At 42.5% G+C, this 144179-nt stretch overlaps 6 protein-coding genes across 19 annotated transcripts in view; 3 read left to right on the top strand and 3 right to left on the bottom strand.

Annotated features, from left to right (window-relative positions):
* The first annotated feature begins 2642 nt into the window (after window positions 1-2642).
* On the top strand, window positions 2643-5414 carry fzd8a (frizzled class receptor 8a). The gene has a single exon (XM_014157468.3). It carries the CDS (start codon window positions 3120-3122, stop codon window positions 4869-4871), a length of 1752 nt encoding a protein of 583 aa, XP_014012943.1. The 5' UTR covers window positions 2643-3119; the 3' UTR covers window positions 4872-5414.
* A 9323-nt stretch (window positions 5415-14737) lies between these two features.
* gjd4 (gap junction protein delta 4) lies at window positions 14738-20540 on the bottom strand. Its single transcript, XM_014157469.3, has 2 exons — window positions 20039-20540; window positions 14738-19392 (listed from the first exon to the last, which is right to left on the bottom strand). Exons 1-2 carry the CDS (start codon window positions 20100-20102, stop codon window positions 18176-18178), a joined length of 1281 nt encoding a protein of 426 aa, XP_014012944.1. The 5' UTR covers window positions 20103-20540; the 3' UTR covers window positions 14738-18175.
* A 2025-nt stretch (window positions 20541-22565) lies between these two features.
* ccny (cyclin Y) lies at window positions 22566-94095 on the bottom strand. Of its 7 annotated transcripts, none has more exons than XM_014157363.3 (12): window positions 93446-94095; window positions 43076-43150; window positions 42230-42250; window positions 40787-40821; window positions 40483-40506; window positions 37914-38014; window positions 37716-37751; window positions 36639-36696; window positions 36315-36434; window positions 32155-32321; window positions 27182-27344; window positions 22566-26303 (listed from the first exon to the last, which is right to left on the bottom strand). In XM_014157363.3, the coding sequence occupies exons 1-12, from the start codon at window positions 93597-93599 to the stop codon at window positions 26187-26189; spliced, it is 1071 nt and encodes a 356-aa protein (XP_014012838.1). In that variant the 5' UTR covers window positions 93600-94095; the 3' UTR covers window positions 22566-26186.
* Window positions 94096-99610: 5515 nt separating this feature from the next.
* On the bottom strand, window positions 99611-113373 carry LOC106578540 (cAMP-responsive element modulator). Of its 6 annotated transcripts, none has more exons than XM_014157475.3 (7): window positions 113159-113373; window positions 112198-112273; window positions 111949-112049; window positions 111742-111866; window positions 107873-108061; window positions 102185-102341; window positions 99611-100558 (listed from the first exon to the last, which is right to left on the bottom strand). In XM_014157475.3, exons 2-7 carry the CDS (start codon window positions 112261-112263, stop codon window positions 100411-100413), a joined length of 786 nt encoding a protein of 261 aa, XP_014012950.1. In that variant the 5' UTR covers window positions 112264-112273; window positions 113159-113373; the 3' UTR covers window positions 99611-100410. The 6 variants fall into 6 exon arrangements, with proteins under 6 accessions (XP_014012950.1, XP_014012949.1, XP_014012951.1 ...); XM_014157474.3 differs by lacking the exon at window positions 113159-113373 and adding an exon at window positions 112730-113147; XM_014157476.3 differs by lacking the exon at window positions 113159-113373 and adding an exon at window positions 112508-112682.
* A 2019-nt stretch (window positions 113374-115392) lies between these two features.
* cul2 (cullin 2) lies at window positions 115393-135836 on the top strand. Of its 2 annotated transcripts, none has more exons than XM_014157471.3 (22): window positions 115393-115660; window positions 116871-117009; window positions 117283-117385; window positions 117588-117682; window positions 118745-118850; window positions 118984-119066; window positions 119438-119534; window positions 119820-119930; window positions 121423-121609; window positions 125337-125461; window positions 126805-126912; window positions 127182-127241; window positions 127444-127572; window positions 127787-127873; window positions 128773-128925; window positions 129579-129656; window positions 129801-129867; window positions 131255-131349; window positions 131443-131619; window positions 131722-131823; window positions 131930-132046; window positions 134348-135836. In XM_014157471.3, the coding sequence occupies exons 2-22, from the start codon at window positions 116891-116893 to the stop codon at window positions 134477-134479; spliced, it is 2331 nt and encodes a 776-aa protein (XP_014012946.1). In that variant the 5' UTR covers window positions 115393-115660; window positions 116871-116890; the 3' UTR covers window positions 134480-135836. The 2 variants fall into 2 exon arrangements, with proteins under 2 accessions (XP_014012946.1, XP_014012947.1); XM_014157472.3 differs by having other exon boundaries at window positions 121423-121585.
* A 1965-nt stretch (window positions 135837-137801) lies between these two features.
* The window catches only part of LOC106578541 (partitioning defective 3 homolog), a 568924-nt gene continuing 562546 nt past the window's right edge, over window positions 137802-144179 (top strand). For both annotated transcript variants that reach the window (XM_014157480.3, XM_014157481.3), the window contains exon 1: window positions 137802-138423. In XM_014157480.3, coding sequence (XP_014012955.1) covers window positions 138304-138423 — 120 coding nt within the window. In that variant the 5' untranslated portion in view covers window positions 137802-138303. The remainder of the gene's footprint in view (window positions 138424-144179) is intronic.

Consider the following 144179-nt stretch of genomic DNA (forward strand, 5'->3'; position numbering starts at 1 on the left):
AAGATACCACATTTGATTCATATGTAAATAAACGTTGTATTTAATATTACTCTAGTTTTAGGTCAACAAGTGCAATTTGAGTTTACGTGGCTTTAATATTGTTTATAGCTTGTTTATAGCTTGCCAAATGCAGGCTACATAAAAATGTCTTCAGAGGTTGCATATCTAGGTAACATAATTCTTTCTGTGTCCCCTCAGACTGGGGCTCTGCTCTTCTACACTGGGTCTGCTACACTGGGTCTGCTACGCTGGGTCTGCCACACTGGGTCTGCTACACTGGGTCTGCCACACTGGGTCTGCCACACTGGGTCTGCCACACTGGGTCTGCCACGCTGGGTCTGCTACGCTGGGTCTGCCACACTGGGGCTGCTACACTGGGTCTGCTACACTGGGTCTGCTACACTGGGTCTGCCACACTGGGTCTGCTACACTGGGTCTGCCACACTGGGTCTGCCACACTGGGTCTGCTACACTGGGTCTGCCACGCTGGGTCTGCCACGCTGGGTCTGCCACGCTGGGTCTGCCACGCTGGGTCTGCTACGCTGGGTCTGCCACACTGGGGCTGCCACGCTGGGTCTGCCACGCTGGGTCTGCCACACTGGGTCTGCCACACTGGGTCTGCCACGCTGGGTCTGCTACGCTGGGTCTGCTACACTGGGTCTGCTACACTGGGTCTGCTACGCTGGGTCTGCTACACTGGGTCTGCTACACTGGGTCTGCTACACTGGGTCTGCCACACTGGGTCTGCTACACTGGGTCTGCCACACTGGGTCTGCTACGCTGGGTCTGCTACACTGGGTCTGCTACACTGGGTCTGCTACACTGGGTCTGCCACACTGGGTCTGCTACACTGGGTCTGCCACACTGGGTCTGCCACACTGGGTCTGCCACGCTGGGTCTGCTACACTGGGTCTGCTACACTGGGTCTGCTACACTGGGTCTGCCACACTGGGTCTGCCACACTGGGTCTGCCACACTGGGTCTGCCACACTGGGTCTGCCACACTGGGTCTGCCACACTGGGTCTGCTACGCTGGGTCTTTGAGCACAAATGCGGGAAGTGCAGTATAAAGGAATAAGGGAAGCATGGAACCCAACCACAACACCCGAGAGTCTCAGAAGTGAATTGAAAATAATAAAGTTCTGAACAGATGCAGTAATCAAATTTCTACCCTTTCAAACTTGGAATGCTGGAGCTGTGAGTAACCCAACTCTGGATTTAGTCTGCGGATGTGGGTTGTATCAAATGGCACCCTATTCCCTATACACTGCACTACTTTTGGCCAGGTCCTGTAGGGCATTGGTCAAAAGTAGTGCACTATAAAGGGAATTGGGTGCCATTTGGGATGAAATCATGGACCAGAGTGGTGAGGGTCCAGTTGGTGGATGGAGGGAACACACATAGCCCCCGTCTCCATGTTAATTAATATGTGTTCAGCAGTAATACCCTGTCACAGTGTAAGTGATTCTGATAGTCATCTGCTTGCTCTCTGCTAGTTTGTTTCATTATGGTCCGTTCAGAAACCAAACACCTGTTGTCAGCCTTTTAACCACTCTGCATTAACAGGCTTCGTTTTTAGTTCTGCAAGCATTCAACACTAACAGATACTAAAGGACGGTGCCAGGGGTAGGCTATATGGCTAGGGCAGGCGAGCCATTGGCTATTTATAAACATAGTATTACACCTTTAATATGTTTTGTAAAAATACATTGATTTTATCCATTGTTTATCACATTAACATATAATGTTTAATTAATGTATTGCCTAAACAAAGCTTGACACCAATCAGGGTAGCTTATGTCCAAAAAACTGAATTGTCATGAAACAAAGTAGTAATTGTTTATTGCAGTAGGCTGTAAGTTAATTTAAGCAAACTACACCATCACTTTACAAAGAGTAAACTGGACTGGACTAGTTGGAAGCAGGGGGTATGTTGTGCTCTGCCAGTGTTTTACAAACTGTGGTGCTTGTTCTTGGCGTTCACGCAATTACCTCCCCTGCGTGAGCCCTATACAACCGCTAAACAAAACATCAGCACCTCAATTAATCAATAAATACCCCTTTCTCACAGACAGACAACCCCCTGCACAGCCCTATCATGCGCAAACGAACCTGCTGAAGAAGAGCTCCCATTCCATTATGGGTCGTAGTGGTATTTTAATTATTTTGAACACAGTATTTTTAGAAGTGTCAATAGTGAATTTTTTTAAACTGAAAATCGACAAAGGTATAAAATGAAAATACCTTGTGCATTAAATGTGCATTTTCACTTTTACCGTGGCTACTGGCTACTTTTCATTGTAGCTTCATACAAATTACAGTAGCCTATATACATGTGATCAATACTGTGTTACTACTGTGTTACTATTATGGCGTTTCTATTCTACATCTGGTAAACCTATTCAATAATCACCTCCCTTTACGCCTTGTGTTACACGTCACGAACACTCCATTGCATTTATAATAGAATTGGTCAAACATTACCGTAGGCAACTGAAAAACAAACTAAGGCTATTAAACAAAACGCTCTAAGAAAACTTGATTGACTTATCCCAAAGTCCCGCCCCTGCTGTCTGATTAGTCAACGGAGCATGGGGGAAGAACTTCACGTCTCCAATATAAATACTGAACGTGGCGTCCGTGGCACCACGAATTGTATGGGCAATAGAACATAGAACACACACAACGAATGTAGCCACTGCTTTTCGAGAAACAGTAGCCACGAATTTTAAACTTCTATAATTGTTTTAAACGGAGCATGCAAACCAATTGAGGGGGAATAGCCTTGGTCGAGGATAAGCTACAGGATAACCACAGCACCCTTCTCTTTTTTTACAAGGGAATAAAGCCGGGTGTTCTGCATCTCTCGCTTCTCCTCAGTCCTCAGCCATCTTGACTGCTCCTGCTCGCCTGAAGGCTATATTTTCTCCTCCCGATCCTCCTCTGAAAGTGTACACGGTTTGCAAATTGCTTGCAACTCCGTGCCAAAAGAGTAAGCGAGATGGGTTCACTGTACACGATCTAATTGGACTGCGCAGGCTCTGGCAAGAGACAGGAGCAAGCAGAGGAGGATTACTGTACTGCTGTTTTATCAACAGAGGAGAGGGATCCGATAAAGGATGGAGTGCTACCTGTTGGGGATATACCTGCTTCTCGCACTTGCTATTTTACCGAGATCCAGCGGCACCACGGCGAAGGAGATCACCTGCCAAGAGATTGCCGTGCCTCTGTGCAAGGGGATCGGCTACAACTATACCTACATGCCCAACCAGTTCAATCACGACACCCAGGACGAGGCGGGTTTGGAGGTACACCAGTTCTGGCCTCTGGTTGAAATCCAGTGCTCGCCGGACCTCAAGTTCTTTCTTTGCAGCATGTACACTCCTATTTGCCTAGAGGACTATAAGAAACCACTGCCACCGTGCCGGAGCGTCTGCGAGAGAGCGAAGGCAGGCTGCGCGCCTCTTATGAGGCAGTATGGTTTCCCCTGGCCAGACAGAATGAAATGTGACTCGCTACCGGTTCAAGGCAATCCGGAGATGTTATGTATGGACTACAATAGGACTCACTCGACCACAGTTTCACCGGTACTTTCTAAGCCCACCAACTATCCGGGTAAGGCGTTTAACCCTAATAAAAACAACAAAGGACATAATCGACCCGGTGTTCCCGGTAAATACAAACCGCCGGCTCCCTGCGAGCCGCAGTGCAAGTGTCTTTCGCCCATGGTCCCGGTAAACACTGACCGGCATCACCTCTACAACCGGGTGAAGACCGGGCAGCTTTTAAACTGCGCCATGCCCTGCCATAACCCATATTTTACGCAAGACGAGAGAACGTTTACCGCGTTCTGGATAGGTCTGTGGTCCGTGTTATGTTTTGTGTCCACGTTCGCAACGGTTGCCACTTTTCTCATAGACATGGAGCGGTTTAAGTACCCAGAGAGACCCATTATTTTCCTCTCCGCCTGTTACATGTTTGTTTCCATCGGGTATATCGTCAGACTAATCGCTGGACACGAAAAGGTGGCCTGCAACCGGGAGTATGACGTGGAACACATTCACTATGAGACCACTGGCCCTGCACTCTGTACTGTTGTGTTTCTTTTGATTTATTTCTTCGGCATGGCCAGTTCTATCTGGTGGGTCATTCTCTCTTTGACATGGTTCCTGGCAGCTGGGATGAAATGGGGAAACGAAGCCATAGCCAGTTACTCCCAATATTTTCACCTGGCTGCTTGGCTTATCCCTAGTATGAAATCTATAGCTGTTTTGGCCCTCAGCTCTGTGGACGGGGACTCGGTGGCTGGAATCTGCTACGTTGGCAATCAAAACTTGGACAATCTGAGAGGGTTCGTGTTGGCCCCCCTGGTCATATATTTATTTATCGGCACTATGTTCCTCCTGGCCGGGTTTGTGTCCCTGTTCAGGATACGCAGCGTCATCAAACAGGGTGGCACCAAAACAGACAAGCTGGAGAAGTTGATGATAAGGATAGGGATATTCACAGTGTTGTACACCGTACCTGCCACTATTATAGTGGCCTGTTACTTCTATGAGCAGCACAACAGACAGAGTTGGGAGATAACCCACAACTGCTCCTGTTTGTTGGAGCATGAACTGAACAAGCCGGACTATGCTGTCTTCATGTTAAAGTACTTTATGTGCCTTTTGGTGGGCATCACGTCAGGCGTGTGGATATGGTCGGGGAAGACCCTGGAATCATGGAGGACCTTCTGCACGCGCTGCTGTTGGGGTAGCAAAGGCACCAGTGGCTCAATGTATAGTGACGTGAGCACAGGACTAACCTGGAGATCGGGTACTGCCAGCTCTGTATCTTGCCCAAAGCAGATGCCATTGTCACAGGTTTAAAAAGAAACCCATGGATGGACTAATGGGCTAATTGTTCCGGAGCTTGGCTAGCACTCTTTTTATACCAGTTAGCATTTTAACATACTGTTGAAGAACTGGTTATAACATTGTAGCCTACCTGGCATTAACAAGAGTTAATTCCTACCCATTCATATGTATAGAACGCGCAGACTGACATTTCTGGGCACATGGGCATTATGTGTTCTTTCTTTTTACGCAAAGAAACATTTAGTTCATAACCCTGTAAGGACTGATTGATAACCTTAACATAGTGCCAGTCAGATATAATTGTATAAATCAATCAGAACAATATCAAAGATGGTTTAAATTAAGCCTTAATAGTGCCCAAATATTATACGTGTCATTTTTTTTATTATAAAAATGTATTTATATAATGGTTATGTACAAACTTGTAAATTCTGTATAAAAGAACATGTATAAGCTATTGTAAATGTGTATAAAGTGTAGAAGATGTCTCTTTGTGAAAAAGCAAATATGACTTTTATTTTGACAATAAAAATAAACATTTTGATAAATGTTAAACTTCCGTGTAACTTTTCTAAAGCTATTTGATTCTGCTACAAATCCCTCCCTACTGGTACTCGGTACTTGGTGGTTCCTTGCGGTCACTCAGTCACCAGGTTGAAGACCGCTGTAATAGATGCTTTTGTGAATCTGAGCAGCAAAGAGAACCCTTTTAACCATCGGCCTCGTAATTAGAGGCAGGGGTTGAGTTGAAGCATCCTCTCTCCATAATGGTTCGAACTCTTCACATGCTTGCATAGGCCCGCTACTTAATTGATTAAAAGAGGACCAAGTTGAATAGAGTTTAAATGTAGGGAACGGATTCTTTTCATCTGTCGGAGACTTTGATCTCGCTTTTTAATGGCAGAGAATAAAGGTGACATGTAGTTAGAAGTGTCCGTCAGATGCGCCAAGGATCCCCTAATGTCCAATTTGCGCGGCTGTTGTTGCTTTGATGGACGCCGTTATTGAATTAAAAGAACTTTAGGGCTCCTCTCTCGCTTTGGTTTGTCAGAGCAGAGCTGCTGAAGCTGCAACTCTTCCCATTTTATAAAGCTGAATCAAAACATCTCTGTCTCAACTCTCTATGTAGCCTATTATTAAGACCGTAGGGTTTTGACATGATATTGAAATGGCAGTGAAAGCTCCACAGCTGGTCTGTTCACATCATGTCACATCTTAGGACACCCCGGGACAGACGTTTTCGCAGCAAATGTATCTTTGTGTCCAAGTAACCCAAATGCATTTGCATAAGATGATACAATATAACCCCACATAAAAGGTGCTCCATTTTTTCAGCAAAATGTAAAATGTGAATGTGATCCTCTGATATTTGAGGTATTTTTCAAGGCTCTTATATGTTTTGTGGCCCGGCTAAGCGTTATTTGGATTTAGATCCATGCAATGGACAGAGATGTCAATTGAGAGTGTTTTAAAGCTAACTTCTGTGAGTAAAAACACTGGACCTAAATGAGATGTGTCCATAACAGAATGTCTGGAATGAAGATAGGCCTATTAACTAACAACTAAGCCTACAGCCATAAAACTGTTATTACAAAGTTATGATACTTTTTGTTTTCATTTACCTGGATCTGTACTCTGACCTGGAGCTTCAACTATCAGTTTTGAGGAAATAATTATTAATTTGTGTTACTATCAACTTTACGCACATGAAGTTGGCCAAACATATCCCGCAGAGGTCATTTAGGTCTATACAGTTTAATTTAAAAAACACTCCTTGTTGACGCAGACATGATTTCATACTCCCACCTAGTGGTAAAAAGAAAGCTGTGCATCTGATTTCCTCTTAACACGTACGTCTATTGAGCAAGCGGGCGGTTCGGGGCAATGGGGCAAGCCCTGGCTTGGCTGATTGTCACAAGATGTAATTATCGGAGAGCCGTCTGTTTCTTAAGAGGATCGTAACCCAAATCTGGGGATGTTATCTAAGAAAGTAAAACCTGAACCCTTCGACTCCCTGGGAGTGTCGTTAAAATGAGCTTCGCATCGTAATCAGAAGTGACTCCAAAAGGCCAAATGGCTGTCCACTCTGGCCTTATGACCCGCACACACAGGGCTCTGGTTGCTGAAAGCCAGATTACGGATTCCATATAGTTCCCTTTTGTTTTCTGAGATGACACTTTTCTTCACACATTGGATTGCTACCTGAATCCATTTCAAATCTGTATTTATTAACGCATGCATGTGTTTTTTGTGGAAATAACCTTTGTGTTCTACTCAGAATAATAGCCACATTTATTTTTATTTTATTTCACCTTTATTTAACCAGGTAGGTCAATTGAGAACAAGTTCTCATTTACAACTGCGACCTGGCCAAGATAAAGCAAAGCAGTGCGACACAAACAACAACACAGAGTTACACATGGAATAAACAAACGTACAGTCAATAACACAATATAAAACAATCTATATACAGTGTGTAAATAGCCTACAATGTATCACCACTGTGGTATCAGACAGAGAAGGTAGCTAGCCTATCCTTCCACCTAATATCAACTATTAACAGAGTGAAATCCTCACCAACAAGATAAAAGATTAAAAGAACTCATCTTGAATCCTCTAGCTTTGTGCAGCGAGGCAAGAAACAACCTCCCATTGCATTGCAGCGATTGACTTGTCTGATTTCCTAATCAGTGGCTGCAGTGAAGCGAAGCATTCGGAGCCTTTATGTTGTTCCTTTTTCTGCCGTACGTGGTAAGAGATGCATGCATTCTGACATGGCTAGGCCGTTAAATATTAATCCCAGTGTTTGATGAAGGAGCAACACAGAGGACTGCAGCGGGTCAGAGCCAGGTTATGCTTATTAAACGCAATCGATCGCTAGCGCAAGCATGCGCACGCACATTCACACACACACACATTCACACACACACACACACACACACACACACACACACACACACACACACACACACACACACACACACACACACACACACACACACACACACACACACAGCCTTTTCATCTCCTAGTGCGTGAGGGGAGATGTGGAGTGGAGTTGGCCTATACATCAGTACAAAGCCTTAGTGAGGATGGAGGACACACAGCAACTCTGACACACACCTCCGATCATTTGCTAGCCAGAAATCAAAACGTGTCTCTTGGCTATAATCAGCCTATATATCACCAACCCCAATCAACCCGTTGTGGTGTGCGAAAATCACAAAAGAGTATAGGGACACAAATGTAATTAGGCATTGGATTAATATTTCCACACAGTGATCTGTGACTATACCACAGCTTTGTTGAATACTCATTTGGATATTTTTTTGAATTATTATATTTTTTGGGTCATTTAGCAAACACTCTTATCCTGAGTGACTTACAGGAGCAATTAAGGTTAAGCGCTTTGCTCAAGGGCACAGACAGATTTTTCACCTAGTCGGCTCAGGGATTCGAACCAGCAATCTTTCGGTTACTGGCTCAATGCTCTTAACCGCTGGGCTACCTGCCACCCTGTCCCTTCCATTTACAGTGAAGACGACAACATTTACAACATAATAAAAAGACCCCACAGCTGTGTATCCGAGTGTATGACTACATCTACTGTATGAGATAGAGCATGCCCTGACCCTAGTGCTCTGTGACTTGCTCATATAGAATGGGAGGGTTCATGACCCCAGACTGGTTTTATGCTCATATTCCCAACAGGCCTGTTTAAAACGCAGATGTTGAGAAATAAAGAGCTCAGCGACATCTGTGTTCTCTCCGATTTTGGAGTTACACCACGAGGGATATAAACGTCACAGAAACTGTTACAGTTGGGCTTGGGATTAAAGTTGCTTTATGATTTCGAAAAATACTAGAAGACAGGCTTCCCCACCCCTGACTCTACCACCTGCCACACCCAGTTGTTTTTCCCAAATGGGAAATTCTATCATTGTGACATCATTTCTTCAAAGTATCCTCTGATCCAATTAAGCCATTTAAACTTCAAAGACCACTTGACAAGTGGTCCGACTGTCCGCCAGTCCAATTAAGAAGTTTGTCTTTACAGTACCTCTAACTTAAGGACAGGTGTCAGCAGAGCCAGAACTGTTATTGTGTGTGACAAAGATGTCATGTTAGCATGACAACAATGACCATGCAGAGGAAGAATGGTCTGCACAACATCCTGCCTCTCAAGAGTTCCCATGCAACCCCCTTGTCCCCACACGGCAAGGAGGAACACAGTGCTCCTTTCCCTCGGGCCCCCTGGTGCTGACACACACACAAAAGGAAAAGTTCTCCTTTTATCTAAAGGACTGAGCTATTTCCCAGACGTTCTTCCACAATGGACAGTTTATAGTCGGACCACTATGATATTCAGGAGGGGAGACATGCTACATGGAGAATACATCTCATACCATCTTGCAGGGGAATGCCTAACTGTGAACAGACCGTATGGCCAAGTGTTCATATATAGAGTACCAGTCAAAAGTTTGGACACACCTACTCATTCAAGGGTTTTTCAATTTTTTTTACTACTTTCTACATTGTAGAATAATAGTGAAGAGATCAGAACTATGAAATAACACATATGGAATCATGTAGTTACCAAAAAAGTAGATAGTCTTATTTGGTAAGATACCAAGTCCATATTATGGCAAGAGCAGCTCAAATAAGCAAAGTACCTACAGTATAAAGACTACAGGTTAGGACAATACCTGCAGTATAAAGATTACCGGTTAGGACAGTACCTACAGTATAAAGACTACATGTTAGGACAGTACCTACAGTATAAAGACTACATGTTAGGACAGTACCTACAGTATAAAGACTATCGGTTAGGACAGCACGTACAGTATAAAGAATACCGGTTAGGACAGTACCTACAGTATAAAGACTACATGTTAGGACAGTACCTACAGTATAAAGACTACCGGTTAGGACAGTACCTACAGTATAAAGACTACCGGTTAGGACAGTACCTACAGTATAAAGACTATCGGTTAGGACAGTACCTACAGTATAAAGACTACCGGTTAGGACAGTACCTACAGTATAAAGACTATCGGTTAGGACAGCACGTACAGTATAAAGACTACAGGTTAGGACAGCACGTACAGTATAAAGACTACCGGTTAGGACAGCACGTACAGTATAAAGACTACCGGTTAGGACAGTACCTACAGTATAAAGACTACATGTTAGGACAGTACCTACAGTATAAAGACTACCGGTTAGGACAGTACCTACAGTATAAAGACTACCGGTTAGGACAGTACCTACAGTATAAAGACTACCGGTTAGGACAGTACCTACAGTATAAAGACTACATGTTAGGACAGTACCTACAGTATAAAGACTACATGTTAGGACAGTACCTACAGTATAAAGACTACCGGTTAGGACAGTACCTACAGTATAAAGACTACCGGTTAGGACAGTACCTACAGTATAAAGACTATCGGTTAGGACAGTACCTACAGTATAAAGACTACCGGTTAGGACAGTACCTACAGTATAAAGACTACCGGTTAGGACAGTACCTACAGTATAAAGACTATCGGTTAGGACAGTACCTACAGTATAAAGACTACATGTTAGGACAGTACCTACAGTATAAAGACTACCGGTTAGGACAGTACCTACAGTATAAAGACTACCGGTTAGGACAGTACCTACAGTATAAAATCCACATGTGGAGACAAGACACTCCTTCGTGGCTGGAGGATGAGCGGTGCTCGATGTAACCTTCCTTTTCTCTCATCCTTTCTCCTAATAGTTTATTCTCTTTCTCCCACCCCATCCTCCCCTCCTCTCTCCCACCAAAAAAACTACCGCATCATTTGTATTTGTATTTGTATTTATTATGGAACCCCATTAGCTGCTGCCAAAGCAGCAGCTACTCTTCCTGGACAGTTTATACCATTTTAAAAACATTACAATCCATTCACAGATTTCACAACACACTGTGTGCCCTCAGGCCCTACTCCACTACTACCACATATCTACAGTACTAAATCCATGTGTATGTATAGTGTGTATGTTATCGTGTGTGTGTGTGTGTGTGTGTGTGTGTGTGTGTGTGTGTGTGTGTGTGTGTGTGTGTGTGTGTGTGTTCACAGTACCCGCTGTTCCATAAGGTGTTTTTTTCATGTTTTTTAAATCTAATTTTTCTGCTGGCATGAGTAACTTGATGTGTAATTGTGTTCCATCTAGTCATGGCTCTATGTAGTACTGTGTGCCTCCCATAGTCTGTTCTGGACTTGGGGACTGTGAAGAGACCTCTGGTGGCATGTCTTGTGGGGTATGCACGGGTGTCCGAGCTGTGTGTCAGTAGTTCAGACAGACAGCTTCGTGCATTCAACATGCCAATACCTCTCATAAATAAAAGTTTCAGCCAGGAGAGATTGACATGCATATTACAAATATTAGCTCTCTGTGTACATCCAAGAGTCAGCTGTGCTGCCCTATTCTGAGACAATTGCAATTTTCCTAAGTCCTTTTTTTGGCACCTGACCACGCGACTGAACAGTAGTCAAGGTGCAACAAAACTAGGGCCTGTTGGACCTGCCTTGTTGATAGTGTTGTTAAGAAGGTAGAACATCGCTTTATTATAGACAGTCTTCTCCCCATCTTAGCTACTACTGCATCAATATGTTTTGACCATGACAATTTGCAATCTAGGGTTACTCCAAGCAGTTTAGTCATCTTAACTTGCTCAATTTCCACATTATTTATTATAAGATTTAGTTGAGATTTAGGGTTTAGTGAGTGTTTTGTTCCAAATACAATGCTTTTAGTTTTAGAAATATTTAGGGCTAACTTATTCCTTGCCACCCACTCTGAAACTAACTGCAGCTCTTTGTTGAGTGTTGCAGTCATTTCAGTCGCTGTAGTAGCTGACATGTATAGTGTTGAGTCATCCGCATACATAGACACTCTGGCTTTACTCAAAGTTAGTGGCATGTCGTTAGTAAAAATTGAAAAAAGCAAGGGGCCTAAACAGCTACCCTGGGGAATTCCTTATTCTAACTGGATTATATTTGAGAGGCTTCCATTAAAGAACACACTCTGTGCTCTGTTAGACAAGTAACTCGTTATCCACATTATAGCATGGGGTGTAAAGCCATAACACATGTGTTTTTCCAGCAGCAGACTATGATCGATAGTGTCAAAAGCTGCACTGAAGTCTAACAAGACACCCCCCACAATTATTTTATCATCAATTTCTCTCAGCCAATCACTTGCATAAGTGTTGTGCTTGTTGATTGTCCTTCCCTATAAGCATGCTGAAATTCTGTTGTCAATTTGTTTACTGTGAAATAGCATTGTATCTGGTCAAACACCATTTTTTCCAGAAGTTTACAAAGGGTTGGTAAGACATGAAGGTCAGTCAATCCGGATAATTTCAAGGACTTTGAAAGTTTCTTCAAGTGCAGAAGCAAAAAACATCAAGCCCTATGATGAAACTGGCTCTCAAGAGGACCACCACAGGAAAAGAAGACCCAGAGTAACCTCTTCTGAAAAGGATTAGTTCATTAGAGTTATCTGCACATCAGATTGCAGCCCAAATAAATGCTTCACAGAGTTCAAGTAACAGACACATCTCAACATCAACTGTTAAGAGGAGACTGCATGAGTCAAGCCTTCATGGTCCAATTGCTGCAAAGAAACCCCTACTAAAGGATACCAATAAGAAGAACAGACTTGCTTGTTCCAAGAAACACGAGCAATGGACATTAGAACAGTGGAAATCTGTCCTTTGAGATTTTTGGTTTCAACCGCCGTGTCTTTGTGAGACGCCGAGTAGGTGAACGGATGATCAACGCATGTGTGGTTCCCACAGTGAAGTATGGAGGAGGAGGTGTGATGGTGCTTTTCTGGTGACAATGTCAGGGATTTATTTAAAATTCAAGGCACAGTTAACTTGCATGGCTACCACAGTAGAAAATAGTAAAAATAAATAAAAACCCTTGAATTAGTAGGTGTGTCCAAACTTTTGATGCGTACTGTATATATATATATATACTGTATATATATATATACACTGCTCAAAAAAATAAAGGGAACACTTAAACAACACAATGTAACTCCAAGTCAATCACACTTCTGTGAAATCAAACTGTCCACTTAGGAAGCAACACTGACTGACAATAAATTTCACATGCTGATGTGCAAATGGAATAGACAACAGGTGGAAATTATAGGCAATTAGCAAGACACCCCCAATAAAGGAGTGGTTCTGCAGGTGGGGACCACAGACCACTTCTCAGTTCCTATGCTTCCTGGCTGATGTTTTGGTCACTTTTGAATGCTGGCGGTGCTTTCACTCTAGTGGTAGCATGAGACGGAGTCTACAACCCACACAAGTGGCTCAGGTAGTGCAGCTCATCCAGGATGGCACATCAATGCGAGCTGTGGCAAGAAGGTTTGCGGTGTCTGTCAGCGTAGTGTCCAGAGCATGGAGGCGCTACCAGGAGACAGGCCAGTACATCAGGAGACGTGGAGGAGGCCGTAGGAGGGCAACAACCCAGCAGCAGGACCGCTACCTCCGCCTTTGTGCAAGGAGGAACAGGAGCACTGCCAGAGCCCTGCAAAATGACCTCAAGCAGGCCACTAATGTGCATGTGTCTGCTCAAACGGTCAGAAACAGACTCCATGAGGGTGGTATGAGGGCCCGACGTCCACAGGTGGGGGTTGTGCTTACAGCCCAACACCGTGCAGGACGTTTGGCATTTGCCAGAGAACACCAAGATTGGCAAATTCACCACTGGCGCCCTGTGCTCTTCACAGATGAAAGCAGGTTCACACTGAACACATGTGACAGACGTGACAGAGTCTGGAGACGCCGTGGAGAACGTTCTGCTGCCTGCAACATCCTCCAGCATGACCAGTTTGGCGGTGGGTCAGTCATGGTGTGGGGTGGCATTTCTTTGGGGGGCCGCACAGCCCTCCATGTGCTCGCCAGAGGTAGCCTGACTGCCATTAGGTACCGAGATGAGATCCTCAGACCCCTTGTGAGACCATATGCTGGTGCGGTTGGCCCTGGGTTCCTCCTAATGCAAGACAATGCTAGACCTCATGTGGCAGGAGTGTGTCAGCAGTTCCTGCAAGAGGAAGGCATTGATGCTATGGACTGGCCCGCCCGTTCCCCAGACCTGAATCCAATTGAGCACATCTGGGACATCATGTCTCGCTCCATCCATCAACGCCACGTTGCACCACAGACTGTCCAGGAGTTGGCAGATGCTTTAGTCCAGGTCTGGGAGGAGATCCCTCAGGAGACCATCCGCCACCTCATCAGGAGCATGCCCAGGCGTTGTAGGGAGGTCATACAAGCACGTGGAGGCCACACACACTACTGAGCCTCATTTTGACTCGTTTTAAGGACATTACATCAAAGTTGGATCATCCTGTAGTGTGGTTTTCCACTTTAATTTTGAGTGTGACTCCAAATCCAGACCTCCATGGGTTGATAAATTGGATTTCCATTGATTATTTTTGTGTGATTTTGTTGTCAGCACATTCAACTATGTAAAGAAAAAAGTATTTAATAAGATTATTTCATTCATTCAGATCTAGGATGTGTTATTTTAGTGTTCCATTTATTTTTTTGAGCAGTGTGTATATATATATATATATATATATATATATATATATATATATATATATATATATATATATATATATATATATATATATATATATATATATATATACACACACATTACCAGTCAAAAGTTCGGACACACCTACTCATTCATTCTACTTATATATATATATATACACTCTGAATCTGAAAGCTGAGGAAGAAAGGCTTTGATCGTTTATCAACGCGTCTATCTCACTGTCTCACATTCACTCAGACTGAATGAACTGAACCCATAGAGTTCATGAAATATAAATTTATTATAAACATTGATATTTATCATCATAAAGAAAGTATTATGAGGTGGTTAGATACCAAATTGGTATGATTTTAAATGAAAAAAATAATTTTAGGTTCATACCACTGGGGGGCACTGGGGTTTCAAGAAAACATCCAAACAAATTCTATATGTTGTCAAAAAAAAATAAACCTTATTCCATTCTATCACAGACCTTATTTCAGGATACCTCATGATTTGATATTTCTAATAAACTTTTGTCAGCTGACTTTCAGTGTAAACACTATAAGATACAAATACTAGGCCAGGGCATAGCTCTTCAGTTGACCATGGCAAATAGATAATAAAACAAATATTATGAAATCAATGTGAAAGAATGTGGCTGGACAATAAAGTAGTTATAACACAGTAATAAATAGTCATCTGTAGAGACCCAAAATCACCTGCAGTAGTCACTTCAGTCTCTTTTGATTGCATTGAATGGCCTCGAAACCCATTTCACCCAACCAATCACAACACCAATGAAACAGAGGGGATTGAATGTCTGTTTTCTTGCTAATACAAACAAATAAAACGATTAAAAAAAATAAGTTGATCAGATACCTGCAATAAGTAGATGAAGACAGAAGGAATTGAATGCCTGTTTCTTATATAATACAAACAAATAAAACACTTTTTTAATTGTGCATCCTATTTCACAGAACTCATTTATCTGCAACAAGTACACTAGATGAAGACAGATCATATGACATCAAGCATCTCACCAGAGAGGAGTTGAGCCTATTGCCCTATGGCACTGAGCTCAGTTCACTCACATTACAGTGTCGTTAGAGACTCCGTGAGGTAGGAGCAAGCTTTGTTGTCACCTTCAAAGGGACCATAGGAGGAGACATAATGGCAAATCAAGATCAAGAGCTATCCCTTTACACAGAGGATCTCCCCATGGCCAAATCAGATTGTACCCCAATCTATGGGGATGATTTATAACTGGGCGGTGGTATACAGTGCAATCCTTTGTTGGTTAGTCACTGGTTAAATACATGTTTAGAAATGTTTAGAAATACGTATAAAGTGCTTATGACCTGTATCTGACAGTCACAATGATGATGACTGCATTCTTTGCCCTAGAAACGAAATCATTGTATAACAAAACAATGAAATATAACCTTAGAAGATTTTTTTTTATTACATCTCAACAAAAACTATTTTAAACCATGTCAGCTAAGGTAAAGGTTAATAAAACATTAAACAGTAATGCTCTGACAAGGTTCTACAATGTGTAAAAGGAATCAAATGCTTCTTTCATGACATATTACGATTGACAGTCAGCTACGAGTGCTGGCACACTGCACCGTGCACACACCGACTCTCACCAATTAATCTGACCATTGAGGTGAATCAAATGCTACAATGACATACTGAAGAGCAAACAGCTAGGTAGGCCACATCAAGTTTACATCCCAAATGGAACCCTATTCTCTATTTAGTGCACTACTTTTGACCTACCCCATAGGGCTCTGGCCAAATGTAGTGCACTATATAGGGCTCCCAAGCGGCGCCGCGGTCTAAGGCACTGCATCTCAGTGCTAGAGGTGTCACTACAGACCCTGGTTTGATCCCGGGCCGTATCACAACCGGCCATGATCGGGAGTCCCATAGGGCGGCGCACAATTGGCCCAGCGCCGTCTGGGTTAGGTGAGGGTTTGGCCGAGGTCGGCCATCGTTGAAAATAATATTGTTTTCTTAACTGACTTGCCTAGTTAAATAAAGGTTAAATAAAAACATTCTAAGTATAGGGAGTAGGGTTCCATTTGGGATGCAGCTCTATTAGTGTCCAGTTGAGTTACACCCTGCACCACCTCACTCTATTTCCAGACTCTGTATATGTCTGAAGCCCTCAGAGGCCTTGAAATAGAGTGACAATCTATCTCCATAAATACAGATTCCAATTGTGTCAGATTCCAACTGTGGATGGGCCAAAGCCCATACTTCATATCTGAGGGGAAGTATATCCTCCAGACCTGGGTTCAAATTCTATTCTAAATCAAATTTTGAATAGCCTGCCTGAAATGCCAGAGGGACAAGGTTTGAAGTTTTGGGACTATTCTGTTGGTTCCATTAAGCCAGGCAAGCTCAATAAAGCACAGAAAGTATTTGAAATTATTTTGAATATTATTTGATGCCAGGTCTGGTATATCATTCCCTACTGAAGAACCTGGCCTGGAGGAGTAGCACCTTACAGGGTCATTGTCTTTTAACTCGACCTGACCACCTGACTTTGTGTCCATCCAAATACGACTCCATCCGCAGGCTGTATGCACATGTCCACCTTGACCCCAGAGCTAAGAGCTAGGCTCTACAGTAATCTTTGACCTTTGACCTAGCTGGGGGCAGGCCCAGGACAGGTCAAGGCCTGTCTTTGTTTACTGACAGTGATAGGGGATCTAACATAGACAGAGAGAACAGGTGGGCAGAACAGTTATAGCTTTTTACGAAAGGTTTTACTGAAGGACACTCGGCTATAATGATAGGCACTAAGGCAGTGAGTCCCTGGCAGTAAGACAGTATCCACGACTGGATTATCTTGTCTCTGCGTCATCCTTAAAGAATATACATTATACAGTTTATGCCAACGCACTGATGGTATAATAACACCATAACTATGTGCATTTATCACATGGTCAGATAGAAATGACAGATACGTATTTCATGTAATTATCCTGGCGTGAAAGCGTAGTCTGAATGTCAGAATGAACTTCAGTCTTACAGCACACTGTGGTCCTATAGGATTTCATTTCTCCAACAGTTGCTGCTGTATTAGCCACATAAGAATCTGTCACCACATCCCACAGAGGCAGGTGGTTTTGATCCTGACATTCTCACCAGCGTTTGGGAGTAGTGAACTACATCTAGTTCAACTAGTAATGTAACTACCTTTTGCAGTAGCTTGGTGGTAGTTGAACTACATTCACATCTTGGCAGTGTTTTATTGTGTTACATTTTATCCATGTAGGGGTGTAGCTAACTATTGAAGTAGGCAATCATTTCCTTTCTTTTTGGCATCAGACCTTTCTAGTTCTCACTTGAAACATCGTTTTTGTGTTTAATAGGCAAAAATTAAACATTCTGTTAACATCTGACTCCAGAGTGATCTGTTCTAGCAATAGGTAGTCTATGATACTTCATATTTAGATATGATTTATCATGAAGTAGTTTGGATGTAGTGAACTACTTTTTCAAGGTAACTTTAGTTAAGTTAATTCTATTTTTAAGGGTCGCTTTAGTGTAGCATAATGAAGTTATTTCAGTGTGAAGTAATTGTTAACTTCGTAAACTATATTTTCAGAGTAGCTTCCCCAACACTGGTTCTCACGTCTCCATCATGGAAATAAATAAAACCACTCTCCTCAGAGCTGCAGCTCTCTCATCATCTCAGTCCAATCAAACCCACTCAGACCTCTTCTCCTGGCCCTCGCTGGTGTTGGACTGCAAGTCCGAGGCTGTCATCTCTACCAGGGTGTACTGACCCACTCTCCTGGTGCACACCGCTGTTCCTGGAGGGACGCCCGCAGCGGTTGCCGTTGGGGGGCACAGGTCCCGTCGTGGGGGCGGAGGCGGTTTGAGGCGGCTGCGTTTGCTAACCCTGATGGACCTGGGTGTCCCAATGGGCTCTACAGGGCACAGAGCCACCTCGCTCCCCTCTGCCTCGGGGCCCTCCTCCTGGGGTGCAGGGTAGAGGTTGTTCCCATTGGTGTTGGTGCCTGGAGGCCCCGAGGAGAAACTAGAGCCACAGCGAGGGGCAGAGGCGTCCTCAGCCTCCCCCAGATGGGGATAGGCTCCCTGGTCAGCGGTGCTGGACTTACTGGCCCCTCTCTTCCGGAAGGTTATAGGTTCCACCACCAGGTTCTGGGGAAGTAGAGGGATGTTAGCCTCCACGCCTCTGCTCCCCCCGCTGGACGGGAGATAGTACTGCTCCTCCTCGTACATCTTCTCCACCAACATCTTCCTCTTGGTCTTCTGCCTCACCGAGCGCTTGATGGCGCAGATGAGATCAGCCACGTTGAGTAATAACGACAGGGCTCCGGCCCCCTGCATGAAGTTAAGCATGACGGTCTTCTCCGTGGGCCTGGAGATGTAGCAGTCTACCTGAGTGGTGCAGGGAGTCTGCTGGCACAGGAACCTCCTGGGGATATAGAACCCAAACAGGTAGTAGTGGGCCACCCCGAACCCGGCCTCCAGCAGTATCCTGAACAGAAGATGGAGGGTGTATGCTCCTGTGAAGCACTGACTCCTGCCATGCTGCGCCTGGAGAGCTGTCTTGGTCAGGGCCGTCTTCCTGAATGACTCCTGCTGGATCCGGTAGAGTGGTTCAGCTCTAACTCTATCTGAGGGGTCAGTAGTGTCGATGGTGAGGCGTGATGTGACTTTATGGATGACGTAGATAATGAAGATGACGTACGGGAGACAGAGAATGAGCAGCTGAACAAGCCAGAAGCGGAACAGAGAGATAGGAGCGAAGATGTCGTAGCAGACGTTAGCACAGCCCGGCTGGATGGTGTTACACACAAAGCGTTCCTGTTCATCTTGGTAGAGGGGGTATCCTGCAAAGAGCAGGACCAGGATCCTTAGTAAAATCATCAGGATCAACCATATCTTCCCTGGAAGACAGTGAAGGTGAAGTAAAGAATGTCAGAGTTTATCACAACCACTCACACTTGCTATTTATTTTGCAATAAATACTAAAGATATGTTTTAATCACATAGTTTAATTTAATTTCATATTGCAGGACTGGTAAAGTCTTAAATTATTTTTTAACTGCTAATAAATGTGTTTATAAGTTTACCAAGAAAATATATCTTGCCTGTACATTTTCATCAAAATTGTTAGGTATTTTGGGGAATATCAATATATTCTAAATGGAAAAAATCCCAAAACATAAAACTTTAAAACTGAATTTTGTCTGACAGGGAGTTGAGTAAGTAGCACTTATTTTACCTATATGGGTCAAACATTTTTCAATCATTCATACCTAACAGATAGGGGAATGTTCTCCCCTTGTGTTTGAGCTTAGACAGACTGACAGACAAAGGCATTCCGATGATCTACTCTATGAGCCCTTGTCAGATGTCAAATCAAACCAATGGAAGGATATAACTTCCAGAACTGACAGAACTGCATTAAACATACATAATCGTATATGCAAAGCAAACTGATGTTCTCTCTGATATTTTCTGACTGACAATCTCTTACAATGAAAAATCCAGTCTGCATTCCGCTCAGTGAAAGATCCTAAAGATACTCACCTACAAGCGTTATGTTGTGGTTTAGACAGATGAAGACCACCTCGGAAGCGCTCTGTCTGCCCATGTTAGCAGATGATGATGAGGAAGGCCCTCTGAAGCCACGCTGTCCCCCTCCAGGCCTGTCTGAGCCTCTTCTCCTCCTCGATCACCAGGACACTGTCCACCCTAACCCGCCTCCAAACCAGGGCAAAAATCGTTCCACAGGGGCCAGTGACCTCCAGGTGAGCAGATTAACTAGACACTAGAGTCCAGTTCTAACAGATGAATCTCTCTTCTAGAATCTACATCAGCCAGACAGCTCCAGGTGATCAGATAGAACTGGTGGATAGTTTCTTCTAACACAACTGATACAAATCTGAACATCTTCCCAAATTCTTGAGTCTCCAGAGTCCGTGGAGTCGACCGTGCCTGACGTCAGCCCAACGTCAGTCCTGTCTTACCGCTGGTCTCTTCCCAACGTCTGTCCTGTCCCAGCGACCACTGTCCTCAGACAACAGAACAGGAGATGGGAGTGAGCCCCATTGTAAGGGTTATTCTTACCCACCCGTTAAGAGAGGCATGTCGACCATCCTGGCATTGCTGAGATATTTTGGTGGCTGGCTGGGTGTCCTTCCAGGAGAATAACAAGCTGCAGGATTACTCATTAAATTTCTGTATTAAGTTCTCAAGCACAATGGAAAGCATTTCAAAGCTAGTCTCAATGTATATCTCTGCCAAGGACATAGAGGGTCCATGTGGCATCTTCTTCACATTGTCATGTTGGCTGGATACCATGGTGAATGATGACTTGTGTTGAATAGGGATAATTCATGGCAAGTTTTAAAATGGCTTTTGTGCGAGACTTGTAAAAAAATCAATATAATATAATAAACAAAATGATAGACGAAAAGCAAGGATGAAAGCTTTAACTGTTGCCATGGGAAAGAAGGCCCACATTGGTATTCCCTGGTATTGTGGCCTTGCTGTCATAAATCCTTTCATCCTCTCAGAGAAGGACATCTTTACTGGACACATGGCATGGGGTACAGACTAGGCTTGTCCCATTAATGACTGGAGATTTATGCTGATTAGTATTGGCAGATGCCAGGCAATAAGCAGTCATAAAGTGTTCTAGTTATTATCATGTACTTGTGTGGAAAAGTGTTCCATGTGTGGAGGATGCTTTGTGGGGATTAAGTTACGGGCTGTGGTGAATACCCAGGGGTATTTAGGTTGAGCGTGGGGGGCCATTGCATGTGTGTCTGTATGTGTGTTTGAGGACTGCAGTGGATTTGCTGTAAATGTCTATAAAACATGGGTAATTACTTATTTTAAAAGGTTGGGAAACAGGTTAGCACGTTGCTATTTGAATGGTTCCATTCAATCAACAAACATGCACGTTAGGGATACACAATGGTCATACTAAAAGAAATGGACCAAAGGAATACATTGACTTCGAGGTGGGCATTACCAGTCAGTTGAACAGACTGTATTGCTTTGGTCCTTGTTCAACCTCATTGGCTTGATATAAATGTAGGATTTCTAACTGATTATCATCTCTCCCTCAGCTTTGTAAACGTATTAATATCATACCCACACATCACTTGAACCAATATTTCATCAAATGAAGCTTTTCCCTGTGTAACATATTAGTACTCCTGGCTCGTTGTGCACAGAGATGGTCCTGCAGGTGTGTGTTTATAAGAGATGTGGCAGCATGTTATTCATTAGCCTACAGCTCTCCTTCAGTAAATGTCACGGAAGAGAATCAATTGACTAGCGCAGCAATTACCACTCAGTATTTGACATGTAAATCTGGGCTAATATGGAGGATTATACACGGTCCTTAGTGACAATATGGCTGTGCGGGTGTAAACAGTGAGCTTTTCTGGCTTTTAAATCTTTGTTTCTTAGGGGGAAAAAAAAACCTGCATACTGATCACAACATAGGCTACATTAGCAGAATAATAGAAACAACTTACTTTCCCTTTGAAAAACTACTTTGATTTTGGTCTGAAGTCATGTGTAGAAAAGTGGTGATCTTTAGAAATAGGCCCTGCTTGAAATCCAGATACTTAACGGTGTGAGTGACCATCTTTGAATGGCATAATAGGGCAAAACATTGACGGAGGATAGTCTAGCAGCTAACTAATTCAATTGTACATTCTTATTTCTCATTCAAACAGTCTCTCTTTCACTGACACTGACCCAGTCCTTTACATTGGGACGACATGACATAATCGTTGCCTCTCCTCCAGGAGTGCTCAATCAGAGACACCGATAGATGTGCTAAGTAGACCTGACCACTACAGAACCAAAGCAAGGTTCATATTCAAATGGGTGACACTGTAGTATACACTTGACTTGGAGACGCGTACAGCATAAACAGGAGTACACCCATTGAAAATGTAATTGATACCGTTCAGGTACAGCAAAAAACAACTACATCATTTATGTATAAAAGATGATATAAACACAGGGACTGACATATGCATATAAAGACTTTATGAATGCTACATTATCACGCCCAAGTAAAGTGACACCATGGTATTTTTATTGCAAGGTTTAAACGTTTATTTATTGTGCAGGTTTCTAAACATTGCTTCTGAACTGGGCACATCAGTTAAACTAAAATCATAGTTAGAACAGTCCATACAGGAAGAGAGACCGCGGCTTATTCAGACTCCAGTCCCTTAGGGTTGTTGGTCCTGGGATCACTTCTTAGAATGTAGGCTACAATTAACTAAGAGATTAGTACTCAAAAAGATACAGATTAACCACATTGGGCAAACTGAGAACAGGAACAAACAACATAAACAGCAATAAAATCCTGGAAATAAACTATAAAACAAAACATATAAACAGAGTTCACACAAATACAGCAGTTCCTTTCATTAGCACAGGAAATCATTGACAACTGAGAGTTGCATTGGTAAATCCTAACATTGTCATAGAAGAGATAGAAAGAGAAAAGGTAGAAGAAGTAAAAACTCTATGCAGAGGTAGAGTCTAGTGCACACGACTATCACCCCAGTCACTAGCCTAGGTTATACCACAGGCTCGGGCCCATAGAGCATGATGAGTTCATTTTCATTTCTAGAAATCAACATCAGACTGTATGCACACACACATACATACAATAAATAAGATATACAATCTTAAAAATACTGTCTCCTCACGACAACACCTGTTTCTTTTCGCCCCAAGACATTTGCACTTCAGTCGCTCACAGTCACAGCTCCATAGAACGCAACAGTTTCGTTTCAGAGTCCCCACATCATTCCAACAGTTCTGTTTCAGAGTCCCCACATCATTCCAACAGTTCCGTTTCAGAGTCCCCACATCATTCCAACAGTTCCGTTTCAGAGTCCCCACATCATTCCAACAGTTCAGTTTCAGAGTCCCCACATCATTCCAACAGTTCCGTTTCAGAGTCCCCACATCATTCCAAAGGTTCAGTTTCAGAGTCCCCACATCATTCCAACAGTTCCGTTTCAGAGTCCCCACATCATTCCAACAGTTCCGTTTCAGAGTCCCCACATCATTCCAACTGTTCCGTTTCAGAGTCCCCACATCATTCCAACAGTTCCGTTTCAGAGTCCCCACATCATTCCAACAGTTCCGTTTCAGAGTCCCCACATCATTCCAACTGTTCCGTTTCCAAGGCCATACCATTCCAACAGTTCCACTTCAGAGTCCTTATACCATTCCGATCACGTGCAAAGGGGATCTATTATATCACAGCAATACATATTCAAAGGCTAATCCTTCATTGTCTGATACTTTGGTACAACTCCATCCCTTTTTACATATGAAAGTGAAACATCTGGCAGATAGTTGGTTCTGATGAATGGTTTGAATGAATGCTGATTGGTATTCACGGAATGCTATCAAATAAAACTATGAAAAATACAACTGTAGAGACCCTTGATAAGGAATTGCTTTTATCTTTTCAATAGTTAAGATTGCTTAAGAGTGGGGAAACACCGTGAACTCAACAACTTTAAACTAAAACAGAATCAAGAACAAGAGGAATGTTTCACTTACATACCTGGTTTTGCAACAGGGATATCATAAAACCATGTAACACTGAAAACATAACTCATATGGTCACAGAAAATGTATGCATGATAAGATGAGAGAGTCGAACAGAACGGTCTCAATTCAATGTTTGAGTGTGAAAAACTCATGAACCCATCATTCACTGTGGTTTATCTGAGCTATGCAAACTTGATATGAAAAACTAGATCCTGACAAAGATTCAAATTCCTTCCAAAGGTTTTACTATCTAGATTCTAGATTAAATAATACCAGCTTCCATATATCCCATAGTTCTAAACTCTCCTCATATCTGGTATAATAAGACATTGCAATTTTTTTATATGTAAACACTGATCAGATATTTATAAATATTTCACCCCAATTCTCCATGTTTGAAAGTTAATGTGCTCTTTGTCTGCACACTGATATCTTATATACACTGTACAAAATCAATTAATTTGCTAAATAATTATATTTGATTTATTCTTAATGGTTTTGTGAACAGTGTTTGTTAATCAATAAACGTCCTTTTGTTCTAATATACTGTAGTACATTTTTAGAAATACATTTCCAATATATTGAAGAATCATCATGCAAATTGGTTTTCTGAAATTATGTTTAGCTGTTTCTTTAGAGTTGGAAGATCAGTAATTTAAAAATGAAACATTCAAGAAAAAAACTCTACCCCCGTTGCACTTTAAAAATGAAAGAGGAAGGTCTCCATGTTACACTAGCATGTTACACTAGCACGTTACACTAGCACGTTACACTAGCACGTTACACTAGCACGTTACACTAGCACGTTACACTAGCATGTTACAGGCACCACAGGTCAGAACAATGGCAGTGAATCCACTATATGGATGTTCAAAACTCACCATCTTGTCTTAGTTATTTCCTGTTCTTGGAAGATGTTTTTCTCATTTCTATTCGAGTGCTTGTCATTCAAACTCATCCCTGTACGTCATTCGAGACCTAGCATGAAACAAAGTAGTACATGAATACTGCTTGGCGTGAGCGAAATGTTCACTGGAATGTTTCACTGTGGTAGTATCCCAAATGGCACCCTATGGGCCCGGGTCAAAAGTAGTGCACTATATAGTGAAAAGGGTGCCATTTGGGGACGCAGCCTGTATCATTTTGGCCACGAGGAAGAGAGAGATAGAACTAATGTGTGAAATAGTTTTAGATAATCATCACTCAGTGGCAAATTGGTATAGCTAGAGATAGAACGGAATGCAATTAAAGATAAAGATAATTTTGTTCACCTTCAACTGAACTTCATTTATCAGTCTTATCGCCCTAATTAAGTTATTCTTCAAAAGTCTGTCTTCCTCTACTGTATATCTCTCACTTCACTTTCCCGCTCTTGGTGTCTTTATGTAAATGTAAATACAAAACAGTTGCCATTTTAAACTCAAACACAGGTGCAGTTTGTTGATCGTTACACAGAAAGAAACCCTTGAGGTTTTGGCAGTTTGATTTCATTGCAACCAAACACAGTAAGAATAACACTTGATGAGCTCTTGACTGCCTCCAAGGAAAGTAGAGACATTTCTATATTTCAGGAATGTGTACAAATTAGGTTTGCCTGTTACCTGGGAAAAAACCATTGTGCTTTAGAGAGGAATTTGCTGAAATCCTTGAAAATCATAGGAATGTACAGTATACCCGAGCGATTTCTCCTCTATACAAGACAGTCAACCTTTAAAATGGCTATTGGAATGCTGTTGTTTGCATTTAAGGGTTATTATTCTAGGATTTTTCAAATCTTTCCACTGTCTCTTGATCTTTCCAATGTTCTTTTAATCTTTTCCCATCTGGCCACTGCTCTTCTGCCATTGGTCACCAAGTCACCTGTAGGACTCAAGTTCAACTGCAGACAACCAGAGGGACATCTTGTATGTACAGTACACAAGTGGACCATCAGAGCAACAATAACACTTATTATCCACAAAAGTGCCAGCAGGTCGTTTCTGTGTGAAACAAACCACACAGACGCAACTGGACAACTGAGTTCTGAGTCTAAGTTCTCCTGCCCTAACCCTTGACCTCCCAGGCCAGGCAGCCATGTCATGTCTCCGTCATGGTGGATGCGCTGTCCTCCTCCTGGTGGTGAAGGACGCTGTTAGGATATGATGGCCGGATTCCACCTCACCACCGTCAGATTGTCTGCACTCACAGACCTCTTCTTGGCCGCTTTCTTCAAGTCTTTATACTTGTCATCACACAACCTGGAGATGGCCTGAGACATGGACAAATGCACAATAAGACATAGAATAATATAAAACATAATTAACTTTATGTTTATGTACACAGAGCTACATAAACTACACTGGAAGCCTAATATCAAAAATGTAGGGATATTCATAATTTTGCTCTCAAACAGAGCAAGATCACTTATCATTACCTTTGGTGGCATTTCTTTAACAAGTTAGATCAATAGTGAATACTATCCGAAACTCTGCCTGTTTCCCTGTCTAGTGATCAGTGTACCAGCAGACAAGCAGTACTATTACAGCTCCACTGACAAGAGAACAGAGAACGACACGACGCCTCAACCAGCATCAATACCACAAGGGCTCATTTCAGACCTTAATTGCCCAGCGGAGAGGCAGGGGGACGAGGGGAAGAGGGGACGGGGAGGAAGGAGGTATGAGGAGGAAGAGCGGATGGGAGAGAAGGGGTCGCTGGTGCTGCTGGGGAGATAATTACATGGCAACGAATGCCGCCTCACGTCCTCCGTCACAGACACAAAACGAACGCAGAGAACACACCACCACCTCTGTCAAATGCACACTGTGCTCACTGCCCACTAATTAGCAGGCTATATCTAGCCATTGTGTTTGTGCATCCTCCAGCCATGTTTTACAGAGTTAATATCTTGATGAAAGGGGAAGGAGAAAAGCTCCCTCTGAATGATAAGAAAGAAATTGTGCATGCTGTTTTCAAAGAGGCTACAATTAGTTGGTGATGACAGTAGTAGCAGTGGTAGTAGTGTCTATAAACAAGTAGCAATGTGTAGGTCCTTTGAATGCTGGATGTCAACGAAAATAAGATCACCATCCTCGCAGCTGATGGGATTGTGGAGAAGCAGCGACTGTAGGCGTCACTGCTACTCACCTCTAGTTTCTGAGCCTTGTCCCTGCTCAGTGGCTCCAGCGGGAAGCTGAGGTTGTTGGCCTCGGCCATGGAGCGCAGGTCAAAGTAGTACTTAGCGTAAACACTCGACGGAACGTTGATGTTGAACTGCAGCAGCTCCAGAAACTGACGCTCCAGCTCATTCCTTCATAGGGACAGAGAGGGACAGAGAGAGACAGAAAGGGACAGAGAGGGACAGAGAGGGACAGAAAGGGACAGAGAGGGACAGAGAGGGACAGAGAGAGACAGAGAGAGACAGAGAGAGACAGAGAGGGACAGAGAGGGACAGAGAGAGACAGAGAGAGACAGAACGAAAGAGAAAGAAAAATGATCACCAGTCAGTGTCTTGAGCTGATCTTTAAGAAGAACTAAACAACTGAAAAAGAGACGTCACCAACTATCTTATGTGCTAAGCTTTTAGAATTATACAAAATGACATAGACTCTATGGTATCCAGTCATTAACTGTGGTTGCAGCTTAGCTTTGATTCGTTTCAGTTGACTGTTTCCCCTGACCGACGGTTTCTCTGACATTCTTTAGACAGCCTAATTGGTCGGTCTGTGTCTCTGTAGCAAAGCCCCGGTCTTTGATTCACAAGGTTAAAGACGTCTGCTACACCAAGCATCAGACTTTTCTCACCACCTACATAGATATTCTAATTCATGCAGCAACAGACGAGCTAAATTTAGCCAGCCGTGGAGCGGTGGAAGCTCTGCCTAATAAAACTCCTCTCCTCCTCCTCAGAGAGAGAGAGAGAGACAAAAGAGAAAGAATTTCATGCATTGGTTTTTGGTTCAGGGCTATGTTCTATGAGCCCACTGAGAGGGGGTCATGACAACAAGCAGTCTTAAAACTAAGTGTGCTCAGGATGGGTCAGGAGGTTTACTGGTGGCTACACATTCAAGGTGTCAGATAACGTCTCTAAATAATCCACATCAATTCTCCTTGTCTCTTTGTGATTCATTTTGGGTAAGGAGGTCGAAGCCCCAGTGGCCTGTGGCCTTAGTTAACTATTGTCTAACAGGCTATGAGACTTCAGACTGTACCCATGCCGCAGATACCGCCTGTCTGAAAACACCCCAGCCCCAACCATAGCTCAAGACCCCAGTCCCAGGCCCAGCCCCAGACTCTGCCCCAGCCCTAACCTCAGCTCAAGACCCAGCTCAAGCTCTAGCCTCTACCCTAACCCCAGCCTCAGCTCCAGCCCCTGCCCTAGCCCCAGTCTCAGGTCCAGCCCCTGTCGCAGCCCTATACCCAAGCCCCAGCCCTGGGCACCAGACTGGGGGAAGCAGACATGATTCCAAAACACCGGACTGTCCCAACACTGACTAAACCACCACTGACCCCATATCAAGGTTATTCTGAGTTCAGACGCAAAATGTCCCCGACTGTTCCCAGCACTGAGTGGTTGGCAGTAGAGCATGAGATTAGGGATGTGTATTTGACATCATTTTAACTGTTCGCATGATTATTTCGCATGATTATAAAATACATCTGAAAGTATTCATACCCCTTGACTTACTCCACGTGTGTGTGTGTGTGTGTGTGTGTGTGTGTGTGTGTGTGTGTGTGTGTGTGTGTGTGTGTGTGTGTGAGTGTAGATATATACACACACAGTTGAAGTCGGAAGTTTACATACACTTAGGTTGAAGTCATCAAAACTAATTTTCCAACCACTCCACACATTTCTTGTTAACAAACTATAGTTTTGGCAAGTTGGTTAGGACATCTACTTTGTGCATGACACAAGTAATTTTTCCAACCATTGTTTACAGACAGATTATTTCACTTATAATTCACTGTATCACAATTCCAGTAGTACTGAAGTTTACATACACTAAGTTGACTGTGCCTTTAAACAGCTTGGAAAATTCCAGAAAATTATGTCATGGCTTTAGAAGCTTCTGATAGGCTAATTGACAAACTTTGAGTCAATTGGTGGTGTACCTGTGGATTAATTTCATGGCCTACCTTCAAACTCAGTGCCTCTTTGCTTGACATCATGGGAAAATCAAAAGAAATCAGCCCTCAGAAAAAGACCTCAGAAAAAAAATTATAGACCTCAAGTCTGGTTCATTCTTGGGAGCAATTTCCAAAACGCCTGAAGGTACCACGTTCATCTGTACAAACAATAGCATGCAAATATAAACACCATGGGACCACGCAGCCAGCATACCGCTCAGGAAGGAGACGCGTTCTGTCTCCTAGAGATGAACGTACTTTGGTGCGAAAAGTGCAAATCAATCCCAGAACAACAGCAAAGGACCTTGTGAAGAGGGAGAAAACAGGTACAAAAGTATCTATATCCACAGTAAAATGAGTCCTATATCGACATAACCTGCAAGGCCGCTCAGCAAGGAAGAAGCCACTGCTCCAAAACCGCCATAGAAAAGCCAGACTACGGTTTGCAACTGCACATGGGGACAAAGATTGTAATTTTTGGAGAAATGTCCTCTGGTCTGATGAAACATAAATAGAAGTGTTTGGTCATAATGACCATCATTATGTTTGGAGGAAAAAGGGGGAAGCTTGCGAGGCGAAGAACACCATCCCAACCGTGAAGCACGGGGGTGGCAGCATCATGTTGTGGGGGTGCTTTGTTGCAGGAGGGACTGGTGCACTTCACAAAATAGATGGCATCATGAGTGAGGAAAATTGTGTGGATATATTGAAGCAACATCTCAAGGCATCAGTCAGGAAATTAAATCTTGGTCGCAAATGGGTCTTCCAAATGGACAATGACCCCAAACATACTTCCAAAGTTGTGGCAAAATGGCTTAAGGACAACAAAGTCAAGGTATTGGAGTGGCCATCACAAAGCCCTGACCTCAATCCCATAGAAAATTTGTGGGCAGAACTGAAAAAGCGTGTGTGAGCAAGGAGGCCTACAAACCTGACTCCGTTACACCAGCTCTGTCAGGAGGAATGGGCCAAAATTCACCCAACTTATTGTGGGAAGCTTGTGGAAGGCTACCCAAAACGTTTGACCCAAGTTAAACAATTTAAAGGCAATGCTACCAAATACTAACTGACTGTATGTAAACTTCTGACCCACTGGGAATGTGATGAAAGAAATAAAAGCTGAACTAAATCATTCTCTTTGCTATTATTCTGACATTTCACATTCTTAAAATAAAGTGGCGATCCTAACTGACCTAAGTTAGGGAATTTTTACTAGGATTAAATGTCAGGAATTGTGAAAAACTGAGTTTAAATGTACTTGGCTAAAGTGTATGTAAACTTCTGACTTCAACTGTATATATATAAGTCAATAAAAAAGCAAGTGCCATTTAAGATGAATTTATTGAAACTGTAATATCAACTGGTTATATTATATCGTGGAACACAATCTTCAAAAAGGCAGGAACATCAGCAGTGGCGCTTGCTTGTAGAAGCCTACGGCTGTGCAATGGCATAGCCTTGTTTTGTTAATTTAGCAGACAAGATGCCCTTATTTCCTGAGCCTTTATCACAGTCAAAAAGCACATATTTTATAGTAAAAAAACAATATGTAATATGACAGAATAAAATATAACAGAATATTTTTACAAACGAAAAAGGTTGCCAGTGCGAAGTGATGGGCTCCATTTGGTGAGTTCAAAGACCAAAAAAAAAACATTGGTGTTATTTTTGATATACAGACATTTGATTTATGCTGAAAAAATAAACACTAGCTTTCAAAAGTTTGGAGTCACTTAGAAATGTCCTTGTTTTTTAAAGAAAAGCACATTTTCTGTCCATTAAAATAACATCAAATTGATCAGAAATACAGTGTAGACATTGTTAATTTTGTAAATGACTATTGTAGCTCGAAACGGCTACAATAGTCCTGTGTTCCAATGGCACGTTGTGTTAGCTTATCCAAGTGTATCATTTTAAAAGGCTAATTGATCATTAGAAAACACTTTTTGGAATTTTGTCAATGGATTAACAATTTCACATTGAACACTGTACGGTGAGGAATTACGGCTACATCTGTCCGGTGAGTAGGCATATACTTAATGATTCTGATGAAAATACGTTCTGTCTTTACCAAACTAATGTTTTGGCGTATTTTCAGTGTAGAACCTGTCTATGTTTAGGGGGGTTATTGCCTAGGCTAAACAATTCTAAATGGTTCTAGCAGTTCACAAAGTAGCTTAAGTAGAAAATAGACGGACACAATTATTCCAAAACTGCAGCTCGTTGTTGGAACACATATTTTCATACTTCGATCAACCAGTACAATTTGAATTGGTGATAAAACTGTCGTCCTTTGGCAAGGAATTTAGCTTGTGTATCACATCAGTTAGATGTGTTGTTGTACACATTTATTTCTGTAGGCCTAACGGGAGCTTGTGTATCCCATCAGTTAGATGTGTTGTTGTACACATTTATTTCTGTAGACCTAACGGGAGCTTGTGTATCCCATCAGTTAGATGTGTTGTTGTACACATTTATTTCTGTAGGCCTAACGGGAGCTTGTGTGCTCACTCAGCACACCTGTGTAGGGAGAGGGTGGAACGCAACTGAGTGAATGAGACACGGAGTGGAAAGGGAATTTAGGGAGAAGAACAGTGTGATGCTTGGCTTGGTTTCTTTTTAGTTGTGCCCTGCAAATGCACATGTACAAATGGAAAACTAGAGTCAAGGCAAATGAACGAGCATTCCACCAAATAGTTTTACACCATCTCTGGTTACAGATCGAGCTTTGACGTCCGTTTGAGTACTCGATTACTCGTGCCTATCCCTACATGAGATAATGTATAGTGTTATTATGCATGCATGTATCCTACAATAGATGGTCTATACCCTGTCTATTTGCATAAAGACAATTGAAAGTCTGTTGTAAAAAGGAGACACAGTGCAGATTTAACCTGTAGCTTCTGCTGAAAACTGTTAGATGGACAAGCTGGCTGCTGGTTGACCTGGGTTAGTGTGCTTAACGGACTGGGGTCAAACTGTTCCAGACTCACATGTCCTCCACGGTGATGTCTTTGAGGATCTGGCAGTAGTCTACGTTCCACACAGCTTGGTCGTCCCACACCTTGGACGCCAGCAGGATGGCTCCCAGGACGATACGCTTCCAGTTGACTGGGCAGATGTCTATCTCTGCATAAGTTAACAGGCGCTCCAGGTACACCTGGGAGAGAAAAAGATAGATGGAAGAAATAAAGAAATAGATGTCAAAGACAGTCCTCCTTTTAAAGATGTCTGACGTCAAAGACATTCCTCAACTATCCTCTGGTCTGGTGTGTGAGAAACTCCAATAGACTCAATTCAATACATAAATTGGAGCAAAAACAAGAATCATGTTGAATTGTGAATAATTCAAATAACAAATTGACATTTCCCAGATGATGTATGAACAACAATATACAGTACAGTTCTTCCTCATCTAAGATAATTACTTCAGATCCAGATAATTACCCTCTTCTCTGTGTGCCTGAATTGATTCTGGAATTAATGTTCCATTCCAAACTCCTGTGGCATTCCGTCTCCACAAAGCCAAAATAACAGACTATGTCAAAACCTGACGTAATGCAGTTTCTCTGGGCTTTCTCATAAAATAGACATGTCAATCAAAAAACCTTCCCGTTATCGCAGCCACAGTCTCTATTCAGTACGTCAGTGAATAAAAAAAAAAATGCACTGAACTTTTAGGCACAATATATTGGGAGTAGTCTAATTTACAGCAATTTCTTTTATATTCTCTCCATGTATCAAAATGTAATCATTTCCTTGGAGAAATGTGTTTGGTCTGTCTTAAGACATGCTATGTGGTAGGTGGGTGGTGAATCTAGAGGCCTGTACTGTATGTGTCTGACTTGTTAATAGAACACACACTTCCATTATTCCATCCAGCAGTCTCCAAGGACTGTGCTCCGTTTCTCTATTGTCCACAGAATTAATTTCTCGCCTACAGCTTCAGATTCAGCATAGCCATGGATGGCATGGCTATCTATCTGTACATCTAGATTCACCTAAGCCTAGATACACAGCTAGACTTCTACACAAAACAACTTGTTGGAAATGTGTGTGTAGAATTACATACAGCAGAGGTGGTAAAGTATGTGACGCCACATTTTTGGAGCGTTTGCCTTGTGATGCACAGCGGCATCACTGTCATGGCTTCACACAGTGAAGACGGAAACTGTCCAACATGGAAACATTGTGTTGTTAACCACTGGCAGTATGTAAAGTAAAACACCAGTCCACCCACCCACCCACCCTCACCCCTCCAGTGCCCGTATTCATATAGTGTCTCAGAGAATGAATGCTGATTTAGGATCAGTTTTGCATTTTGAACCGTTATGAATAGACAAGCTGGGCCTGATCCTAGATCAGCACTCCGACTCTAAAACACAGGACAACCTCCCCATTTTCTCGAGCTGAAACTGGTCCTGTTCCCTAATCAATTACTGTCGGCATCCATCCCCATTTTCCCTCTAGGGTGTGGGGCCAATGGGAGAGTCAATGGGACAGTCTGTAATCCCAAGTGACAGAGATGACAGGCCAGTGAAGTCATAACCAGACAATGGAGTGTCAGAACACCACAGGAGGACCACACATCTCAGGGCCAGAGAGCCCAGCTCCATCAGACTCGGGCTGCATACCAAATGGCAACCTACTCCTTATGTAGTTCACTGCTTTCAACAAGGGCCTCTCAGCAGTAAACTAAAACAACAGCAGGTGTTATTGAGATGGATGGAGGATGTTTCCAAGCAGAGTGGAGAGGTGTTCTGCTCTACAATGGTTTACAGGGAGTACACAAAACATTAATAGCACCTCCATGACATACTGTACAGAGCCTTTGGAAAGAATTCAGACCCTTTGACTTTTTCAAAATGTTATTATGTTACAGCCTTATTATAAAATGGATTAAATAAATAAAAATCATCAGCAATCTACACACAATACCCATAACGACAAAGCGAAAACAGGTTATAATTTTTTTCCAAATTTGTTACATATAAAAAAACAGAAATACCTTAGATACATAAGTTCAGACCCTTTGCTATGAGACTCAACATTTTGCTCAGGTGCATCCGGTTTCCACTGATCATCCTTGAGATGTTTCTACAACTGTGGTAAATTCAATTGATTGGACATGATTTGGAAAGGTCAGAGCAAAAACCAAGTCATGAGGTTGAAGGAATTGTCCGTAGAGCTCCGAGACAGGATCATATCGAGACACAGATCTGGGGAAGGGTACCAAACGATTTCTGTAGCATTGAAGGTCCCCAAGAACACATTGGCCACCATCATTCTTAAATGGAAGAAGTTTGGAACCAACAAGACTCTTCCTAGTGCCGGCCGCCCAGCCAAACTGAGCAATTAGGGGAGAAGGGTCTTGGTCATGAAGGTGACCAAGAAGCCGATAGTCACTCTGACAGAGCTGTAGAGATGGGAGAACCTTCCAGAAGGACAACCATCTCTGCAGCACTCCACCAAATCAGGCCTTTATGGTAGAGTGACCAGACGGAAGTCACTCCTCAGTAAAAGGCACATGACAGTCCGCTTGGAGTTTGCCAAAAGGCACCTTAAGACTCTCAGACCATGAGAAACAAGATTCTGGTGTTATGAAACCAAGATTGAACTCTTTGGCCTGAATGCGAAGTGTCATGTCTAGAGGAAACCTGGCACCATCCCTACGGTGAAGCATGGTGGTGGTAGCATCATGCTGTGGGGATGTTTTTCAGCGGCAGGGACTGGGAGACTAGTCAGGATCGAGGCAAAGATGAACGGAAGAAAGTACAGAGAGATCCTTGATGAAAACCTGCTCCAGAGTGCTCACGACCTCAGACTTGGGCGAAGGTTTACATTCCAACAGGACCAGGACCCTAAGCACACAGCCAAGACAATGCAGGAGTGGCTTCGGAACAAGTCTCTGAATGTCCTTAAGTGGCCCAGCCAAAGCCCGGACTTAAACCTGTAAATAGCTGTGCAGTAACACTCCCCATCCAACCTGACAGAGCTTGAGAGTATCTGCAGAGAAGAATGGGAGAAACTCCCCAAATGCAAGTGTGCCAAGCTTGTAGCGTCATACCCAAGAAGACTCGAGGCTGTAATCGCTGCCAAAGGTGCTTCAACAAACTACTGAGTAAAGGGTCTGAATACTTATGTAAATGTAATATTTTTTTATATATTTTTTAGAAACTAGCAAAAATACCTAAAAAACAGTTTTTGATTCATCATTATGGGGCATTGTGTGTAGATTGATGAAGAAAACAAACTATTTAATCAATTTTAGAATAAGGCATAACCTAACCTAACAAAATGTGGAAAAAGTCAAGCGGTCTGAATACTTTCCGTAGCCACGGACACGTTATTAATGTTTTGTGTACTTCGTGTAAACCATTGTAGAGCAGAACACCTCTCCACTCTGCTCGGAAACATCCTCCATCCATCTCAATTTTTACTTTTTGTTTTTTTTATTTAACTAGGCAAGTCAGTTAAAACAAATTCTTATTATTTTCAATGACGGCCTGGGAACAGTGGGTTAACTGCCTTGTTCAGGGGCAGAACGACAGATTTTTACCTTGTCAGCTCGGGGATTCGATCTAGCAACCTTTCAGTTACTGGCCCAATGTTCTAACCACTAGGCGACCCTCCACCCCAATAACACCTGCTGTTTTTTGGGGGTTTACTGTTGAGAGGCCCTGGTTGAAAGCAGTGAACTACATAAGAAATAGGTTGCCATTTGGTAGATTTTGGACAAATCCGTTAAGACACCAAACATGATAAAGTGTTAATCATAGGTTTTTAATCAACTCGTGAATGTATTGAATATAGCTATGATCCCCCGGCCATATACTGTATCTTGACATTAACATTTTATGCAGATTATTATAAATAAGTTATAACAAGTCGTCCAGTGTAGGAAATCCTCACTGGTACCATAGTGTTTTGAAAGACCCATGTACTTTAACTTCACCTGAACAAGGACAAGTAGGCCCAAAATGACAGTGATGTACCTCAATTTGCACCCTATTCCATATATAGCCCTATGGGCCCAGGTCAAAAGTAGTCTACTATATAGGGAATATGGTGCCATTTAGTTAAGATGTCATTAAATGGGAGCAACACTCCCTCCTAGTGTTGTGTGGCAGGGTGTGATGACGAAGTCACTCACTAGTGTGACGATAGCACACTCTGCAGTGAGCTGTGCTGCACTGAACAGCGTCCGGACAAAGCGATAGATCTGTTTCTGCTCCGGGTCGTGCTTTTCATAGTCCGCAGGAATCTCAGATTTCTGTAATCAACAGAGGAGCAAAGAGACGGATAATATACTAATGAAACATGGGAACAGCCCAATTCTGACCCAATTCTGACCCAATTCTGAATTGGTCTAAAGACCATTTAGTGTCAAAATAATCAGAATTGGGCTGCCTGTGTAAATGCAGCCTAATACACACGCATATCCATAATGTATTATATAGAACTACAAGAGTCTTACCGTAAGTGGATGAAGCTTTTCATCAAAAATATCTAATACCATTCTCCCATCGATCTCCCTGGAATGACAAAAAAAGACCACGCAGGTCAGTTGCTGAATGACAAGTGACGACAGTAACCAGTCACGAGACCCAAGTATGAAGGCTTGTTCACAAACACACTGTGGCTTTGACTGTTTTGACTGAGGAGAGGAGAGGGACGCTGTTTCGATCCTCTACAAAGTCAGTCAGGCTGTAGACCAATAGGGGAACACAGCCTCAGTGACCTCTCCCACTCTGTTTGAAAGGCACATTGATCCATCTTGCCACAGAACACATCCCACATGGCGCCCTATTCCCTACGTAGTGCACTACTTTTGACAATAGCCCTATGGGCCTTGGTCAAATATAGTACGCTACAAAGGGAAAAGGGTGTCACTTCCGACACACGCTCATAGTACCTAAAGTGCTGGACATCTAAAGACTGGAATTTTGGAACCATGCCAGGGGGGCTATGGGGGTCTGTTCGTGTTATCAAAGGCTGACTTTTATGTGTGACCCTCCCTCACCCATTATTGATGCTGGATGTCCAAATAGAATGTTCTTTCAACACATAGGACTACAGTATAACATGGGCTGTCTCTGCACTAGTACTAGGAGGAGCTGATGCTATTAGCTGAATGTGACAGATCATTCTTTCTTTTACTTTTCTTGGGGGGGGCTCAAAAAAAATCATACAATGTGATTTTCTGGATTTTTGTTTTAGATTCCGTCTCTCACAGTTGAAGTGTATCTATGATAAAAATTACAGACCTCTACATGCTTTGTAAGTAGGAAAACCTGCAAAATCGGCAGTGTATCAAATACTTGTTCTCCCCACTGTACATATTATTATAAAAAAATACAATATTTTTCTTTATTATTTTCCCCTACTCCTAACCCTACCATCCCTTCCCTAATTGGAGTAAACTAATGGACAATAACTCTTCGACTTCTACTTCCAGCTTATACATACTATATCCAGTACACTTTACAGACATAGTATATTTTACAATAGTCTTTTGTTTGTTTTTAGCCCCACCCTGACAGGTCATTCTTACCGGTTCTTTATGTGGTAGTATATCGCCAGGGCTACACTGTAAAGACAAATCGTTACAATGAAGTTACAATTCAATTTGCAATTTAGTCTTTCACAATGATAACTACATACAGAATTCTTACACACATGACAAAGATTAGCATCATAAGTACATTCTGATGGATTCATTGGTTGATTGACTGATTGGTGATTAACCTACCACTTGATGGTGTATTTGAGGTTAGGCTGACTGACGGTGCTGTCATCTAGGAAAATGGTGGAACAGGAGCTGTACTTCCGTCTGACTGGAGCAGCATGGTGCTGCAACACACACACACACATCACACTCCGTTACTGTTATGTCCACGGTCCACACACACACACACACACACACACACACACACACACACACACACACACAGGCAGGCTAGAATGCATGCACACATGCATCTACACACAAAACATACAGGCATGCTCACACTCACAGCAGGTCCTGTAAAAAGCCTTGAAACTAGAAACAACTGCTATAGCCCAGCTAATACCCCTGCTTTGTGGTTTTATATGGAGTGACATACTGTACATACAGACGGAATGGGTTTCACTAAAGACACTAGCTTCTATTTTAATCCATCAGTCTAGTGCACATTGAGATGGTTTATATCGGCCAATCACCAACCCTTGCACTCTATTAATCTCATCAACCTAGTACAGCATGTCATGTACAACCAGCGTGATACAGATAGACAGACATACAGGTAACTGCCAAAGTAAAGGAAACACTTGAGTAAATGAGGGATACAAAGTATATATTCAAAGCAGGTGCTTCCACACAGGTGTGGTTCCTGAGTTATTTAAGCAATTAACATTCCATCATTCTTGTATAAAAATGCTGGGCAGGCTATTATTTTGGCTACCATGGCTATGCCCCCATAGGATGACAATTCCCCCATCTACAGGGCGCGAGTGGTCACTGAATGGTTTGACGAGCATGAAAACGATGAAAGCCAAACGCCAAGGCGGTCTCAGTCACCAGATGTCAACCCAATTGAACACTTATGGTAGATTCTGGAGCGGCGCCTGAGACAGGTTTTTTCCACCACCATCAACAAAACACCAAATTATGGAATTTCTCGTGGAACAATGGTGTCACATCCCTTCAATAGAGTTCCAGACACTGTAGAATATAAACTCAAAATAAGAAACGTCCGTTTCTCAGGACCCTGTCTTTCAAATATCATTCGTAAAACTCCAAATAACTTCACAGATCTTCATTGTAAAGGGTTTAAACACTGTTTCCCATGCTTGTTCAATGAACCATAAACAATTAATGAACATGCACCTGTGGAACGGTCGTTAAGACACTAACAGTTTACAGACGGTAGGCAATTAAGGTCACAGTTATGAAAACTTAGGACACTAAAGAGGCCTTCCTACTGACTCTGAAAAACAGCAAAAGAAAGATGCCCAGGGCCCCTGCTCATCTGCGTGAACGTGCCTTAGGCATGCTGCAAGGAGGCATGAGGACTGCAGATGTGGCTAGGGCAAGAAATTGCAATGTCCGTACTGTGAGACGCCTAAGACAGTGCTACAGGGAGACAGGTCGGACAGCTGATCATCCTCGCAGTGGCAGACCACATGTAACAACACCTGCACAGGATCGGTACATCCGAACATCACACCTGCTGGACAGGTACGGGATGGTAACAACAACTATCCGAGTTACACCAGGAATGCACAATCCATCCATCAGTGCTCAGACTATCAGCAATGGGCTGAGAGAGGCTGGACTGAGGGCTTGCAGGCCTGTTGTAAGGCAGGTCCTCACCAGACATCACCAGGAACAACGTCGCCTATGGGCACAAACCCACCGTCACTGGACCAGACAGGACTGGCAAAAAGTGCTCTTCACTGACGAGTCGCGGGTTTGTCTCACCAGGGGTGATGGTCGGATTCGCGTTTCTCGTCAAAGGAATGAGCGTTACACCGAGGCCTGTACTCTGGAGCGGGATCAATTTGGAGGTGGAGGGTCCGTCATGGTCTGGGTCGGTGTGTCACAGCATCATCGAACTGAGCTTGTTGTCATTGCTGGCAATCTCAACGCTGTGCGTTACAGGGAAGACATCCTCCTCCCTCATGTGGTACCCTTCCTGCAGGCTCATCCTGACATGACCCTCCAGCATGACAATGCCACCAGCCATACTGCTCGTTCTGTGTGTGATTTCCTGCAAGACAGGAATGTCAGTGTTCTGCCATGGCCAGCAAAGAGCCCGAATGTCTCAGTTGTTGAATCTTATGTTCACACAAATATTTACACATGTTAAGTTCGCTGAAAATAAACGCAGTTGACAGTGAGAGGACATTTTTGTCGAGTTTATGTCAAGGTGCACTAAAGCTTTTGGAGCGGAAGGTAGCCTAGTGGTTAGAGCGTTGGGCCAGTAACTGAAAGGTTGCTGGATTGAATCCCGTGCTGAAAAGGTACAAATCTGTCGTTTTGCCCCTGAACAAGGCAGTTCCCCGGTAGGCCGTCATTGTAAATAAGTATTTGTTCTTAACTGACTTGCCTAGTTAAATGAAGGTTACATAAAAAAAAAGCTGTTCTGGCTCGTGGTTAAGACACTTTATGTTGGTGTTTCCTTTATTTTGGGCATTTACCTGTACATACATACTGTACATACATACACTTTGCTTCTGTACTCAGATGACAAAAGAGACAGGAGTGGATATAACAGGCACACCAAGATTAAATCTATATCTAAACACACAAATGCCAGGGATACAAAATACTTTACCTTGTTCTCCGAAATGTGTGTTAACTTGCAAAATAATAAAGTTGATTAAAATCTTCATAAACAAAATCACAGGAACAATCATGTGCTCAAAGAAATAATGCAGTCTTACAAATGACAGAGGGACACTGCTAACCAAATATTCTGTATTCAGTAGGGCGTACATCAATGACCTGATTAAATCAATGAAAAAGCATAGCATGTTACCATGCCAACGCCAGAAAACACAATTTCATCAGCATCATGATCATCTATGCAAATACAGCATTATATTCAATATGGCGTCCAATCTGAGGTTGATACTCACATGATTGATGTAGATGCTCTTCCGTTTTTCTCTCACTGCAAATTGAGAGCGAGAGAGATGAAATCAGTGACAGCATGGTAACAGTCAATGATTAGGCACACAAGATAGAGCAGAGTTCATCCCCTGGACTTGAAACACACGCTGATAGGGGGTCAAGGCAGGTTGCAGTACACAGCCATTACTGACAGGGGGCAGTCAATCCCAAGGCTGTCCTGCACCATACAGAGCTGGGAGTGCAGTATGGTCAAAGGCACATTAAGGAAGAGTGACTATATGGATTGACCATTTTTCAATATCAGCTTTGTGGGAACTTAATAAAACATATTGCTCAAAGTGGTGTTCAAGCAAACAATCGCTACAACTTAACATTTCCTTCAAATTACACTTCTACTAATTGCTGACATAGATGAATGGCTGTGGGGTAATACAAATGCTTTTCATTCCTCAAAGGCCTTCAATTAACATCATGTTTAGCACTCTGAACTGTGTGAAAGCAGAAAGCAAAGCAATTGAGTTAATTGCTTAATTAATCCTTTCATGCGTTTGCCCCTAAAACAATCTCTGGGGATTACATCAAATCAAAACGCTTCATTCACGCAAATATTGTCACGTCTATAACTATAGCTCCACTTCGCTATCTGGCTTTATTTCAATCATGTCATTGTATTCATGTGGTGAATACAGGGCATTCGTACTGTTTATCAGTAGTCTAATGATTCCTCATTGGGCCTTGCTGCGATTGATGGGTTCACTCCAAGTATGGAAGCCACTCTGATTGGGTGACGGAGATCCAGTGTGTGTGTGCGTGCGTTTGTGTGTGTGTGAGAGTGTCGTAGCGACATAGAAGGAGCGCTGCATGGCCAAGCAGCAGGGCAGGATGAGATATACAACGCTGACATAGTGAAGCTCTGGCACCTTGCTACACAATCAGCTCTCACACACACACACACACACACACACACACACACACACACACACACACACACACACCTAAAACCTGTGAGGAATCATGGCTGTGCACATTCTAAAATAAAGCGTGGAAGCGAGCATTTACATCATAAGGCTTCACACATTTTTACATGTTCAAATATTGATCTAGCTGGGAGAAAGAACTATGACTGTGCTTCTTAAAGGCACAGAGGGCTGGGTGTGTGCATGTGTGCGAGAGTGTCTCATCAGTACATACCAGTTTGAGCAGAAGTGGCTAGGTTTGTACAGATAACACGCATCATGCAGGAGGTAAAGCTTACATCTGAGCACAGCTTACAATAATCCACAAAATATGAACACATATACTGTATATACACACACAGAAATCTGCTGTAAAGACAGATTGCGGTGTTCTGTCAGTAGCACACAGCTTGAGACTACAGAGCAGGGCTATAACCCAAAACACAAGCCAAACACACACCCATCACACCAGCCTATACCAAACCTACTTACCTTTCTTATTGAGGACAGGAACTGAAAAAGACAAAGTTGAAGATGTCTCTACATATATCTATCTAGGGACAAGTAACAAATACAGTTGGATTCCTGTCTTTTATCTTTCTCATATTGCATCAATGAGCCTGCATCCCAAACGGCACCCCATTTCCTACATAGTGTACAGTTAAAGGAATAGGAAACCATTTGGGACACAGCCATCGATAACTAGGACGGCAGAGCGTTACATAACTAAGAAAGCGCCTCACAAACGGATAATTATCTACAGCGCTTAAAGCAATACTTAATTACAACATCCACCTGCGGTCGGCTACACGTGAGCTGTGTGCTAAATCATCCATGCTGCAAGGCATGAGATTAGAAATGAGAAATTCATTTGATTAAACCATTATTATATAGTTCGAACACTATCTGCATCTGTGACTTCAATTCATTCCTGCAGACGTTGTCTTCACACACTGTAAAATTGATTCGCTTAGAAAATAAGTGTTTTTATGAAAAAGGCTTCATAGTGCCACAGATGACATCCACGACTCAGCGTAGTGGAGAAGTTAGTGTTCAGAGAGGGCGCGAGAGAGAGAGAGAGGGCGCGAGAGAGAGAGAGGGCGCGAGAGAGAGAGAGGGCGCGAGAGAGAGAGAGAGAGAGAGAGAGAGAGAGAAGGAAAAGGAGGGCGAGAGAGAAATGAAAAGAGATTAAAAAGAGAACGACAGTGAGAAGGAGAGACAGAGATTGAAAAGGAGAGAGAGATTGAAAAGGAGAGAGAGAGAGAGAGAGAGAGAGTGCAATGTACTAGAGAGAGAGGAGAGATTGAACATGAAAGAGTGAGAGGAGGGGACACTCACCATCTGTCTGGGATTTGCTGAGGAATATGGTGCTGGCTCTGGGATGGTCTGAAGGGTTGTACTCCATGTTCAGATCTGAAGGAAACAGAAACAGCCATCAGCTCCAGAGCATACTGCTCAATGTACTGTATACTCTGCTGGTTGTATATCGATTCAGAGTTAGAACACAATGAACCCAGCCAGGCATAGACCTGTTTTATAGAGCTGGATGACTGAACAACACACATGCTGATGAGAAAGAGGCGTCGCACACGGATAGCCATTTGTTGAACAGATGAGAAAAATGTGATCACGCGTACAGAAGGACTGCCTTGAATACAAGTATTGAATACTGACTGGGGATACCAGTACTGTAGGATTTGTCCCAAATGGGACCCTATTCCCTATATAATGCACTACTTTTGACCAGAGCCCTATGGGCCCAGATGAAAGAATAGGGTGCCAAATGGGACGCAAATACATTCTGACTGAAAGGTCCATTTCAGGGGAGCATGCAGTTAAACATAGCAACCACCAAGTGGCGTAACGCTGAGGAGCAGTGGTTTGGCCGGAGATTGAGGCAGACTGGTTCGGCAATGAAAACGTCTTATTTGATCAATTGCCTGTTTTTATGTGATGCTTTTTACACACTGGGTGATAACGTGATAACAGGTCCATCAGCATAAATTACGGAATATTGTGGAAGTTACCATGGCACCAGGCAATAAAAATTAACATATTAGTTACACTGCAAAAATATGTTGATGTTACCTAGATATCTCTTACCATAAGAATGCATTGATTTGATATCTTACCAAGACAAATTATCTTAGTGCACTGGCAGATAATTGTATTACTTTAACTGTCTCGGGCTTGACATCCACTACCCAGCCCCCCTGTCTCTGGCTCTGGGCCAGGATCCCACCCAGGGGACCGCTGTCAGTCCTGACATCCACTACCCAGCCCCCCTGTCTCTGGCCCTAGTCCAGGCCCTGGGTCCTGACCCTGTCAGCAGCCACAGGGATCCAAGCATAATGTCATCCTGGCAGGAAAGGCCAGATAGGGGCTACACCCAGCCATACCACCAGCTGCAGCAGAGAGGAGAGGAGAGCCACTGCCCAAAGAACAGCTCCTCAACAGAGGTGATAGATGAGAGGAGAGAGTGAGTGGGAAAGAGGAGTGGAAGACAGGGTTCAAGCGCCCGCCTACAGACCCAAAGCCTTAGAAATATGAGTCATCGTAGGTTGAGATGTCCTGCTTTCTTTCTTCAGCCCTGGTATAATACTACTGTCTTACCAGAGCACACATACATCAGATGGCGCTCTATACCGGTCTTAACAGAGTGGGAGTTGTGACTTGATATGGATATGAGCTATTGCTACAAATTAACTGATGGAACACATGATAGTTTTATGAGACCTAGTTTAGCTGGGGAAAATAACGACTCCTATATGAGGTCATCTGAGTGGAGCAGCTACCATTATGCACCAACTCTTTTGAACTGCAGTCTTTTGTGTGTGAGAGGCACTTAAAGCTCAAAGGAGATACAGCTAGCTCCCTCCACACACTCCAGTGACCTACGTACGGCGCAGGCAGCACTCCAAGGAGGAGGAGAACTAGGTGATGAATAAAAGATGGGTTAGTTTATCAACGGTGTGGGAAGGAGCCAGAAGACGCGAGAGACGAAAACAAGGCTAATTAGTCCAATGTGTACTGTAACAGTCTGATCGGTATTTCAGAACTCTCCTCAATGAAAAGTTAGTGTTAAATACAGGCACACACGAATGAGCAGGCACACACACACACATACACACACACACACACACACACACAATATGGTTGTCTCGGGTACCCTTTGATTTAGGGTTTTCTTTGGAGTGGCCCTCTTCCTCTCAGCCTGTACAGTGGTGCACGTGCACATACTCACACACACACACAGTCCACCCTTCTAACTTCCTGTGTTTCAGGAAACTGGACAGGAAGTCACACCGGGGTCTGCTACACAAAACTAACCAGCTCTATTGTTTTAGAGTTATGACAAAAGGGGGAGTTGTCTTGCACTACCGAAATGAGGTAAATCAATGAGTATGTTTACATGCACACTAATAATTCGATTTTAAACTGATTATGGCAGTAGGCCGAGTATGGCATTAGTCATGCAAACACCTTACTCTGCTGATCTTAATTGGTACGGTCATAATCGAAGTAAGCAGAAGCCGATTAAAAAACAGCATCTTTCAAATGATTAGGACATGTAAAGACCTTAATCGGAGTTCCAGCAATGTATTTGATCTGTGCATGTACTAACACCAGCCAAGCAAGCCTCCCTCTTTAGCACCAGCGAAAGTGAGTTCGGAACAACTGAAAGTATGCATCTTTGAAGACATTTTCACATAAAAACTTTATATACAGTGCATCCGGAAAGCATTCAGACTCCTTAAATTTTTTCACGTTTTGTTACATTACAGCCTTATTCTAAAATTTATAAAATTATTTTTTAATCAATCTACACACAATACCCCATAATGATGAAGCAAAAGTTTTTTTAAACATTTATTTGAAAATGTATATAAATATTTTTTTAAATCACATTTATATATTCAGACCCTTTACTCAGTACTTGGTTGAAGCACCTTTGGCAGCGATTACAGCCTCGAGTCTTCTTGGATTTGATGCTACAAGCTTGGCACATCTGTATTTGGGGAGTTTCTCCCATTCTTCTCTGCAGATCCTCTCAAGCTCTGTCAGGTTGGACGGGGAGTGTCGCTGCACAGCTATATTCAGGTCTCTCCAGAGATGTTCCATCAGGTTCAAGTCCGGGCTCTGACTGGACCACTCAAGGACATTCAGAGACTTGTCCCGAAGCCACTCCTGTGTTGTCTTGGCTGTGTGCTTAAGATTGTTGTTCTGTATGAAGGTTAACCGTCGCCCCCGTCTAAGATCCTGAGCGCTCTGGAGCAGGTTTTCATCAAAGATCTCTCTGTACTTTGCTCCGTTCATCTTTCCCTCAATCCTGACTAGTCTCCCAGTCCCAGCCCTGAAAAACATCCCCACAGCATGATGCTGCCACCACCATAATTCACCGTAAAGATGGTGCCATATTTCCTCCAGATGTGACACTTGTCATTCAGGCCAAAGAGTTAAATCTTTGTTTCATCAGACCTGAGAATTATTTTCTCATGGTCTGAGCCCTTTAGCTGCCTTTTGGCAAACTCCAAGCGGGCTGTCATGTGCCTTTTACTGAGGAGTGGCATCAGTCTGGCCTCTCTAACACAAAGGCCTGATTGGTGGAGTGCTGCATAGATGGTTGTCCTTCTGGAAGGTTCTCCCATCTCCACAGTGGAACTGGAGCTCTGTCAGAGGGACCATTGGGTTCTTGGTCACCTCCGTGACCAAGGCCCTTCTCCCCCGACTGCTCAGTTTGGCCGGGCGACAAGCTCTAGGAAGAGTCTTGGTGGTTCCAAACTTCTTCCATTTAAGAATAATGGAGGCCACTGTGTTCTTGAGGACCTTCAATGCTGCAGAAATATTTTGCTACCCTTCCCCAGATCTTTGCCTTGACGCAATCCTGTCTCGGAGCTCTACAGACAATTGGTTCGACCTCGTGGCTTGGTTTTTCTCTGACATGCACTGTCAACTGTGCGACCTTATATAGACAGGTGTGTGCCTTTCCAAATCATGTTAATATCAATTGAATTTACCACAATCAAGTTGTAGAAACATCTCAAGGATGATCAATGATAACAAGATGCACCTGAGCTCAATTTCAAGTCTCATAGCAAAGGGTTTGAATACTTATGTAAATAAGATATTTTGGTTTTTAATTTGTTATAAATTTGCTAACATTTCTAAACCTGTTTTTGCTTTGTCATTATGGGGTATTGTGTGTAGATTGATGAGGATTTTGTTTTATTTAATCCATTTTAGAATAAGGCAGTAATGTAACAAAATGTGGAAAAAGTCAAGGGGTCGAAATACTTTCCGAATGCACTGTATGTCTGAACTCGGAATCAAATAGGCTTCCCAAAAATAACATGGTCGCAGTGGTAGAACTCTTATTTTGATTTGAGATTTTCTGCATTTATCAAAGTCCCATCGGGTTGCCCGATTTCAGATGTGGACTTGTAAACAGGATTATTAGGGAAATCGTTCTTCTTTCAAAGCATGAAAGGTCTTAATCAAATGATCATATTAAATCTGTCTATCCACAATAATTGTATTTTGTATGCAAATAATCATACTCAGTGAGACTGTATTGTACACGCACACACCCTGTATTCCCATAATCCTACCGTCAGTCCTGCTTCTGTGCAGCTCAACTTCCATCCACTTCCGCTGCCAACAAGCATCCATAAAACACATTGGATTTACGGGCCATTTCTCAGTGAGCCAAGGGTCTTATTGGGCACCGGTGTTGAGAGAATGACAACATCAAAACGCCACTTAATACTCTCACACAACGATCACAGGGTGCTTGGCCAAGCTGATAAATCAATGAGGTACATCAGTGTCCCTGCTGCTGCTCCTTGTCTGAGCCGTCCTATACATTACACCCAACAGATGCAGACTTACATGGACAGTGGCCACAGCTCCTGTTCGCTGTCCCTCCATCATCACCGAGGGCAGTGTGGGTTGGCAGGCTGCCTGGCAGGCTGGTCCTGTCCTGGCACTGTAGCACATTGGACCAGCTAGGCCCAGGTCTGGCAGTCCGTCATTACAAGTCACCAGACAGACAGTACAATGAGCAGAGGACCCAATGATTTATCAAGAACTTACTACAGAGACACCAGCCAGGAGAGACCAGATGGCTGCGCCACCTCCATGGCATCTCTGACTGACTGACTGTGTGTCAGAGATCCTGTTATTCACAAATTATAGGATCTCTGTTGTTATCTTGGTAGAGAGTGTAGTCTTCTTTCATGTAACACTTTGTCCTGAGCTTGACTAACCCTATACTCATGCCTCCTTTCCTTAGTTAGCAAATGAAACTAGTCTTTATAATCTGCAATCTGGAAGGAAAGGAGACAAGGAGAGGAGACAAGAAGAGCAGTACACAAATCAAGATAGATGTAAATGTGAGCTTGCTTTTGTATGTATGCTACTGCACATGTTGTATATGCTTCTGTGTATGGTGTGTTTTACAGTAAACTTTATGTGACGTGTATGTTTTTATTGATTCCATGGAACGCAGGACTCCCTGGAACACAGTGGTAATTCTTACGGAGTGGACTATCCTATCTAAATAAAGATAATTAAATTACATGAACGTGATCCAGGATTAGCATGACGGCACCTTTCAGTGTGGAGAGACAGGCACAAAGACAAGGACATAGAGTCACAAGGTTGACTCCACTCAACCCGATAATTCGAACGGATCCCTTCAAGCATGTCTTCCTCATAGCTGCAGGACGTGCCTGACAACGTGCCTGACAAGGTGTACCAGAGCATTACAGACGACCAGGGTCACAAATGGCATATGTCCTGTTCAAAAGAAGTGCATTTTAAAAGGCCCAGTGCAGTCAAAAACTTGATTTCCCCGTATTTTATATATTCACCATGCCCCTCCACTAAAATCTCATCCGTCTCTTCTCCAAGTTGAAATAGCCACTTTAGAGCAGCTTAGCACTGTGAACTGATGGAGGCTCTCACTCTCATCAGGCCCATGGGAGCTTCCTCACTGGAGTGGTGAACTGGTTGATAAAATATGTTCTATTTCTCCTGAGCCTGGTGGTGGTGGTAGCATTGGAAAAGGAGTAAGGGACTTGTGTGATAGAGTCAGAGAGCCTGGGGTTAAGCTGGTATTTCTGAACATAATTCACCCTAAAGGGGTAGAGCATTTCTGAGGCTAGAACCTAACCCGACACAGCTGGCTAAATGGCCTGGGCAAATAGTCAGGACTGTGTTATCCCCACTGGCTTTTCAAACCCAAAATGTGATTCCTTACTTGTGAATGATCCTATAACAGCAGTAACAGGTTACCTGTGAATGTTACACAAGAAGTCTCCTTTACCCTGAGCATGACACTAGCAATAACAGTATGTGTGATGGTAGTGTATGACCAGTTCAGTGAGACCCAGTAGCTCAGCAGTCAGTGGCAATCCTGGTTGATATACAGCCAGATCACCCGTGATACAAGTCAGTATTCGACGTCCATCTATGTCTGAGGACGTCAGGAGATTACATGGAAACCGGCTACTAGGGGTTACAGTGAGAGCAGTAAGCATCTGCATCGGATTCCCAAGGTTGGAAGTTCAAATACAGCAATAGGAAGATGTTTTTCAATTTTTGTTTTAAGCCTATCCCAAACCTTAACCATTCCGAGTTAATGCCTAAACTTAACCTTCAAAATGTAGAAATGTGTACAGTGTGTATCACTGTGCTGAAATGTGTCATAAGAAACTGCTGCTGAGTAGAACACACACACACTCACAGTCATCCTTCCGAGAGGAAAAGCAAACAAAGAAAGAACATTTAGTCAAGTGATTTAGACAAAAGGAGATGTCTCCTGACTCTCTTTTCCATGTCTTCATCAGTCTGCTGTGACTGTCTCAAATCTCTGGTTGCATCTCTTATACTAATGGCTGAGTGTGTGTGGACCCCTGTGATGGTGATTTAATCTCCAGGACTCTACATTCATGCTTGTCCGGGACAAGAAAAATAATAGTCTGACAAAAAGAATATACACTCACCGGCCACCCTGTTCATGAAAATGGATCACTCCTACAGACAGTGAGTCACGTGGCTTGCTATATAAAGCAGGCAGGCAGGCAGACAGGCATCGAGACTGTTCGATTCAATTTTAAAAATGGGCAAAACAAGTGACCTAAGCGACTTTGAGAGCGGTATGATCGTCGGTGCCAGGCATGCCAGATCCAGTATATCAGAAACGGCTTCCCTCCAGAGCATTTAACGCACGACAGTGTCTAGTGTTTCCCGAGAATGAGGCGACAAACAAAATTCATCCAGTCAGCGACAGTCCTGTGGGGGAAAACAGCTTGTTGATGAGAGAGGTCGAAAAAGAATGGCTCGCCACAAACAGACAAATAACAGCGCAGTACAACAGTGGTGTACAGAACCGCATCTCGGCGCGCACAACTCATTGATCCTCGTCACGGATGGGCTATTATAGCAGACGACCACACCGGATTCGACTCCTATCAGATAAAGACAAGAAGAAGTGGCCCCAGTGGAAACGCGAACAACACTGGACAATTGAGGAGTGGAAAAACATTGCGTGGTCCGATGAATCCCAGTTCCTGTTGCGTCATGCTGATGGCAGAGTCAGGATCTGGCGTAAGCGGCATGAGTCCATGGACCCATCCTGCCTGGTGTCAACAGTACAGGCTGGTGGTCTAACGCCGTCCAAATATGCAGCAACTGCTTGATGCTATCACATCAGCACGGACCAACATCCATGTGGAACATTTGCGACTTGTAGAATCAATGTCCTGAAGAATTCAGGCTGTTCTGGAGGCAAAGGGGGGTCCGACCCGTACTAGATGGGTGTACCTAATAAACTGAGTGTGAGTGTCGATTTGAGTCGTGCGAATGGACAATAAAGAAAAAAAAGAATATCAAACAATTACTTTGATCAGAATTGGATCAGTGTCCTCTGGATGCGACGTATTGCTGTTTTCCTAATTTCTGCAGAGCATATCAGAGTAGGATTGTATTGCATTGACAGGCAGAGCAGTCTCAATCATCCCCAGTTGTGAAGCACTATTCAAAAAGAGCAGATCCGCGTGTACACATTTGTTGATATTCCTTGCTACTTAGTGCCTTACTTGCAGTTATAGCATATTGTTTATCAGCAAACAGGCTTCGTACGGTGATGAAAATCCTGGAAAAGTTATGATGTATGCATCAGCTGCATGTGTTCCAGTGCAAGTGGGCCAGAGGAGAGAGAGAGAGAGAGAGAGAGACACTTTACAGCAGGTAGGCCTATAAAATAATGACAACAGGCTAACTAGATCGCCAATTCAACATTTATTGTGTAGCCGAGCTAGCTCTCTCAGTAGTTAACTATTTAGCTATTATCATGTCCTTAAAACTTTCCACCGGCATAACTGCAAATGGCAACCATCGATGAACGGGTGCATTGATAAACCAATGTTTACTCTGGTTGTCAAACAGTCTCTCCAGCACCCAAATTCTGAGTCTGAGAAATAAATCTGACACCATTGGAAAGCTGGGATTCCCCTCTTGGTCATGTCATTCTGACAACTTTAAAATATATTCTTAGAATAGCCTAATTGAGAAATATCTCCCATGCTGTCAATAGATCTCCCCTGAAACCTGAATATTTTTGCTTTACAATGTTATAGATAAACATGTCTTAGTTACCTCGCTTTGAAGTAGCCTAATTTAGCCATTTGATACCTGATTCATTGAATGAGCAAATTCAAAAAGCATTTGGTTGTAATCGTAATTTTGCTATATTTTATAGCATATGAAGGGTGGCCGACAATCCTCATGTAAAACACATTTACTTGAAGAACAGTGCAGATGCAAAGTTTGATCAAATAATTACAGTTTGTGCTGTTTGTGCCGTCATTATGTTACCAAACTTTGCATCTGCACTGTTCTTCAAGTAAATGTGTTTTTGTAAAATGTTGTATAATTTGTTAAAAGTTGTCCTTGTCCTTGAGATGGCTGGTTTGTTAAACTTTGCGATTTTAGTTTTTTGTTTGACATACATTCTATTGTGAAAAATATGAGTGTCGACATGATTCTGTTATTGTGGCATTGCGCATATGGCAAGGCACCAAGGTACGGTATTATTTACTGCCATGTTTCGCAGAAGAACAATAGTGTTCTGTCATGGAGAATTACATGGTTTATGGCACTGTTCCAGCCAGAGATCAGTGGAGGGGGAGAGAGGGAGGGGGAGGAGAGGAGGGGAGGAGGGAACAACAGAGCGGTACGCAACAAAGTAGGAGGATCAAGGAGTTAGCCAGCTAAATATTCTGAAATAGCTTTATGGTTATGACAGTTGTGGTTGAAATGAGCATTATCTAACTGACTCAACAACCAGACACACATGTTTAGCTTCTTAATGAATGAGAAAATCAAGTTGTGTCATTTCCAACCCTCCATATATTTTTTTATAAATATACTGCTCAAAAAAATAAAGGGAACACTTGAACAACACAATGTAACTCCAAGTCAAACACACTTGTGTGAAATCAAACTGTCCACTTAGGAAGCAACACTGATTGACAATAAATTTCACATGCTGTTGTGCAAATGGAATAGACAACAGGTGGAAATTATAGGCAATAAGCAAGACACCCCCAATAAAGGAGTGGTTGTGCAGGTGAAGACCACAGACCACTTCTCAGTTCCTATGCTTCCTGGCTGATGTTTTGGTCACTTTTGAATGCTGGCGGTGCTTTCACTCTAGTGGTAGCATGAGACGGAGTCTACAACCCACACAAGTGGCTCAGGTAGTGCAGCTCATCCAGGATGGCACATCAATGCGAGCTGTGGCAAGAAGGTTTGCTGTGTCTGTCAGCGTAGTGTCCAGAGCATGGAGGCGCTACCAGGAGACAGGCCAGTACATCAGGAGACGTGGAGGAGGCCGTAGGAGGGCAACAACCCAGCAGCAGGACCGCTACCTCCGCCTTTGTGCAAGGAGGAGCAGGAGAGGCACTGCCAGAGCCCTGCAAAATGACCTCCAGCAGGCCACAAATGTGCATGTGTCTGCTCAAACGGTCAGAAACAGACTCCATGAGGGTGGTATGAGGGCCCGACGTCCACAGGTGGGGGTTGTGCTTACAGCCCAACACCGTGCAGAACGTTTGGCATTTGCCAGAGAACACCAAGATTGGCAAATTCGCCACTGGCGCCCTGTGCTCTTCACAGATGAAAGCAGGTTCACACTGAGCATGTGACAGACGTGACAGAGTCTGGAGACGCCGTGGAGAATGTTTTGCTGCCTGCAACATCCTCCAGCATGACCGGTTTGGCGGTGGGTCAGTCATGGTGTGGGGTGGCATTTCTTTGGGGGGCCGCACAGCCCTCCATGTGCTCGCCAGAGGTAGCCTGACTGCCATTAGGCACCGAGATGAGATCCTCAGACCCCTTGTGAGACCATATGCTGGTGCGGTTGGCCCTGGGTTCCTCCTAATGCAAGACAATGCTAGACCTCATGTGGCTGGAGTGTGTCAGCAGTTCCTGCAAGAGGAAGGCATTGATGCTATGGACTGGCCCGCCCGTTCCCCAGACCTGAATCCAATTGAGCACATCTGGGACATCATGTCTCGCTCCATCCACCAACGCCACGTTGCACCACAGACTGTCCAGGAGTTGGCGGATGCTTTAGTCCAGGTCTGGAAGGAGATCCCTCAGGAGACCATCCGCCACCTCATCAGGAGCATGCCCAGGCATTGTAGGGAGGTCATACAGGCACGTGGAGGCCACACACACTACTGAGCCTCATTTTGACTTGTTTTAAGGACATTACATCAAAGTTGGATCAGCCTGTAGTGTGGTTTTCCACTTTAATTTTGAGTGTGACTCCAAATCCAGACCTCCATGGGTTGATAAATTGGATTTCCATTGATTATTTTTGTGTGATTTTGTTGTCAGCACATTCAACTATGTAAAGAAAAAAGTATTTAATAAGATTATTTATTTCATTCAGATCTAGGATGTGTTGTTTAAGTGTTCCCTTTATTTTTTTGAGCAGTGTATATACAGTACCAGTCAAAAGTTTGGACACACCTACTCATTCAAGGGTTTTTCCTTTATTTTTTTATATTTTCGCCATTGGAGAATAATAGTGAAGACATCACAACTATGAAATAACACATGGAATCATGCAGTAAGCAAAACGAACGCTTCATGAGGAATGCTTTTCCAACAGTCTTGAAGGAGTTCCCACATACGCTGAGCACTTGTTGGCTGCTTTTCCTTCACTCTGCGGTCCAACTCATCCCAAACCATCTCAATTGGGTTGAGGTCAGGTGATTGTGGAGGCCAGGTCATCTGATGTAGCACTCTATCACTCTCCTTCTTGGTCAAATAGCCCTTACACAGCCTGGAGGTGTGTTGGGTCATTGTCCTGTTGAAAAAGAAATTATAGTCCCACTAAGCACAAACCAGATGGGATGGCGTATCGCTGCAGAATGCTGTGGTAGCCATGCTGGTTAAGTGTGCCTTGAATTCTAAATAAATCACAGACAGTGTCATCAGCAAAGCACCCCACACCACCTCCTCTATGCTTCACGGTGGGAACCACACATGCGGAGATCATCCATTCACCTACTTTGCGTCTCACAAAGACACGGCGGATGGAACCAAAAATCGCAAATCTGGACTCATCAGACCAAAGGACAGATTTCCACCGGTGTAATGTCCATTGCGCGTGTTTCTTGGCCCAATGAATTATTTTCTTCTTGTTGGTGTCCTTTAGTAGTGGCTTCTTCGCAGCAATTCGACTATAAAGGCCTGATTCACGCAGTCTCCTCTGAACAGTTCATTTTTGAGATGTGTCTGTTACTTGAACTCTGTGAAGCATTTATAACTAATGAACTTACCCTCTGCAGCAGAGGAAACTGGGTCTTCCTTTCCTGAGCCAGTTTCATCATAGTTCTTGATGGTTTTTGCGACTGGACTTGAAGAAACTTTCAAAGTTCTTGACATTTTCCAGATTGACTGACCTTGATGTCTTAAAGTAATGATTGTCATTTCTCTTTGCTTATCTGAGCTGCTCTTGCCATAATATGGACTTGGTCTTTTACCAAATAGGGCTATCTTCTGTATACCAGCCCTACCTTGTCACAACACAACTGATTCGCTCAAAACCCATTGAGAAGGAAAGAAATTCCACAAATTAATTTTTAACAAGGCACACCTGTTAATTGAAATGCATTCCAGGTGACTACCTCATGACGCTGGTTTAAACACTGAACACAGTGTAACTCCACTCATAAAGAAACATGACCCTCAGTGTTCTTGGCTAGAGAGACAAATATAACTATGCTTAGTTTATTTCATTCATCTGGCTTTATCTTCTCTTTCATGTGGCTTTAATGTCAAGAGTGATTAAACTGTGCAGGTTTAAAACATTGACTTTGTGATATTTGAACTTAATGAAACCTGAACTTGATGAAAGTAAACACTGACACACAGATTCATTAAGTCTCAGGTCAGAACAATAAACACCCTCATGAAGAAATTAATGTTTCAGTACCAAGATGTCTGTCTTTGTCTCTCTGTCTTTGTCTCTCTGTGTGTGTGTGTGTGTGTGTGTGTGTGTGTGTGTGTGTGTGTGTGTGTGTGTGGTGTGAACCAAACCAACAAGGTCATAACTCAGTGTTAAAAGAGAGAGATGCTAAGTGCCCCCTATATGAATGTGCAGTGAGGAGGAAAAGCAGTGTAATGTGAAATAAAGGCCTGATAAATGGAGTCAATAAGAGCTTAACAGCCTGGGAGATGACATGGCTAACTGACCTCACACACCCCTCTGTTCCTTTACCATCTGCCTCCTGATTCAGGGAGTGTGATCACTTCTTTGTCCGGTTATCTCTCTCCGTTCTCCATCATTATCCCCGCATCACTTCAACCAGGCCATGTTTATGCCTACTTCTCTAGGCAGACTGGGGAGAGATAATGGGACTTCCTCCCACACGGTGCAGAGCACTCAGGACGGCTAACAATGCCGACAACACTAAATGATCACAGTCAGGCTAAAGCGACATCAACGGTAACACTCCATCCCGCTGCATCGCCACCATGTTCCATCACAGAAACATACTGTAAGACAAATCTGCTCGCCAGACTAACGGAATGTGTGGGTAATGCATACAATACAAATACTTTATGTAAAAACGATTTATTCCACAAACTTCTATCTGCAGTCACGAAATTCAAATGAAGGGGTGTCATTTTTATAAAATCCCAAATGAGATCCCAGAGGAATATGGGGGACATATAGAGAATATTCTATACAGAATATGAGTTATGTAATTATTTTCCAATTTCTAAATAAAAATGCAACGTCTCATTCTGTGTTCAACCAAAAAGTCCTTGGTATGGGGACAGAGTATCCGTGGGTGTGTTTGCTCTTCTTCAGGGGTGGTCTCTCATTAAGTTGGTGCCAAGTGGATGGAGCCCCAGCAGGGGGTCAGGGAGAGGAAGGGAGACTGCTGACCTTCGCTGCAGCACCACACACAAACACAGCCAGACCTGAAGTTCAATACTCAGCGGGTCTCGTCAACAAATGGACCACTAAATCCTTATACAGGAAGCCAGCAGCCCACCCGCCAAACCCTGGTCAGTGTTTACACATGCACCCTGGCCTGGACTCTAGCCCTGATAGTGGTTAATATGGCTGGCCGTATTAACAGTGGTCACAGACAATACAGAGACCAGACAAGTGCATTGGCATTGACTGTAAAGGTTTTAATATTTTAATGAATAAACATACCCATTAAGCCCAGGTACCCATTAAGCCAATCTTGGATTCAAAGAGAGAAAAAAATATATACATTTTTTTCCCCCTGCTGTTTAATGTTTCAACCAATTAATCTGAGTGTGATTGTCACGTCCTGACCCTTGTAAGATGTCATTTTCTATAGTAGAGTAGGTCAGGGCGTGACAGGTTTTTTTTTGTGTTTTTCTATGTTTTCTATGTTTTCTATGTTTGTGTTCTAGGTTTTCTATGTTGTTGTTTTTTGGGTTGATCTCCAATTGGAGGCAGCTGGTCCTCGTTGCCTCTGATTTGGAGATCATATTTAAGTAGGGGTTTTTCTTTCCTGGGTTTTTGTGGGTAGTTGTTTTCCATTTTGTCAAAGTGTACCTTACGGAACTGTTGTCGGTCGTTTTGTTGTTTTGTTCTAGTGTCTTCATTAAAAAAGTCAAATATGAGCACTATACACGCTGCGCCTTGGTCTCCTTTATACGACCCGTGTTACAGAACTACCCACCATGACTGGATCAAGCGGCGTGCCCGGGCAGAAATGGACACCTGGTCACATACGGAGTGGATGGAGAGGAGGAACTGGACTTGGGGCCAGGTAATCGATAGATATCGGAGCCTACCTGGGAAAAATGAGAGGCAGCCCCCCAAAACATTTTTTGGGGGGCACAAGGGTAGTTTGGCTGGGCCAGGGGTGAGGCCTGAGTCAACTACCTGTGCTTTTTGTGGTGAGCATGTGCCTGCCTCTCGCACTCTCTCTCCAGTGTGCCTCCATAGCACAGTACGTCCTGTGCCTGCTCTTCGCGCTCTCCCTCCAGTGCGCCTCCAGAATCCAGTATGTCCTGTGCCTGTTCTTCGCACTCTCCCTCCAGTGCGCATCCATAACCCAGTAAGGCCGGTGCCTGCTTTGAGCACTCGGTCCTCAGTGCGTCTCCCCAGTCCGGTGAGACCGGTTCCTGCTCCACGTACAAAGCCTCCAGTGATAGTCGATGGTCCGACACCTGTAGAGATGATCCATGGCCCGGAGCCTGTAGGGATGTTCCATGGCACGAAGCCTGAAGAGGTAATCCATGGCCCGGAACCTGAAGAAATAATCCTTGGCAAAACGCCTGGAGGGATTATAAATGGTCCGGAGCCTGTAGGGATAAACCATGGCACGAAGCCTGTAGGAATAATCCATGGCCCGGCACCTGTAGAGATAATCCATGATAAGAAGCCTCCAGTGATGATCCTTGGCGCGGAACCTGTAGAGATGATCCATGGCATGGAGCCAGCAGCAACGGTCACTAGTCCGGAACCTATTATGACGCCTCCCAGCCCGGAGCCTCCAGCGACGCTCCCCAGCCCGGAGCCTCCAGCGACGCTCCCCAGCCCGGAGCCTCCAGCAATGATCTACAGTCCGGTTCCTTCGACGACGATCCACGGTCAGGTGGTAATAAAGCAGAAGGATCAGCGGGTGGAGCGCGGAGTACGCCCAGAACCGGAGCCGGTTAAGGTTATGTGGACTGCATTTGAGCCGCCATAGACAATTATCACCCTCCCTACCCTCCCTTTTGTTTTGTGTTTATGTTTTGTTGCATTCGGTGTCTGCACCTTTTGGGGGGGGGGGGGGGTACTGTCACGTCCTGACCCTAGAAAGATGTCATTTTCTATAGTAGAGTAGGTCATGGCGTGACAGGGGGGGGTTTTGGGTTTTTCTATGTTTTCTATGTTTGTGTTCTAGGTTTTCTATTTCTATGTTGTTGTTTTTGGGGTTGATCTCCAATTGGAGGCAGCTGGTCCTCGTTGCCTCTGATTGGAGATCATATTTAAGTAGGGGTTTTTCTTCCTGGGTTTTTGTGGGTAGTTGTTTTCCGTTTTGCGCCGCCCTATGGCACTCCCAATCACGGCCGGATGTGATACAGCCAGGATTCGAACCAGGTACTATAGTGACGCCTTAAGCACAGATGCAGTGCCTTAGAACGCTGCGCCACTCGGGAGCCCACTGCGCCACTGTAGATGCCATTAATGTAAATTTCACATTAATCTCAGGTGAGCTGAAAGGGTACAGTAGCACAAAAGGCACTCAATACAGATTGCAAATGGAAAAAATACAAATAATTGTTCAACATGATCAATACTAACTCTGCATAATATTATAGTATATATGTATAGCCCAAATCATTGGCTTCCACATATTCCAGGTGATTGGGTTTTTTGGTCCACCACCTGTACCTTTGTAATACAACAGTAGAGAGGGAGATTTGAAACAGTCTTCAGGCAGGCTTTATTTAGGAAGACAAGATGAACTAATTAACAAGAATAGCAGTACAGCAAATGCAAATCAGTGTTCAGATCAGTTATTGAAAGTTGTGTGTAGATCAATATAATTGTACATAAGAAATGTCTTATAATCAACAAATGGTGCAAGTATAGTCATACAACCTCACGAGATAGTATGTGTTAGAAATGTCTAAACTTAGATTTTGCTGCTTAATAAGTGTACTTACCCAACATGCAATATGAATGACCGACTGTTTTCACACTAAATGGATGATAGAGGTTAGTGTCATCCTAGTATGAGAGAAAAGTGCTATTCATTTATTATTTTAGCCACACAAAAATGTAAAGTTGTGAGTCAGCGCTGATGAGCAGTTCTTGCCATTTAATGACATCATTAGAGCCAATGTCTTCAGCCCATTGAAGGGATGCTTCCAATGGTCTGTTCTAAAAGCCATCTGTGAGCCGACACATTGTGCCACACTCACTTGTCCCACACTTCCTGTGAGCGTGGACAGATGGGGAGGCATTTCCTGTCTAGAGAACGGGCCATATCCTCTCCTCGCCCTGGGAAAACGCTATAGTAGTAGAGGCAACTGATAAGATCATGTCACCTTACAACGCTTAATAAGGCATTCAAAAACATTCATAAGGGAAACTAGTAACTAACATACTTTATATAACCACAACATGCATAATACTAGAAGACACCTTGCCATTTATCTATCAAAACCACATCTTAACAAAAGAAACAGATTTATCTTGGAGGTAAAGAGACTGGTATGTTTTTACCCAGCTTTCCAGCTCTACAGTCACCAACTTAAAAAAAAAAAAAATGTATCAAAGAGTTTCCTTAGTGTGTGGTTCTGACATGAATCACTGGTATCCCATTGTGTTACAAATACCAGGCAGTCTGGCACAGCAACAGAAAGACGAGGGAGAGAGAGGACGGTGGAGATAAATTAGCCCAACAGTTAGAGGTCAGTGGGTATACAGCAGGGGATAGGATACAACAGATAATCATCCAGTGAGACAGAACAAGTAGAGAAGTGACCAAGTCACAAAAAAACACACAAGACCGGAATTACTCAATGAAAGCGCATTCAAAACTGGGCCTAAATTTCCCTGGATTCACGTAAATTCTTCCACGCTCGGTGTGGCATATATCTTGTCATGCATACCAATGTGGTTAGTTAGCATTGTAGAGCCTGGTACTTTAGTGCTGAGGACGGATCGTTTAGAGGAGATGGATGGCTGCAATTAGCCGGGAGTTGAAGCAGTGCAGCCAGTGGTGACAGTGAGGTATCATGCTCCGCCAGGTTCCAGCCAACCCCAGCTCCAATGGAAGATGAGTAGCTAGAGCCCCACTAAGTACCGCTCACTGTCCCAGGAAACCATGAGGAGGAATCTGGTTAACAGTATTGGAACAGGGACAATGAGAAGACCAGCTTACACAGGCACGCACGCACGCACACAAAATGAGTGGAGCATGTCGTATCAAATGCATGCGAGACAAATCACTTCCTCATTTCAGATAATGTTTGAACCATCGTTTCCACAGCTCTTGAGTTGAGTCATTTCCTCTAACAGATTTAAATTCCTTGTGGGCCAAGGTTCAAGTCAACATATTTCCACCATTAATTATAAGTCATCATCGAGGCAACAGTACTGAGATGAGCAGATCATAGGACAGGTGGGGATGTGAGTGGGTGGGAGGATGAAGGGGGTTGTAAAGATCCGGCACCCTGCCTGCCTTTGAAGCTCAGGGGACTGGGATTCAAGGACGGGGAGCAGGGGAGAGGGGGTGGTTGGTTCGCCCCCATGCTCTACAACAAGCCCAGCTGAGACCCACAGACACTCACCTCCCGCTCCGCTCCCTGTAACTAAGCAACGGAGGGTTGAAAAGACTGGGTCTGCAGAGGCTGTCCTCATCAAAGAGAGAGACTGAGAGACAAGCAGGCAGACAGACAGAAACGGAGACAGACAGACACAGACTCTCCCAATGCTCAGCCATTTAACAAGGCCTCTCTGGGTAGCCTAACCACTGTACATCACACCATTATGCTGCCACAGGATTAACGGCTCTCAACAATGAACAGACAATGTTGACTATCACGGGAGCTCCATTCACATCCACCATATTCAATTTGCAGCAGAATTGACACAATTGGAAGCTCCACTGGTTGGAGTACATTACATAGCTTATTAGACAGACAGGTCTAATCTGTCAAAGCTCACAGTGGAGGAGAGAAAACCTATCCTACCCGTGACACGGTATCATCTCGGGGTAGAGCTTGCACCACAGAGCCCCCAAAGGGCATGTTTTGCCACAGCTGCACAGGCAGGGGACAGGGATGCCTCTGTGTCAGGTCCCGGCGCACGCAACCACATACACAAACACAGGCAGGCAGGGCACTAGGATGCATCTGTGCTGTGTGAAGTCAACAAGGGTCTTGCAAGCGCTGACACATGTAAGAGAGCTGGCCAATTATCTGCCTGACTCCAGAGGGACAACAGCCTGGGAGGAATGTGTGGGTTGGACCACAGAGCCAGCTAGCAGTGTTGAAATGAACGCTGAAAAGGTCAACACAGGCTGGAGCTCAGACAAAATTAAGGGAGGGATAAGTTATATTGTTTGGCATGGTAACCGATGGTAACATCACAACAAACTTTTCACTGAGTGATTTTTATCTCTTTCAAAAACCATGACAAACATTGGGCAGCAGCAGCATTTTTGGCCCTGTCTTTCCCCATCTGCAGTGTGGACTGTGCTACTGCCTATCAGTGAGGGTTGGTTGGTTGCTCTGGCCAATCTACTGCAGCCTTGGATCAGGGAGGCAATCGCCACTGCAGGAAATTATTTACACAGCTGCTCTGATAGCTCCAGCTCATATACAGGACTGATTTACAGCATGGTCAATTAGCTCTCTAGATTAGCCTAGCTAAGCCCTACTCACCACAAGGGCCAGCGTCTTAGAAGTGACTGCGGATGCACTCCTCTTTCAATGCTGCCAGCTATATACCGAGTCAATGTGCAAGGGTACGGGTTAGTTGAGGTAATGAAGGTAACGTGTACATGTAGGGGTAAAGTCATTGAAACTAAATGAGGAGGGGGTGAAAAATGGGATAAATATATATTTTTTAAACACAAGTCAAGAAATTCCCATTTTTCACCCTCTTCTCGTTCAGTTTCAATGACTTTACCCCTACCTACATGTACACGTTACCTCAATTAACTGAGATATATATATTACACAGTACCAGTCAAATGTTTGGACACACCTACTCATTCAAGGGTTTTTCTTTATTTGTACTATTTTCTACATTGAAGAATAATAGTGAAGACAAAAAAACTAGGAAATAACACATATGGAATCATGTAGTAACCAAAAAAGTGTTAAACAAAACAAAATATATTTTATATTTCGTATTCTTCAAATAGCCAAACTTTGCCTTGATGACAGCATCATGAGGTAGTCACCTGCAATGCATTTCAATTAACAGATGTGCCTTCTTAAAAGTTAATTTGTGGAATTTATTTCCTTCTTAATGCATTTGAGCCATTCAGTTGTGTTGCGACAAGGTATGGGTGGTATACAGAAGATAGTCCTATTAGGTAAAAGACCAAGTCCATATTATGGCAAGAACAGCTCAAATAGAAACGACAGTCCATCATTACTTAAAGACATGAAGGTCAGTCGCAAAAACCATTATGCGCTATAATGAAACTCTCATGAAGACCGCCACAGGAAACGGTTCCAAACGCCGTGCCTTTGTGAGACGTAGAGTAGGTGAATGGATGATCTTCGCATGTGTGGTTCCCACCGTGAAGGATTGGGGGGGGGGGGGTGATGGTGAAGGGGTGCGATGGTGAAGGGGTGCTTTGCCGATGACACTGTCTTGAATTCTAAAAAAAATGACATACTTAACCAGCATGGCCACCACAGCATTTTGCAGCGATATACCATCCCATCTGGTTTGCGCTTAGTTGGACTATCATTTGTTTTTCAACAGGACAATGACCCAAAACACACTTCCAGGCTGTGTAAGGGCTACTTGACCAAGGAGAGTAATGGAGTGTAACATCAGATGACCTGGCCTCCACAATCACCCGACCTCAACCCAATTGAGATGGTTTGGGATGATTTGGACCGCAGAGTGAAGGAAAAGCAGCCAACAAGTGCTCAGCATGTGTGGGAACTCCTTCAAGACTGTTGGAAAAACATTCCTCGGGAAGCTGGCTGAGAGAATGCCAAGAGTGTGCAAAGCTGTTATCAAGGCAAAGGGTGGCTACTTTGAAGAATCTAAAATCTAAAATACATTTTGTAGAAAATCATAAAAACAAAGAAAAACCCTCGAATGAGTAGGTGTGTGCAAACTTTTGACTGGTACTGTATACAAACAAACACACACGTTCGAAAGTTTGAGGTCACTTAGAAATGGCCTTGTTTATGAAAGAAAAGCACATTTTTTGTCCATTAAAGTAACATCAAATTGATCAGAAATATAGTGCAGACACTTTTTAATGTTGTAAATGACTATTGTAGCTGGAAAGGCAGATTTTTTTATATAATATCTGCATAGGCGTACAGAGGCCAATTATCAGCAACCATCACTCCTGTGTCCCAATGGCACGTTGTGTTAACTAATCCAAGTTTATAATTAAAAGGCTAATTGATTATTAGAAAACCCTGGCCATTAGAAAACTGGGCTTCTTTAGACTAGTTCAGTATCTGGAGCATCAGCATTTGTGGGTTCGATTACAGGCTCAAAATGGCCAGAAACAAAGACCTTTCTTCTGAAACTCGTCAGTCTATTATTGTTCTGAGAAATGAAGGCAATTCCATGCGAGAAATTGCCAAGAAACTGAAGATCTCGTATCACGCTATGTACTACTCCCTTCACAGAAGAGTGCAAACTGGCTCTGACCAGAATAGAAAGAGGATTGGGAGGACCCGGTGGACAACTGAGTAAGATCTCTCTTTTGAAGAACATATCAAGACTGTTTCAAGGGCAGCTTTTTTCCATCTACATAACATTGCAAAAATCAGAAACTTTCTGTCCACAAATGATGCAGAAAAATTAATCCATGCTTTTGTTACTTCTAGGTTGGACTGCTGCAATGCTCTACTTTCCGGCTACCCAGATAAAGCACTAAAACTTCAGTTAGTGCTAAATACGGCTGACTAGAACCAAAAAATGTGATCATATTACTCCAGTGCTAGCCTCCCTACACTGGCTTCCTGTTAAGGCAAGGGCTGATTTCAAGGTTTTACTACTAACCTACAAAGCATTACATGGGCTTGCTCCTACCCATCTTTCCGATTTGGTCCTGCCGTACATACCTATACGTACGCTACGGTCACAAGACGCAGGCCTCCTAATTGTCCCTAGAATTTCTAAGCAAACAGCTGGAGGCAGGGCTTTCTCCTATAGAGCTCCACTTTTATGGAATAGTCTGCCTACCCCTGTGAGAGATGCAGACTCGGTCTCAACCTTTAAGTCTTTACTGAAGACTCATCTCTTCAGTAGGTCCTATGATTGAGTGTAGTCTGGCCCAGGAGTGTGAAGGTGAACGGAAAGGCTCTGGAGCAACGAACTGCACTGTCTCTCCAACATTTGCAACATTGTTTCAATGTTCAAATTCGATCTCTAGCTGTCCCATAGTAATGAACGTCTCGAGAGTCGGGACGAGACAGGTAGGCAGCTAATGTTTCTCAGCCAGTCAAAATCATGAATCAGCTGGCAACATTTTTATGGATATATACAAAGTGATGTCATTTAAAAAAAGGTCAAACGAAACGAAGTGCGGCTAGCTTGCAGTCTTTCCAGCTTCAGTTTGAAGTTATTGTGTTAGCTGTGTTGTTGGCTAGCTCCTCTGAACAACAGTGTCCTGACGAGTGAGAACATTTTCTATGCCAGGAGAAATCGTGCATCATTAGCTCATTTTTATGGATGCATCCAAATCAATGTCACTAGAAAACAGCTTAAACAAACGCAAATGCAGCTACTTTGCTGTTATTCTGTCTGCACTGTTTGACGTGACTGTAAATTAGCCGTAGTTGGCTAGCTAGCAAACAAGGGATAAGACCGGTGTCAGCCAGTATGGCAATGGAACATTTAGAACGAATGACTGGAAGTGCATCCATAGATACAGAACAAAAAAAAACTGAAGGACTGGGTCGCGTCTCTGGCAACCAAACCGATAGAACGAACAACCAGCTGGCTTGGGTAGCAACCCTAGATTTGTGTCGGAACTCTCTCTTGTGGACAGATGAAATAGTATGAATAAATTAATCAAAATAACGTTTTTAATGAAAATGTCTATCATTATTTAAATATGTTGGTAACCTTTTGTATAAAAGTAATAATGCCCTCGAAGCCGGCGTTTGGAGGATATATTGGCACAGTTTGCCGGCCCTCGACTTCAACTTCCTGCTAATATATCCTCCAAATACCAGCTTCTCGGGCATTATCACTTAATAAATTATATTAGTCCAGTTTAAAAATAAATATATATTTTTTTAAATTGTAAAGCAACAAAAAAAATATATACAAAACAAGAAATGATGCAAACAACATTGTATCTCATGAAAGAAAAGAAAGATCTTGTTTAAAAATAAAAAAGTAAAGTGACTATGGATTGATTTAGATATACTACAGATATTCATTGAGGAAGATATTTTTCCTCCACATTTCCCTATGAGGAATAAAGCATTCAGACTAATGTAATTTCGTTAAAATCTTCAGACCGGCAATGTGCAGGGTTAATCGGTGTAATAACTAATTAAAGTACAGTCTGGTTCTCATTTGGCTTAATGAAGAGGACTTTTTACAACCTGCACTTCAGAGATAATGGATACTATTCGGTAAATAAAAAGGGGAAATTATAATATTTTCAACCAGGAATGGATAAATTGGGGCTAGAAAGAGAAAACAAAGCAAAATGTCTGTGGGAAATAACATAGTTAAGACAAAAGAAGATAGAGAGAGCGAGACGGCTGGATGGAGACCTGGCCAGAAGCTTTTTCATGTGGCCCCTTTCTAGTCGCGACCACATGAAAAGGCTGCTGGGAGATATTTATGCACGGCTCCAGAACACTGCCACAACTCCTACATCCCCAAACAATGGCTTCCGAGACGCACTGACAAAGCGTTTGATGCCGCTGACGGCTATTCATCCAATACAGCATTACGGCAGCTCACTTGAGTAAACAGTAACACCATAGAAGAAGAGTGGAGGACTTTACATGTGCCATCAGGGGTGGAACGCAGAGACAGTAACTGGATAAAAAATGCAGAGTATTCAGTTTGTTTAGTCTAGCCCTAAGCACTCACTATCTCGACCAAAAAGAGACTAGACATATCATCCATTACATTTCACACTGAAGAGTAGAAAAAGCACTTATCTGAGCGTACAGCCTTACCACGTGAAAATGTACTTGCTTTCATACACAAGTACTACATCTAATTGCTGTTGAGCCAAATATCCAAACACTCACATATGGATGTTATATGCATTACAAATAGTGACGCACCGATATGACATTTTTGGGCCAATACCGATATTTTCCTTGCCCCCCCAAAAAACGATAACCCCGATATTTAACATTTTTGCGGCCTTTTGAGCATTCTAGTACAGTTAAATAGTTAACACACACGGACGCAGCGGTCTAAGGCACTGCATCTCAGTGCAAGAGGTGTCACTACAGTCCCTGGTTCAAATCCAGGCTGTATCACATCCGGCCGTGATTGGGTGTCCCATAGGGCGGCGCATAAATTGACGGGGTAGGCTGTCATTGTAAATAAGAATTTGTTCTTAAATGACTTGCCTAGTTAAATAAAGGTTACACACACACACACACACACACCACACACACACAAAAGTTATGGCTTTTACGTATGTCCCCATTACCAGTAAACATAATCAAAACCTATTTCTTTCACTTACTTGCTGTGCTGTTTTGTTGTTCAGTCATTTCATTCTCAACCAGGATTTCTATGGAACACCGTTTGGGTCTTTGCGTGTCAAAAAACATACTATTTGAAACTATTTGACACTATTTGACGTGTCAAATAAACTTGCTGACCAATCAGGACCTGAATATGACTGCACGTCACACAATCATTTTACCCGTTCATACATTTTTTTATGTAGTTATTACACATTGATTACACTATCACTTGTATTTCATATGTCACAATGATTCATCGATACGTATGCTATGATGCTGGTAAAGTAGTCTCGCACACCTACAGTGCTGGTCATTAAAAAAAGCTAGCTAGCTCATGGACGCAAACAATGTCCTTAGATAGCTAACTATATAGCTAGGTGTCATCTAAAATAACCCTCATTTATAAGACAGTTCTTATTTGATTAATGGTCGGACCCATCTATGTGAAGCTAGCCACAATAAGGATTAGCCACAATAGTGGACTTTGCGGTTAGCCTTCAAAATAAAAATATCACTGTCAATTACATACTTTTATTTTGAAGACAAACCGTAAATTCCACTATTGTGCCTAGCTTCACAACACATAACCCGGTCCGGTCGAGCCTCACTAGCCAGATGAAGCTAGCTGTCTGCTTAAAGCGTTAGCTTTGGGAAACAGGGTTAGGTAGCTGGCTAGCCATTTATTTTCATGAACTGAAGAACAATTTCAATAGGTGAACAACAACTGGCAATCTAGCTAATACTTACTCACAAGGATTCCTAAATCATTGCTAAGAATAATGAAAACACTGCAGTTTCTACTGGTCATTGTTTTCAGGCTGGTTGTATTGGTGCTAGCTAGGTACCAAGCTAAAGCTAGCTACCCCAGCAGTTGCGGTCGAACAAATGATGCTTTATTACCAACGCGGTATTGTAAACACATTGTTCGTGGCCGGTGTTTGCAGAATTTTTTGTACAACTTTGACAGTGCTACTGTATCTTTTGTGACACGCAAAGACCCAAACGGTGTTCCATAGTATGTATGTCGTGAAGCTAATAGCAGTGACGCTATTACTGTGTAACTCCGGTAGGGCAACATCTGAAAAATAGCGCACTTGGTAGTGTGTACCGGTGCTCAACCAGTCAGTGAAAGCCAACATCACCCACTACAGAGAAAGGTTGATTGTCAAGGTGCTATGAATCCCATTATCTTGGCTTTAATGAATTTCGCCTTTGAGTTGGCTCGCTGAAATTTCCTTACTCTTTCAAATGACTGCTCGACTTGTTGACTGCTCGATCCACACAGCAGACATTGTGGGCTAGTTTAGGATTGCTGTGTTGCACGTATAGCGCTACATTTTACGTGGCGTCATTAGGTCATCTACCTACGTTATATAGGTATGCACGTCAGCTTTGACATAGGTTTTCCACATCGGCGTTAAACTTGACATTGGCCGATACCGAAGTTGGCATTTTTACCTAATATCGTCCGATTCCGATATGTTCACCGATATATCGTGCATCCCTAATTACAATGTCTAGTGACTACCAGACAAACAGACAACCTCTGCTTAATAATACACTAAAAGTAGAAATGCCTAACATATCACAGCTCTCTTGAATAAGAAGTTTGGATGTTGTTGTTTTTTAATCACCATATGGACCACAGAAAGAGCATCATGGGCCAAGATATGGTGCCTGTTCCTGCCCTACCCGAGGAGCAGCATCAACTACCGTCTACCTCGAGGGGAACCAAAGCATTTACAGGGGAAACAAGGGGGACCCTCTAACGTGGGATACGTTGAGGGCAGACTTCAAACAGGTCTGTAAATACCTGAGAGTGGTCGGGGTCGGACTTCCGCTGTTTAAAGGCTCCTTACCCTTTTACAGAATCCTTTGCCCTCTTTGAAAACTTAGACACATCCTGTGTAGAGCTTTCTAATATGACCCTGCACCTTCATTAGGTCATTTTCTTTTCACATTTCAGAGGTAATTTATTTACTACGGGGATGGGGGGACATTTTCAGATGATCCAGATGTTTTTCATTGGTAGATTCATTACAGCACGGTTGAAGGGTTTCTGCACTTGTGCTGAACAGTCAGCAGCAGCGATCATAAAATGCACTTGTCAGGCTGAATTTACAGCATTAATATAGCAGACAAACAAAGCATCTAGGCCATAGGGACTCATGAATCTGCCATAGCATCAGGTACTAGGAATTGAGACACCAAAGTGCACCCAGGGACATTTCAAGAAGCGATGGTAAAACAAGGAAATCAAATGAAGCCTTATACAGGCAGTGCAAATCTTTCCATGGCAGTTGCAAGATTCAGACCATATGCTTCAGACAGCATATGTGAGTTTTTCGAAGTTTGCCTTGACTAACAGATTGACACGTATAGGATTAAAGTATTATATTTACCCTATTAAATTGGTAAATTACACATCCTTGATCCATGACCAGTCATCCCTACGATGCTACGCTAAAATTACATTTTGAAAGACACTTCAGTAGACAGCATTTTACAATCATCGCCAGCACCAATGGCTTTATAGCAGGGATCATCAACTATATTCAGCCACGGGCTAATTCTTTCTTGAGAGGATGGTCAGGGGGACGGAACATAATTACAAATAATATGCAGACAGCAAATCGACCATAAGAAGCCCAAACAGATATAATATTTGACTAAAACAATCATTTCAAACCTAGCCTCCATTCGTATACGATCACATCTCTCTCGATTCTGCGTGGGAATACTTTGGAACATATTTCCAAAATTAAAATCACTTGGAGCTGATTTGCTGGTGTTGTTATAGTCTTATGTCCAACAAAAATATATGTGAAATGCCAGTTGGGGAACCCTGATTTATAGACTAAGGCAGAGCGGTCCTTTAATTTCAACAGAAGAACTGTTTTTTTTTATTCAGAGAAAATGTGAATCCCCACCATCAACTAAAGATATCTAATTTTATGTAGACTGATTTCTTCTGAGAGGTGAATAGGGGATTTACTGATTGTAGCCTCAGCATCAAAAGAGATCCCGCATTGGCCTTCTCCACTGAATGATGTGCAGATAGATGAGGTTGTTACAGTCAATTGCATACTCATTACCGCTTCACGAATCAGTCAATTTGTCTTGAAACGGAATCCTTTCTCTAGGAATAAATGTGCTATGCTATTCCTTGGTGAAATTGGAGGTGATATGAGACCAAAATCATTCTGAGAGATGAATGTTACACATTATGTTTCTGCTGTGACTACTCATAATAAACTTTTTTTTTTTAATCCCATAAAATCTTTCCTCCCCATTCCCCAAGAGATACTTCTTAGGTGTTTAATATATTCATAGAACAGTCACTCTGCCTAAGCGTTTTTGTGAGCGGATGTCTTCTAGCCTACATGGAAAACGTTGACAAGGCATGCTATTTCAGGTAACCTTGCTCTAACTGTAAATTACACCCAAGACAGAAACATTACAGTAGGATATGTATAGGTTCAGCGTCTATCAAAAAGTCTGAGCCCATTAACTGCATCACTGGATGGACTTAAATCATCTCATCTAAGAATAGCAACTCCTACTCTCTACCTCTCACTTCATCATCATCATCCCTACTGCCTTCATCTCACTCCCTTTCCTTACCTGAACCAAAACAGGACTCAAAATCAAACCTTCCTCGCAACAACAGCCACCCTCCCCCCTTCCCCTGTAGAGACACACACACACACAGGAGGACACACAGGAGGAAATTACCCTATGACAAGGATAATTGAGCTGACTGCTTACTATGCCGGGCTCACCAAGACGGGCAGCGTGCCAGGCGATGAGAGAGGAAGGGCCCCCAAGCCAAGCTGAGCCAACCAGGCCAAGAGATGACAGAAGTAGCCAAATCAGACTGGCACCTGAGACAGTGACGGTGTCCCAAATGGCACCCTACCCCCTACTTGGTGCACTACTTGTCAAAAGTAGTGCACAATATGGAATAGGATGCCATTTGGGACACATGTACTCTCAGGAGGAAGGGATGTCCTGGCTGCCATTGCCTGAGACCCCTAGGGAGAGATGGAGTCTGGGACAGGAAGGACACTACAGCCCACTGGTAGAGTCAGGCCCATGGCACTATGCAATTCATCACATCAGGGCTGGAGAGAATCAAGAAATACATTGTCAACAAACAAGAGTTTCATCCAATGAAACAGGATTAAGTCATCACTAGGTTAAATGAGTTATTTCCAACGGCAGTCTGAATACTGAGGTTGCCTGACCGGCATCATTAATCAATTCGCAGATATTAATTACTAGAGAGACTCAAGTGTGTCACTGTAACCAGTTTAATAGGGACTGCCTGAGGACACTGCTCATTTACTGATGTCACGGTTAAACAAAATACGTACTAGATGACACCCTTTTAAAATCTTACACATTGGTCCCATAAGCTACAAAATAAGTAACCTCATTCTCAGTTTCATGGAGAACATTCTTTACCAGCAGTCTTACAGGGGACTAGTCTGCATACCAGTCTTTTTATCTAACATTCCACACCTTGTCACTCCTGTCATTTGCCAGAGGCCTTTCGGCAATCTCAACGTTCAACATGCAGCTGGATTTTTACGTCGGAGTTGCTCGTTGGTTGTAGGAAATAACATTAATATTTTCCATGATGGGGAAAAAAGTTATATTTGCATAACCTTTGATTAGAGGATAGCTATGAGGGTTATCGAATCAGGATCAAATCCTCTGATCTCCTTGAGGCCATCAATAATAGAATGTTCATATTTGAAGATTGAAGAAAGGCCAGTCTCTTTGGCAAATGACAGGAGTGCCAAGGAGGGGGATGTTAGCTGAAAAGACTGGTACACAGGCTAAGAGTGGACTGCTTCAACAATTAGAAAAAGCCAATGATTGGCTCTCTCAGTTTGAGCTTAGTGAAATATCCCCCTAATTTTTCTCTTCCTCACTTCTGTTTCTCATCTGTTCCTTTACCAGTGGGGGAATTATTTTTACACCTCTATGTCACACAGTCCAAAAGGTACCTTATTCCCTATACAGCGCACTTCTTTTGACCAGGGCCCAAAAGTAGTGCACTTTGTAGGGAATGGTGTGCAATTTTGGACAGCCAAGTCTGTAGATAAGATCAGGATGAAATGTGTCCTGTTCACACACACAGTTCACAACCCATCACTGTACCTCGAGCGCAGTCTTTATGTTCCACCACTGACTGCAGTAGAGACATTAAGGTCTAGTCGTAGTTTCAATGTAATGTGGATTTATCGTTTCAAATAAACTACATCACCTCCACGCCCAGTAGCTATATAAATACCCTCAAAATGTTGTCTTGAAGACAACGTTAATTTGCTTTGACTGTTCCATTTGTACATGTGCATTTGCGGGACACAACAAAAAAATAAACCAAGCCATGCATCACAGTTCTGCTCTCTAAATTCCATTTTCCCCTATATATGTGTCACTCTCTCAATTGTGTTCCGACCGCTCCCTCTACACACTCGTGCTGTTTGCGCCTACAGAAATACATGCCTATAAAAAAGGTATCTTCGATGGGATACACAAACTACATTCCTTGCTACACAGTTTTATCACACATTCTAAATGGACTGGTTGACTGAAATAGGGAAATACACTATATAAACACAAAAGTATGTGGACACCCCCTCCAATGAATGGATTCGGCTAATTCTGCCACACCTGTTGCTTACCAGTGTAAAAAATAATAATTTGCTAACAGCCATGCAATCTCCATAGACAAACATCAGCAGTAGAAGGACCTTACTGAAGAGCTCAGAGACTTTCAACGTGGCGCCGTCATAGGATGCCACCTTTCCAACAAGTCAGTTCATAAAATTTCTCTCCTGCTAAAGCTGCCCCGATCAATTATAAGTGCTGTTATTGTGAAGTGTAAACTACTAGGAGAAACAATGGCTCAGCCGTGAAATGGTAGGCCGCACAAGCTCAGAGAATGGGGCCGCCGAGTGCTGAAGCATGTAAAAAACTACCACTGGAAGCAACGTCAGTACAAGAACTGTTCGTCGGGAGCTTCAGTAAATGGTTTTCCATGGCCGAGCAGCCGCACACAAGCGTAAGATCACCATGCGCAATGCCAAGCATCATCTGGAGTGGTGTAAAGCTCACCGCCATTGGACTCTGGAGCAGCGGAAATGCGTTCTCTGGAGTGATGAGAGAGAACGCGTCCTACGGACGAATCTGGGTTTGGCGGATGCCAGGAGAACACTACCTGCCTCAATGCATAGTGCCAACTGTAAAGTTTGGTGGAGGAGGAATAATGGTCTGTGGCTGTTTTTCCTGGTTCTGGTTAGGCCCCTTAGTTCCAGTGAAGGGAAATCTTAACACTACAGAATACAATGACATTCTAGACAATTCTGTGATTCCAACTTTGTGGCAACAGTTTGGGGAAGGTCCGTTCCTGTTTCAGCGTGACAATATCCCTATGCACAAAGCGAGGTCCTTACAGAAATAGTTTGTCAAGATCAGTGTGGAAGAACTTGATTGGCCTGCACAAAGCCCTGACCTCAACCCCATTGAACACCCTTAGAATGAATTGAAACGCCAACTGCGAGCCAGGCCTAATCACCCAACATCAGAGCCCGACCTCACTAATTCTCGTGACTGAATGGAAGCAATTCCCCGCAGCAATGTTACAACGTCTAGTTGAAAGCCTTCCCAGAAGAGTGGAGGCTGTTATAGGAGCAAAGGGGGGGGCCAACTCCATATTAATGTAGTTACTAGTTACCACAGCCACCAAGTCAAAATTAGCTATATAATTCATGAAAACAGGGTCTGGACAGCTTGCTATCGTCGACGGAAAAATTAATTCCCAAGTTTATCAAGATATTTTGCAGGAGAATGTAAGGCTATATGTCCTCCAATTTAAGCGCAACATAAGTTGGGTGATGCAACAGGTCAATGACAAAAAACAGTAAATCAACAACAGAATGGCTTCAACAAAAGAAAATGCGCCTTCTGGAGTGGCCCAGTCAGAGTCCTGACCTCAACCAGATTGAGATGCTGTGACATGAGCCCAAGAGAGCAGTTCACACCAGACATCCCAAGAATATTGCTGAACTGATATAGTTTTGTAAAGAGGAATGGTCCAAAATTCCTCCTGACCATTGTGCAGGTCAGATCCGCAACTACAGAAATTGTTTGGTTGAGGTTATTGCTGCAAAAAGGAGGGTCAGCCAGCTTTTATATCCAAGGGTTCACATACTTTTCCCACCCTGAAATGTGAATGTTTACACGGTGTGTTCAGTAAAGACATGAAAATGTATAATTGTTTGTGTGTTATTAGTTTAAGCAGACTGTATATGTCTATTGTTGTGGCTTAGATGAAGATCAGATTAAAATGTATGACAAATTTATGCAGAAATGCAGGTAATTCCAAAGGGTTCACATAGTTTTTCTTGCCACTGATATACCGCTTAGATAACAACAATGCGTGTGTGGGGGGGATGGGTGTTATGTATAAAAGTTGTGTCATCATTGCAGTCAGCAGTTCTCATGGTTGATTCCCTTTCAGTCACAGGCTCAGTGCCCAGGTCACACACACTTGCGAAAGTACTCACCCCCCGTGGCATTTTTCCTATTTTGTTTCTTTACAACCCCCCCCAAAATCGATTTTAATTCCAGGTTGTATCATTTGATTTACACAACATGCCTACCACTTTGAAAATGCAAAAAAAATTATAGTGAAACAAAGAAGAAATAAGACAAAAAAAAGAAAACTTGAGCGTGCATAACTATTCACGTCAATACTTTGTAGAGCCACCTTTTGCAGCAATTACAGCTGCAAGTCTTTAGGGGTATGTCTCTAGAAGCTTGGCACATCTAGCCACTGGGATTTGCACCTATTCTTCAAGGCATAAATGCTCCTGCAACTTCAAGTTGGATGTACAGAAATCTTCCACAGATTCTCAATTGGATTGAGGTCTGGGCTTTGACTAGGCCATTCCAAGACATTTAAGTGTTTCCCCTTAAACCATTCGAGTGTTGCTGTAGCAATATGCTTAGGGTCATTGTCCTGCTGGATGGTGAACTTATGTCCCAGCCTCAAATCTCTGGAAGGCTGAAACAGGTTTCCCTCAAGAATTTCCCTGTATTTAATTCTGACCAGTTTCCCAGTCCCTGCCTATGAAAAACATCCCCACAGCATGATGCTGCCACCACCATGCTTCTTCACTGTGGGGATCGTGTTCTCGGGGTGATGAGAGGTATTGGGTTTGCGCCAGACATAGCGTTTTCCTTGATGTCCAAAAAAGCTCAATTTTAGTCTCATCTGACCAGAGTACCTTCTTCCACATGTTTGGGGAAGAAGGTACGTCTCCCACGCCTTTTGGAGAACACCAAACATGTTTGCTTATTTTTTTCTTTAAGCAATGGCTTTTTTCTGGCCACTCTTCACTAAAGCCCAGCTCTGTGGAGTGTACGGCTTAAAGTGGTCCTCAAATCTCTGCTGTGGAGCTTTGCAGCTCCTTCAGGGTTATCTTTGGTCTCTTTGTTGCCCCTCTGATTAATGCCCTCCTTGCCTGGTCCGTGAGTTTTGGTGGGCAGCCCTCTCTTGGCAGGTTTGTTGTGGCGCCATATTCTTTAAATTTTTTAATAATGAATTTAATGGTGCTCCATGGGATGTTCAAAGTTAGATTTTTTTTTTAAACCGAACCCTGATCAGTACTTCTCCGCAACTTTGTCCCTAACCTGTTTGGAGAGCTCCTTGGTCTTCATGGTGCCGCTTGCTTGCTGGTGCCCCTTGCTTAGTGGTGTTGCAGATTCTGGGGCCTTTCAGAACAGGTGTATATATACTGAGATCATGTGACACTTAAATAAAGTCCACCTGTGTGCAATCTAACTAATTTATGTGACATCTGAAGGTAACTGGTTGCACCAGATCTTATTTAGGGATTCATAGCAAAGGGGGTGAATACATTTGCACACACCACTTTTCCGTTTATAAAAAAAAATTTAAATTATTTAAACAAGTTATTTTTTTATTTTCACTTCATCAATTTGGACTATTTTATGTATGTCCATTGCATGAAATCCAAATGAAAATCAATTTCAATTACAGGTTGTTATGCAACAAAATAGGAAAATCGCCAAGGGGGATAAATACTTTTGCAAGGCACTGTATACACCTCTGAGATAATGTGTCTACAGAGAGCTCAGAGAGGAGGCTGGAGGCCTAGACTGAGAGGTCTGTAGACAGGGGTAGGTGGGTGGTGATGGGTGCAACACTGTACCAGCAGGTAGACATTTGGATGTCATCTAACTTTGGAACATTGTCGGAAGCAATCAGGTGACAAAATAAGCCAATATGACCATACCCGCAGGTCCACACCCACTCCCCAAGTACAGAACCATAGCAGGAGAAAAGAAAAACATTCTAATGGGGCCTTGAGAATTCCATACCTCTATAACTCACAAACATGGAAAACACAAGTTATACATTATCTACACTGTGTATCTCATATAAAAATAGCAATCTAAGCAAATGCAACACTGAAGTCCCTTACCTGTACTACCGTTCAAAGGTTTGGGGTCACGTAGAAATGTCCTTGTTTTGAAAAAAAAAAAGCAAATTGTTTGTCCATTAAAATAGCATCAAATTGATCAGAAATACAGTGTAGACATTTTTATGTTGTAAATGACTATTGGAACCGGAAACGGCAGATTTTTTATGGAATATCTACATAGGTGTACAGAGGCCCACGCTGTGTTAGCTAATCCAAGTTTATCATTTTAAAGGCTAATTGATCATAAGAAAACCCTTTTGCAATTATGTTAGCACAGCTGAAAACTGTTGTTCTGATTAAAGAAGCAATAAAAATGGCCTTCTTTAGACTAGTTGAGTATCTGGAGCATCAGCATTTGTGGGTTCGATTACAGGCTCAAAATGTCCAGAAACAAAGACCTTTCTTCTGAAACTCGTCAGTCTATTATTGTTCTGAGAAATGATGCCTATTCCATGCGAGAAGTTGCCAAGAAACTGAAGATCTCGTACAACGCTGTGTACTACTCCCTTCACAGAACAACGCAAACTGGCTATAACCAGAATAGACAGGGGAGTGGGAGGCCCCGGTGCACAACTGAGCAAGAGGACAAGTACATTAGAGTGTCTAGTTTGAGAAACAGACACCTCACAAGTCCTCAACTGGCAGCTTCATTGAATAGTACCCGCAAAACACCAGACTCAACGTCAACAGTGAAGAGGCGACTCCGGGATGATGGCCTCCTAGGCAGAGTTCCTCTGTCCAGTGTCTGTGTTTTTTGTTTAAAATATATATATATATATATATATATATATATATCATTTTTCTTAAGGGGTGGATTAGCTTTAATATTGCGGATAGAATGTTGCTTCCATCAAGGTAATGGTCTGCATCATTTCCAATCCCCCAGATATTTTTTGGGTAAATATATATATATATCCATATACACACACACATACATAAACACACACACACACACATAGTTGAAGTCGGAAGTTTACATACACTTAGGTTGGAGTCATTAAAACTCGTTTTTCAACCATTCCTCAAATTTCTTGTTAACAAAATATAGTTTTGGCAAGTCGGTAAGGACATCTGCTTTGTGCAAGACACAAGTAATTTTTCCAACAATTGTTTACAGGCAGATTATTTCACTTATAATTCACTGTATCACAATTCCAGTGGGTCAGAAGTTTACATGCACTAAAGTTGACTGTGCCTTTAAACAGCTTGGAAAATTCCAGAAAATGATGTCATGGCTTTAGAAGCTTCTGATAATGTCAATTAGCCCATCTAAGTCAATTGGAGGTGTACATGTGGATGTATTTCAAGGCCTACCTTCAAACTCAGTGTCTCTTTGCTTGACATCATGGGAAAAATCAAAAGAAAGCCAAGACCTCAGAAAAAAAAGTGTAGACCTCAAGTCTGGTTCATCCTTGGGAGCAATTTCCAAACACCTGAAGGTACCACGTTCATCTGTTCAAACAATAGTACGCAAGTATAAACACAATGGGACGGCACAGCCGTCATACTACTCAGGAAGGAGATGCGTTCTGTCTCCTAGAGATGAACGTACTTTGGTGCGAAAAGTGCAAATCAATCCCAGAACAACAGCAAAGGACCTTGTGAAGATGCTGGAGGAAACAGGTACAAAAGTATCTATATCCACAGTAAAACGAGTCCTATATCGACATAACCTGAAAGTCCGCTAAGCAAGGAAGAAGCCACTTCTCCAAAACAGCCATGAAAAAGCCATGAAAAAGCCAGACTACGGTTTGCAACTGCACATGGGGACAAAGATCCTACTTTTTGGAGAAACGTCCTCTGGTCTGATGAAACAAAAATAGAACTGTTCGGCCATAATGACCATCGTTATGTTTGGAGGAAAGAAAGGGAGGCTTGCAAGCCGAAGAACACCATCCCAACCGTGAAGCATGGTGTTTTGCGGGTACTATTTAATGAAGCTGCCATTTGAGGACTTGTGAGGCGTCTGTTTCTCAAACTAGACACTAATGTACTTGTCCTCTTGCTCAGCTGTGCACCGTGGCCTCCCACTCCTCTTTGTATTCTGGTCAGAGCCTGTTTGCGCTGTTCTGTGAAGCGAGTAGTACACAGTGTTGTACGAGATCTTCAGTTTCTTGGCAATTTCTCGCATGGAATAGCCTTAATTTCTCAGAACAAGAATAGACTGTCGAGTTTCAGAAGAAAGGTCTTTGTTTCTGGCCATTTTGAGCCTGGAATTGAACCCACAAATGCTGATGCTCCAGATACACAACTAGTCTAAAGGCCAGTTTTATTGCTTCTTTAATTAGAACAGTTTTCAGCTGTGCTAACATAATTGCAAAAGGGTTATCTAATGATTTAATTAGCCTTTTAAAATGATAAACTTGGATAAAGTTAGCTAACACAACGTGCCATTGGAACACAGGAGTGATGCTTGCTGATAAGGGGCCTTTGTATGCCTATGTAGATATTCCATTACAAATCAACTTAGCACTTTCAATCAACATATCAACACTAGCAATGATAACAGAAGACAAGGGGGATGTTAACAGTATATAAACTATACAGTACAACACACGCACACACACACACACACACACACACACACACACACACATTTAGAGAGAAGTTCATTTAGCTTATGTAATGCGTCACCTGACCTAGGAATGTAATTAGGAGACAGTTGGAGGGCTGAATGGCTGGTCCCAATGAGCACAGTAAATACTGGTCAAAAACAAACAGCACACTTCAAACAACGGCCTCAAACACAGCAGAGGCTACCAGCTACTACTGGCTCCTGGCCTGGAGCTGACCTGTCCCCCCCAGCTTCACTGTAGATTTTTAGTTTCACTCACACCACTGTAGTCTTCCTTTTCTTCATCATACAGTATCATACAGAAATTTGCATCCTGCAGCACTAATTCCCAAAAGTTTTGGGACACTGTAAAGTCCATGGAGAAAAAGAGCACTTCCTCCCAGCTGCCCACTGCATTGAGGCTAGGAAACACTGTCACCACCGATAAATCCACGATAATCGAGAATTTCAATAAGCATTTCTCTACAGCTGGCCATTCTTTCCACCTGGCAACCCCAGCCCGGCCAATAGCTCTGCACCCCCCACAGCAACTGGCCCAAGCCCCGCCCCGCTTCTCCTTCACCCAAATCCAGACAGCTGATGTTCTGATAGAACTGCAAAATCTGGACCTCTACGAATCAGCTGGGCTAGACAATCTGGACCCTCTCTTCCTAAAATTATCCGCCGCCATTGTTGCAACCCCTATTACTAGTCTGTTCAACCATCTGAGATTCCTAAAGATTGGAAAGTGGCCACGGTCATCCCCCCTCTTCAAAGGGGGAGACACTCTAGATGCCAAACTGTTACAGATCAATAACCATCCTGCCCTGCCTCTCTAAAGTCTTCAAAAGCCAAGTGAACAAACAGATCACCGACCATTTCGAATCCCACCATACCTTCTCTGCTATGCAATCCAGTTTCCGAGCTGGTCACGGGTACACCTCAGCCACGCTCAAAGTCCTAAACGATATCATAACAGTACTGTGCAGACGTCTTCATCAACCTGGCTAAGGCTTTCGACTCTGTCAATCACCGTATTCTTATCGGCAGACAACAGCCTTGGTTTCTCTAATGACTGCCTCGCCTGGTTCACTAACTACTTCTCAGATAGAGTTCAGTGTGTCAAATCGGAGGACCTGTTGCCCGGACCTCTGGCAGTCTCTATGGGGGTACCACAGGGTTCAATTCTCGGGCCAACTCTTTTCTCTGTATATATCAATGACGTTGCTCTTGCTGCGGATGATTATTTGATCCACCTCTACGCAGACAGCACCATTTTGTATACATCTGGCCCTTCTTTGGACACTGTGTTAACAAACCTCTAAACGAGCTTCAATGCCATACAACACTCCTTCCGTGGCCTCCAACTGCTCTTAAATGCTAGTAAAACAAAATGCATGCTCTTCAACTGATCGCTGCCCGCACCCGCCCGCCCGACTAGCATCACTACTCTGGACGGTTCTGAATTAGAATATATGGACAACTATAAATACCTACTGTAGGTGTCTGGCTAGACTGTAAGCTCTCCTTCTAGACTCACATTAACCTCTATGGGCTAGGTGGGACGCTTGCGTCCCACCTACTCAACAGCCAGTTGAATCCTGTGGCGTGTTATTCAAATACCTTAGATATGATATTACTTCAATTTTTCAAAAATATGACTATTTTACACCATTTTAAAGATAAGACTCTCGTTAATCTAACCACACTGTCCGATTTCAAAAAGGCTTTACAACGAAAGCAAAACATTAGATTATGTCAGCAGAGTACCGAGCCAGAAATAATCAGACACCCATTTTTCAAGCTAGCATATAATGTCACATAAACCCAAACCACAGCTAAATGTAGCACTAACCTTTGATGATCTTCATCAGATGACAACCCTAGGACATTATGTTATACAATACATGCATGTTTTGTTCAATCAAGTTCATATTTATATCAAAAAACAGCTTTTTACATTAGCATGTGACGTTCAGAACTAGCATACCCCCCGCCCGCAAACTTCCGGCGAATTCACTAACAATTTACTAAATTACTCACGATAAACGTTCACAAAAAGCATAACAATTATTTTAAGAATTATAGATACAGAACTCCTCTATGCACTCGATATGTCCGAGTTTAGCACTCACCAATATCAGATTTACTATTACAAAAGTTTGATTACCTTTTGTTGTCTTCGTCAGAATGCACTCCCGGGACTGCTACTTCAATAACAAATGTTGGTTTGGTCCAAAATAATCCATCGTTATATCCGAATAGCGGCGTTTTGTTTGTGCGTTCCAGAAACTATCCGAAATGGTAAATCAGGGTCGTGCGCATGGCGCAATTCGTGACAAAAAAAAAAATCGAAATATTCCATTACCGTACTTCGAAGCATGTCAACCGCTGTTTAAAATCCATTTTTATGCAATTTTTCTCGTAAAAAAGCGATAATATTCTGACCAGGAATGTCCATTTAGCTAAACAGAGGAAAGAAAACAAAGCTTTCGGTCGACGCGGGCACGAGCCTGAGTCTCACAGTACTGTAACCAGCCACTACCCAAACGCGCTACTTTGTTTCAGCCAGAGCCTGCAAAGCCACTATTCAGCATTTTGCCGCCTTCTGAGAGCCTATGGCAGCCGTAGGAAGTGTCACGGGACAGCTAAGATCCTCACTCTTCAATAAACAGAGACAAGAAGAACGACACCTTGTCAGACAGGCCACTTCCTGCATGAAATCTTCTCAGGTTTTTGCCTGCCATATGAGTTCTGTTATACTCACAGACACCATTCAAACAGTTTTAGAAACTTTAGGGTGTTTTCTATCCAAAGCCAATAATTATATGCATATTCTAGTTACTGGGCAGGAGTAGTAACCAGATTAAATCGGGTACGTTTTTTATCCAGCCGTGTCAATACTGCCCCCTAGCCCTAACAGGTTAATGTTGCTGTAGGCCTCTTGGAAGCCTCCCTGACCAGTTTTCTTCTCGTCTTTTCATACATTTTGGAGGGACGTCCAGTTCTTGGTAATGTCTCTGTGGTGCCATATTTACTGCACTTGATGATGACTGTCTTCACTGTGTTCCATGGTATATGTAATGCTTTGGAAATTCTTTTGTACCCTTTGTACCCTTTTGTATCCCTCTGATGCTTTGGAAGCTCTCTGCGGACCATGGCTTTTACTCTGAAATGCAACTAAGAAAATGTCAGGAAAGTCCTACTAGAACAGCTGAACTTTATTTGTGATTAATCAGAGTCACTTTAAATGATGGCAGGTGTGTAATGACTTCTACTTAACATGAGTTTGAATGTGATTGGTTAATTCTGAACACAGCCACATCCCCAGTTATAAGAGGGTTGCACACTTATGCAACCAGGTTATTGTAAGGTTTTTATTTTTCGTTTTTCCCCCTCGAAGAGTTCAGTTTGTTTTTCAATTGAATTGTTCCCATTAACAGTAGAAAAAGTTCTGACTTGATTTATCTTTGTCTCATTATTTTACATCACAAAAACCTGGCATTTTAACAGGGGTGTGTAGACTTTTTATATCCACTGTACATGATCCAGAGATTGGACAGGGTAGAGAGGAGAGGAGGTTGGCAGCTGGAAGTTTAATCCTAGCCGACCTAGTAAGACTGTGGCTGGCTGCTTTATGCTGGAGCTTTCCTGGAGGCTGAGGGAGAACAGTCTGCGGCTTTCCTGAGCCCTCACATGGCAGGGACCCCCACCCACATAGTGTGATAGTGATCTGGGATACCCACTAGATGGGAACTGCCATCATCTTTAGAATAACATCACTGTAGTACTTTGCTAGCAATTGCTGCTATGATGTTGTTAGGATTAGGTTTATTAAGCAGTTCTGACTCTAGATTGTATGCTTCTTATAATGTATAGCATTGGCTGCTGTACTGTGGCATCGGCTTAAAGAACTACCATGAGTAAGAATGAAAGTTGGAACCTGTAATAATGAATTCAAAACACATTTTTTTATTTTACTAGGCAAGTCAGTTAAGAACAAATTCTTATTTACAATGACGGCCTAGGAACAGTGGGTTAACTGCCTTGTTCAGGGGCAAAACGACAGATGTTTACTTTGTCAGCTCGAGGATCTGATCTTGCAACCTTTCGGTTACTAGTCCAACGATCTAACCACTAGGCTACCTGCCACCCCATAAGCCCCTTTAATTCCAGAAAAAACCCTGCCCCCCCTCAGCAACTGGATCCTGGACTTCTGATGGGCCACCTGAGGGTAGGCAATAACACATCTACCAGCTGACAATCAACATGGGGGCCCCTCAAGGGTGTGTGCTTAGTCTCCTCCTGTACTCTGTTCACCCACGACTGCGTGGCCGTGCACGACTCCAACACCATCATGAAGTTTGTTGGCAACACAACGGTGGTAGGACTGATCACGACAACAATGAGGCAGCCTATAGGAAGGCAGGTCAGAGACAACAACTTCTCCCTCAACGTCAGCAAGACAAAGGAGCTGATCGTGGACTACAAGAAATGGAGGGGAGAGCACGCCCCCATCCACATCAATGGGGCTGTAGTGGAGCGGGTCGAGAGATTCAAGTTCCTCGGTATCCACATCTAAAAGAATTAAAGGGATACTTCAGGATTTTGGCAATGAAGACCTTAATCTACTTCCCTAGAGTCATAAGATTTCGTGGATACCATTTTGAACGTCTATCTGCATTAGGGTTGCAAAGGGTCGGAAACTTTCCGGGAAATTTTCCATGGAATTGTAACCATCTGCATAGACAGTGCATTCTTCCATCACATGTACAGCTGATTCTCAAGATGTTGCCCACTAATGAGATGCTATTGAGCCCACACTACTACACTGTCTGAGCCATGGACTACATGCTTACTGGTAAGTTTTGATTACAATACTGGGTGGGGTGAATATATTTTATATGACACATGATTTTAACTAGTAACTAGTATCCTACAGCAAAGTGTGTTTAAATCATTTCTAACTTATTAACAATTTCTGCTAGTTAGTTTTTGCTACCATGTGGGTTTTAGCTTGCTTGAGCCTGCTAACTGAGGAGTTTTAATTCACGTGTTTCCATACGTTTCATTTTAAAACATGCATCTTACAAAGGAGTTGTTTAGTCTAACTGCTTAACTATTTATCTGGATATGGAATTGTATTTGTTGATTTTTTACTCATTTTTTTCTAATCTTTACTCTAATCACATGTGAGGAATGCAACAAGTGCATATAGTTCCCTCAGCGCTCACAACAAGCAACCTCTGACAAAAGTCCCTCTACTTCTATTTAAGGTGAAAATGATGAATCAGACACCTTATTGATAGCAACAGCTCATGGTCCTCCTGGAATCAGAAGTTTTTTTGACTCAATGGAGGAACGTAGTCAGAGAAATGCTGATGAATGTCTTGCTTGAGCTGTGTATGCAACTGGTTCACCTCTGATGCTCACAGGCAATGTGTATTGGAAGAGATTTCTGAATGTTCTTCGCCCAGCATACACCCCTCCAACCAGACATGCTTTATCTACTAATTTGCTGGATACAGAGTTCAAGTGAAGGTCAAGCAAATCATTGAGAAAAGACTGTATTGCAATCATCTCTGATGGGTGGTCGAATGTTCGTGGGCAAGGAATAATTAACTACATCATCTCCACCCCTCAACCAGTATTCTACAAGAGCACAGACACAAGGGACAACAGACATACCGGTCTCTACATTGCAGATGAGCTGAAGGCAGGCATCAATGACCTTGGACCACAGAAGGTATTTGCACTGGTGACAGACAATGCTGCGAACATGAAGGCTGCTTGGTCTAAAGTGGAGGAGTCCTACCCTCACATCACACCCATTGGCTGTGCTGCTCATGCATTGAATCTGCTCCTCAAGGACATGATGGCACTGAAAACAATGGATACACACTACAAGAGAGCCAAGGAAATGTTTAGGTATGTGAAGGGTCATCAAGTTATAGCAGTAATCTACCTTACCAAGCAAAGTGAGAAGAATAAGAGCACCACATTGAAGCTGCCCAGCAACACCCGTTGGGGTGGTGTTGTCATCATGTTGGACAGTCTCCTGGAGGGGAAGGAGTCAAGAAATGGCCATATCACAGTCAATATGGACAGCCCCATCAAGAGGATCCTCCTAGATGATCTATTTTGGTAGAGAGGGGTAAGCAGCCTGAAACTCCTGAAACCTATAGCAGTAGCCATTGCACGGATTGAGGGAGACAATGCCATCGTGTCTGATGTTCAGACTCTGCTTGTAGATGTAAGAGAAGAAATCCGTACTGCCCTGCCCACTTCACTGTTGCTCCAAGCAGAGGAAACTGCAGTTTTGAAATACATCAAAAAGCGTGAAGACTTCTGCCTGAAGCCCATACACACCGCAGCGTACATGTTGGACCCCAAGTATGCTGGCAAGCGCATCCTGTCTGGTGCAGAGATCAACAAGGCCTATGGTGTCATCACTACCGTGTCTGGGATAGAGATGCAATATGGCAGTCGTGCCAACATATCTCATCAGCCAACTGGTGGAAGGGACTTTGTGGATCTGAGGCTCTTTCCCCTGTTGCCTCCATCATCCTCCAAATCCCACCAACACCAGCCGCCTCAGAGCGCAACTGGTCCTTGTTTGGGAACACACACACAAAAGCACGCAACAGGCTGACCAATACAAGGGTTGAAAAATGTGTGGCTATCTGGGCAAATCTGAGGCTTTTTGAGCCTGACAACGAGCCATCCTCAACAAGGTTGGAAAGTGACAGTGAAGATGAGGCCTCAGAGTCTGATGTTCAAGAGGTGGACATTGAGGAGTTCCAGACATGGAAGCCTAAGAGGAAGACAACCAAAGCTGTCATTTCTAGACTATCACTTTACAGATGTATGTTGAAAACGTTTTTGGGAGATGCGATGGATCATTTGGAATCATTCAATATTCCCTTTCTTTTGTCGTTCAGTGAAATCATCCATGTGAAGAGTCAACTCATTTAATTAAAGTTCAATTCATTACTAAATAGTTTTACATTTCTATTGAAAGGATTTAATCATTTGCAATTATGTCTACTTATGATAAGGTAAAAGGTTTGTCTCCATATGACATGATAAATATATCCAATGCAAAAAACATCTACATTTAAATTGCAAACTACCTGCCCTCCAGGACACCTACACCACCCGATGTCACAGGAAGACCAAAAAGATCATCAAGGACATCAACCACCCGAGCAACTGCCTGTTCACACTGCTATCATCCAGAAGGCGAGGTCAGTCCAGGCGCATCAAAGCGGGGACCAAGAGACTGAAAAACAGCTTCTATCTCAAGGCCATCAGACTGTTAAACAGCCATCACTAACATTGAGTGGCTGCTGCCAACATACTGACTCATCTCTAGCCACTTTAATAATGAACAAATTGATGTAATAAATGCATCACTAGCCACTTTAAACAATGCAACTTTATATAATGTTTACATACCCTACATTACTCATCTCATATGTATATACTGTACTCTATACCATCTACTGCATCTTGCCTATGCCGTTCGACCATCGCTCATTCATATATTTTTATGTACATATTATTATTAATTCTTTTACACTTGTGTGTATAAGGTAGTTGTGAAATTGTTAGGTTAGATTATGTTAGATATTACTGCATGGTCGGAACTAGAAGCACAAGCATTTCGCTACACTCGCATTAACATCTGCTAACCATGTGTATGTAACAAATAACATTTGATATATTTCCGTTAATTCCCATATATTCCCACGGAAAGTTTCCACCTCTGAATATTCCCCAAAATGTGCATTGACCTTTATTTGCACTCACTTCACCCCTACCCATATTTACATAACGTAGCTACCTCAATTACCTCGTACACCTGCACATTGACTCTGTATTGGTAATCCCTGTATATAGCCATGTTATGTTTACTCATTATTGCTATTCATTATTCACTGTGTATTTATTCTTTGTGTCACTACTTACATTTTGTATTTGCTTTTGTATCTTTAAAGGGATACTTCGAGATTTTGGCAATGCCCTTTTATCTACTTCCCCAGAGTCAGATGAACTCACGGATACCATTTTTATGTCTCTGTGTCCAGTATGAAGGCAGTTAGAGGTAGTTTCGCGAGCCATTGCTAATTAGCATTAGCGCAATGACTGGATGCCTATAGGTACCTGCTAGATAAAGGGCCTCATTGCCAAAATCCAGAAGTATCCCTTTAACTCTGCATTGTTGGAAAAAGACCCGTAAGTAAGCATTTCACTGTTAGTCTACACCTGTTGTTTACGAAGCATGTGACTAATTATTTATTTGACATCACTGAATTCATGTGCCCGAAGCCAGGAACTCCGGATACTGAGTTAAAGCACTGGGTAGGTAACAGGGTGAGGAGTTGAGGCTGTAGTGTGTTGTTTTACCCAACATCTGTGTTATGTGAATACCGGTTGGTTTCTCTGATTGTTAATCACAGATTACGTCCCAAAATGCTACCCTATTCCCTATGTAGTGCACTACTTTTGACCAGAGTGCTGTGGGCCCTGGTCAAAAGTTGGGCACTAAATAGGGAATAGGATGCCATGTGGGCCGCAGAAAGAGGTCTCATTAACAATGCTGGTGTTAATGACTGGTGACTCATCACATTAGTAATTTCCTATGCAGCTTCCCAGGGGTTTACTGACTGGACAAACTGTCTGAGACACCACCCAACTCATCACATCACAGTGGTCTCTCTCTCTCTCTCTCACACACACACAGGTCTCACACATGTGCTACTAACACATTGATGATACTATTACTTATAGGTCATTATTCATCATCACTTGTCTGTATTCTCAAATTGTCCTAATAGCCTAGAATCCAAACTGACTATCGCTCCTTTTCACCATTGCTTCACAATGAAACAGAGCAACATTCAGTTTGGATTCCAGGCTACCTGTATACCTGTTCACTGCAATCATCCTACATTCTCCTGGTAAACTGAATCAGCTAGAGCTCGACCGATATATCGGTTCACCGATGTTAACAGACGATATTAGCCTTTTACCTCTATATCGATACCTGCCGGTAAATCCAAAATAACTGATATTGAATAAACAGGATGAGAAAAGGGAATCTCAGGCTGATCTGAACACTTCTGGCCATTCTCATGATGTGTCATTATTGTCACAATGCATTAAATCAACATTTGAAGCATAGTTATTGGACAGTTGCTCTTTTGGATGGCAATTGATGAGATTTCAGTATGGAAAAATGACATGTTTTCATTTCCCTGTAGTAAAACAGTATATCGGGCCCATATATCGGTATAGGTAATTTTTTCCCAAAAAAAATTGAACTCAAAAACCATATCGGTCGGGCTCTAAAATCTACATCTCATCATTATAGGCTTACACGGAACCCAAACCGGCTGCGCACGTGCGCCATCGTGCAAAAATGTATTTTGTCCCCCCACACCAAACGCGATCACAACATGCAGGTTAAAATATCAAAACAAACTCTTGGGGACAGGTCAAAAAGCATTAAACATTTCTGGCAATTTAGCTAGCTAGCTTGCTGTTGCTAGCTAATTTGTCCTGGGATATAAATATTGAGTTATTTTACCTGAAATGCACAAGGTCCTCTACTCTGACAATTAATCCACACATAAAACGATCAACCAAATTGTTTCTAGTCATCTCTCCTCCTTCTAGGCTTTTTCTTCTCTTGACTTTAATATTGCGATTGGCAACTTTCATAAATTAGGTGCATTAACGCCACTGACCTCGTTCGTCTTTCAGTCACCCACGTGGGTATAACCAATGAGGAGATGGCATGTGGGTACCTGCTTCTATAAACCAATGAGGAGATGGGAGAGGCAGGACTTGCAGCGCGATCTGCGTCAGAAATAGAACTGATTTCTATTTTAGCCCTTGGCAACGCAGATGCTCGTTGGCGCGCGAGCAGTGTCGTCAGCCTCACCCCCAGACATTTTCATCAACACAATACTATGACAGGGCTATAAATGTCCTAACTACAGGTTATACATTGATCTTTCCACAGAATACCTGTGCCAGCTAAGATCTCCACTCACAGTTCTCCTCTCGCCCCTAAACAGCGTCTGCTCTCACATGATCCTTTTATTCTGTCCGTCTCATTTTAGAGGCATAAATTGCATTAGTGGAGGGAGGCTGCCTGTCTGGAAGGGAGCTCTGCTTGCTTAAAAACATTTAACAGCTGTAGAGCACACTCGCTGCATTAAACTCACACCAGATTAGGGCTGTAGCCTGGACAGCTCCACAAACACACACAGGCTGGTGTGGGATAAACACAAACACAACAGTGATGCGCGGGTTGACTCACAACCGTCAGCCCCCGCGGTTAAATCCACGGGGCGGGCGGGTTTAAAGTCATGACATACTGTGTGGATGAAGGGCGGGGGGCGGGTTGAATAAAGACAAATCAATAGCCTTCCTTAAAGTTGCACTATGGAGAAATCGCTCAGCCATTTCCTGGTTGCTAAAACGTAATAGTTTGCTTAATTTCAGTTTATGTGACAGAATAAGCTACTATAGTGTAGAGAATCATTGTACCATCTAAACCACTGTGAAATACACTTTCCATAAGCAAAAATATGGTTCTTTCAGCTGTTTGAAGCTGGTGTACAAAACCGAAAGTAAAAAAACTAAAACTAAACAACGGGAAGCATAGAAATAGCACACATAGAACAGATCTACCGCTTTAGTCTTGCTTTCAAGTAGAATGATAGATGTATAACTCACATTTCGATGTGAATTTGGTCAGGTCGCCCAAAAAGTGACATATTGCCACTTGAAAAAAAATCCATAAATGTATAATTATTGTGCAATTTATATCTATAGGCTACATTGAGGTTTTTATTTCATTATTTTAGGCTATTTGGCATTAGTGCATAAGCCTAAGCTTTGGGGCCTAACTATACACACACTAAATAGCCTACACACCAACCACCAAATGCTTTTGGGAACGGGCAGAAAAAGTGAACGCCAATCCACCGAGGCAAAATAGACAATGTCAGAGTTTAATTCATGAAGAGAAAAGCTGCAAAAAGGAGAGTTGAAAATAAAGAGAAGAGATGGCCATAAAAGTAATGTTTTGAAAAGATTTGATGAAGTGGTAAAAGAGAATGATAGCAGTTTCGGCTATGTTACGTGTGATGATTGTGAGGCAACTGTCACAAGAAGGGGACTTCAAATCAGGGGTGCAACTTTCCCTGGGGACCAAAAAAAAGCATTTTTGTCTCCCCGTTTTATCCTTGGAATGTGATACAAAAGGAGGTAATGGTATGCTTTAGGTCCAAGTGGATGCCTCTGAGCGTCGGGTAGGCTGTTTGGAGTGTTTATCCGACTGGATAAAATTTTAAAATAAATTTAAAAAAATATATATAGAGAGTACCAGTCAAAAGTTTGGACACACCTACTCATTCAAGGGTTTTTCTTTATTTTACCTATTTTCCACATTGTAGAATAATAGTGAAGACTTCAAAACTATGAAATAACACATATGGAATGAATGTAATAACCAAAAAAATGTGTTAAACAAATCAAAATATATTTTATATTTGAGATTCTTCATAGTAGCCACCCTTTGCCTTGATGACAGCTTTGCACACTCTTGGCATTCTCTCAACCAGCTTCATGAGGTAATCACCTGGAATGCATTTCAATTAACAGGTGTGCCTTCTTAAAAGTTCATTTGTGGAATTTCTTTCCTTCTTAATGCGTTCGAGCCAATCACTTGTGTTGTGACAAGGTAAGGATGGTATACAGAAGATAGCCCTATTTGGTAAAAGACCAAGTCCATATTATAGCAAGAACAGCTCAAATAAAGAAAGAGAAACGACAGCCCATTATTACTTTAAGACATGAAGGTCAGTCAATCCAGAACATTTCAAGAACTTTGAAAGTTTCTTCAAGTGCAGTAACAAAAACCATCAAGCGCTATGATTAAACTGGCTCTCATGAGGACCGCCACAGGAAAGGAAGACCCAGAGTTACCTCTGCTTTAGATGAGAAGTTAATTTGATTTAACTGCACCTCAGATTGCAGCCCAAATAAATGCTTCACAGAGTTCAAGTAACAGACACATCTCAGCATCAACTGTTCATGGTCAAATTGCTGCAAAGAAACCACTACTAAAGGACACCAATGAGAAGAAGAGACTTGCTTGTGCCAAGAAACATGATCAGTGGAAATCTGACCTTTGGTCTGATGAGTCCAAATTTGAGATTTATGGTTCCAACCACCGTGTCTTTGTGAGACGCAGAATAGGTGAACGGATGATCTCTGCATGTGTGGGTCCCACCGTGAAGCATGGAGGAGGAGGAGGTGTGATGGTGTGGTGGTGCTTTGCTGGTGAAAGTGTGTGATTTATTTAGAATTCTTGGCACACTTAACCAGCATGGCTACCACAGCATTCTGCAGCAATACGCCATCAGATCTGGTTTGCTCTTAGTGGGACTATAATTTGTTTTTCAACAGAACAATGACTCAAAACACACCTTCAGGCTGTGTAAGGGCTATTTGACCAAGGAGCGTGATGGAGTGCTGCATCAGATGACCTGGCCTCCACAATCACCCGACCTCAACCTAATTGAGATGGTTTGGGATAAATTGGACCGCAGAGTGAAGGAAAAGCAGCCAACAAATGCTCAGCATATGTGGGAACTCCTTCAAGACGGTTGGAAAAGCATTCCTCATGAAGCTGGTTGAGAGAAAGCCAAGAGTGTGCAAAACTGTCATCAAGGTAAAGGGTGGCTACTTTGAAGAATCTCAAATAAAAAATATATTTTGATTTGTTTAACACTTTTTTGGTTACTACATGATTCCATATGTGTTATTGCATAGTTGTGATGTCTTCACTATTATTCTACAATGTGGAAAATAGGTAAAATAAAGAAAAACCCTTGAATGAGTAGGTGTGTCCAAAATGTTGACTGCTAATGTATGTATGTATGTATGTATGTATGTATGTATGTATGTATGCATGTATGTATAATGCCCCCCCCCTCTTCTTAAATTAAACTGAAATCTGGACACTGACTGTAGGTCTATGACATCTCACATAACCTTAATATTAACTTCTGCAAAATGTAGCATTTATTGCAGTAAAATGATACACTAAATGTAAGCAACATTTTTACTCAGGAACAGGAATGAAGAAATATGATGCATTTCTTTCACCATCTTGAGAGAATGCAAATGCACAGTTAGATAAAGGAAATGGAAGGGAAACCTAGTCAGTTGCACAACTGAATGCATTTAACCTAAATGTGTCTTCCACATTTAACCCAACCCCTCCTTTCATCCACATCCACGGCGCCTGGGGAGCTGTTGTTGTTGGGGGTTAACTGCCTTGCTCAAGAACAGAGCGGCAGATTTTTACACCTTGCCGGCTCAGGGATTCAAACCAGCGACGTTTTGGTTACTGTCCTAATGCTCTTAACCGCTAGGCTACCTGCCACAGATACCATCTGTAGAGGTGCTATCATTATCAGCTTCATAAAAGCTAATTGTAGGCTATTTCAACTACATACAATAAGAAATCCAAGCGAAACTGAAATCTTACCAGAAACATGTTGGGTCCCTTTCAAAGCGTTCTACTTCCTTACAACCGGTCAAACTGATGTCACTTGGAAATTTTGCACTGAAAATCTGGCTTTATTTATTTTTTGTATTGCATTTTATCCCAGGTCCCTAAATGTCTTTGCTCTGCGAAAGAAGCAGAGATGACAGAGAGCTTAGCCAATGTCAACTAGATTGAAGCATTAATTCTATTGATTTATGATATTATTATGGTGAGGGTTTATTTAGTCTTCTAGGGCAACATATAATGACAGAAGAGAAGCTGCATGTACTTAATTCTAGACAAGTTGACTAACAAATAGCCTACCAAAATGTTGGAAATTATCAGCAGAAACATCTAAATCAGGCAACAAAAAATCTTGCTCCCCCTGTCAAAAGAAAATCGTTCTGCAATATCTGACTGTAGCCCACAGCGCATTTTCTATATTAGCAGGTTAGGGTCAGGTGCAGGCCTCAGATTTTCACATACAGTCGGGCGGTTGCGGATTGGTTATTAGCAATTGCAAGCTGGTGCGGGTGAACAAACAGCTGACCCGCACACCACTAACACACACACACACACACACACACACACCAAAAGTACTTTGGTCCTCCCATAACACACCCATTGCATGGAAGGGCCCTATGGAGGGGCCCAGAGTAGAGGACTAGACTCTCCCCAGTTCCGACCAACACACACACAAACCCAGGAAGGCAGTCCAGCCCAGCCCCGGTCCCACAGGCACTGACAGACGTCACAGGATGCATTCTCAATGGCACCCTATTTCCTATATAGTGCACTATTGAGCCTTGGGAATAGGGTGCGGGGTATTCTCATAATGGATAACTGAATGAGCAAGTTAGGGGATTTTTTTCTGGGTATAAGGGAAATGACTGCATTGCAAAAACAGTTTTTGTTTTAGTTGTTTTTTCTGTTTCATGTGCATTGCCCTATCTAAATGGAGTTTTCCATAATCATGACATTAAGCATCAATTTCCTTTAGCCTAACATGTTATAGGCCTAACCAAATATAGGCTATTAAAATCACATTCAATAACACTTAAACCTCGCATGAGTGTGGGAAGAACACATGATTTATGTCCTACCGTCCATATTCTCTCTGTCGCTGATGTGTTGTAGGTTGCAGCCCGTATCCTCTCTACTCAGCTCCGCTTCGGGGCGGTAGGGTTCTAGCCTCGAATGGGCATTTCTCCGGATCTTGGGGCTCGACGATACGCAGCAGGAGGTGGTGTTCCCCATCGTTAGGTCCCTGTAGTAGGCTAGAAAGGCTAAAGTATATTTTCCGTCAGCGTCTTCCTAGGTCTCGAAACGGATGGATGAGAGAGATGGGGCGTAAACGCGGATTCTTTGTCAGCGCGCGGGTAGATAGAACTGCAGAAATATTCGTTCGATTACACACCCTTGTCCGGTCCTGACTTGCGGCAGCTGTAACATAGAGCCATTTAAAACTAGAAGGAACAAATACATCAGAATGCTAGGCTACTCCCCCTGAGCCAAATCCCCCCGCGGACCCAGAAATCTGCTCTGCCCACGCAATCTCCAGGTTTACCGTCGGCTGTTGCCTTACAATTTGAACCAAATCTGCAATGTCGTTTTAATAATTTTAGAACTATTCGAATAACACTCTGATCTCGTTCAAGATACAGCGCTACATTGTAACAGACGCATCCGTTTGTCAGTGCAGCAAGCAACACTTACAGCAAGCAACACTGTAGCCGTTTGATGGAAAAGGTTCCGGTTCAAGTGGGTGGTTACAAACTAGCTCGCTGAAATACGTGAGAAAGGACCATACCATACTGTAGCCTAGGTTTACTTTTCCCTCTCTTCAAGTAGTGCGCACATTCTCTAGGTCTAGGAAATGGTGTGTAGCCCTATCTAGGCTACACAGTAATAACTGTTCTTTTTATTATCATGTTTAAATGCGTAGATTAGATTTATTGTATCAAAGAATGTACACAAATTGTGACCCAATTGTAAAATCAATCAATACATGTGCATAGGTCATAAAACATGTACAAACAAAAACATTGTCTCTGCTCATAATTGTGTGCCATTCAAAACATTCTACAATATTCAAAATTATATTTGAATCTCCCATCAATTGATTGAAGACCAGCCATCCGTTAATCTATTGTATTCCTATTGAATGAGGTTGAAAATGGCCTGTTGCTGTTAACAGTAAATGCCTCTGTGAGATTATCTGGGATTAGTGAATGTTAATGTAAACAGAAAGGAATCCTGATTTATAATCCATTATAGTGAATGGCACACTTTCATCTGGCAGAGGTGCAACGTCCTGACATGCCTCTGTAGACTGAACTGTGTTCATGACAATGTATAGAAATGGGACATATGTGAAATACGAGCTATAATGTACTGTAGTAGTTACATTGATATCAGTAGGTCTATATATATTGTCTGCTGTAGTGCTTTAGTGCGTCCTACTGGTGCAGACATCTCATTACAAGTCAGAAACAAAATACAAATGTTGAAAAAGGCTAAATCAAGAGGCTTATTTTGTGATGCTGTTGAACTGAGTGGGGAGCAGTGTAGGTCTACTGCAAGCTGTTTTACATTCACCGTCACTAGGCTCAGTAAACAAAACCAACTGATGCACATTTTGAAATCTGCAAGGCTTAAAAATCTGGGCTCCTGAGTGGTGTAGCGGTCTAAGGCACCGCATCTCAGTGCTAGAGGTGTCACTACAGTCCCTGGTTCAATTCCAGGCTGTATCACAACCGGCCGTGATTGGGAGTCCCATAGGGCGGTGCACAATTGTCCCAGCGTCATCCGGGTTTGGCCGGGGTAGGCCGTCATTGTAAAAAGTAATTTGTTCTTTACTGACTTGCCTAGTTAAATAAATACAAATTAAAAGTGCAAAATGACAGAGGATCTGTGAGAGAGACTTTGCTTACTCTGGGAGAAGTTTTAGGGGTAAAGGGTTGTAGGTCTTTATTGCATACCCTTACTTATAGGTCAGTGGTTATAGGCTAAAGAAAGCATTGCACTGTTATGAGGATGAAGATGATGGTCAAGTAGTACTTGTAAATGTATCCACATGGTGGAGAAAGGATCTCAAATCAAAATCATGTGATAAGTAACACAGTTTTGTCATTTAGCAGACACTCTAATCCAGAGTGATTTACAGGAGCAATTAAGGTTAAGTGCCTTGCTCAAGGGCACATCGACAGAGTTTTTAGCTAGAATGCTCAGGAATTCAAATCAGCAAACTTCCAGTTACTGATCCAACGCTCTTAATCGCTAGGCTACCTGCCGCCCACTGTCCACTAGGGAGAGCAAGCATCTTACATGGAAAATTACACGAGCCTCAAAATAGTAGTCTATACTGCTTCAAGTGAAATATTAAACAAGCAATTCAACCTCAGACACATTATTTGTATGTCAAACTGTTCAGCCTCAGATATTGGACACATTACTTTCAGAAATCCTCTCCTCATGTTCTACTGCACTGTCTTTTCTCTCTGAATGGTAGTGAGTTCAGATTGTTGTTTCATAATCAGGGGTTAAATAGGGACATAGCCACAGGAATTAGGGGTGCTGAGGGTGCTGCAGCACCCCCTGAAAAATCTGAAGAAAAAAAAAACAATCCTAAAAAAAAAGATTTTTTTTCTCTCACAAAACCAGTGCACTGGGCCTTTACTAGTCCTGTATCAGCGGACCGATATAGAAAGGAAAGGGAGATACCTAGTCAGTTGTCCAACTGAATGTATTCAACTGAAAGGTGTCTTCCACATTTAACCTAACCACTCTGAATCAGAGAGGTGCGGGGACCTGCCTTAATCGACATCCATGTCTTCGGCACCCAGGGAACAGTGGGTTAACTGCCTTGCTCAGGGGCAGAACGACTGAGCCGTCTGTAGCACAGCCAAAAAATAAAATCTCGGTCCTCCGTCCTGTTCGGTTTGGCTAGGGTTAGGGTGGAATTGAGATGTGGATATGAAGCTAGGGTTAGGTTTAGTAGTTATAGGTTGTGGTTGAAGCCAGGATTTGGGTTGAACCGGGATGTGGACATGAAGCTAGGGTTAGGTTTAGTAGTTATAGGTTGTGGTTGAAGCCAGGATTTGGGTTGAACCGGGATGTGGACATGAAGCGGGGGGGGGGGTGGCCGGAGGGTTGCCGGGAGGGCTGGCTGGGCTAGGTAGAGTTATAGGTTGTGGTTGAAGCCAGGATTTGGGTTGAACCGGGATGTGGACATGAAGCTAGGGTTAGGTTTAGTAGTTATAGGTTGTGGTTGAAGCCAGGATTTGGGTTGAACCGGGATGTGGACATGAAGCTAGGGTTAGGGGACTGGGCTGACTCTTCCTTTGCAGCTGGTTCAATAGCAGTATGTCTGTGGGTTATATGCACATCCCAAACATAACTACCAGTGCCGGCCAAAAATACTGACAATTTGAAAGAAAAGCCCCCAAATGGTGCTGTATATGTTGGTGCATGAATACAGTAAAGCAAGAATTGGAACAGCATTAGCCACGTGCAGGCTTTTCTCAACAGATAGCCATTGCAGCAACCCTACCTCCACTCTATCAAATCTGATTTATGGTGAAATTGCTTAGAAAGTCAAATATATCTATAGGGCTCAAACACAACTTTTTTGTTCATAGAAGGTACTAGTGCTCACAACATTAAAGTTAGGTGCACCAAACAGTATAGGAGCACCAGAAAAATCCTACCTTTGAAGCACATACCTGGACTAGCCTATCCAGCCCCTTTCCTGTCTCCCGGTGCCATTTTACATCATAGGCCACCTGGGCAAGTTACAGGTTGTTAGCCAGCTATGTAAAATGACTGGACAAGGTTGTTTGTTAAACAAATAGTTAGCGGCCCGTGAATAAGCTAATTTAAAATGGCCAGTGACATGGTTTATAAAATTATAACATTTGACCTGTGATTCTGAGATAGAAATAAAAAAAATGTAGCTCCACTAATATCATAACTTTTTAACAGTTTTGGATGGAGACGAGCAGTTTTCATTAATCATGGTTCACAGAACAGAAAACTGAAGGAGGCTTTTATATATTTAAAAAATGGTTGCCAATGGGTTCAGGGACCAATAACAATGGGAATACAACACAGGAGGCGATTTTGAAACGTATATAAACCTCCTTAAACCTTCAAATCCGTAAACCCTCAAGAAGGTGGAGTTGAATTTCCTTTTCACACTCACAATCAGAGGTAAAATGAAGGATACAATGTAGAGACTTTGCTCATCGCCCAAATATGATAAAAATGTAACAGCCAGAGCTCACCGTACAAAAAACAAAAGTAACAACTTTGCTTTCACCCAGTGGCACAAATATAATTTTGCCATTACATAAACATTTTAGGTGCACTGGTGCCTAGATATTATCTCAAATTCCTAGAACCTTCAACGTTTGTGATAAGTGCGTCGAGGCATGTGTGCTTGTAGAGTAAGCTAAATTGTTATCGACAGGAGCAAAAGGGGAGAAAAAAGACTCCCTGCATCAATACCGTGGCAGCCTTGAGGACTGTACAATCATAGTGTTTTACTCAAAGTACAGCACAGCATGTTCTGTAAAGAAAACCAAGCCAAGACTGACAATCAACAGAACAAGGTGATAAATCTCCCACCCAAGTCAACAGAGTGGTACACATTCAGTACACAGCTTGGCCCTTGGATAAGCGATTAAGTTGGCAAATGTTAAATAACCCGATTGATGGTGATGTGTCTGTGCCAGGCATTATAACAAGTAGTCCATGTTAGTTATCCAATAGCCTCTTATATGATGCTGTGATTAAATTGTAGCTAATTACCTTAACATAATTGAAAACTCTTACTTTTCAGGTACACAGTGCCTTCAGAAAGTATTCAGACCCCTTGACTTTTTCCACATTTTATTACGTTACAGCCTTATCCTAAAATTGATTGTAAAAAATGTTTCTCTCATCAATCTACACACAATACCCCATAATGAGAAAGCAAAAACTGTTAAAATACATAAATAAACTGAAATATCACAATTACATATTCAGACTCCTTAAATCAGTAGTTTGTTGAAGCACCTTTGGCAGCAATTACAGCCTCGAGTCTTCTTGGGTTTGACGCTACAAGCTTGGCACACCTGTATTTGGGGAGTTTCTCCCATTCTTCTCTGCAGATCCTCTCAAGCTCTGTCAGGTTGGATGGGGAGTGTTACTGCACAGCTATTTACAGGTCTCTCCAGAGATGTTCCACAGGGCTCTGGCTGGGCCACTCAAGGACATTCTGAGACTTATCCCAAAGCCCCCCCCCCCCCCCCTGCGATGTCTTGGCTGTGTGCTTAGGGTCGTTGTCCTGTTGGAAGGTGAACCGCCCCAGTCTGAGGTCCTGAGCAGGTTTTCATCAAGGATCGCTCTGTTCTTTGCTCCGTTCATTATTGCCTCGATCCGACTAGTCTCCCAGTCCCTGCCGCTGAAAAACATCCACACAGCATGATGCTGCCACCACCATGCTTCACCGTAGGGATGGTGCCAGGTTTCCTCCAGACATGACACTTGGTATATTTTGGTACCCTTCCCCAGATCTGTGCCTCGACACAATCCTGTCTCGGAGCTCTACGGACAATTCCTTCGACCTCATGGCTTGGTTTTTGCTGTGATATGCACTGTCAACTGTGGGACCTTTTATAGACAGTTGTGTGCCATTCCAAATCATGTCCAATCAATTGAATTTACCACAGGTGGACTCCAATCAAGTTGTAGAAAAAACTCAAGGATGATCAATGGAAACAGGATGCACCTGAGCTCAATTTCGAGTCTCATAGCAAAGGGTCTGAATACTTATGCAAATAAGGTGTTTGTTTTTCATTTATTTACAAACATTTCTAAAAACCCGTTTTCGCTTTGTCATTATGGGGTATTGTGTGTAGAATGCCGACAACATTTTATTTAATCAATTTTAGAATAAGGCTGTAACGTAACAACATTTGGAAAAAGTCTAGGGGTCTGAATACTTTCTGAATGCACTGTATATGTGTGAAATGTAATTAATCAAATGTATATTCACAGCTGGAGATTTGGTACAGGCAGGCATATTATGATGCATCTTTTGTAAGTAAGCAAATGTTTTCATTCATTGTAAAGTACCTGGGACAGGGAGCCCATTATTGCGTTAAAATTGTGTTACTGCAACTAACATTAAAATGGTTACTTTGAGCAATATGAAAACTATATCAAGGTCAGTTAATTAAAATACAGAGAAATCACACCAAAAATGTGATTTTCAATGCTGTGTAAAACATTTTATTTGAGAATCAAATTGATATAAAAGCATTATAAGGAGTTTTTCACTTACAAAACAATATACTTGAATTTGAACAATAGTGCAGATTAGAGAAATACATTCAAGAAGGGTCATGGGTTAACTTAAAAGTTTGTCTAAAACAATTCAGCTAACAACATTAAACACATGAACTATGAACAAAAGCTCGGGAGGTTTGTGCTTTGTGACATCAGGGTATATATTCAACCAATAAAACGTCTCTTTACGAAGATTAAATACAGAAATGTAAAACAAAAAAGCACTGTGCATGAAGCATTTAAGATTTCTAACAATAAAAAACAACTAAATAAATAGTAATGAAATAGTACAATAAACTTTTTATTTGTATTTTTTTATCCCTCTTATAGAACAGTAATATATGCTGGTTAGTTTCTTTGTAAAATGTAATTTAAGATAGAGCTCTCTATGCAAGCCCTAGTCTCTACAAAATAATGCCTATACATTGCTATATGTGCAGGCCTGAGACTCCACATGTCATTCAGGATAAACCTCTGGGGGCATTTTGTCTGATAAATCTTCAAATAACAGATCTTCAATGAGAATGTTTAAAACAATTTAAAAGCGAATGCCATATAACCATAGGCATTGTGTTTTGATATGGCATATTTTATTGAAAATAAACATATTCATTACTGTGGAATGTTATGTACAGTAGCTGGTTATAATAGGCATAAATAACATGTCTCTATAGGGCGTGTATGTACAGTATGCTGTACTGTTACTGACGTGTATGTACAGTATGCTGTACTGTTACTGACTCGACTTAATTCCATACATTTCCTTAAAGTAGTTTAGCTCATCCATGAGCTTCTTGTTCTGGGCCTCCAGCATGGTGAGGCGAGTCTCCAGACAGCGAATATACTCTCTCTTCCTCCGCCGGCACTCTTTGGCTGCCTGCCTGCAACAAGGAAAAGCAACAGGGGCTCCTCATAATACTCACTGTATTCGCGCCACAACTGGCCAGATACTGTAAATGTTGTATGACGACAGTACGGAACATGTCTTCTAAACAAGTGGATCGGGAAAAGAGGTGTTGTTCTTTTATATTTTGGTGTGTGAGAGCAGATGCTGGACATCGAGTCAAAGCGGATTCTCCAAGATACCCTTACAGTTATCTGTAAACTGTTACTGCGGCGCACACCCTCAAGCCATTAGCAGTCTGTGGTCATTCAACTTTGTGGCAATAGATGTCTTTAAGCGCTTTTAGTTCCTCAATGAGAGTCCTGTTTTGATTTTCGAGCACAGCCACCCGATTCTCAAGACATTTTACATATTCCTTCTTCTTTCGGCGACACTCGCGGGCAGCCTCCCTGGAAGCAACAACACACAGCCTCTGTGAAAAGACTGGTAGCTACAGACAAAGATACCGAGGCCCTACGTCCATAACAAGAAAGGCTTACATCCAGTATTTTAACAATCACTCACAGTAAGTTTCAGTCAAGACTGATAATGGCAATAACACCACAACAAATCAACATGCAGGAGACTACATTTGCCTGTGCAGAACTGTGACATAATACTACATGCAACAGCAGAGTTAGTCTTTAGTGACAAACATTCAGGTGAAAGCACGACAAAGCACAGAAACGCACAACAAGCATGTCCGTGTGTGTTCTGAGGCAAATGGTGGCACTCGAAAAAAGGCAGGCCAAGAATGCAGTATACAGCACATGCATGTTAATTAATAGCATTTATGAATGAAAAAAATCATGTTATTAGCATTTTTATGATTATCTGTTCCATCATGATTAGCCAACATTCTCATGCAGGACCCGCATCGATCATAAGGCTGTTTAGTACACACATCAAAAAATACTATAGTGTATACCATGGTAAGAATACTATAGTATTCACTGTAGTGTTTCTGCAGACTTCACTGTAGTATTCACTGTAGTGTTTTTGGACTGTAGTATACTATAGTATTTATTGTAGTGTTTTTGTGGACTGTAGTATTTAATGTATTTTTGGGGGACTGTAGTATAGTGTAGTATTTACTGTAGTGTTTTTGCGCACTCTAGCATACTGTAGCATTTACTTTAGTGTTTTTGTTTTATTATCTTTTACATAAAAGTGGGAGACTTTCTCCTTGAGGAAACCTACTGGAGAAATACTAAAAGGGTAAATGCTCCATAACCTGTAGGTATAGGTATGTAACCATAGGGAACACAATACATGGTCTATATTTGGCACGGGTGGCACAAATTAGAATATGGGGGAGGGGAATTGACAGTGTACATGCAAATTAAATACTGTAGTTTAAAAAAGGTCTTGTTTTTGTGGACTGCAGTGTTTTTGCTGACAATTCTGTATTATTTACTACAGTGTTTTTTTGGTGGATAGTACCGTATTATTTACTATAGTATTCTACAGTATACTACAAAAATCTATACTAAGTACTACACATGATCGAGGGATACTACAGTGTGTGGTATAGTATTCTACAGTATACTACATAATTCTATAGTAAGTACAGTAGTATTCTATAGTAAACTGTAGTATTTATTTTAATGTGGGTGTAGTCTACCTGTTCTTCATGAGGCGGAGTTGTCTCTTGCGTGTGGTCTCGTCAGCCACGTGTGGGGGGCTGTGCAGGGAGCCTGGAGAGCCAGCCATCACAACGCCCTGGGGCAGGCTGGAGGTGGGAGTGCAGATCTGGTAGCCTGACATGTCACCAGTGGAAGCTGAACAGAAACACAGAAATGGGGAACACTTCTTAGAGCAGTACCATTTGTATTAGCTGCTATCTTGCTGAACAGAAGGCATCCACCGCCTTAAAAGTACAGAAAGGTAAGTTGTCTAATTAATTCAGTGACTAAAAAGTATGGAAGAATACGTCGGTGGATTAAGCAATAAGGTTCTGATGTCATCCGATTCCTATGGGTGTGAGTGGTGACGTGAGAGAGGATAGGATCGCTACACAGACAGGCTCTACAGAGATCTGAACAATATAAAATGCCGAGGAATTTGACTATTTGAATTTCAATTCAACATGTTAGTTTCAATTCCATCCAAATTCCATCCAAAATCAGTCAGAGAACAAAGTACATTGTTTTGTAGACGCAAACCATTTGATGAAGCACTGAGAGAGTGTTATTGCCATCTCTATGTACAGTAGCCTACTTCTCTTTAAATAAACTTTCTCTGTGCCACGGGAGCTGCCTGCATATCATTGCATATGGTGATTCATTTGGTAACGTCTTGCTCTCGCAAAAGGAACTGCTGGTAATCACAACATGACTGGGACTGACGTCAATGTCCATCTTATTTGCCGGTTAGCATTTACATTTCCCTGCTGGGGTCCTGTTCCAGGAAAACAAGTGACGTCAGCCACTGTGTGTGCGCGCTTTGAGTGGGCAGAGCATCGAAGCATTTCACAGAGAGGGAGAGAAGAGAGGGGGGGGGGGGGGATGGACGGACAGAGCGCACAGGGAAACACTGAAAATATTCCAATCGTATTCAGCGTGTTGCAATTTGCTTTTTATTTCACAAGACTGATATTTCCCAGGCTCTTATGCAGTTTTATAAAAGTCAAACCAAGACATTCAAGGATACTCATGTTAAATGACATGTAATTCTAATGTATTTGCTTTGAGAAGAAAATAAATCCTAAGCAATACAACAACTGTGTCATATCTTAAAAACCTCAGCTCTCAGGATATCAACACATTTTCAATACCTTTATTACTTCATGGTGAGTTCAATACCTTTATAGTACATTTTCCTTATTTTTATTAGCGAATGTCTGTAGACAATTATTATTGTATAATATCATACAATAACAATCTTCTACAGTTAAGAGTCAAAATTCATCATTAATCCAAAAAGCAGAGGCTACGCAGGCTGTACAGTATTAGCGTAGCACAAAGGCAGAAGAGTTCCTCTACAGTTACCATTTTCTCTTTAACTTTCTCATGAAGTAAAAGATTAAAGTGAACATACCTGACTCAGTCTCATCCCCAGCAACAGCCATATCTGTTCTTTAGAGGTCCAAAAGAAACCCTTTATCTCAGCTCTCTAACAGAAATGTTTCCAAAACCACCAGCTATGTGTGTAATCACAATTAAGGGCATTGACATCACTATGACATCATTTGCCTCCTGATGTCAATGATGACATGCATTGCTCTATAAGTCCTCCCCCTACACTGGTATGTACCAGTATTGCTTTAGCTTTTTTTTTTGGTCCGACAAAAGGTTTGAGTAGCTTCTCAAATGTGTTCATATTACCAACCCCAAAACGTTTTTCAAGATTATTTGTGTCGCTTTTTGAAACATTGGATGTGAATGATATAATACACTAACATAAACAACTGACAAAAACACATGACAGCACTCTAGTTAATACTACTTAAATACTTAATAGACTGCTGTAAACATAATTTCTGTACAATGTGATTTCTATGTAATGCTCAAATTATGACATTCCAGTTGAGTGACTTTTCTCACTTAATTTGAAGTGTCCAAGCTTTAATAATAATAATAAAATAGATTTTTAAAGCGCTTTTCATTATACAGAATAATCTCTAAGTGCATAAAATCTATATCATTTTACCAAATAGAAAAAGAAATTGACACAACTAGACAGGGCAACCGACACAAAGAACCCAGCTGTCACTATAAGAGCCAAGGACACCAAGGAGCACAGCTATCAACAGAAAGCCTTCCTAAAGAGAAAGGTCTTTAGGCCCGTTTTAAAGGAGCCCAGAGTCTGTTGTGCTTTCAGGTGGTCCGGGAGTGCATTCCAGAGGTTTGGGGTGGTCGAGCTGAATGCCCGATCCCCCAAGTAGCGGAATTTGGTCCTGGGGGGTGTGGAAGAGCAGAATATTGCTTGACCTGAGGGTGCGGGTGGGGTTATGGAGGGAGAGCAGTTCTTTGAGATAAGGAGGGGCACTGCCATGAATACACTGGAAAGACTGCAAGAGGGTTTTGAATTCAATCCGGAATGAGACAGGGAGCCAGTGCAGAGATTCCAGGATGGGGGTGATGTGACGGTGTTTCTGCACTTTCATCAAGATCCTGGCAGTGCTGTTCTGGATGTATTGGCGCTTCTGGAGACTCCTCCCCGGGATCCCGATGAAGAGTACTATGCAGTAGTACGGCCTTGATGACTAATTTAAAGGTCCAGTGCAGTCAATAACGTGATTTTCCTGGGTTTTATATATATTTCCACACAATGTATAATACTGTGAAATTGTGAAAATTATGATAATGTCCTTTTTGGGGCAGCAGGCAGCCTAATGGTTAGAGCGTTGAGCCAGTAACCGAAAGGTCGCTGGATCGAATCCCCGAGCTGACAAGGAAAAATCTGTCGTTCTGCCCCTGAACAAGGCAGTTAACACACTGTGCCCCGGTAGGCCGTCATTGTAAAATAAGAATTTGTTCTTAACTGACTTGCCTAGCTAAATAAATGTTCAATTTCAAAAATGAAATAGAATTTGTGTAAGGGCTGTTTGAAAAGACTGCCTGAAATTTCTGCCTGTTTTGGTGGGATGGAGTTTTGGCCTTCCATGGTGACATCACCATATGGAAAGTGAGTCATTATGAAAGAGTTCCAAACCACTCTGGCAATAACAGCAAATTTTTCAGTTTTCCCCTTAATTGGGAAGGACGGGCTAGTGGTAATGGCTGGAGTGGAATGGTATGAAATACATCAAACCCACGGTTTCCATCTGTTTGATGCCATTCCATTTAATCCGTTCCAGCCGTCCTCCCCTCAGCAGCCTCCACTGGACCACTCCCAGACAGTCCTAGCACAATTCTTGCTTGAGAAGCTATTTTAGTTTATTTTTGACCATTTCAATTCTTGCTAAGAAGGTTTATAAAAAAAAAATTTTTTATAAACATCACAGCTAGAAATTATTTGACAGAGATAAAAACGTCTGCATTGGACCTTTAACAACAGCTGGTTAGTGTTTTCACTGGAATTTGTTTGCAGTGGTGGTAAGGGTCGTAGAGGCCTACAATTCTTTGGGGTTGTACAACTGTGATTTGGGTTGAACGACTGTGAGAGGGTCAGTTCCGGTGACTTTTTAAAAGGACATTCTACTCCAAAATGAATGAAAATTAAATGATGCTGACAACAACTAAAATATAATTTCAGAATTAAGGCCAATCACATATTGGTCCATATTATCAGAAAGGTGTGCTATTTAGCAATAACCTCAATCCCCTGTAGCCCAACTGATGCAGCATAGTCAGTGGCTATAAATAAATAGGCTGAAGCAGAGGGTTTTCCATCTGCATTTACCCCATTGGGCAAATCATTACCTAGTCTTAGATCACAAACAGTAAACCCCCCTGGAGGTCGCCCCTATAGAATTAGGCATTAGAATACCAGAATGGACATTAACCTTCTTATGGCGGGAGAAAGGTAAGCCATTTTGGTCAAGGCGTTGGTCAACAATGGTTTGCCAGTTCTGTGATAAGACACTGTGTAAAATAATTTATTTGAAGATTGTATCTGCACTGTATGTTTGTTAGCTAGCTAGCCAGACAGTTTTAGAGGTATGATTCCATTAACTTTTCAATTAACTGCCAATATACCAACATTCCATTCAAACAATTGAACTTTTTTCCGCTTCCATGAAACTCGACCAAAACAATGGAAATGCATGGAAAAGTGTGGGGGAAAGATGCTGTGGGGGTAAGATCCCTAACCTAATCTGCCCCCCAGTAAAATTAGCCTACATTTAGGCCTTGTTATATGTGTATTTTAACACTATGTTGAAATAAAAATTGGAGTATAACGCTTGTATGGATGTCAACCCCAATACATATTGATGTCATCATCAATCAACTGCATTAAGAGTTAAAAATAACTTTGACTACCACCACCAATTTCTGTATGCTAGCTATGCTACCAGCTTATACGAAACCACTTGTTCTAAACCTGAAAAGGGGACAACTTCTGTTATGCAGCGAAACCAAATACACTGAGTATACAAATAGACTGATCAGGTGAAAGCCTTGAGACATTTTTAAGCCTTGAGACATGGATTGTGTATGTGTGTTATTCAAAGGATGAATGGGCAAGACAAAATATGTAAGTGCCTTTGAAAGGGGTACGGTAGTAGGGGCCAGGTGCACCGATTTGCGTCCAGAAATGCGACACTGCTGGGTTTTTAACACTCAACAGTTTCCCATGTTTATCAAAAGTGGTGCACCACCCAAAGGACATCCAGCCAACTTGACAACTATGGGAAGCATTGGAGTCAACATGGGCCAACATTCCTATGGAACGCTTTTGACACCTTGTAGAGTCTGAGGGCCAAATGGGTGGGGTGCATCTCAATATTAGGAAGGTGTTCTTAATGTTTTGTGCACTCAGTGTATATCCAAATCAAACTTTAGTAACCACATTGTGAGCCTGTTACAATACATCAACCATGACGAATTTCACAAATATCCACTTTGTTAGATTTGTTGAATGTTCGCCAATCCAGCGTCCTTCTATCCCCCACGGTCTGCGTTCCACCTCTTTAACGGCATCTACGCAGTCAATCCACAGCCTTAGACAAGTTGTAAATGCAACAAGTACTGATATTGTATCATACAACAGCACGCTCAGCTTACCAAGAAAACAAAAATGTAGACATTTATGGTCTGTTGACATATTTTAGAGGCTATTTATACAGAAAATTCGTATAAAACCCAAGTAAAATGTATTTATGATTATATGACAATATTTTAAATTTAAACAAAAATATTTATATTACACAATTTCTGATATATCACACCTTTGTTATATTTTTCTTGCATAAGTAAAAACAAGATTATGCCTCTAGTGCCATTCATTCCAATTATAGAGACTGGTTTGGATTTCTCCATGACCAATATGGCTGCCATTTTCACCCCATTCTGGAACTTCGAGGGTTTATGACATAGCCCTTCTAGTAATTTAATAGGATTCTTTTTATTATTTTTATAAGCTGACCAACTAAATAGGTAAACTATTCTACTATGGGGTTGTCTGATTTTGCTGTTGGTTACTCGTGTTATTGGTTGAGGAAAATAGAATGTGGACAACAATTTATGAGATATCGTTGTAGGCAAAATTCGCATAACCAATGGTACTGGGGCTCATCCCCACCTGGCTCTCGTTTAGATCATAGGTGCCGTACTCAGCCCAGGCGGGCTCTGGCCCAATTTAACCCCTGCTAATAATCTAATCCAACTGATGGCAGACCTTGATGGTGAGGGACTAGAGCATTTACCTTTTACCATCACCTTGTTGCCTTGCATATAGAACTGCTGAGTGCCATCTCCTGACTGTTGGGAATACTGGACGATGGCTGCAGCAGACTGGGGGTTTCCAGAGTTGGACATGGTCAGAGGCTGCAGGGCCTGTAGACCCCTAGGTAGAGCACTGGTCAGCTGGATGGCACCATCCTGAGTAAAGGCAACTGAGGACAACAAACGAATAGGGGTTAAATTGGGCCAGGGCCTGCATTTACCCCATAGGTAATGATTGGCCCAATGAGGTAAATGCAGATCGGCAACTATCTGCTTCAGCTAATTTATTTATAGCCAGTGACTACGCTGCATCAGTTGGGCTACTAAAGGTGATCATGCTTATTGCTAAATAGCACACCTCCCTGATAATATGGACCAATATGTTATTATGTATCCTTGTCCACAACAGTTGTTGCACGATCTCTAATATTAAGGAAGTCTCTAGGTTCTGGTTGCCCGAGTTCTCATGATAAACTGTAGACCACACTATTTACCAAGAGTTTTCATCTATATTTTTCATAGCTGTCTATTTACCGTCACCTCTACTCTACATACGAGACGCATGCAAAGCTCTCCTTCGCCCTCCATTTGGCAAATCTGACCATAACTCCATCCTCTTAATTCCTGTTTACAAGAAAAACTCAAAACATGAAGTACCAGCGATGCAATCAATACATAAGTCTTCCGATGAAGTTACAGGACTGTTTCACTAGCACAAGTTGGAATTTGTTCCGTGATTCATCCGATGGCATTGAGGAGTTTAACGTATCAGTCACTGGCTTCATTAATAAAGCCCCGTTTCCACTGGCACTTAAAAGGAGGGCCAATTAGGGCCAAATTCGAGCTGGCTCAAATGGAATTCTCAAATTTGAGCTGGGTCAATGAAAACCCGGGTCAGCGCAGCCCAGTTTCACAACTGGTGCCAGCTCAAATGGAATTCGGGCTGGTAACACCATTTCTATTGAACCACCAAGCTGATCACTGCTGGATGCTGACAACGTTTAGCTAGCTCATCTGGGCTTGTTGCTGTTAGCTAGCACATGGACAAACAGTACTGCAGTAGTCAGACATGACACAAATTACCACCATAGCTGGATCCATTCATTTTTGCACGACACAATATAATTGTATGAGAACAGTCAGCTCTCGAATGCTAGCTACCTAACGTTAGCATGCAAGTCAAAGTTGAAACAAGCTAGTTAGCTAACGTGAGCTAGCAGGAATTTTAGCTGGCCAGGTCGTATGAAAAGCTAGGTAGCTACATCATACTGTATTAAACCTGTCATCTGGTTTGCTTGGTTAACTAGCTAGCTAATACCCAATGCCATGGCAAGCAAGGTAGAAATTAAGCTAGCTAGCTAGCCTGTTATGCTAGCGACAACGCTAACCTTTTACAGACTTCAAAGTGCCAATGGAAACGGGGCTTGAGTGCATGGACGACATAGTCCACACAGTGACCGTACAAACATATCCTAACCAGAAGCCATGGATTACAGGCAACATCCACACTGAGCTAAAGACTAGAGCTGCCGCTTTCAAGGAGCAGAACACAAATCCGGACGCTTATAAAAAAACAATCCTGCTACGGCATCCGACGAACCATCAAACAAGCAAAGTGTCAATACAGGACTTAGATCGGATCCTACTACACTGGCTCTGATGCTTGTCGGATATGGCAGGGCTTGCAAACTATCATGGATTACAAAGGGAAACCCAGACACGAGCTGCCAAGTGACGCGAGCCTAACAGACAAGCTAAATGCCTTCTATACTTGCATCGAGGCAAGCAACACCGAAACATGCATGAGAGCACCAGCTGTTCCGGACAACTGTGTGATCACGCTCTCTGTAGCAGATTTGAGTAAGACCTATAAAAACAGGTCAACATTCAGACAGATTACAAGGACACGTACTCGGAGCATGTGATGACCCAACAACAAGTGTCTTCACTGACATTTTCAACCTCTTCCCATGTTTCAAGCAGACCACCATAGTCCCTGTGCCCAAGAACACCAAGGTAACCTGTCTAAATGACTAGGTTGTGTTATTATTGTGAAGCACTCACATCCGTAGCCATGAAATGCTTTGAAAGGCTGCACATCAAAACCATCATCGCAGACACCCTGGACCCACTCCAATTTGCATACTGCCCCAACAGATCCACAGATGACATAATCTCTATTGCACTCTACACTACCCTTTCCCACCTGGACAAAATGAACACCTACGTGAGAATGCTGTTCATTGACTACAGCTCAGCATTCAACACTATAGTGCACTCCAAGCTCATCACTAAACTAAGGACCCTGGGATTAAACACCTCCCTCTGCAATTGGATACTGGACTTTGAAGGTCGCCTGCAGGTGGTGATTATAGGCAACAACACATCCACTACGCTGACCCTCAACATGGGGGGCCCTCAGGGGTGTGTGCTTAGCCCCCTCCCTGTACTTCCTGTTCACCCACGACTACATGGCCGCACACAACTCCAACATCATCATGAAGTTTGCTGACGACATGACGGTGGTAGGCCTGATCACCGACGACAATGAGACAGCCTACAGGGAGGAGGTCAGAGACCTGCCAGTGTGGTGCCAGGACAACAACCTCTCCTTTAACGTCAGCTGAGTGTAGACTACAGGAAACAGAGGGCCGAGTTTGCCCCCATTCACATCGACGGGGCTATAGTGGAGATGGTCGAGAGCTTCAAGTTCTTTGGTTTCCATATCACTAAGGACCTATTATGGTCCAAACGGTACTGGACCGCAAAGTCTGGGACCAAAAGGCTCCTGAACAGCTTCTACACCAATGCCATAAGACTGCTGAACAGTTCATTAAACGACTACCCGGATTTTCTGCTTTTCACCCCCTACCTACATGTACTTCAATCAATCACCTAATCAAACCTACATGTACATACAGTATTACCTTAATCATTCAGGGTGGCAGGTAGCCTAGTGGTTAGCGCGTTGGACTTGTAACGGAAAGGTTGCAAGATCGGATCTCGAGCTGACACGGTAAACATCTGTCGTTCTGCCCCTGAACAAGACAGTTAACCCACTGTTCCTATGCTGTCATTGAAAATAAGAATTTGTTCTTAACCGAGTTGCCTAGTTAAATAATAGGTTAAAAAAATGAAATGTAACACTCCAACTACCTCGTACACTGTACTGGTACTCCATGTATATAGCCTCTTTATTGTGTTACTATTTTATTTTTATCCATTTGTTCATTTTCTTACTTTTAACTACATTGTTGGGAATTGGCTTGTCATAAGTAAGTAAGCATTTCATGGTAAAGTCTACACTTGTTTTATTTGGTGCATGTGACATTTCATTTGATATGGACCAATATGTTACTGGGCTTAATTATGGAGGGGGAAATTATATTTGTCAGCATACATTTTTTTCCATTCATTTTGGAGTAGAATGTCCTTTTAGAAAGTCACCAGAACCTCTACATTGTGGCCTCATGACCTTTGATACCACTGATAAATAAATCCAGGGGGAAAAAAATTCAACAATCATTGATTTGTTTTGTTGTTAAAGCTTGGACACTTCAAATTAAGTGAAAACGTTATGCCCACATGTTTTAAAATGAAAAGGCACTGGACTGGATTGTCATCATTTGAGCATAACATATACATCACATGCGATTTGGTTATGCAGAAATGGTGTAAACAGCTGCCAATTACATCAGTTTATTAATTAAGAGCGTGTAGTATGCGGTCTTGTCCTTTCACATAACCAAATCAACTATGGACTATCAGAGACTGAGATGTGTCAAATACATCTGGATTTTTAAATAAACATATTTATTTTGAAACACATGTCCTTTCCAGTGAGACTTACTGAACTGGCCATGGTTTGTCTGATAAATAGAGGCTGGCATGCCGGGCCCTGGTGGGACACTGCAAGGCGCTACCTCTTCTTTTATCTCTTCAACTTTTGGACCTGCTGGATCTGAAGACACTTTTCTGAGGAGAAAAACAAATTTGCAAAGATGACTGTGAAATAAATGTATTGCAGCTCTATTATTCTACACTTTAATTTAAAGACCTGTATGGCTGTCTTCTGGAGGGAAGCTCTCTCCTGTTGTGTGCATTAGAAACATCTTCGTTTGAGTTTCTGTCCTCTGATTTTGCTCTCCTTGTTGCTACCTGGGAAATGAAATCGTCCATTAACAGTTGATATGTCTGGCTTATATGCAAGTCTACAGCGTCACAGTCATCTGGAGAATATGCGTAGGGATGATGGACATCTGCAGATCATAACACTTTGAGGAACGTCTATCTCAATTTTAAATACCTGTGCTAGTGATGATAGCGAACCACTGCTGCCATGCTCCTGCATTTGACAGGCATTGCTTTCCATGATAATCGTCCTATAAAGAATAAAAAGGTGGGCAAATTAATTGTTGGCCAATTAACGTTAGTTGTCATACTACTACCTCTGCCAATTGCTAACGTTACTGTGTTGGAACAAAACCTTGCACTGGGCGGCTGCACATCCTGGCTTTGGGTCACCAATGCCAGAACACTGTGTGCCTAAGCGTAACTACATTACAAACTCTTGTCTTGACCGTGACTGTGTGCTAGCAAGGTTCACAATAACCAACCATATTGTTTCCACTTTCAAGCTATCTTCTCCATTGGCATGCTCAAGGTGGTGGTGGTAGCTAAAGTTAGCAACCTAACGTTTCAGTTAGGCCACTGGATGTTACATTATTAGATTGGGTACAGTCGCTAGCTAAGTAACAAGCTGAATAAGCAGTAGTTAGCTATTTGCTAACTTAGCTAGGTAGCTAGCTGGGTAGTATCCTTTTTTCCCGCTAACTTACCAATAGATAGCGAATGTAGCCACTGATTCACGTTAAAAATCACTGATTACGCCGCGAATGGATGGTCTGAGAACCAATGCACACGTAACACCACGTCAGCTCTGATGCAGCTGAAATCTGCGAGGAACTCAATGGCGTCCAAACCAAATTCGAAAAGTACTGCGAATATAAATTACTTTAGCTGGCTGTGAACGGAGTCTAGGTGCGTTGTTGGCTAATATGTGGCTAACTACCTCAAAATTAATATCAACAAATATCGCTGTCGATTAGAGTTCAATGGAAATTTTAACCGTATTTATTTAAAAATCATAATAGATCGTACGCGCGCGATGCATATCATTTCAAGTGTTTTTGATTGGACAGAGCCAACTTTCTTCTTGGAACGTTTAACTCCTGCCGCCAAATCCCCATCCCAGTCAAAATGCTCACCCGGTCTACCCTGTAAACACCCATTCAGTGACTGTTGCACAAGTATCCATTCACATGGTCCAGATCTTGAGATTGTCTGATCCGGAAGGCTCATCACCATTCAGGTCTGTGTTGCTTTGTTACCACTTGTCCATAGCTACTGTAGCTAAGCCTACTACTTGTAGCAGAGTATCGATCGACACGTCAATTAATAATTACATTACATTACATTTAAGTCATTTAGCAGACGCTCTTATCCAGAGCGACTTACAAATTGGTGCATTCACCTTATGATAGCCAGTGGAACAACCACTTTACAATAGTGCATCTAAATCTTTTAAGAGGGGGGGGGGGGGGGGTAGAAGGTGTCTCCGGAAGGTGGTGATTGACTCCGCTGTCCTGGCGTCGTGAGGGAGCTTGTTCCACCATTGGGGTGCCAGAGCAGCGAACAGTTTTGACTGGGCTGAATAAGAGTAGCGAGCGACATCTGGTGGTTTTAGGTCAGTAAATCGACCCCTTTGGCTGCAGACAGACTTCCCACCAACACAACACTACCAAATATTTGTATAAGTATCTGTGAGAGATTGTTACATGAGATTAAAATGTATATCTAACTTTGAAACTAAAGTACATATGTTATTCAGTCTAATTGTAATTGAATGTTGTTTATGTGCTAAGAGTATGTTATGTTCATTTTCAACATTTTGGGCATCTCTGGATCTCCTAATTTAATAATTATGTGCCTCTAGGCAAATACATTACATTGACACAGTGTAAAATCAAATATGTGTATTTCGTGTAAATGTAATATGATATGAATAGTATTCGTGACACAGCACTGCCTCGCATTCCTTATTGCTTTTATAAAACTGTTACCAACATATTAAAATAACATTGAATTACATATTTTCATTAAAAGTTATTTTGATGAGTCAATTCATACAATTTCATTCTTCCACCAGAAAATATAGTCCGGACAAAAATCTGGTTGTTTGTTCTTTTGGTCATGTTGCTACAGACGCGAAGGCAGTCATGAATTATTTTTTGCATCGTTGCTATGCAAAAGGATTTGTCACAGATAGAACAATGAGTCAGATATTTCACCGGATGTATACATGTGAAGCATCCGGTTGGCGTTTCCCACTCACTACCAAATATGGTGATGAAAGGAAGCCCAGTGGCCGGCAGTGGGAGAAGATGGATTTTGGCCGACATTCTGCAAATTTTCTCATCGATGAAACATTTGATCTCCAATTTTATGTTTCCAAAACTAGAATCTGTACCAAACAGAGTGGACTGCGTTTTGTAGACTTTACCCTTTGAAAAAGTTTCAAAAAAAGTATGCAAATAAATGCTAGAACGAATCAATCTAACTAGCTCTGCCAACCTCCTTGCTTGTTCTGCCCACTATGATGAATTTGCTCCCATTGGAAACGACAGGCTCTGGTCTATATTGGGTTAGTTATACAATTATTTGGACTGGTCGTCCGTTCTAAACAAAATGGTTGCTATGCAGGCTGGATAAAGTTATTGTCACTCGCTAGCTAGTCAATCACGTCAAACAATGAACCTGGAATGACAGTACACTAGCTACATTTTCGTTTGTTTTAGCTTTTTTCTATTGACAATTACTTGGATATTTCCATGATATTGACGTGATGGCTCAGAAAAAGTTGTCTTGTCTCCTCTGGGCACTGTTCACTCTATGTATGGTACTAAGAGATATTAACCCCAGCTGTACCAAACTAAATGTTAGACTGGAAGCAAGGGGAAATTAAATGTGCGAGTTGAGAGCAATACAAGAGATGATTCTGACAGCAACATGAACATGATATTCTCATTGAAGGCGCAGTGATACTTTTCAGATGGAACTGTTAGCAGGCATAGGTGTGTATTTAATGACCAATAGAGCACGGCTTGGAACACTGCTCGTCCAATCAGCATCCAGGAGCCAAACAACAAGTTTTATACAGTAATACAGTGTGACACAGTCAATATTCAAGAACACTTGAATGACACACAACTTTTTAAGTAGACTGGTTCTTAACCCTTCCAATCATACTAATAACATACTAATAATAGCCTACCGTATATATTTTAGTATTCCTACTTCACATCTTGCATTTGTACATCTGAAGAAATGTACATTAGTTTTCATACGCATTTTTGCTCTACCTTACAGCTCCCAAACGGGTACCCGTAGTTTGTGCCGACACCATTAGAAAATAGGGATGTTTTTGCCTTACAATCTTGTTTTTTTTTATAAGTGTTTGACTCGACGCCCTCTGTAATTGTGGCTTTTATTAGATATACATGTTTTCATTGTGCACGATACACATTTACCTTCTCTGATATTATTATATTAAATACAAATAATTACTACTCCATTACAGTACACCCTACAGCTGATACAATGGTATTTTCCATAAGGTAGGGTAATGGAAGAGCTGTAGCTAAGCGAAAGCGATCAAGCCTGTGACAGTGAAGAAACTTGACTTTTATTAACACATATATTGGTTAGAGGTATGTACATATTGGAAATCTTCACGTAACCTTGTTGACATGTTTCTGTAAACCATGATACTGTGATGTAGCGTGTTGTCAGTGCAAATGTATTGAAGTCGCAGCTAGCAAGCTAGCTAGCGTTAGGAAGCTACCCCAAATCGGTCGCTAGTTAGAAGTGCAAAGCTTTAACTGGATTTCTAAGCTAGCAGCTAGCTGCTATACCTAACTAGATATTTTGACGCTTCTTCCTAACTACATGGTTAGTTAGTAAATTTAAGACATTGTTCGAGAAAAATATGACTGTTTGTGACTTTAATGAGTAGCTAACTAAGCGAAATAGCTATGTCTGTAACATGTAGCAACATTCTCCGAAAGTGACAAGCTAGCTTGAATGACGAATGGAGTGGATAGCTGCAAGCGAGCTAGCCAGGCCTAAAAAAGAAAGTATTGCGGGATATCTAACGTGAGCATTAAACTCCTCTTGCTACCTGTGACAGTTCAACTCATGTCATGAATGGCTGAATATTGTTAGCATATATCATTGCTGATGTAGTTAGCAACGTTGGGTAACGTGATTACTGATTATTCTAGCGAAATGCATTGTTTACAGTGTGTCAATTAGTTTCCTAGTAACAGCCCGTGAATTTGGTGAAACAGTCGATTCTATTCCCTTTTTAACGTTAGCTATTAATAAGACATTTCGTTGATTGTTTGAATGTTGAGGTGTAACGTTAATGCTATGTAGGCCTAAATCTACATTTGTGTTATTGAGCTGATGCAGTATAATATTTAAATAATTTCCCTGCAAATTTGTATATGACACATTTGTGATATGGCTTTTAGTTTAAGTTGTTACATTAACTGTAATTTGTTCAATTAATGTCATTAACCTTGTTATCACAACACAATGTTTGAGATTAGAAGTACTGTTTGCAATTACAATCAGAGTTAATATCATTATGCTTCAGGCAGATCAGTAAATGATCTGTATTTCCAAGTATTGTTTAATTATTGATACATAGTATGTAACAGTTTATCCAATCTGAAGAGGAAAAATACCATTCACATTCGCAGTCTGATGTTGGACTGATTAAAATGGGAGTGTATATTAACTGATTCGACAACCATACATCGTTAATCTGCTCTAATAATTCTCAAATAGTTTTCTCCAATATTACAGTGCTGTGCAATCACACCAATAACTGTTATTTTCCCCTCTTTATCTCAGCCTGAAGAAGAAGCCATACGATGTCCTTGAAGCCGCGGGTGGTGGACTTTGATGAAACATGGAACAAGCTACTGACGACAATCAAGGCTGTGGTAATGCTTGATTATGTGGAGAGGGCCACATGGAACGACAGATTCTCGTATCCTTTCCGTTTCAGCTCTACAGAGTTTTTTTTTTTGATAATGAGTTCCTGAACTGTCTTCTTTTTTTTGCATTTTAGTTTGCCTATGATTTAGGAGGCTAAAATGCCACTGGTCTGTGCTTACGTATTCGAGCCATTCAATCAAGCCAAAGTTAACTTTGGGACATTTTCAAGTTCACGTGTCCCTTTTTAAATAGAAAATAATGTCTGCATGTTTTTCTTCTTCAGTGTTACATATGAATGTGTTTGACTCCTTTACTCTAAAATCAGTGACATCTATGCCTTGTGTGTCGCTTACCCAGAGCCTCTGGGTGAAAAGTTGTACACGGAGACCAAGGTGTTCCTGGAGAACCATGTCAGACAATTGTACAAGGTAAATACGATTCATCATTTGGGGGAAATATATTTGATCTGTTATCTACTAAATGTTAGTCCATTAAGCTATTGATTTCACTTGATTCAGAGAAATTTCCCATTGCTTAACATTGGATAGCCTAATAGCTGTATTTGTTGATTGTCTGCTTTTCATTGAGGTGCCAAGGTATTAAACTTATATTCTTTGTCTGTAATTTCAGAAAGTTCTGGAGTCGGAGGAGAAGGTTTTAGTTATGTACCACAGATACTGGGAGGAGTATAGCAAGGGAGCAGACTACATGGATTGCTTGTACAGGTAATATCCATCAGCCTTTTTATTAATGTTTTGATGAACCCTGACGAATAGGAGAGCCAAATACACCAGATTTGACGAAATCTGAAATAATACAGACCGTCTTATATGAGTTCAGTCTTACTGTAAGCCCTATCTCTCCTATTGTTTAGTGCCAGTAAACTTGACTGTGGCTGTGTTTTGTAGGAGTTTGCCACAGAAATGCGGCATGAGGTGTATGAGCACTGTAGTTACTGTAGAGTTCACAGTCCTTCCTGCTTCTCCCGTAGGCTCCCCACATTATTGGGGATTGTTACCTTGAAACGCTTGTCTTTGAAGTGCCAGCAACCATTGACTGTTTCTGTGTGTGTCCTCTTCATTTGAAAATCAATACCCCATAGAGGTATTGGATCTATTTTTACAAGTGCACTTGGGCTGGTAATGTGTTTGTGTGTGTGTGTGGAATCTGATAGTACTGTAGTAGAGTACTGCTATTGTGTAGCTGCCAGCACTTATCACCCAGACATGTCTATTTCGTGACCTACCCTGCCATTGACACCTTATATAAAGAACACTGCCACTTCTACAATTTAGGCTAAGCTACATTTTCTCAGGTGCAGATATTTTATTTCACATTGGTAGATGTTTTGGGAAATTTAAGACTTTGGCTACCTCACCACAGTGACAGCTTTAGATATCATAATTTTCTACAACTAGCTCCTCATCAATTTGAGAGGTAATTTAGCATGTTGTCATCCCATCATTTTGTATATATGAATTTGAGTTCATATCGCTTCTCATCACTGTCCTGCTGATGCTAAGTGGACAGTACAGCTGTGAAAACAACTTGTAGATAGTCTGACTTGCCATCAGAGCCAGCATTTCTGTCTGCTATCTCTCTGTGGCCTGAGGCCCTGGGAACTTGGCCATTCACACACTAGTGAATCTGTAGAGAATTATGGGTTGCCCATAGTGAGCTAGTCTTACCAACACTTTGGTAAAACTCTAGATAAGAGTTCTTATCAAATGTTATTATTTTAATATGATGTTGTGTAATGCACTTTCTCTCCCCTCTTTCTAATGTAGGTACCTCAACACACAGTTCATCAAGAAGAACAAACTGACAGAGGCAGACTTGCAGTATGGCTACGGAGGGGTTGACATGAACGAACCACTTATGGAGATAGGAGAGGTAAGTCTCAATCATATGTTATTACTTACATTCTCAGTTATTCAGTACACATGTCACAATATATCAGTTTGCATTTCTGAGTGCTTACATACAATATTATGTGCTCATACAATTCTCCTTACTGTAATTTCAGCTAGCACTAGACATGTGGAGGAAACTGATGATCGAGCCCCTGCAAGCTGTCCTGATACGGATGCTGCTGAATGAAGTCAAAAAGTTGGTTCTTGGTTTATATGTACAGTAGTTATTGGTTCAAATGTGCACTATGGTTATACAAGGCTAGCATTGGAGGAGAAGCTCTTGAGGTGAAATGCACAGTTCTCTTATTTAGTGATTTGTTATTGTCATAATGACTTGGCCTGAAGGTTACTTTCTGTGAAGATAAAGAAAGAACCTTTTGCTCTGTTCTGACATAGTATTGTTGTAGCAGGCTAATCCAGTTTAGGTTATTACTGTTAGGGTATTTACTGAAATGAAATTGAAAACCACAAGTCACCTTTTACTCTTTTCATTCAATTATTTAATGTAAATTCTGTAAATGCTCAATAGAAATGGAATGACCCCTAATGGAGTGTGTTCTCTTCCAGTGACCGGTGTGGCGAGGACCCTAATCAGAAAGTAATTCATGGGGTTATCAACTCCTTTGTTCATGTTGAACAGTACAAGAAAAAGTTTCCTCTCAAGGTGAGTACGCATCTGTCATATGTTGGTTTCTAGATATTTCTGGACAGTGGTCATTTATGTTTGCTCTATAGCCTGTTTTCCAACAGTGAATGTTTTTCCTTTTAAGTTGTTAGCTTGGAGTCGATAGTCTTGAAACTCGTTTTCTATATAGCCACTATGCCGTTGAATAATTGATACTGTTCATGCATGCCTCTGTTAATTAATGTACAGTATACTGCATGTCCATGCCAACGTGTGTGTTCTCTAAACTCACTCGTGGCTCACACTCTTTTCCTAATGTTTCAGTTTTATCAGGAAATCTTCGAAGGGCCATTTCTGACGAAAACAGGAGAGTATTACAAACAGGAAGCCTCCAATTTACTGCAAGAGTCCAACTGCTCACAGTATATGGAAAAGGTAAGATGGATGTAGTAAGTCCAGCTAATAGAGATCCATTGTGCTCTATGAATTATAGGATCTCTATGGTCTAACTGTTCACAGTAGCTTTATGGAAAAGGTAAGATGTTTGACGGACAGGTAGTGTAGTTCACTTCCTTGTTACCCGCTGCTCTCTGTTGTATTCTTTGTACATAGAATCCAAGGGCTCTACTGTTCTCTACTGTGACCCTAAGAAATACTTTTGTCTCATTGGAAGCATGTAGGCAAACCGTTGATGTTCGGGTATTATAAATGATGAATTCAGTTAAATAGTGGGACTTGCCATTGCTACAAATGGATATTGTGTATTTTGCTGTGTTCTTGGTGTTAGTTTATCAGAGGCTCTGTGACTCTTGGAGCAGCTGTACACAGGCATTGCTCTGCTGTGAGTCTGCGGAGACCCATGGAGCAACCAGCTGTAGCACCGTCAGAGTTTAATCTGTGTATTACTGTTTGACTGACTGACTCTAGTGCAAAGAGATCACAGACAGTCCCTTACATTAGCTAGCTAACTCACATCATGGCTGCCGCCTGGTGTGTCTGAAATGGCACCCTATTCACTATAAAGTGTAGTCCACTGCTTATGGGCTTTGTGGAAAAGTAGTGCACTATATAGGGAATAAGGTGCCATTTGGGACTTGGTCTCTGTTCACGAGTGGACCTGTAAATAGGTGATCTGATAGCCCTTTAACCAAGATAAACACCACGCTGGCTTTAAAATGCAATGGGGCAGTCGGCAGTGTGTAGGAGTGTCTGGCCATCTGTTGTTGTGCTGAGCGTGACTGAAGTCCCTATAAATGGGATATGTGATATGCCTCGCTCGCTGCCCTGGCCTGCGGTTCTCATGTCCAGACCAGCCTAACACGATCAAACTGAGGTAGCTTTCCTTTTCAGAAAAACCCGCCGGCATTAGCGTTGCTTTAGCTGCTTTTAGCAACGCTAGTATTTGCACACTAGTGTTGCTAGGAATTAGTTTCCAAAAAACGTAATAGTCTGCCGGAAGTCAAAGTTAAATAACATTTAATTTCAACTTACTCTGCTGATTTTCCATAGGTTTGGTCCTCATACAAGTGGAAATTGATACAAAAACATCTAATAGATCATAAATGAAAGACTTTCCAAACATGCGTCTGTTGTAGACCCACTTCCTCTCTACTTACCTCATGTCAAAGTAAAAGTCTTGAATGTGTGCCATACTGGCACACCAAAAAAAACTTGTGGGGGACATTTATTTTTGACATGATGTAAGCAGAGAGGAACTAACCTCACCTAGGAACTGCGTGGGTCTACAGCAGACCCACGTTTGCAAATTCTGTTTAATTATACGCTCCATTTGATGTTTTTTGGCAGTCATTCAGCCCTATTGGGCCTGGGCCAGTTAGCAAGTAGCGTCTTTGACATATGCATTATTAACTGTATTTAACAAATTAATCAATCCAATGTGTTCCCTTCCCTCCCTGACTCCACCTAGGTTTTAGGACGGTTGAAAGACGAGGAGGTGCGATGTCGAAAGTACCTGCATCCCAGCTCCTACGCCAAAGTCATCCACGAATGCCAGCAGAGGATGGTGGCGGACCACCTGCAGTTCCTCCATGGGGAGTGTCAGAACATCATCCGCCAGGAGAAGAGAGACGGTCAGTCTGGTTACAGGAGTGACGGTCAGTTTGTTTGATACTAATAGATCCAGGGGCTGGCTTAGACTGTATTACTGTAGTTAGATGGTCAGTCTGTAGTTAGATGGTCAGTCTGAGAGTTAGGACAGTCTGTAAATTGAGTTAGGACAGTCTGTAAATTGAGTTAGGACAGTCTGTAAATTAGATGGTCAGTCTGTAGTTACACTGAACAAAAATATAAACGCAACATGCAACAATTTCAAAGATTATACTGAGTTACAGTTCATATAAGGAATTCAGTCAGTTTAAACTCATTAGGCCCTAATCCATGGATTTTACATGACTGGGAATAAAGATATGCATCTGTTGGTCACAGATACCTTTAAAAAAAAAAGGTAGGTGCGTGGATCAGAAAACCAGTCAGTATCTGGTGTGACCACCATTTGCCTCATGCAGCGCGACACATCTTAACATAGAGTTGATCAGGCTGTTGATTGTGGCCTGTGGAATGTTGTCCTACTCTTCAATAGCTGTGTGAATTTACTGGATATTGGCGGGAACTGGAACATGCTGTTGTACATGTCGATCCAGAGCATCCCAAACATGCTCAATGGGTGACATGTCTGGTGAGTATACAGGCCAGAACAGGGACATTTTCGTCATCAAGGAATTGTGCACAGATCCTTGCGACATGGGGTTGTGCGTTATCATGTGGAAACATGGTGATGGCGGCGGATGAATGGTACAACAATGGGCCTCGGGATCTTGTCATGGTATCACTGTGCATTCAAATTGCCATCGATTCAATTGTGTTCGCTTTCTGTAGTTTATGCCTGCCCATACCATAACCACACCGCCACCATGGGGCACTCTGTTCACAATGTTGACATCAGCAAGTAGCTCGCCACACAAGGCCATACACACTGTCTGCCATCTGCCCGGTACAATTGAAACCGGGATTCATCCGTGAAGAGCACACTTCTCCAGCGTGCCAGTGGCCATCGAAGGTGAGTATTTGCCCACTGAAGTCAGTTACAATGCCAAACTGCAGTCAGGTCAAGACCCTGGTGAGGACGACGAACATGCAGATGAGCTTCCCTGAGACGGTTTATGACAGTTTGTGCAGCAATTCCTTCAGTTGTGCAAACCCATAGTTTCATCAGCTGTCCGGGTGGCTGGTCTCAGACGATCCTGCAGGTGAAGAAGCCGAATGTGGAGGTCCTGGGCTGGCGTGGTTACACATGGTCTGCGGTTGTGTGGCAGGTTGGACGTACTGCCAAAATTTCTAACGTCTCGATCACACCAACAGCGTCACCACACCAACAGCGTCATTGCATTTCCATTGGAACGCTACGTTTGCCTGCAGCATTGTATTACAGAGGCAGTTCTGTGTGGTGCATACGCTGGATTTATCGAATGTATGCATCAAACTGTATGTGTAGACGGCTTGACAGAAATGGTAGTAGAAGGTGAATGTTGAACTTTTGTTGCACACACATCCAGATGATGCTGCGTATGATTTTGTGCAAAGACGCTATTGGTGTGAACAATGCGTAAAACAATTTGAGGCGGCTTATGGTCGAAGAATTCTCTGCCAACAGCTCTGGTGGACATTCCTGCAGTCAGCATGCCAATTGCATACTCCCTCAACTTGACATCTGTGGCATTGTGTTCTGTGACAAAACTGCGCATTATAGAGTGGCCTTTTATTGTCCCCAGCACAAAGTGCGCCTGTGTAATGATTATGCTGTTTAATCAGCTTCTTGATGTGCCACACCTGTCAGGTGGATGGATTATCTTGGTAAAGGAAAAATGCTCACTAACAGGGATGTAATCAAATTTGTGCACAGAATTAGAAATAAGCTTTTAGTATGTACAGTTGAAGTCGGAAGTTTACATACACCTTAGCCAAATACATTTAAACTCAGTTTTTCACAATTCCTGACATTTAATCCTAGTAAAAGTTCCCTGTCTTAGGTCAGTTAGGATCACCACTTTTTATTTTAAGAATGTGAAATGTCAGAATAATAGTAGAGAGAATGATTTATTTCATCTTTTATTTCTTTCATCACATTCCCAGTGGGTCAGAAGTTTACATACACTCAATTAGTATTTGGTAGCATTGCCTTTAAATTGTTTAACTTGGGTCAAACATTTTGGGTAGCCTTCCACAAGCTTCCCACAATAAGTTGGGTGAATTTTGGCCCATTCCTCCTGACAGAGCTGGTGTAACTGAGTCAGGTTTGTAGGCTTCTTTGCTCACACACACTTTTTCAGTTCTGCCCACAAATTTTCTATAGGATTGAGGTCAGAGCTTTGTGATGGCCACTCCAATACCTTGACTTTGTTGTCCTTAAGCCATTTTGCCACAACTTTGGAAGTATGCTTGGGGTCATTGTCCATTTGGAAGCCCCATTTGCGACCAACCTATAAATATACCCACATAATTTTCCTTCCTCATGAAGCCATCTATTTTGTGGAGTGCACCAGTCCGTCCTGTAGCAAAGCACCCCCACAACATGATGCTGCCACCCCCGTGCTTCATGGTTGGGATGGTGTTCTTCGGCTTGCAAGCCTCCCCCTTTTTCCTCCAAACATAACGATGGTCATTATGGCCAAACAGTTCTATTTTTGTTTCATCAGACCAGAGGACATTTCTCCAGAAAGTACTCTCTTTGTCCCCATGTGCATTTGCAAACCGTAGTCTGGCTTTTTTTATAGAGGTTTTGGAGAAGTGGCTTCTTTCTTGCTGAGCGGCCTTTCAGGTTATGTCGATATAGGACTCGTTTTCCTGTGGATACAGATACATTTGTACCTGTTTTCCCCAGCATCTTCACAAGGTCCTTTGATGTTGCTCTGGGATTGATTTGCACTTTTCTCACCAAGGTACGTTCATCTCTAGGAGACAGAACTCGTCTCCTTCCTGAGCGGCATGACAGCTGCGTGGTCCCATTGTGTTTATACTTATTGTTTGTACAGATGAACATGGTTTTTTCAGGCGTTTGGAAATTGCTCCCAAGGATGAACCAGACTTGGAGGTCTTGGCTGACTTCTTTTGATTTTCCCATGATGTCAAGCACTGAGGCACTGAGTTTGAAGGTAGGCCTTGAAATACATCCACAGGTACACCTCCAATTGACTCAAATAATGTCAATTAGCCTATCAGAAGCTTGACATTTTATGGAATTTTCCAAGCTGTTTAAAGGCACAGTTAACTTACTGTATGTAAACTTCTGACCCACTGGAATTGTGATACATTGAATTCTAAGTGAAATAATCTGTCTGTAAACAATTGTTGGAAAAATTACTTGTGTTTTGCACAAAGTACATGTCCTAAAAGACTTGCCAAAACTATCGGTTGTTAACAAGAAATGTGTGGAGTGGTTGAAAAATGAGTTTTAACGACTCCAACCTAAGTGTATGTAAACTTTCAACTTCAACTGTATGGAACATTTCTGTGATCTTTTATTTCAGCTCATGCAACATGGGACCAACACTTGTTGCGTTTTATAATTTTGTTCAGTGTAGATGGGCAGTCTAGTTAGATGGTCAGTCTGGTAGCTACTAGCCTATAGATCCAGGGGCTGGCTTAAAGCCAGTGTTAAGTAAGCACAGGTCATCCTTGCTTTGGCGATTGAGCAGGCTGTATTTGACCTGGCTGGCTAAATCCCATATGTTTCTGGCCATTATTGACCAGAGAACATCTCCATCTCCATAACACCCCCCCCCCCCCCCCCCCATCTCTATCTCTTCATCTCTCTCCCCCCTACAGACATGGCTAACATGTACACTCTGCTGCGAGCCGTGTCCAGTGGTTTACCTCACATGATCCAGGAGCTCCAGGTCCATATCCACGACGAGGGCATCCGAGCCACCAGCAACCTCTCTCAGGAAAACGTACGTCACATCTCCATCTCCCCAAGTTATCACTACATTATCAGTATGCATGTTGTTTTTATATTTTACATTTTTTTACAATACAAAACATACACTAACAACAGCATACAGACTCACACCAACATCAACGACATCACACCTGCCCAGATCCACCTGCTCACACCCCCATCTCCAGCGCCCGCATCACTCTCCGCCTCATGGCCTCAAACTGCACCATTTTGTTTCTCTCCGTCACCCACACACTTTCAACATTTAAGATAAGAAAGCATTTGACCTTGCCATTGTGTTAACTATGGAGGATTGGTTGATTTCCAGTTTTTAAGTATACTTTTTTTCACGATGATTGGCAAGAAAAGTATCGTCCAATCCTTCGGTATCTCACTGCACCCTCATTTGCCATGTCTTATAATATGCAGACAGACGGATTACATTGTAATACTTCTGACAGTCATCTTTCAAACTCCGTCCGTAACGTAAGTTCCTAGAAGTCATGGATTATTGAGTCATTATTAGCTTTCAACTTAAGACATGACATGACATGAATTTAGTATCTTGAATAATACATTCTATACATTAGTTTTATATTGGATTAAGCATACATTTTTGTTAACTGTGATTTTGTAAGTTATGTTCTAACGTCAGTTATTTTTACGTCTTGGTTCCTATATTTAATCTTTTTTTTTTCTAAGACTGTCAGGCTCTTTTCTGACTCCAATATTTGACTCAGATGATCATTATCATAAACCTGATATGACAAGAATAAGTCACCAGTAACCCGTCTCAGGAAACGGCAGTCATATATGGGTTGTTTTGGGGGCTTAAAACACTAGCTATACGTGATCAGATTATCAATAACTCACAGCTAACACACACACACACACACACACACAACCCTTTAAACCCCCTATGCTCCTTTAAATCCCTGACTCTTTCAAAGTCACTGAGGTCTCTTCTAGCCATGGTAGTCAAAATAATGGGCAGCTTGGCATTTTTATACATGATCCTAAGCATGATGGAATGCTAATTGCCACACCTGCGTTACCATATTTCTACAATTTATCTTCTTAAAATTTGATTTTACCCTTAACCACACTGTTATGCCTAACCCTAAATGTAAATTAAGACCAAAAAGCAAATGTTTTTGTTTGATTAAAAAAAAAAAAAAATTATATAGGCAATTTTGACTAATGGAAACAAAGCACCTGCTTTCAATATACTTTATATCCCTGATTTACTCGGGTGTTTCCTTTATTTTGGCAGTTACCGGTATCTGATTATATCGCTAACATAATATAACAGGCCACCGCTAAACCTCCTGTTGATTCATTTGGTTCCCTCCCCAGATGCCAACCCTGTTTGTGGAGTCCGTGTTGGAGGTTCACAGTAAATTCGTTCAGCTCATTAACACAGTGCTGAATGGGGATCAGCACTTCATGAGCGCACTTGATAAGGTATTAACATTACGACTCCCTGGCAAAATCACATTGTGGACACTAGACAGTTAATACCAGTAGGTGGCGGCAGTGAGATGTTTGTCTTCACTATAGGATGTGCTTCCAGATTGTTCCTCACTCCTTGCGGGAAAGAATCAAGTTTGTATATATGAAGCCTCCTCGTTGGTTAAATCATAACTGTTAACTCTTGGTATAAATTGATGTCTAAGCTGTAGATGTACTGAAATTGATTATGTAAAATGACTGCTTTGTTTGATCCTCCCCAGGCTTTGACGTCAGTGGTTAACCACAGGGAGCCCAAATCCATCTGCAAAGCACCTGAACTGGTGAGGCTCATTCATGACACCTGAGGTTTGAAAGTGTGTGGTGTTATAAGATCATACCCTGGTAATAGACAAAGTAAAGACCCTGTGCACAGCAGTGGGTCTAGAGCTCTACTACTTTACCTGTGTGCGTTTTTATTTATTTTTAATTTTGTAGACCATAGTAATGTCTGACCGTGTGGTGTTTTGCCCTTTATCCATATAGCTTGCCAAGTATTGTGACAATCTGCTGAAGAAGTCTGCAAAGGGAATGACCGAGAACGAGGTGGAAGACAAGCTGACCAGCTTCATTACCGTGTTCAAGTACATAGATGACAAGGACGTTTTTCAAAAGGTAGCTGGCAGACGGGCATTAGCGTCATTATCTTAAATGACCAGGGATATTGACTGCTAGTATGGCTGCTTTTTATTCCTTCCAGACTGAATTTGTGATTCACTAAAGAGCATTAAACAAACAGATGTTTTATTATTTATTTGGAAGCTGAGATAATGAATTGATGTTTTGTTTTTCACTCTCTCTTTCTCTCCCCCTCCTTTCTTTCGCACAGTTTTATGCAAGAATGTTAGCAAAGCGGTTAATACACGGGCTGTCTTTGTCCATGGACTCAGAAGAAGCCATGATCAACAAACTAAAGGTGAAATAAGACTCTTTTCAACTTTAGCAGGCACCAGTTAAGGTCTTTCTTGCATAAAATAAGCCTTTTCCAAGACAGAAAGACTTCTGACGTGTGGACTAATCTCCTGTTTCTGTAGCGTGAAAAACCTTGACGTACAAGTACACTCCCTGGACAAGACGCTAACGGAATGCCAATAATTCATGCCATAATTAAGCATCACTCTCTAAACTGTCAGTTTTTCACTTTAAAATACTTTCCCACATAACTCTCAAACCAACCCTTAAAGCAGTGGTATTTAAAGTCAGAGTTGCAACCCCTAGTGCGATCGTGGGGGAACTGCAGAGGGGTAGACAAAATAAACAACTTTTAAAATGTTTTTCTTCTATGGAACAATATACAAACGTTTTTGAGAAATTATTGTTTGAAAAAAAAACTATTTTGAGTAAAGGTATTTTTGGTTTATTTTAATTTTAATAAGAGATCAAGATGTAATGAATAGAAGGTCGTTTGTTGATGTAAAAATGTAAATTTTATGATTTTAAGATTGTCATGGGTCGTGAGAAATTCTTGCGGGAAAAATGTGTTCCTCGCTGAAAGAGTATGAATACCACTGCCTCCAAGACGTCTTCCAGTGATTTTTGAACTTTTACTGTTGAAAAGCGATATCTCAAGTATAAATACAGTAAACACACTAAATGGTAACAATAGTGTTTTTTTGACACAACTGCAAACTTCAAGGAGTAGACATTCAATGAGTTGGTCTTATGGGAATCCGTGATGTCATCGACCTCCCCTTGCTTGAGGAACAATAGAGGAGCATTAGAGAACAAAAGAGGAAGGCCCCTCCCCCCCACACACACACACACACTTCTCCCTCTCCGCTGTATCACCCTGTGAACTCTCTCTCCCCCCTGCAGCAAGCGTGCGGCTACGAGTTCACGAGCAAGCTCCACAGAATGTACACAGACATGAGCGTCAGCGCAGACCTGAACAACAAATTCAACAACTTCATCAAGACCCAGGAATCACCGGTCGAACTGGGCATCAGCTTCCAGATCTACGTATTACAGGTGAGCGGTGGTTGTTACTAGGGCTGGGAATTGCCAGGGACCTCGCGATACGATAGTATCACCATACTTACAGTAGGTGCTGGTACAATTATTGTGATTATCACGGTTCTATATGTATTTCTATATGCTGCAGAGAGACGAGAGAGCATGATAAAATTGAGTTTTGATCAGTCAGGGAAATTAAAAGTGCTGAAAACATTTTGGCTCACTATTTAAAAAGATTGAGAACAAGCTATAGAATGAAAAATACAGGTGTTTTAAAATGTATCCACCCCCCCAAATCAGTAGTTGTTACTGTTACATCAAATAATATAATATAATAAATTCTGGAGTGGTGGGGATTTTTTTAAATAAACATAAGCTAGGCATATTTGAGGTTACACATATAACACAAAACAGAGGACAGAGAGTGGACAAATGACATCATCATAGCCATTACCAATAGTAGAACCGGACTCCCTGCTAACAACCAATAAATTGGTTGTTGTGTCAGTACAGTGAAACAGGGTAATTGGTGAATTATCTGTGGTTTTTAAAGTAGTTTTTAAAGGTTAGGCAACTTCAGGCACGTTTGCTGTGAGAAGCAATGACTATGGTGGTGGAGATATCTTACCGTGTGTGTCTGCGCGTGTGTGTGTGTCGTCTCGTTGCAGGCTGGAGCCTGGCCCCTCACGCACGTCCCCTCCTCTACCTTTGCCATCCCACAAGAGCTGGAGAAGAGTGTTCAGATGGTGAGTAGTGGTTGTTTAGAGAGGGCCGTGCCCATAGAGATATAACAGTATCTTTCTGTGGTTCCCAAAGATTACACATGGCTGTTCAACAAAACTGCAGATGTTAATCTTATGTCATTCTGACATGATTGTTTTTCTCTGCAGTTTGAGTTGTTCTATAATCAGCACTTCAGCGGGAGGAAGTTGACCTGGCTGCACTATCTCTGCACAGGTAGACACACACACACACACACATATATATATACAGCAGATGATGATAGTACAGAAACCCAGTGCAAAAGATGTGGAATGTTTAGTTGGCAGCAGTAGGGAAGAGTTTGGTAATTTGAGCCAAAGGTCAGAGTTGTTACTAGGAAACCATACACAAAATGTATAATTTTACCAAATATTTAGGAAAAGGTCATAATTTCATTGAGTATGTGAAGGAAGAAACCAAAATGGAAAAATTGGTACGCAAGTTAGGTCCAAAAAACAGATTTTCACCAAGTCAAATGAATTTGTGTTAATAGGTTTCAAGATGCTTGAATCTAAGTAGATTGTTTTAAGATTGTTCTATACATCAGTTGGGGTCTCTATAAGCTACAATATGAGGTACTTAACCTGGCATTAAAGTGCATCCTAGCTGTGTGGGCTAATATAGTCAATGTTTGCCTTGGTAAGTTGATCCAATGGCAAGTTGAGCAAATTGAAGTGTTTTCTTCCCAGGCGTAATGGCACATTGTCGCTGGGATATGAGGTAACAAGGCCTGGCCTATGTTAAAAGTGTAAAAAAAGAAAAAGTACAGTTTGTTAGGCATTAAAAGAAACAAAAAAGCGATTGCATTGTGTTTGGGAAATATAATATTTAATTCAGTACAGACATTTGTAGGGGGCTTAATTTACCCTGTCCCACGGCTCGACTTACCCCATACCCGAGTAAGTTGTGCCATGAGACCACTTTTTTTTAGACAATCTATGTTTTCAAAACTGTAATGCTTACATGAATTCTGATATTTCCAGGGATGCACAACATCCTAAAACATATGTAGATATCTTTGTTAGAAAGAATGCTATATTTCCATTGACAGAGTGATGCTGAATATAAACTGGCTCAATTTACCCCCCACTCCCCTACCTTATGTTTCACTGAAACTGAAATCTCATCCATAGCTCAACAAGAGTAACAGGGTGAGACTTCTATAGTCCGAAATGGATTGTCTGTATGCACTGCAGGGTTTTTTTTATCCCAAATCAGTGTGACACTACTGCAGGTCCATGTTAGAGAGGCTCTGATTCTACCTAACACTAACACTGAGCTGCACCTGGCACTACTACTACATAATCCGTGAAATCACACAGCGCTAAGACCGTGATGACTCCTTCAAACATTACAACAGCATACATTCCCCACACAAACACTGCAATTAATGGATTGGAGCTAAATCCCTCTTTGCGTTTACAAGAATACCTAGCGAACACAGGATTGGGGATTACTTGTGTCTGATTTCTCCTTGGTTTTTCTTACAAGCTGTTATCAGTAGGTGTGGCGAATAAGATGGTGGTATTGATATGCATTATTGGTGGCGATGATGATAATGATTGGCACCCCTCTTCTTCAGGTGAGGTGAAGATGAACTATCTCTCCAAGCCCTACGTTGCCATGGTGACCACCTACCAGATGGCAGTGCTGCTGGCGTTCAACAACAGTGAGACGGTGTGTTACCAAACCAACGTGTTTAGTGGACATGGGCTGTCTTAACTGTGCCTTAACTAAGTAGTCACTTAGCTCACTATCATATCCTAACAGGTAGGCTACAAGGAGCTCCAGGACTCTACCCAGATGAATGAGAAAGAGCTTCAGAAGACCATCAAGTCCCTGCTGGATGTCAAGATGCTCAACCACGACTCCCAAAAGGTCAGGGGTCAGGTGTCAGCAGCCACAGAGTCACCCGGAGATCTGGAGTCAGCAGGGTCTTCTTTATTGGTTAGGAGGATTTAAAAGTAGCTCATCTTGGCATTTGTGTTAATCCTCAGTCCTTTTGGATACTCTCATCAGTCAGCGGGTAACTATTTTTCTCGTCTTCAGGAGGAAATCGAGGCCGAGTCCACATTTTCACTAAATATGAGTTTCACCAGTAAAAGAACAAAGTTCAAGATCACAACGTCAATGCAGAAAGACACACCACAGGTACAGTACCCTATACCCTTGATAGCTCATCCTACAATGCAAACACGTCTGTGTCAATATGTCTGCCTCTGTGTAAAGCCCGATTTCTGTGTTTCCAACCCTGCAGGAGATGGAGCAGACGAGGAGTGCAGTGGACGAGGACCGCAAAATGTATTTACAAGCTGCTATAGTGAGAATCATGAAGGCACGCAAAGTGCTCAGACACAATGCCCTCATACAGGAGGTGAGTTTTAATGTCGCACACATACAACCATGTACAGGGGATCGACACACCCTCGTAAAACTGACTATCCTACCGATCCTTGACTTCGGTGATGTAATTTACAAAATAGCCTCCAACACTCAGCAAATTGGATGCAGTCTCTCACAGAGCCATATACTACCCACCACTGCGACTTGTACTCTCTCGTTGGCTGGCCCTCGCTTCATACTCGTCGCCAAACCCACTGGCTCCAGGTCATCTACAAGTCTTTGCTAGGTAAAGCCCCACCTTATCTCAGTTCACTGGTCACCATAGCAGCACCCACCCGCAGCACTCACTCCAGCAGGTATATTTCACTGGTCACCCCCAAAGCCGACACCTACTTTGGCCACCTTTCCTTCCAGTTCTCTGCTGCCAAATCTTTAATTTTTTTATTTTACTAGGCAAGTCAGTTAAGAACAAATTCTTATCTTCAATGACGGCCTAGGAACAGTGAGTTAACTGCCTTGTTCAGGGGCAGAACGACAGATTTGTACCTTGTCAGCTCGGGGATTCGATCTTGCAACCTTTCGGTTACTAGTCCAACGCTCTAACCACTAGGCTACGCTGCCGCCCCAATGACTGGAACGAACTGCAAAAATCACTGAAGCTGGAGACTCTTATCTCCCACACTAACTTCAAGCACCAGCTGTCAGAGCAGCTCACAGATCATTGCAGCTGTACATAGCCCATCTGTAAATAGCCCACCCAACTACCTCATCCCCATACTGTATTTATTTATTTATTTTGCTCCTTTGCACCACAGTATCTCTACTTGCACATTCATGTTCTGCACATCTCACTCCAGTGTTTAATTGCTATATCGTAATTACCTCGCCACTATGGCCTATTTTATTGCTTTACCTCCCTTACCTCACATGCACACACTGTATATAGACTTTTTCTACTGTATTATTGATTGTATGTTTGTTTATTCCATGTGTAACTCTGTGTTGTATGTGTCAAACTGCTTTGCTTTATCTTGGCCAGGTCACAGTTGTAAATGAGGACTTGTTCTCAACTAGCCTACCTGGTTAAATAAAGGTGAAATAAAAAAATAAAAAAAATATAAACACACAAGTTACTGTACAGACGCCTGAGATAGAGGGAGACACTAGCCTGGTCCCAGATCTGTTTGTGCTGTCTTGTCAATGGCCATAGGAGTTTTCTACACCGCACCAGCAGATTTGGGAACAGGCAAGGGAGATACAGGTTGAGACATGGGAATGGAGAGATCCAACGGTTTCCCCGAGGGCACAGCTCTGTCTTTCCCCTGCCAGAGGGAGAAATGTGTCCTCCCTGGTGTGCCTCTCTAGCCTATGTCTCTTCCTGCTGTCTTCCTGTGTTGATGTTCTACTTTGTTGTCAGGTGGGTTCCTTCCCTGATGGTAAGATACTGTTATGCCATCTGTGAGTCGAGAACACAGAACAGAGAGATGTGTCAGGATGGAATGAGTGTCTCTCCTTAGGGATGATGTCAGAACACGCCTGCGGACTGGAGAGAGGGCCCCTTGCTCTCAGCTGTCACCTCTTTCTCCCTCTCTGTCTTTCTTCCTCACTCACTCACTCACTATATTCTTTCTCCCTAACAACACACCACCTCCAACCGCTGTTTTCTTTTCTGTTTGTACTTTAATGGTTCAATATTTGTTATTTCAGTCAAAGCACATAATGAGGGCATACGTGACTGCTTTAGTGGCTTACCTTTCCCACCACATATGTACCCCTTCTCTTGAGCAATCACATACTGTTCCATGCTTGGAACACCTCTCCATGGAGAGACTGGTACATACCCGAGACGCTGGTTGCCCGGGGCCAACCTGTGATGTGGTCTCTAACTCCTGCATGTGTTCTCACTGGTCCTTGGGCAGTACGTGATTGCGCAAGAGAAGAGATGTATTATCACTAGGTGCGTGAGATAGATAACTGAGCACCGCTCCAAGGGAGATTCTGTAGCAAATGGAATGGAAGACGAGTGTATCGGAATGGCGGTTCAGTACAGACTGTGTTTCTTTACACATCCAGTAAACCTCTCATAGCTCACTCTATGGCTTTACAGACAATTCCATTGGGCACAGCTGTACTATCGCAAGCAAAGGCAGTTGAGGTTTATGGTTTTTGTTAATATCCAGCTGGAGAAAGAAACGGCATGCTGCAACAGGAAAAATAACAACAAAATCGAATACGGAGGGAATGTTCACTGCATTGACGATGGATCTATAACCAACGACAGAGTAACGCAGCTTGTTCATTTCTCTCTCTGTCTGTTTATTTCTCCACTCAGGTCATCAACCAGTCCAAAGCCAGATTTAACCCCAGTATCAGCATGATCAAGAAGTGCATTGAGGTACTCATCGACAAGCAGTACATCGAGAGGAGCCAGAGCTCTGCAGACGAGTATAGCTACGTGGCGTAATGGTGTATAAGGCCCCTACCCCAACCAACTGCTGGCTAAGCAAAGAACGACAGAGGCCATTCTTCATTTATTTTTGGGCTGTCGCTGTCTCGCATGCTCCTATACGGAGGGAGGGATGAAGCAGGTCTGTGGGCCTCCATCTTGGAAACAAACAAAACTGTTCAACCCAGACAGCCACCGAGTCATGACACCCTCTGGCCCCCACCCCCCCCCCCCCCCCTCATCTGATTTTATGCTGTTTACAACATCACCAGTGCCACGCACCCATTGCGTCAATGGAAAATGCCTGTAGGTATCTGAGCGCAAAGCTGATAATACATTTTTGGTCGACTTAACCGAAAACAAAAAAAAGAATGGGGGGAAAAAAGCGAGTGAGCTGTGACATTGACAAAAATGTTAGAGACTAGACGCGGAAAACCATGCTTTCTTTTCTCACGTTTGCAGTTGTTTTTAAATGTATCGAAGTTTAAAAAAAAATATTGTAATAAAACCGGTAAACTGATAATTGTATCTACTTTCAAATGTAAAGAAAAAACAAATTGAGGTGACAAACATGATCCTGCTGCTTGTCAAATAAATAAATAAAATACTGAGGGTTTTTGGTAAATATTTCAAAGGACTGTGTATGGGTCAGTGTGAAAAATGAACAGGATGGATGTATTGTCTCTTTATTACCAAAGCCTACCTCCAGGGGGAGTGCAAGGGGACACATTATTATTATTATTACTTATGGATTTACAAATTATGTAATTTACAATCCTGTATTCTTGTATTCCAATGCTGTTGATTGCTTTATTTGCTAATGCATAAGACGAGAAAACCAGGGTCCACTGGTCACAACACCTGACCAACCAGTAGCTCTGCCCAAGGACCAGTGAGAAGATCTACGGCCGTATGTATCGAGCATCTCAAGAGTAGGAGTGCTGATCTAGGGTTAGGTAACTCCTGTCCATATAATCCCATTTTATGATTTAAAAGACTAAACTGATCCTAGATCTGTACTCCTACTGTGAGGGGCTTGATACATGCATCCCCAGGGCAGAGAGGCTGAGATTTGCTGATCACTGTTTCAGGCATCCTGAGCTGGGCGACAGCAGTCTCATACTGTGGGTACCCTGAAGACCTCCTGGAAGAGAGGACCAACCAGCTGTCATGATTAACAGAGAGCTATGGCATGCCATTATCTTGGGCATTTGGCCCCCATATGCATTGAAGCACATAACTTAGTATACGGTTTATTTAAATACCACCCATTTGGAAGGATCCATTACGAATATATAGGTTTGTTTCTTAGCCTCAAATCTGATTAATCTAACAATGGATGTATTACAGAATAAAATATCTATTACCATTTGAATTAATGTGATCGTTTATTTGGAAGGTGGGACTGCATTCCAGCTGACTTGGACGTGCTCCCTCGTCACTAGCATGCAGCGTGGTCAATCTATCCAGATGTTCTCCTGCCTCTGTCTGTCTCTCCACAGATCTCTCCCACGTCTGTCGTCCTCTGCTCATCAGGTCCATTAGAACTTTCATTTGGACAATGGAACTTGGCTGGATTATAGCATATATTTGTATTCACGATTCACATGAGGCATGCGGCTATTGCATACTGGTTTAGAGGCATATTTGAAGACCTTTTCGTCCTCAGTCACAAACAGTCTGCATAACGTGACAAACCGTTCTAGTGGAGGCATGCAGCATGGTCATCTATCCAGATGTGCGCTGTCCCTCTCCAAAAATCTATGTCCGTCATCTGCCGTCTTCTGCTGATCAGGACCATTAGCGCTGCAATTTAGACAACTGAATACTTGGCTGGATTCTATTCCGAATATCTATTCATAAAAGCAGAGCTGACAGAGAGCGGCCAACGTCCTGGAAAAACTTGTCCTAAACTGAGTGAGAGGGAGGATATTCGTCAATGGCCTGTGTTCCTTATAGGAGCCATGGGGTGAAGCCAAGAAGTAATTCACGATTCCCAATATATGCTATTGCATAGCCCTACTACCGGAGAGGAGGAATATTTACATGTGCTTACAAAAATGTGCATAACATGAGAAACTGTTCAAGTTGAGACCATTAAACACCTTTTTAGGCAAGCATAGACAGAAACTTTAGAGATGTATTTATTTTTTTACCCTAAAATAGATTGTCTATGGCGTTAAGGTCATTGACATTGGTGTATTATTATAATGAAGTACGGGTAAACTTGGAAGCGCTGACCCGAGCAAAAAATAAAACATCTCGAACTTCAACAGTCTTGCCTGGTGTGATGTTTTTCTTGCACATTAAGAGACTGTTTGAGGACCTGATCATTTTCCCAAAAATGTATTCATGAAAATAGAATAGAGTAGAACATAACAGAATAATGTGAAAAGAACAGAATAGGCTAAAATATAATAAAATATACCGAATAAAAATATAAACACAACATGCAACAATTTCAACGATTTTAGTGTGTTACAGTTCATATAAGGAAATCAGTCAATTGAAATATTGAAATTTGGGCTCCCGAGTGGTGCATCTCAGTGCTAGAGGCATCACTACAGACCCTAGTTCGATTCCAGGCTGTATTACAACCAGACGTGATTGGGAGTCCCATAGGGCGGCACACAATTGGCCCAGCGTCGCCCGGGATAGGGTTTGGTTGGGGTAGTCATTGTAAATAAGAATTTGTTCTTAACTGACTAGCCTAGTTAAGTAAAGGTTCAAGTAAAAATAAATCAATTAAGACCTAATCTATGGATTTCACATGGATGGGCTTGGGGGACATAGGCCCACCCACTTGGGAGCCAGGCCCAGCCAATCAGAATGAGTTATTCCCCACAAAAGGGCTTTATTACAGACATAAATACCCCTCAGTTTCATCAGCTGGCTGGTCTCAGACAATCCCACAGGCGAAGAAGCTGGGCTGGCATGGTTACATGTGGTCTGCGGTTGTGAGGCCGGTTGGTAGTACTGCCAAATTCTCTAAAATGACATTGTAGGTGGCTTTTGGTAGAGAAATTAACATTCAATTCTCTGGCAACAGCTCTGGTGGACATTCCTGCAGTCAGCATGCCAATTGCACGCTCCCTCAAAACTTGAGACATCTGTGGCATTGTGTTGTGTGACAAAACTACACATTATAGTGGCACTTTATTGTCCCCAGCACAAGGTGTACCTGTGTAATGATCATGCTGTTTAATCACCTTCTTGAAATGCCACACCTGTCAGGTGGATGGATTATCTTGGCAAAGGAGAACTGCTCACTAACATGGATGTAAACAAGTTTGTGCCCAACATTTTTGAGAAATAATATTTTTGTGAGTATGGAACATTTTTGGGACCTTTTACTTCAGCTCAAGAAGCATGGGACCAACCCTTTACATGTTGCTTTTAGATTTTTGTTCAGAATACATGACGTGTCCATAATAAAATGCCCAGCGATGACACACGGCTCCAACTACTACTAACTATCACATGGAATTCTGAAAGAGACTTGGGAAGTTTCGGTTCATGGTGAGTCACCACAGTACTCGTGGTCACCAGCGCGGGGATAGAGACGCCAGTCACGCCACCCTCCCAGCACTGTGCTGTGAATGATTGCCGCGATGCAGGCAGGCTATTCGTCCAAGGAATAGGATCGTAGTAGGAACACTTTAGAGAACAGGTGGTCGGTAAAACGTTAACGTTTAGACGGTATGAAGAGACGATGAAGATTATTGCTGTCTGCTTGTTTGGAATACAATCTTTTTGACACCAAAGGAAATTCATAATTGGAACATCTACAAAGTATTGAGGAATACACCTCAACGGAAGTACATCGGGATTCGGGAACTAATATGAAAGTGACAGTGTGTTTTGGGAGGACCAGGGTGGTTGTTCCTTGTGGCAATGGAACTATTAAAGTCCACAGTCTTATCGAGCAAGCCGCCATGAGATATAAAAAGGCTATTGCGAAGGTAGGAAGTGTTTTATGAATTTTGCAATGGGTGTTTTTGCGCTTCTGCGGTAACATTGTAGCAAGGCTGGTGCAGTTTACTCAATATGGCGATTTTCTTAGAGAAAGATGGGGAAGGGGAATACAGGAACTCATTATTGGTTGAATGATTGATTGATCGACATGATTGACGTGGAGTGGCGCTAAAAACAGAGCGATGCACAAAGTTGCCCTAGCCTATCCCATAGATAGCAAATCCTAAAATGTGAACATTGTATCAACTGTGCCAACAATGTTACAACAACATTAGGTGCAAATAATAAATATGTTGTCAAACTTATATAAGCGAGTCATCACGCCTAAACTGGCCGTAGCCTAACTAGTGTAGGCTATAACAATGCTGTTGCATTCGTCCACAGATGTTATGGCAACGATGCTAGAGCAGTGTTGTGGTACAATCACAAGAAGCTCGAGTGTGTGTGTGTGTGCGCTTTGGACTGATGAACTGTATCGGACGGTGAATGTGATTGACAACTATCAATCAAGGTGTCATTTCGCGCCACAACGCAAAGTTCTCACCGGTCTCGAATCCTGAATTCGGGCTTCCTGGATTGCGCAGGCAGGGCCTGGAGCGGAGGTGGGAGGTGTTTGTACGGTACGATTATTCTGGATTCCTCTGGAACTGGTCGAATTAAACGCACTCATATTGCAATATTTATTCATAACCTACCCTACTATTGACGTGCTTATTTATCAAAGGCCTATCAATTATAGTCTAGAATGTAATGTTATCATATTCATGAATAGCCCTAGGCTACCAAATGTTAATCAACTGCACTCTAGCTTACATTTACTCAATAGTTTGCCACATTATTTACTAATGTTTAAACATGAATCACTTACGTTTATGTTCATACATACATGGTCTAGACTAGTTTATACTTGTTGATCTACATAGTCCATTGTGCACAGATTGCCCAGACTGATCCATCTTCCCACATGTTATTTAGCAAGAACACTTCCATTAGTAATGTAATCAGAAAGGGATCCTTCACATTTTCGACATTTGTTTCCATTATTTCCTTAATTTAAGTAGCCTATCAACACTAAGCATCTGTTAGTAATACTATTAAAAGGCTTCTTGTTTTAAGTGTTATTGTGCCAGGCTTTTAGCCCAGGGCTGAATAGGGCCTGATTGCATTTCCTTTTGTGGCACTTTAATGGTCAGGTTTAGGCTCATTAAATTACTACTGAATTAATTCAAATTTGTTACTGTTGCTATGGCTGGTGCCAACATTGACTGGCCCCTGAACAATGTGTGACAACTTTACTATTGGAGTCACATCACTGGGACCTTTTTATTTAACAGAGCTCTGTCTAAATACTTTGGTGAACCAAAGCTGGTATTGCAAAGATGTTTCTTTACAGGGAGCTGTTTTTGCATGGAAAATTGTTAAACATTTTCCCTCTACCAGAGAGAGAGAGAGGACTTGACGTGGCTGGAAAGGCTATGAGAAGGGTAGAAGGGTTGGTTTTACGGTGAAGACAGGAATGTGGTTGGGGAGTGCTTAAGATTGAATTATGTTTTAAAATGTTTTAGTTTTGTTATTGAATTGCTTGTCAAAGAGAGAAAGGAAAACTGTCTCAAAATGGTCCCTCAGCCAAATTTCCTGGCTTATTACTGAGAGGTTAACTCTAGATTGAACCAGTTTGTCCTCACTATTCAATTTTATGAAGCCCATGTCTCTTAAATTACAACTTTTTACACAAATATACATTTTCACATTCAAGTGACACCATACACTCTTGGTAAGCTACCTACCTCACATCTTGACACCTCATTATACACAGGAGGGAACTTTCTGTTCAGCACATGCTGTGCAGTGCGAAGTCAAACAATGACTTTGGTCATATAAATATGAACTCCTCCCTCCCTTCTCCACTGACTTGTAACACAAACGCTAACACACTCCCCTGGTCGGACATGGTTGCTCCTTTTCCATGGTTCAGCAGAATGAAGGCGACTGCTCCATTGATCCAGCAAGTGTAGGTTTTCCCTTTGGAGTTCCACTTTGCCCTCTATCCTCTATCAACGCTAGACTATTTTAAGGCAGCCTGGTCTGCCGGTAGCCTTGGGTACCAGTGTTTTTTAGCTAACGTTCCACTCCTGTCATTTACCAAAGATCTGTATACAGGTTTTTGGCAAATGATAGGAGTTACAAGGAGTGGACTGTTAGCTAAAAAGACTGTTATCCAAGTGAGTCTGCCAGGGCTTAACATAATGGAACCTGAGCTTTGGTACCATGCCCATTGAAGCTGTGAAGAGACACACTTCACACAAACTGTGAAGAGACACAGGCACACACACACACACACACACACACACACACACACATCCATTTATTGTTATTTTCCTGTCTTATTGATTTGGATTGTAGATACACTACCGTTCAAAAGTTTGGGGTCACTTAGAAATTTATTTTTGTTGTTGTAAGAAAAGCACATTTTTTTTGTCCATTAAAATAACATCAAATTGATCAGAAATACAGTGTAGAAATTGTTAATGTTGTAAATGACTATTGTAGCTGGAAACATCTTTAAGAAAAAAATGTAATATCTACATAGGTGTACAGAGGCCCATTATCAGCAACCATCACTCCTCTGTTCCAATGGCACGTTGTGTTAGCTAATCCAAGTTTATCATTTTAAAAGGCTAATTGATCATTAGAAAACCCTTTTGCAATTGTTAGCACAGCTGAAAACTGTTGTTCTGATTAAAGAAGCAATAAAACTGGCCTTCTTTAGACCAGTTGGGTATCTGGAGCATCAGCATTTGTGGGTTTGATTACAGGCTCAAAATGGCCAGAAACAAGTAACTTTTTCTTATGAAACTTGTCAGTCTATTCTTGTTCTGAGAAATGAAGGCTATTCCATGCAAGAAATTGCCAAGGAACTGAAGATCTCGTACAACGCTGTGTCCTACTCCCTTCACAGTACAGCGCAAACTCTCTAAACAGAATAGAAAGAGTGGGAGGCCCCGGTGCACAACTGCGCAAGAGAACAAATACATTAGTGTCTAGTTTGAGAAACAGATGCCTCACAAGTCCTCAAATGGCATCTTCATTAAATAGTACCCGCAAAACACCAGTCTCAACATCAACAGTGAAGAGACGACTCCGGAATGCTGGCCTTCTAGGTAGAGTTGCAAAGAAAAATACATATCTCAGACTGGCCAATAAAAATTAAGATGGACAAAGGAACTCTGCCTAGAAGGCCAGCATCCCAGAGTCGCCTCTTCACTGTTGACGTTGAGACTGGTGTTTTGCGGGTACTATTTAATGAAGCTGCCATCAGAACAACAGTTTTCAGCTGTGCTAATGTAACGGCTGTCGGGAGAGAGAGTAGACCAAGGCGCAGCGGAGTTAGTGTTCATCATGATATTAATTTAATAAAGAACACTACACAAAACGAGAAAACTGACAGCCAAACAGTCCTGTCAGGTGCAAAACACTCAACAGAAACAATTACCCACAAAACCCAAAGGAAAAACATGCTCCTTATGTGTGACTCCGAATCAGCAACAACGAACTTCGGCTCTGGCGGCTCCGGACAGGCGGGCGGCTCTGGCGGCTCCGGACAGGCGGGCGGCTCCGGACAGGCGGGCGGCTCTGGTGGCTCCGGACCGGCGGGCGGCTCTGGCGGCTCCGGACCGGCGGGCGGCTCTGGCGGCTCTGGACTGGCGAGACCCACTGGAGGCCTAGTCCTAGGAGGCGGCACAGGACGGACCAGGATGGGGAGACCCACTGGAGGCCTGGTCCGAGGAGGAGGCACAGGCTTAACCAGGATGGGGAGACCCACTGGAGGCCTAGTCCTGGGAGGTGGCACAGTACGGACCAGGATGGGGAGACCCACTGGAGGCTTGGTCCGAGGAGGAGGCACAGGCTTAACCAGGATGGGGAGACCTACTGGAGGCCTAGTCCTGGGAGGTGGCACAGGACGGACCAGGCTGGAGAGATCCACTGGAGGCCTGGTCCGAGGAGGTGGCACAGGACGGACCAGGATGGGGAGACCCACTGGAGGCCTGGTCCGTTTAAGCGGCACAGGAGAGACCAGGATGGGGAGACCCACTGGAGGCCTGGTCCGTGGTGCTGGCACAGGACTGACCAGGATGGGGAGACCCACTGGAGGCCTGGTCCGTGGAGGTGGCACAGGATTCACCAGGCTGGGGAGACATGCAGGAGGCCTGGTTCTGGGCGCAGGCACAGGATAGACCGGGTCCTGAAGACGCACTGGAGGTCTAGAGCGCACGGCCTGCACAACCCATCCTGGCTCGATGCCCAATCTCCCCCGGCAGATGTTAGGAGCTGGGATGTAACGCACCGGGCTCTGAACGCGTACTGGGGACAACGTGCGCTTTCCAGCATAACACGGTGTCTGACCAGTACTGCGCTGCCTCCTGTAAGCACGGGGAGCTGGCTCAGGTCTCCAACCTGACTTTGCCACACTCCCCGTGTGCCCCCAAAAATTGTTTTTGGGGGCTGCCTCTCGGGCTCTACCTGCCTCCCAGGCAGGTTGTCACAGTGGTCCCGCAATTGCTCCCATGTCCAGTCAATCCTTGACTCCAACACCTCCAGCGACCAGGATGCCATCTCCTCCCGAGCGCGCTGCTTCCTATAGTCCTCCTTGACTTCCATCTGCCCTCTTCTCCGCTGCTTGGTCTTTTTGTGGTGGGTAATTCTGTAACGGCTGTCGGGAGAGAGAGTAGACCAAGGTGCAGCGGAGTTAGTGTTCATCATGATATTAATTTAATAAAGAACACTACACAAAACAAAACGAGAAAACTGACAGCCAAACAGTCCTGTCAGGTGCAAAACACTCAACAGAAACAATTACCCACAAAACCCAAAGGAAAAACATGCTCCTTATGTGTGACTCCCAATCAGCAACAGCGAACTTCAGCTGTGCCTGATTGGGAGCCACACACAAAGAAATACAAAAAACCTAGAAAACTAACATAGAACGCCAACCCAATGTAACACCCTGGCCTAACCAAAATAAATAACAAAAACCCCTCTCTATGGCCAGGGCGTTACAGCTAACATAATTGCAAAAGGGTTTTCTAATGATCAATTAGCCTTTTAAAATGATAAACTTGGATTAGCTGACACAACGTGCCATTGGAACACAGGAGTGATGGTTGCTGATAACGGGCCTCTGTACGCCTATGTAGATATTCCATTAAAAATCATAAATTTCCAGCTACAATAGTCATTTACAACATTAACAATGTCTACACTGAATTTCTGATCAATTTGATGTTATTTTAATTTTAATCAAAAACAAGAACATTTCTAAGTGACCCCAAACTTTTGAAAGGTAGTATATGTTATGGTAGAGTGGTAATAATGTGTTTTATTGTATGTAAATGTGATTGGACCCCAGGAAGGGTAGCTGCTGCTTTGGCAACAGCTAATGGGGATCCGGAATAAATACAAAACTGAAGAGGCCCAACAGGTCTTCGGAGCAAAATTATTATAAAAAACGTAATAATAATTGGACATAAGACTGTAAAAACACCAGCAAACCAGCTCCAAGTGATTTTAATTTAGGGAATCTGTTCCAAAGTATTCCCATGCAGAATAGATATATAACATAGGTTTACAATTATGTTTTAGTCCAATTTTATATCTGGTTGGGCTTCTTGCGGTCAATTTGCAGTCTACAAATGATTTGTAAGTATGTTCCGGGACCCAGGCCATCCGCTCAAGAAAAAATCGG

This window comes from Salmo salar, chromosome 19 (assembly GCF_965601325.2).
Source record: "Salmo salar chromosome 19, fSalSal1, whole genome shotgun sequence".
Classification (NCBI taxonomy): Eukaryota; Metazoa; Chordata; class Actinopteri; order Salmoniformes; family Salmonidae; genus Salmo; species Salmo salar.

Excerpts from the sequence above, each read along its gene's own strand:
- fzd8a (XM_014157468.3), top strand. The coding sequence starts at position 3,120 with ATGGAGTGCTACCTGTTGGGGATATACCTGCTTCTCGCACTTGCTATT.
- gjd4 (XM_014157469.3), bottom strand. The coding sequence starts at position 20,102 with ATGGGCAGACAGAGCGCTTCCGAGGTGGTCTTCATCTGTCTAAACCAC. Across the intron at positions 19,393-20,038 it reads CCACAACATAACGCTTGTAG|GGAAGATATGGTTGATCCTG; the intron begins GTGAGTATCTTT and ends ACTGTCTTCCAG.
- ccny (XM_014157363.3), bottom strand. The coding sequence starts at position 93,599 with ATGGGGAACACCACCTCCTGCTGCGTATCGTCGAGCCCCAAGATCCGG. Across the intron at positions 42,251-43,075 it reads CAGCAAATCCCAGACAGATG|TTCCTGTCCTCAATAAGAAA; the intron begins GTGAGTGTCCCC and ends TGTCTTTTTCAG. Across the intron at positions 38,015-40,482 it reads CACACATTTCGGAGAACAAG|CACCATGCTGCTCCAGTCAG; the intron begins GTAAAGTATTTT and ends TGTGTGTTGCAG.
- LOC106578540 (XM_014157475.3), bottom strand. The coding sequence starts at position 112,263 with ATGGAAAGCAATGCCTGTCAAATGCAGGAGCATGGCAGCAGTGGTTCG. Across the intron at positions 111,867-111,948 it reads TCCAGAAGACAGCCATACAG|AAAAGTGTCTTCAGATCCAG; the intron begins GTCTTTAAATTA and ends TTTTCTCCTCAG. Across the intron at positions 102,342-107,872 it reads CAACAAGGTGATGGTAAAAG|CTTCCACTGGTGACATGTCA; the intron begins GTAAATGCTCTA and ends GTTTCTGTTCAG.
- cul2 (XM_014157471.3), top strand. The coding sequence starts at position 116,891 with ATGTCCTTGAAGCCGCGGGTGGTGGACTTTGATGAAACATGGAACAAG. Across the intron at positions 125,462-126,804 it reads GCAACCTCTCTCAGGAAAAC|ATGCCAACCCTGTTTGTGGA; the intron begins GTACGTCACATC and ends TTCCCTCCCCAG. Across the intron at positions 127,573-127,786 it reads ACAAGGACGTTTTTCAAAAG|TTTTATGCAAGAATGTTAGC; the intron begins GTAGCTGGCAGA and ends TCTTTCGCACAG.